Source organism: Varanus komodoensis, unplaced genomic scaffold (genome assembly GCF_004798865.1).
Source record: "Varanus komodoensis strain SLA01 unplaced genomic scaffold, ASM479886v1 scaffold3, whole genome shotgun sequence".
NCBI lineage: Eukaryota > Metazoa > Chordata > Lepidosauria > Squamata > Varanidae > Varanus > Varanus komodoensis.
The window spans coordinates 16,629,716-16,768,603 of NW_025335761.1; the positions used below are offsets into that span (position 1 = coordinate 16,629,716).

Consider the following 138,888-nt stretch of genomic DNA (forward strand, 5'->3'; position numbering starts at 1 on the left):
CAAAACTGAGCAACTTGGGACCAGGTTACTGACATAATGCTTTTCCCAGCTGAGATTCTTTTGCTTCCAAATATCATTGGCTGGAGATTGCTCTCTGGTGGCAACCTAGAAGCAGGCCTTCTCTGTGCTGCTTTGGTACATAGCAAGCATGCAAGTCTCTCTCTTTGGTATACTGGAAATGCTTTCTGTGCCAGTGGTGAGCCAGTTTTTCCATACAGGCTTTCCCTGACTGACTGGAATGCCCAGCCTGTTGCTAGTTCTCTGGCTTTAACTAGAGAATGTATATTAATTCAAAAATGTTTGCAACGGGTAGGCTTTATATTTTTTTCCTCTTTAAATGTCTTGTATCATATTTGTTGTGATGCAAACCACAAGGTGCCTTTTTAGATTCAGTCAGAGTCCATAAATTGATTAAATAAACAAATGCATTGGCAAATGGATGGGTGGGTGCATGCGCGCCTGTAAGCTTTGGACCTGCCAACCTGGCATGCAGCCCCACAAATTCTGCCACACTGGCATGCCGCCTGCAGGTTCCCCTCTGGTTTATACTCTGACTGGGTTCAGAAACTCAAGGATTACATGTGGGTTGGGTGTTGGTTCTCGTTAAACTATTAGTTGTTATTAAGACACATTCAAAATAGCACAACCATGATGAATACTTTGAACACACCTCTCCTGTTTAATCTTATGTATGTCCAAGTGAGCTTCTTAAAAGCTTTCTGTTATTTATTTATTTATTAAAACATTTCTATGCTGCCCCTTGCCAAAGCCTCGGGGCGGCTCACAATAAAATACACAATAAATTAAAACAATAACAATTAAAATATATACAGTAGAATAAAATAAGCCGCCCTGGCCAAATAAAATTCAATAATATTAACATGTTAAAGGGGATAAAATCCCTTCCCCCAAAGCACAAACCCCTGAAAAATTCTGAAATGGTGCTTCTGGTTTAACTGGCATGCTGTGGGTGGGGGTGGGGGGGTGGCAGGAAAACAAATGATCTAGGACTTCTTAGCCCCTTACCCAATCCACATGTCCCATGATTACTTGAACCCACCATTCCCATTGTGGGGAAGTAGTAGAGATTTTTTTCTGTCTAGACATGCATAGGATTGCCCTCATAATTATTCTTGCTTCAGTGACAGATCAAAAGACTTATGCAATGCTTGTAGTTCTCCTGTTCCACTACTCTGAGCAAGAACGCCTTTTTTTTCCAAATTTGGGGGGACAAGATGAAATAGCTGTGAATAAAAGTGCCTTATATAAGATGGGGAAAGAAATAATGATGATTAGCTAGATTGGTGTTGACAGATTGTAGCAGCAGTTGCTGAACACACGAAATTTCAGGAAAAAAAAGCCCCGGGGATACTGTCTGTGGAGAGCAGAACACTCAGATGCAATCTCCAGCGTGCTCTTTTTAGGATGAGGGAGTTTACCTCTGATGTTGTTTCTCCACCCATGGTGCCTGGCAACAGGCACAGCAGAAATCAATCTTGCCTCTTGGGAGAAGACACTGTACTCCCCCCTACCAATAAATCCCAGAGGAGTGGGATGGAGATGTTGGCAGCACTAGCCAAAGGCAGGATTGAGCTATCGTGCCCATGTACTGATTGATAGCAGCAGCCTTCAAACTGTGTTCCAGGAAAATGTGGCCTTCAGTGGCAAGACCAGCAACAGGAGACAAACTTTTCTCTAGGACAGGAAACACCCATCTTAGTCCTCCCCAGCAAGGAGCAACAGCAGGGGGAAAGCTGGCTGTTTTCTAGCATGCATTCTCAGCTCACAAGATGAGCAGGTGCCCTTTGGGATACATTTACAGGGGTTCCCTTACAGATATGCAAGGGTCCCTCAGAAGACAAATCAATGCTGGGTGTCTCAGCACAGGAGAACATCTGCCATATGGGTCTCTGCACTTTTATTTATCATTCATTTACTTAAGGGATTCTTATGCCACCCTTCATTCTGTTGTCAGAGTGGTTTACATTAAAAAAAAATGCAATTGTGTATAAAGCAAATGATAGTGTGGAGAAAGTGACTAGAGGCCAGGGTCATCTAATGAAGCTGAGTGGTGGGAAATTTGGGACAGACAACAGGAAATTCTGCTTCACACAGCATAGGATTAAACTGTGGAATTTGCTTCCACAGGATGTAATCATGGCCACAAACCTGGACAGTTTTAAAAGACTGAGAATAATTGTCGAATAATTGTCTTCTTGGTAACCTAAATGTTTCAAAATTATTCCATGTAGACTGGGGTAAATAACCTTTTTCTCTTCACCATGCCCTGGAACATGCATATATATCTGCTATAAAGTATCCTGATAGGACTTTCAGGTCAAGTATGGACATGAACAAGCTTCCATCCTATTTGCACTTTGCCCACACAGTCAGCAAATACTATATGTTACAGTCAAAAATGTGTACATAAAGCGCATAGTCACAGACAGGCAGACAAGACAGGGATGTCTGAGAATATCCTTGGTATAGCTACCTGTTCCCTTCCCCTGAGCCCACTTTTTTTCCTTCAAAAGTTTTAACAGGCTGTTTTAAAACTTTTAAAAATCTAATAATCTTAACTTAAACAACAACAAAGCTACAAACATTTGCATTCGTTCAAACTCATCCCTTGATGTCTGACTTTCACAGAAAATGTTTAGATTGCAAGTTTGCTTGGGCAGTGACTTGTGGGGCTTAGGTAAGATGCCATTTATGTTGAAAGTTCTCTTTAGATAATAAACAAAAAACAAAAACCTTGAAACTGGAGAAGTCCCCAATGACAAATGTGTGATTTTTTTTTTTACAGGTATGTTACAATCAAAGTTTCAAAGCAAGAGAAAGAGAGAGAGGCTGTGTTCACACAGCATGACAAGTCAGAGTTCGAAATTAGTATAGGTTGTTGCCATGCTAACAACCCATGGTTTGTTGCTGCATTGTGCACAGTGTGGTTTGCAGTTAACAAACCATGGTTCCAGACAGCATAACAACCCAGATTTCAACAATTTCCTGCAGCTCCACAGCAATGGCTATTCAAGGACACACTCTGGCTTGTCTTGCCAGGAGAATCAGGTCAGGCAGAGGCAGAAAACGCCCAACACTGACCACGCAGGGCCATTTCTGCGTCTGCTCTGTGTGCTGCCAGTGGCAATGAGGGGGCGATGGCCATCTCCCACGGGGGCCATCACCTCGCAAGGGTGGTGAGCGGAACCTGCAGGGGGAGTGACCCACCGACGCGGCACCCGTGTGAGCAGTAGATCGCTTGGGGCCAAACAAGATGATACGCCAAATGAGTAATTGCTTTTAATGTGACTTTTTACTTAAAAAAACTGTGGTGGGGATGGATTTGTATCAGGATGGTTGTGCAGAAAGTGTGTGGTTTCATGTTTCCCCACAGTCTCAATAAAAAATCTTCCCCTCCCACCAAGAAGTTGGTACGTGCCCCAGGAAAGGAACTGGCACTGGCAATCTTCCTTCCAGACCATGGCAAGGAATCTCTGGGTTTCTTGTGGCTCTCAGTACCTTCCAGCTCACTGGACACTGCAAGCCGCCTCTGGTTTTCCTCTGGGAATGGCTTCCTCTTCCACTGTGTGCGCGTGTGTATCTGAGGGTGAGAGACGGGTGGGGAGCGACAAGCAGCCATGAACTGGAACCTCCCACAGACTTTTTCCAGAAGGGAACAGCTCTTCATAGGAAAATAAGATGAAACCTTGTAGGAATTCTTTAACTCTTAGCCTGAATGCTGGGACCTTTTTTCTATTGCTTTCATAGATGTTTTAATTTGTTGTGTTTTAATTTATTTTAATGTGTTTTATTTTGTTAAAATGTTTTATGTATGGTAAGCTGCCTAGGAAGGTCTCAGCAGTTATAGGCAGCCTATACATACATGTATAAATAAATACATGTATAAATACAAATATATGTATAAATAATAATAATAATCTCTGCCACCCTGCTCTAAGGCCAGACTGCAGCCAGGGGGACCTGGTTGACTACCAGCTGAAAGTAGTGCAGTGTCGCCTTGCACCAGCTTTGCCTGGTGCAACTGAGTTGAAAGAACAAGGTCTGCAAATATAAGGCCTGCCTGGCGATAACAGTGCCTGAAATCAGCTGCTCCTCCCATTGACCTGTGGTGAGGTGAGAGACTCTTGTCAGTCACTGCATTTCTATGCAAGCTTAGGCAGAAAATGCCTACAACTCTCAACCTGCTATAATAGCCTGAGGCGTGCTGTGGAGGAGCTGAGGGCCCCTTTCCTGGCTAAACTTACACAGGATTGTGTCTTCACTGCAGCATCTTAACTCCTGTCAACTGAATTGAAATTCAGAAAAAGCAGGGCCTTTGGTTACTGGAGCAGAACGCTACAACTGAATGAGACCTGTGTGGGTACACTAATCCACGGCCTATTAATGGAACTCTCATTCCACAGGAGTTAAGATAGGCGTGCCCTGTTCTGTCCAGGCACAGACACCCCAAGGCAGCCAGGCAAGCATAGCCGGGAGCAGGCGAGCAGCGAAGCAGCCCGAGAATGCAAAAACTGGAGAATACAAAAAGCTGCAGCCTTCTGCCTCATCCAGTGCTCCCCAGATGCTTTAGACTACAACTCACATTTCCCCAGTCGTCAGAGCCAATGTCTACACTGGCTGGGGATCACAGAGCTTGCCCACCTGGAGACATTCAATTGGGGAGGGCTGGCAAGTGTTTCACTGCCTTTTAGTCAGAAAAAGGCAAAGATTATGAAAAATGCTAGCAAGAGCTTTGAGAATGGTGCCATGTGCCACCCCTTTCCCCCCGAAAATGTGTTTGGTAATGCCCTGCTTTGTCCCAGGGTTCTGCACACCCCATATGGAAAGATGCATTCCAGATGTAGAAAGTGCAGCCTGGAATAAACAGGTCATGCTTCACAACATAAGCAGCTCAGTTGGTGAGAAAATAAGGAGAAAATAGTAGGACTGTCAGTCCCTCAGTGACTGTAGTTTATCATTTCATCTGGATTTTAGTGGGCAAAGTCTTAGAGTCAGTATAGGGTATTTGACATGGTTCATATTTCAACCCAACTGTGACACTGACGGTGATGTTGGACTAGTCACAAACTCTGTGCCTCCTTTATCTCACAGGGTTTGTCATTTTCTTGCATGCAAATAATAACAACAATAATTTTAAATAACCCTTACAAACTCCTTGAACACCTTGGGAAAAAGGGGCTGTCGGATGGTGGTCTCCTTACACAGCCAGCCAGAAAACATTGTGCAGCTCTGCCTCCTTAATGGGTTTTCCATGGAATGCAAAGATGCAAGAAGCACTGGGAAAACATGAGTGGGAAGCAAGCAACAAGTTCTGGAGTCCCTATAAATCCTTGTGGGTGAGGCAAGGAAACTGCATAATAAAAGCTTACGATCCATCAACTAATGGAGTAGCTGATTCAATTTAGAATCAACTACTCACTCCATTCTAGAATCAACTCCACCAATTAATCAGAGGGGTTGTAAACTGCAATTAAAACTTGAGATGTCAAATCATGCCAAGAAAATCGCTTAAATTAGCAGCCTTGGATAAAAAAACAAGTCCAAGAAGTATTTTGGCTATGAGCCAGCCAAGTCTTTTTAAAATCAAAACTGCCAGATAGGTGTCTTTGCCACTCTGACTCTTGTTTTCCCTGGAAGAGGAAGTCATTCTACGGGAAGAGGGCTGGGTTTAGACAACATGCAAAGCCACAGCGACTCGTAAACCACGTGTATTGCAAACCTGGCCATGTGTCCCTTGCAACTGGGGACAGGGGAGAGGGACAGAAGCACTAAAGATGCCACTGTTGCACTAAATAAGCTTCAGGGTTTAAAAACTGCTACTGCCTTGGGGCCAGTTCAAGCATATATTGCTAGGGCAGGGGGCATCCATGAATACATGGATATCCTAGATATCCTGGCATTCACAGCCATAACTTAATGGTGGAGCCCATGCTAATACCTTCAATATGTGTTTGACCACAACTTCCATCATTCCCAGCCACCACAGTTCTATCATGATAGCTGAGGATGATGGGAATGCTAATCCAACCCATATTGGGGGCACCAGGTTGGGCAGAAAAATAACCTGAACTGTAGTTCCATATCTTCCCATCCTTTTCCCTATTAAGAAATGGGGAACTGAGAGCAACCTGCCCATTTCAGATGCCATGTAAATTCATGGCAGGACTAGAATTCAGAGCCGAGGTGCCCTGTCTGAGACCGGGCGTACAAAAGTCATACAGAACACAAGAGACTTCATATGACAAGGCTGCTAGTACTTCTATTAATGGGAAGTGTCTGCACAGTTTTCTAGCCTGGATACAGACCAACTCTTGACTAACAAAAGGACTCCAGGAAAAAGTGATATTTATTAGAACAGTAGAAAACAAAACACCCACACACACTTTTTCTTTGATCTTGCATTTCTTGTCTATAGCCTTGATGATGTTGATATTCAAATTCTCTATGAGCTGTTTACACCCCTCTTCTTTTCATTTTATCTCCTTGCTAGGCTTTATTTGTCTAGCTTTTTCTGCACAAATAAATCCTGCCATGTTTGACGAAGTGTGTCGTGCACTGCCGTCCTCCCTGAAGCAGTGTAGGAATTGGCTGCCTTGTTTTGTGTGGACAGTGTCAGCTAAGTGCTGATGCCCATTACAGTGAAAACACCACTAACTCCTTGGGACAATTTCTTTTCACAGCCTCCTCAGACAAAGAACGTACTATAAAATGCAGTGCATTTTATTGTGTGGAAATCATCAGAATGCAGTTAAACGCTTCCAGCAAGAAACTTGACTGAGACATTTATTCTTGAATTGGATGTTGTTTCCAAAAGATGACTAATTGCTGCCAAGTAGGAATGTTGTATCCTTAACTTCTAGGAGGGTGCTATCCCATGCAAGTTGAAGGCAGGCTTCCAGCTCCCAGGATGCCCCAGCTACCTGAGTCATCCACACACTCTGGCTGTGATACATATGCTGAAGACTCACACATTCCCTAATTTCTTCCATATACCCCATCTTCTGTTGCACAATTTCTTGTTCTCTCAGCCTCTCCGCATTTATTTCTTTTATTTACACCTATAAGTATTTGCAAGAGCAATTTGTACTTATGTGTTCATGCACAGATATAGATTCACTTTGTATAATCTCTAGAATATGTGCATTCAGTCAATATTTTAAACCATAAGATGTAAACGATGGACCTGATTTGAATGATCTTTTAAGAAGGCCCTTTGCTTGAAAAGGTATTTCAGAATCACAGTAATCTTGCTGCGGTTGGGTGAACTGCTAATCTGAAAGGGAGAGGTGTGTCCTGGAAGGTCAAAGCTTCTCCACTGGGGAAACTGGGCTTCAGATAAACTAGCCTATGTCAAATTTGATCTATACTGGAGTGGCATCATCATTTTATTTTCAAACATTGCTAATTTCTTCTATGTTGGTAAAAGTTTTTCCATTATTTTAATGTAAATCTTCAATTGTAGGACAATCCATCAGGAAATTGAATTGTGCATGGTCTATTGAACTGAATGGGAATACTGTGGTCATTCCATCAGGACTTGCCCTTGCAGGGTCGTGCCCATAAAACAGGCATTCCTAAAACATGTCATTTTTCACAGTTTTGCCTCCAAGGCTCCCAGATCCTTGCAGTTGTTCTTGTGCATTTTCACTGTTCTATTTCACACCAGCGAAATGGGACAATCAGCAGAGTGTCCCATAGCTGCTGCACATTATTATATACTGCAGGGTGTGCTCAGATTTGTCTCTTGAGGTGGAAGAATCAAGCAAAATACCTGTGTTTGACATGACTTATCTGTGCAGCAACGCCAAAACTTCCATTCACCCCACTCAAGTCAGTGGAAATAGCAAATGCAGTGTATGAGCACAGCTTTGAGTGAGTGGCACCACTACTGAGAATCCGGGCAGAGCAGAAGAATATGGCTAACGAAGGATTAGGAGAGGCTCGTTGCCACATTCTGAAATGGGAACCTTGATGGAGCTGGGCGGTTGTGGGTGTGTGCATCAGGGGCGGGTGTTGCAGGCCCCTTGAGGGGGAAGGAGGACCTGGAGGAAAGCGGGGCGTCTCGGATCACAGAACTGATGTGCCACCCATAACCAGCGGGACAGCCGCACACGAGGAAGAGCATCTTCGTCTGATGAGCTGCGCCTCCGCAGCAGCCTCAGCAGGTGCAACGCTCCAGGTGTGGCACAGGCAGTGGGAGCAACAGAGCAGCAGCTCTGCCAGCACAAGGGAGCATCAGAGGCCACCGAAGCCCCCAGGGGGGCTCCTCCCCCGCTGCTCTGAGGCCCGCCAGTCGCTTCCACGGCGCGGCTGGGCTGGGCTCGCCCCGGCACTCCGCCCCGCTCCTACAAGCAAGCGCGTGTGGCATCGCCGCACCTCCCGTTCCCCACCGGCGCGCCGTGCGCTGCCCTGCTAGCGCGCCCAGCGCAGCCTCGGCTTCCCAGCGTCCTTCCCTCCCACCTCCCAGCTCGCTCCGCAAGGTGCCTGTGCCTTTAAGAGCCCACTCACCTTGCTGTAAACAGCACAGAAGGTGGGCTCCGGGGCCGATTTGTGCCGTGCTCTTCCCCCCACGCCGCCTACGTCACCTAATGGATGTTGCCGCTTCGCGTTCCTGTTTGCCCTCATTCCCTCATCCCGGCGCCGCAGTCTCCCCTGGTGGCTGCCCGAGCCTCGCGGGTCGGGGCTGAACTCCCGTCTCCTGCCGCCGCCGCCGCGCCTTCGCCTCTCCGTTCTCCGGGGTGCAAGAAGCTCCTTCCGGGTTAGCCGTAATTGCCCCCACCCGAAGCAGCCTCCCCAGCACAACGCTGCGCGCGGGAGCCCGCCAGCCAGACACCCTGTGGGAGGAGGAGGAGGAGGAGGAGGAGGAGGAGGAGTGGCGGCGACGGCGGCGGCGGCGGCTCCCGCTCCTAGCTGGAGGATGGCAGCGCAGAGCCGAGACGGGCCAAGGGGTGGCACCAGCCCGATCAACCCGGCAGGCTGTGCCGCCGTTTGAGCCTCTCTCCGCAGCCGGGCGGGCGGCTTCGGTCTCGCCCCGGATCCGAGCCGCCGCCGCTGCCGCCGCTGTGCGCTGAGCCAGACGGAGACGCAGCGGAGCAGCCGCGGTGGCGGTGGCGGGCATGGAGCGGAAGAGCCCAGCTGCGGCGGGGAGCCCGAGCCTGAGCCCAGGCGGCAGGGCAGCCGCGGACGGGCGCTGCGCCTCGGGTAGCGAGGGCGGCGCGCCGGCGGCGGCTGCCCCGCACAGAGGCGACGGCCCGCCCGCGGCTTCCGCGGCCGCGGAGTGCGACGAGCTCATCCGGAGGGCGCTGGAGTTCAAGAGCCAAGGCGCGCAGTGCTACAAGGACAAGAAATTCCGCGAGGCCATCGGCAAGTACCACCGCGCGCTGCTGGAGCTGAAGGGGCTTCTGCTGGCCCGGGAGGACCGCGACGACGCCGGCTTCTCCTCCGCGGCCGCCGCGGGCAGCCCAGACAAACTCACGCCCGAGCAGCGGCAGCTCCTGGAGAACATCGAAATCGACTGTTACAACAGCCTGGCAGGTCAGCGGCGGGCTCTCGGTCGACTTGACCCCTTCGCTTCCTCCCGGCCTTGCGGGAGGGAGGAAGGTCGCCTGTGGGCTCCTCGGGGCGGAGACGCCCAGGCCCGGGAGCACGGTAAACTTCGCCGTGACAGCGGGCGGGCGGGCGCGGCGCGGCGCGGCGCGTGTGGGGATCCCTGATCCAACCGCGGCAGGCGATGCTCTTCCCCGTCGCCGCTCCGGGATTCCTCCCGCGGAATCGCAGGTCCGGTGAATTCGGGGAGATCCTTTGGCCAACCCTTTCCGTAGGGTCGGGCGATAGCTCATCGGGGCTGCGCCCGGAGCTGGACCTTGGGCCCAAGCCCTGGGCTCCCAGTGGGGGTGGGGCGCGCGCAAAGGGTTCTTTAAGGGAAGGCAGGTGCTGAAACACACGCCGCTTTATCGCTGTAGTCAGGGTGGTGCTATAATTGATATGAGTTTAGAATGTAAACTGCACATGCTCAGAGGTTGTTCTGATGAGCTGATTTTAAACTCGGGCTCAGCGAAGTTTATTGCTTCAGTTGTGGCATATCAAGAATGTGGAAGAAGTTTAAAAGTCTGGAATGGCAGTGATGGGGCTGGGTTTGGGGACTGGGAGAAATATTACTTGCGTGCGCCACTCTTGGAATGATGCCACTGGGCATCTCAAGCCAGACGCCTTATCAGATCATTGAGTCCAGGGTCTAAAATTACACATCTGCACCACTGGATGAATAGCTGATCAAGCCATCCCAAAGTATGGCTGAAGGTTTCTCCCAGCTAGATAACAGCTTTGCAATTTTTGCTTCGGATGACAGGTAGTTTTCAGAGGTCTGTGTTTTTGTTGTCTGTTTTTCTTATTAATTGCTGGAAAGCACTGAATGTGCTACAATGAATCCCTCATTTTTTATACTCTAGTGATTTACTTGTGCAAAAATGCTAATAGGTATAAAGTCAGGCCCCTTCCCCAAAAACCTTACATCCAAATTTTTGTAGAGGGGAGATGAAAGACAAAGCTGAAGAGGAGGAAAGCATCAGTCTTGCAGCACTTATAAGGACTAACAGATTTTTCCTGGCATCACCTTTTGTGGACAAGCTCTTACATCATCAGTTAATGAAGCGATATCTACAGTTGGAAGACTGATAGATTCCAACTGCGAATAGCACTTTGTGCATCCGATGAAGTGGGCTCTAGTCAACAAAAGTATATGCCAGAATAAATTGGTTTGACCTTAAAGTGTGTTGTTTTGCCGTAAGAGACCAAGGCAGTCTATTTCCTCCAGAATGTTTAAGAGAAAATGTGTGTGTGCAACTCCATTTCAGCATTTAAAAATGCTAAAAAATGGGGTGGGCACAGAAGGGGAGAAAAGAACATTGGAAATGTGTGTGTGTATAATTACTTTCCTTTAAGTGAGTAATGGGGTGAGTGAGCAGTGGGTTCAGTTGCTTCCCTTCCAGCCCCCTCATAAAGCATTGGCAGATGCATAAACTTAATTTCTGTATGGAGTGAGGACAACTAACAGGTTAAGCCAGAGGTCTCTTGAAAAATAAAGCCTTATAAAGAAAAAAAATCTCTCTTTGCACTGTGGGGAGAGAGAAAAGGGTTTGCAACAATCAGCATAACTGCCTTGAAACAGGAACAACAAACACAAAATTATATCTAGCAATAGTCTAACATTCAAAGGTCATTGGGACTGCAATCCAGAATGCAGTGGGTTAACCGCTTGTGTTCTTTTGGTCTTTCAAGATTAATGTAAAGATAAACTTCAACTTCTGTGGGGCAGCTAATTTGAGAAAGGAAAGTTTAAATCAATCAGTACTGCAAAGATAAAGGTTTTTTGTGAGAATATTCCATTTCCTCCCCCACCCGTTTTCAGTCCTTCAAACTTATATATCATCCTTTCTTCCTCAACCTGTTTCCTGCAATTGTTTCACCACTGCTCTACTTCAGCAGTTAGCCAATAGGTGTAGTATAGAGAAAGTTGTCTTTTCCAGGATCAGTGGTTGTCCAGATCCTCTTGTGTCAACAGGACGGTTTTGTGTTGTACATTAGAAGCTCAGTTAAAATTTAATTTGTGCTGGATGTGGGGACATCAATAGAAGCAGGTAACCAAGCCTGGATATGCAAGAAAATGCATCAACTTGATTTTAGTGCTGTTCAGAGTGAACTCGCATGTGCCAGTGGAATAAAGAGGGCTGTGCGATCTGAAAGCTGACAAGGGCTTGCTTCCGCAAACAGTCAGGATATAGCTACGAGAATGATTTTGTGGGTAAGAGGAGAAGCTGTGAACGGGGAGGTTCTCTGGTTCAGATTTCGCCACAGTCATGAAGGGACCTTGGGAGAGCCTCTCTGTTTCAGCATTCCCCTTCCAGCCTCCAATACAGAAGCCTTCCTTAGTGGTCCACTGTAAGGATCACTGCCATAACAGTTGGAATGCTCCAAAAACGCTACATGGAATAGACTGAACTTTCCCAACGCAGTGCCTCCAGATGTTTGAACTACAAATCCCATCAGTCTCAGTCAACATGGCTGGGGATGATAGGAGCTGCCATCTGGAAGGCACTACTTTGGGGAAGATTGAAATATATGCTGCTATAGTCCTTATTTGACTAGAGTTGACCTGGCTGTCTGCTTGAGCAAATGCCGGCTCTTGCTGGCCTTCCTCACTCTGTGGACCTGCATGCATGTGCCGATGAGGATGCAGCGGAGGAAGAATTGCTTCAGCATTCACACTGGCACATTTCTCCTCCTTCTCCTGCAAGTGGTTAATTACTCATTTAATTAAACAAATGCTAGGCATGTGCAAGAATATACAAGAAAGTGCTTTTGTATGCAGTAGAGCGCTCGTGACACTGGGTTTTGTGGGCTGGATCCAGGCTTAGTCATACTTGGGCCCAATGGGATGACTAACTTAAATCTCATTGATTTTAGTAAGCCTGTCTATGCATGACTGGGTCTGGATCCAACCCTGTGCAGAATGGGGGATCGTCTGTGTGAGAGAGAGGCAGGCGGGCAGCGGTGTCCATGTGGAGCAGTGCGTGTGAAAGAGAGATTGCATGATGTATCTCTGCATACTCTTGGCTTTGGCACTACCCATCACCAGCTGTGCATCCACCTAGCGCTGGTAAGTAACCTTCAGGCACTTTGCTCTGGGGGAGTGCAACCCTCATGGGAGAAAAGGGTTCCTACCCCCTGTAAGTGGGGTGGCCAGAGTGCAGTTTGCCGGGAGCAGCAGCAGCACTTAGCAGTCTGAGTCATGCCAAGGCAAATGGAAGAGGCCGGTTGGGATGGGCTGGATTAACCGTGCAGCTCTGGCCTGCTCCCCCGGGCCACAGAGGCGAAGGCAGAATGCCTGGCGGTGTGGAGGAAAGGCCACGTATCGCCTGGGGCAGGCAGTACGATCCACCCCTGCCCAGCAGCGCCCTTCCTCTGCAGTGCCTGCTCTTCCCTTTCCGGTCCTGTGTGGCACAACGACCAGGCGAGGAGACCAGGTACGGCCCCCCGTGAGCTCGATTCTTTCCACAGGAACGCCTGCGAAAGGAACAGCTTCTCAGAGGAAGCAATCTTCACTCCTCCCCAGGCATAGAATTGCACTTTGCAGTTACAGGATGGAGGTGTGAGAAAGCATCCGAAAAGGCCTGCTCTTTTGCTTCTTGTCCTTCTGCTCTTGGTTGTGATCTCCATATGTCTAAGGATTGCTTCGTGAGCGCATGTCCGTCGGCTGATGCCTTGTTGCAGCATGCCTCCCCTCTGAATGCACGAGCAACTGTAAGGCACGAATGGAGCACCTGTGGCCCAGCAGATGTTGTGGGACCCCAACTCCCATCGGCCAAAGCAGCGCAGCGCATGGTCAGAACTGTAGTCCAATGACACCAGGGATGGCTCAGGTCTCCCACCCCTCCACTGTGCAGCGGGATCGTGTCGGATGGTGGCCACATGCCACGCAAGCGCTCGCTTTGGTGCTTTGATCTGCAGCGGCTGTTTCAGGAGTCTAATGCCAGTAGCATTCGCTTGTTTGACAGGCTCCCGGCACCACCAGTGGTGGTGCACTAGAGGTCCTTTGCAGTGGTGCAGTGTGATTTGTATCAGCAGTGGGCCATACGTAGCTGGATACCATCTGATATTTTAAATCTGCCATGTAAAAAGCACACTCTGGCCAGGTTACTGTGACACATTGCAATGTGATTTCTTCTTTTCTCCAGTAAGCATCTATTCCTATACACGAACATTTGGAGGGAGGATTTCAGATGGTGCTGGGGCTTCTTCACCCTCCTCCTTCGGTATTCATACATTCCGGCATCCATACCCTTATCGGAGCATAATTCGGTCTTTTTTCGCAAGGGTGGCGGGGCGGGGGGGGGGGGGGGAGGAAAGAAGCAAGGCCTGTGCTTACAGCTCTGCATCCAGCTCACATTGCACTTCATGCTTCTGTGGTGCTGTATAGATGGTATGGCCTGGAGTGCATTAATAATTCAGTCGATGCTGAAGTGCTCCCCAGTTTTGAAAAATAGATACTGCTAACTGGAAATCTTTCCATGATCATCGGTGTAGAGATGCCAGTCAAACAGTTCAGAAATGAGTTCTGGATTTGAATGGGCTGGATGGCTTTGTGGGAGCAGGGGCTGTTCGGAGGCCAACTATACCAGTTCTGGCTGCCAGCTCCAGGATCTGGAGGGCTCCTGGCCAAGGTGGGCCCCCTTCCTCTGTGAGTCCGCCTTTGCACCCCCGTGGTCACCAGCTGCTTGTGCTCCTCAGCCTTTTTCTCATGCCTGCTCCCAGGGAGCAAGCAGGCAGTGGCATCTGGCACTCCCCCTTCTCACCCCGCCACTTCATGGGCCACAGGGAGAGGCAGGTGACCGAGTGGATTGTAGTGATCAAGAAGAGCAGCAGGTCCCTTGCAAGGGGGCTCTTGCCTCTGCTAGGGGGCAGGCCCTTGGCAGATGCCTACTTCGCCTCCTTCTGGTGCTGGCCCTCCCAATCCCCTTGCTGGAAAAGGGTGCTGCTTTTCTTGATTATACTACAGCAAGGACACAACATGCTTCTTGCACCTTCCCAAGACATTCCTGCAGGGCTTTTCAGCACGGCGTGCCAGTGACAGTAGGCAATGTGAATTCCTTCACCAATGTCACTGGCAGAGCATCCTCTGAGATGGAAGACGAGTGGGATACATATGTCCCCTTTCTATACCCTCCCCATGACAGTACCTGCGTAGGTCTGTGCAGACAGAAAGTAACCCACAGCAGTTAGAGCAGTTTGAGTTGTATTGTGATGGCACTGTGCACACCAGTGGCTGGGAAACGGGAGGAATCCATGGAGGAGGAGCTATCACTGGCTGCTGGTCTGGTGGTGGGATCTTCTCTCCAGATGCTGGGGGACCTGGGCAGGAGGGGGTTGTTGCCTTCATCCCCTGCTTGTGGGCAGTGGTTGGCCAGAGAGCTGCTCTGGATGGACCCCTGGCCCTGGATGGATCCAGCAGGGCTCTCCTTAGGGTTCCTTAGGGCTTTTCCTCTGCCTGCCACCCACTGCCCTTTTGCCCAGGCAGATCTTGAGCTGCCTGGCCCCATCAGTGCAACCTAATGTGTCACAACACCAAGCTGGTGCTGTAGTTGTGGTACCCTTTCCATACGCAACACCTGTGTTGGCATGCCAAGTGGACAGATCTGCTTCATAGAGGGAGGACAGCAGAGTTCACCAGAGCAGCATAAATCAGTGGCACTTAGACAGACAGTGACGTTAAGGGGACATGCACTCAAACACTCTGGCATAATTTGGTGGTGAGCCAAGTCAACACTGCCTGCTTTGTGTCTGTTCCACACTAAATGCAATTTGGCTGTGACACATGAACACCCAGCTCTGTCTGCATTACAGGACTACAGAAGGAAAAGGCACTAACTATACTGTGTCACAAGCCAAGGTTCCTCGTTCAAGCAATCAAAAGTCACAGACTGTTTTCCTTGCAAAACGTTCTTTATTGTTCCCAAGCACAAATCACCCCGAACAGATCTCTGAGCCTGCACAGGGTGGTTTCTTGAGCCTAATCCAGTGTTTACCTCCAGGAACTCTCTTTATGAACATGCCGTGGCCCCATCCCCTCAGGAAGGGATTTCTGAAAATGAGCACGTCTCCTCTGCTCATGCTCCTCATTCAACTGGGTCTCCCATCCCTGCTAATGCCCACCATGGGATCCATAACAGAGGGGGGCTTGCTTTGCATCTTAGAATTCCTCATCCTCAGAGATCCCTCCCACTGGCTGTACAACTTGGCTGTGACCACACACCGTCTGGCTCAGCAAAGTATCTGGCCTTGAGATAATCACCTCCACCTCCATCATCTCAGAATCTTGAGCTAGCCCTTCCTTCCCAATCTCACTGTAGTTTGTTTTGCATTCTGAGTCCAAATCATCTGGGATGCAGCCAGCAGTCCGTAAGAACAATTGCCCAAGACCATCTTGCTCCCAACATACTAACCAATACATAGTTAGAGAAATCTGTATTGTTCTTGGATGAGTTTGAATTTTTAAGACTCTGACCTGCAGATTCCAGAGTGGAGCAGCTTTCCCAAGTTGTGCAGATTTTGCACAACTAGCAGACCACTTTTTAAAAAAATCTGTAATTTTAGAAAAAAATAGTAATAGAAAAATACAGAAAGTGAAAAGATAGCAAACAAGAAACTGCATTTTTGCCATAGGCTAAAGCATGGGAATACACATTTGGTGGTTGGTTCACATATCTGAGGAGAATTTGTGCATTCTGGGGAATTTGAATCTGCACAATTCTGAGTCTGTGCAAATGTGTATGAACATTTGTGCAAAATCTGATTCCCCTCAGTGAACAGATGAGGGATGCCTGACAATCTGTGAAACGTAGATAGAATATTTAGCCTTGGAATAGATTAAAACAAACCACAGGAAGAATAAGTCTAAAGTACTAAGAGCTGGGTTTTAGGAAAGGACTTTAGAATAGTCCTCCTCTAGGGGTTCATTGGAAAGTGATTTTAGGAAATGATTGACTGGAACAGGGAAGAATTAGATAAGATAGGCACTGGAAAGAAAGATAAGCCAAAACCCTCCTAAGAACTCTTTGAACCTTTCTGGCCACAAGAGCGAGAATAAGCAAAAAGCACAAAAACACCCCCTAAAAGCAAGTTGATGTATAACTTCTGCAGCTGCAGTCCCCCACCCCAACGCCCTGTAGTCGGAAAGCCCTGCTGAAATAATTTCCGATGACTGGAAACCAGACCTGTTGGCCAGAAAACTACAGTCCCCAGCTCTCCATCCCTGCTTCTCCCCCAACTCCTGCCATTTCCCTAATATGGAAAGCTGGGGGATAAATGCTGTTATTTTGTGGACATTCTGCCTGTCCACTGTTGGTCTCTGAATGCTGGGATTGCTCCCAAAGCATTGGGAGGACCCAGAAATGAGATTTGAGGACAATTTGGAAGACTCTTTGTTTGCTTTGGGTGAATCCTGAATCTGCCCAAATCAGCCCACTTTGGTTTGGAATTCAGGATTCATCTCAATCTGACACAGAGCCCTATTCAAGACAGGCTAAATGTGTGTGGCGTTCAGCTGATGACATCCCTGGGGCTCTTTGGTTGCACCTGTGTAAAGGCTTCACAGGTCCAGACGTATGAGATGCAGCATTGCCACAGCCAGAAAATCATCTCAGGACTGTTTGTTCCTCTGTTCTACTATCTACCAAAGCAGCTGCGTCCTGAAGCTGCCAGGGCAGGAAGGACACCAAAAATCCCTCGCGCAAAATCGTATCGCATCATCTGAGCATGATTACAAGGCAGGCCATGCACGGAGCACCCATTTGGTTATGACTCATCGCCTGGCTGTGACTTTGAGCCAGTGAAGGATGTGACCTTCTTTTCCCTTCGTGAAAATGAAATGGTGGGATGGGGAGCGGGGGAAGGGACCGCAGTGGAGTCCTGATGTTGCAGTGAGACTCAGAGTTCCTGGGTCAAGAGATGAGACTTGATGGCCTCATGCATAATTAGTTCATTCCAAGGGGACCAAATAATGAACCACTTCTGCAGTTTAAATACTCTTCTTAGCCATTCTTGAGTCACGCTTCACATGCCTTTCTGTTCCTGAGGTATTTCTAACTACCTGTGACACACATTCACTAGTCACTGCTGATTGGTTTGCACTAGTTCTTCCCAAAAAAGCCTTCTTCTGTTCAGTCAATACAATACAGCAGTTTCCTGGGGGGATAAATGTTAGCAGCAGTTAGCAGATTTTCAAATAACTCCATTTTTGTTTGCAGGATCCCGACTTCTTAAATAACCTAACACTATTATGAAATAATCCAAATGAAGACAATGATCTGCTGCGCTGCTTATCACATGTAGTTTTCATTTCTTTTAAAACAATAAACAGAACTTCTTGATACAGATAGCCTGTGAGCACTGAAAAGATTTTCTGTGCTGAAAGGTGGGCCAGTTGTGTGAAGGCTAAAAAGAAGGCACTTTGACAGAATCTTCAGGGTTGCATAAGGGTTATTCTGCTCTGTGGAACAATGCAACATCCAACTGATCAATTTTCCTTAGGCCAGAGGAACCCAAGAAGACAACAGCAAAGCTGTTTATTGTGTAAATTAAATACAGAGTTGTGAATCAACAGAGCTGTTTTTTGTTTTCCTTTTCTGCCTAACTCTTGCAAATATACTTTGTGGTCTTTGGCTGGCACTATCGAGATAATAGCTTACCATCTCACCAGGGGGTCGTGAAGCTTAATGAATTAATTACATCAAGTTTGGTTTTGTCTTAATTAACAGAACATTTTCTTTCTTAATCTAAAGGGCTTGAAGGGGGCTGTTAAGTATCCCAGCTGGAAGGTGCTACATTACTACAGAGCCTTACAGAGTAGGATGGGCCAGATCATTATCAATACTTAGAAAGCCAAAATTTGCAACATGGCACTTGAAAGAATATGCCACAGGCATATTAATGATGGTTGAATAGGTAAGATCTTCAGTGCCTAGGAAATGGAGGGTGGGAGCAACCAGTACAGAACAATGGGCTGCCCTTCTTGCATATTATTGCTATAGTGGAATGCAATTAACTTGCATTTCATGCATACCTAATTTATGTATATCATCATGATGAGATAAGCATTGGATAACACCAGGGATGTGTTATAATCCTTTACTAGAGGGCACACATCTTTCCACCAAGAGCCACCTCCAATTTCAGAGAAGTTTCTGAGGGCCACATGCCAGGTGGGAAAGGCTCAACACCGAAAGGGATGGAGCCAAAGACAAACATGACCAGCACATTGTAGCTTTTCCTGCTAGCAATTAAGTGGCAGGAGAGCAATTTCAGCCTTTCAGGATGAGGGAAAGACTGCAAATGTCAGGAAACCATAAAGTGATCAGTGCTTGGAGAAAGGGTATGAGGCACCCTGGAGTGCTGGCTCTGGGCTGCAAGGGGCACCGTTTGGTCCTCGTGCCTGAAATGTCAGCCCCTGCTTCACTATGTAGCTTGGTGCTTCACTTTCAGAAAACCTTCATTTGTTTGCTTCCTCGGACTGCCTGTAAATTCAGGTGACAGGGCTACCCGCAAACAGTCACAGGCATGGATATGTTCCTCAGGCCTATTTTAGGGCCATCCTGGTTCCTGACCCTTATGGCCCCTCTGAGCCCATGCTCAAGGTGATTTAACTCAGAGTGCTCACCTGCTAATGTCTTTCAACCACCCTGGACTTCTACCAGTCACAGTGATAAGCCCTTGTGCTTTCCTCAGACACGCTGTGCTTGTCTTTTGGACGAAGCTGGGATTCCCACGGGTTTCAGCATTTGTAAGTGCGGAGTCAGGAGCTTATTTTAGTTTTGGATTCCTTGTCACCATGCACAATGGTAAATGTTCTGGAACATGTTGTTGTTAGATGCACATCTCTGTCTTTTGTTACAACTGTAGTTCAAAGCCCAGGCAGCTCTCTCCTCCTAATGATTTGCCACACTGAGCTGCTTTGATCTGCTTGCACGCATGCCCTCTGGGGATGCCAGAGTAACACAGCAACCTCAGCCTTCCCGGAGCCACATAACGGGGTGGCGGATCCTTGGCCGTGCAGAGGAAACGCTCCTACCTGCTGCGACATTAAAAGGATTTATGCACTGTTCGGAAAGGCATTCTGTTCCTAGGATTACTAATGTGACTAATTTAATTTAATAGGCAGATCCTGTGGACACATAATACCAGCTGCTGCTGCACCAGAGCTGCAGGGGAGAACGGAATACACATTCTAGGAACACAATTCTTTCCTGCCATAGGGGCACTGTTGCTCAGGTGTCCCACACCAACACCTACACATGTTTCACAGTCATGATAATATCTTCTCCCACACCAAAGTCAAAAGCGCAAGAGGATCATTTGAAGGCAAAGCTTAGACAGCAGCACAATCGTGTCCTTGGCAACTCTGCTGCCCCACGAGTCACAATGAATGCACATTACCTTTGGAAGGCACCAATTGGATGAAATGGTGATGTCATGGGACTTGGTCCACATCCCTTCTCATCATGTGTAAGCAGAGAGACCGCAGCAGTTCCCCAGCACTGGCCTCCATGACCCAGAGGCTTCACGCAGAACTCTCCAGCTACTGTCCCACTGCCATGGCCCCAGTCCGTCACACATGGGAAGTGTTTGTCCAGACATGCCCATCTGTAGAATGCAGTTCTTCTTGTTCCCCAGCAGAGGTGACTGCTCCCCGTTGCCACTGTGCGTGATGACAGCTCACTCAGGTCTGTCCATCAAGTCATCCTACCACACTTGCTGCAAACTGAATGCTTGAGGAGGCAATCCAGTTAGTCACTGAGTTTCCTGACTGTCAGAGCAACACAGCAGTCGAACCAGACTCCTAAAGAGGTCATGGGCTCTTCCACACTGGAGACATTCAGAAAGAAACTGGACAGTTTTTTCTGAGTGGGATGGTGTGAACTGGTGTCTGCAGCAGCAGAGGGTTAGACCAATGGCCTTCTTAGGCCCTTCCAACTCTACTATTCTATGATTCTATGATCCTGCCAAATGTAAGAAAGGCATTTTGTCTTCTCTTACACAATTGCCTCATATTCTAGGGAGGAGACACTTCATGGCCACAGGTGTGTGAAAGCTGTGCACACATCAGGGTATTTCGGGCAGAAGGACAGATATAATGTTACATACACCCATGGTATGAATGAGTCCCGAGGGAACCTCGTGTTCCAACTTGGACAGATGGCACTTTGCTACCACAAATGGACTCTCCTACCACAAATGGACTCTCCTTTATGCTCGTGGTAGTATGTTGTCAGCACAATGGTGTTTCATTATGCTGTAATTAACCCTTGCATGAATTCATTATACAGGCATCTCATCTTACTCCAGCAGCACAAGGGTAGTTTGGAGTGATCCTTTGCCACCCTGTGGGCGTAACTCAAGGATCACCCCATAAATGAAGCCAGAGTTAAGGAGCACAAACAAAGGGGCATGTAAGTGATTGAAAGATCTTAAGCAAATTATAAAAGGATATGAAAAGTGCATGATTAATGAAGTTGGAGATTAGTTATGTTCAAGGAAGTCTTCTTTTACTTAAAACCATACTATAGAAGACAGCAGGGAACATGTACTGGAAATTCTTCTGAACAAGGACAACTGGAATTCATTGATGCTATGCAAGACATTGTGCAGTTGGTCCAATGATATTATTTTGCAGCAGCAAAAATTCATTATACAAATGAATTTACCTAGAAGGGGAATGAAGGTTCAAGCACAACATATTTCACAATTGCCATACTCCAAGGAAACAAGATCACAGAATTGCAGCTTATCCAATATAAGATGGTCAGAGCCCATTACATGTTCCACGTCAAGGTCTATCCCTTGACTGGGAAAAAGTGGCCATCTGACTTGACCCTGAAAAAGGTCCAGTTTCTCTCATTTACAGAGCAGTTTCGTGAATGCTTTCATGTTCAAAGCAGATAAATACTTCCAATGGGGCAAATAATCCCAACTTCAAGTATAAGTGGATGGGATCTGAGCTAGCGGTGACTGGTGGAGAAAGGGATCTTGGTGTGGTGGTGGGCAGCTCAGTGAAAATATCAAGCCAGTGTGCATTTGTGTGAAAATAGCAAACTCCATGTTAAACATAATTAGGAACAGAATTGAAATAGAACTGTCAAGGACATGATAGAGGTGTTTAAAATTATGCACAGTGCAGAGGGGGAGAAGTTTTTCTCCCTCTCCTGAAACACTAGAACCTGGGGTCATCCCATGAAGCTGATTGATGAATGTTTTAGGACAGATAATAGGAAGTACTTTGGTACCCAGTGATAGTTTAACTATGGAATTCACTGCCGTGGGAAGTGGTGATGTCCACCCATTTGAATGGCTTTAAAAAGGGACTGGACAAATTCATGGAGGAGGAGACTATCAGTGGCTTCCAGTCTCATTGGCTTTGTGCTACCTCTGTTACCAGAGGTGGCCTTCATGCACACACCTGTCACTGAGAAGCTTGGGCAGGTGGAGATCTTATACCAGTCTTGCTTGAGGGGCTCTGTGAATAGCTTATTTGCCACTGTGTGAATGGAGCGTTGGACGGGATGGACCATTAGCCTGATCCATCATGGCTTTTCTGATGTTCTTAAGTTCAGTAGCCAGATCTGCCAAGCCGTGCCATGACTCCGCAGCTGCCTTTGACATACTGGCCACTGCCAGTGATGGATTTTTCACCCATACATTGGAAAGTGTTGGACAACATTTCCAGCTGTATTTTCCTTGAGGAAAAAGTATCTGAGACTCACAGCACCTCTCTGAAAATCTGTTTGTTTATTTATTGATATGGTTGGAAAGTCACACTCAGCACAGGGACTTGCCATGCTATTCCCAAGCTGTAGTCTGGCCATTTCCTCACAGTTTAACAAGCAAAGAACGCACTGGACTGTTCCTGCCAAGCAGTGCCTTCCCATTTCCAAGGCAAAGCCTTCTAAAGCCACTTCCCTGCCGTTTGAGACAGGATGCTTAGCTGCCAGGAACCCCTCTCCATCACACTTCTCCAGCTTCAAAAAATCCTGCCCAAGATTTTTTGACCCGCAAAAAAATCAACCATGCTGACTGGTCCGCATATCTGGAGGGCAGGAGGCTGGGGAAGGTTGCTCTACATTCTGTGCAGGTATGCCAGCCAAAGACAGGTAGACATGTTCTTTGCCCCAGTTAGGACATCATTTAATTTACATGCATTTCCCCCAACAGATTATTGGGGGCAAATGCAGGACCAGGGATGTTAGCAGCCCTCTTATTTCCTGCTTGGCAATAACAAAACAAGAACTTGGCGATGGGCAGTTTGTTCTAGGAGTGAAGGTAGGTAGGAGCCATACTCAGACATCTAGAAAAAGGCCTTGCCTTGCGCTAACCAGACTGCAGTTCTACGTAAACTGCATTCTTATCCATCAAAAGCCTGTAAATGGCCTGCATTATATAATTCATCTGGCAACCAGCAGGACTAAAATCACCATGACCATTTTTCCACAGTCTGGAAATCTTTCCACTTTAAAAGGTCTGAACAGGCTACATAGGAGAATTCATGAAGGACAAGAATACGTGCAGTTCCCTTTACACAGTGTGGTCACATGTACATTGCTGAAATAGAGAAAATTCATCACCAGAAGGATGACAGAGGGCATTCATTTGCAGAGCAGTTCCACATGTAAAGGTGCAACTACAGATTTTGAAATACGAATTCTAATTTCAGTAGAAATCCAGCATATCATACCATAGAGGAGCCTGGCAGTGTGACCTGGAGCCTGTTGCTGGGTGACTGCAAGGCTTCTGTTGCTTCTTGTCCAGATGGTTCTTTGACTTTAAACTAGACTTGGTCTGGACACCTCTTCAAATAGAAGACATCTTCCAAAAGAGGAGTCTCTTCTGCCAGCTTTCCACAACAGAGGATTCCCCTCTGCAGAGTAGGACATCTGGCCACTATCATCATAACTTTGGATGAACAAATTTCATTCCCCCATAACATCTGTTGAAATCTATATTTGCCATCTTGGAAGGAGCATCAAAATGTCCTTTTTGTCTTTTTGCAAAAAGAAAACTGACCTTCATAGCGATCAGCCACCCCAGAGTCACCACCTTCCTGTGGGCAATGAATGTCTGGACCTCCAGATGCTGTTGGACTGCAACTCTGGTGGCTGGGGCTGATGGAACTTGTAGCCAGCCACCCCTGGAAGTGCCTCCTGTTCCCCACCAGTGACTTATAGAAAAGGCAGAAGCAGACGTGTGTTGAATGTCTGAGAACTGACGCCCTGTTTCCTTGCAAACAGGGCAGAGACTCCTGGCTGCGTCCTGTTCCCAGGGAAGGGATTGTGCTTCATCAGCAGTGGAGCAAGCCACTGCGTGCTGCTCATGCCTATCTGAGAAGTCCCACAGAATCCTGCTGCTATTAGATGAGCTGCAGCAGGGCCCCCAACTGTTCTGGACCTGCTGGCACGTCATCTTGTTACGGACCAAAAATGTCCCTCTTGTTTGTTTGACAGTGAGAGAAAGACTCTTTAATGTAGGTGCACCCTAACAACATGGAGTGAGCCCATCTCCAGTCGGGACCAGCTGGCACAGTCATCAGGCACAGAGAGTTTATACATTTAGCTTTTTGTAATGATTAGTAACAGAAAACATCGTATCAGGAAACATTCGGTTCCTTTTATACATGGTTTTCTTGACTCACACTTCCTTTTAGGACATCTGGGTCAAAACATCTGCCTCCAGGCTTATCTTTACAAATTCTGACCTTGACAGAGGTTTATGTTATATTTTTGACCCTTTTGTGTCTTTTTGACAGAGTCCTAATTAACTGGCTCTGGTTGTTTGGACATTAGGAAAAAATCATATTCTTCAAGCGAATGGCTGTTATGCGGGCTTGGCTAGTCAAAGGTGATATAAAGAGGGTGGAGAAGAGAAGTAGTGAGGCCGGAAAGGATGCTTCAGTCTGTCCTTGTGACTTGCTTGGCCATTGCTTGACTCGCCAAAAACCAATGGCTTTTTAGAGCCAGTGCCTTGGAATCCTCGGTCGGGTTGCACCATGGCTCTCTGCAATTTCATTTGGCTAAAAGTGCCTGCCTCTTCAGAGAGTTGCTACTGGTGTTTTTATGGCAACTACAGCGAGGGCTGCATTTTTCTAAGCTTTTGCCAAACAAAGACACTCCCTCAAAGCATTTTTCAAAATGAGTTGTGCAACTGATTCATGGCTATATCCAAGGATACTATTTCAACATGTCTCACCGACTTACAAAGTTGGCAAGCCATCTATTTCTATTAAGAATACTTTTTGGTTGCTTACCTTTGTTTATTGGAGAATGTTCCAAAGCACTTTTGCCAATAATAGATTCAGAGATATACCTTCCACCTAAAAACACCTCCTCTTTCTCATAGATCTTGAGAAATGTAAAATATTCAGAGAACACTCTATTCTAGTGAGCTCCTTCTGAGATATTGGGACACTTGGACTCAAGCCCCATTGTTGCTTGTCATGATTACTATGATGATGTAGCAAAGGTATCAGGTTGTCTATAGCAATCAATTAGCAAATGATCTTCAAATTCACACCAGACTGGCCTTGCTTAGGGCTGGGATGGGGAACCTCCACCCTGGGGCCAAATCTGCCCCCACAGAGCTCTTTGTTCAGCCCACTGCGTGATTTTCCTTGCATTTGGACAGCCTTTTCTCCCATTCCAGAAGATCCAAATTCTTCTCTTAAGGCTTATTTACTGACAGGAAGAGCTTTAAGGTAAACTATACTACGATTTTTGGTGCTTCAGCCCTCCCCGCTTTTGGGCCCACCCACCACCATCAGAAGGAGGGGGAATGTACAGAGGGGCATGTTTGGTTACTTCCCATTATTGGCCCAGGGAGAAATAAAATGGGAAGGAAGGAATACTTGCTGGGGAAAAGCAACAAGAAAGAAAAAGGAGGGATTTCTGCTGGGAAAAGGAACTGGCCCTATTACCAACCGACCAACTTGCAAAGAGGAAACATGTAAATCAGGAATGAAAAGGAAGAGCTTCAGCAGGTTTACCCAGATGAATATTGATTTGGAAAGATGAAAGCTAGGTCAGAGATTACTGGAGTAATTAAAAGAAGACGAAAAGGAGCAGGCAGAAAGAGGAGGAAACTCTCAAGGGCATTTAACCTGCTTGATCAACAACACAAACACTGAAAGGAGCTAGAAGAAAGTTAACTCAGCTCACAAGCAGAGGAGGTGGAAGGTGGTGAGGGAATATTAATCAAAGCAGCATTCAGTGGTTAATACAAAGAACTGCTGCCTTGCCAGCCATAAGCTTATTTTTGCTTTTTAACAATGCAGCAGGTACCCAAAGAAAGGACAGAAGTCATGATCAAACCATAACAAATGGAGACTCCAGAGAATGTGCAGTATGGGGCAGGGGTGTGTATGCTCCAGGGTAAAGGGAGCTAGTTTGGTTTCTCTTTTTACTCAAACACCAAAATCCGTCAAATGGAATCTGGTACAAAAGACACACACTTAGAGTTAAAATAGTCGAAGCTCAGGAATCCATTTTGAGTACCAGAAGTGAACCAAGTTCATAGTTTTTCATACAAACATCCATTCCTGGTTATCACAACCCTTTTTCTTTCAGATATAATAATTTAGGGTTTGGGGGCAATCATTTTGTTGCTTCAAGAAATCTTTGCCTAATTTTGGGAGGTTACCCAGAGGACTTCCTTCTACATTATTCCAGGAGACTGCACAGCTATTTAGATCCAGATTTGCCCACTGCTGGTATTAAAGTTGGGAAAGCCTAAAACTGAAGAGCTGCTCTGACTTAATAGTTTGGCTATGAAGTGATATTTCGGCTCATACATTTTCTTGCTCAGTTATCACCCATCTGTAATTCTAAATTTTAAGTGACTGATCCTTTAAATGATTCCCATCAGAGTATTATGCAACAGTATTGAATTTTAATGATTTTGTGGGAATCCAATGTATGGATTTTACAGTAGACTCCCCCCCCCCCCGCAAGTTACATAGCTTCTGTAGATTTCATTGACAAGTAAAGTTGGAAGGGGTCATGAAGGCCATCGGGTCCAACCCCCTGCTGTTGCAGGAGACCAATTTACACCATCCCACTCAGGTGGCTGCCCAGTTACTCAGTGTGGGAGAGTGTACCACCTCTCTAGGCAACAATTTGCAACCTTAAAAAATAATTCTGGGGTATTTATGCAAATATTTATTTGCATACTTAAGCAAACACAGGTTATCACAAATCCATGCCTGCAAACAAGATTCTTGTACAGAAAAATCTGATTCCATCAATGAGCAGATGATAGAATGAGAAACCTGCCAGTAACTTGTACATTCCTAATCCCACCAGAAATCACCTTGACTGCTCTGCAGTGCCTCTGTTTGTGTCAATGGACCAGCTGTGGGAACTATCAGATTTCAAGCTTTCCTGCATGAGACTGATACTCACTGTATCTGCTTTTGGTTTCACTGCAGAATTGAGACCAAAGCTCTATATTAAGAGCATGTCTTTTCCTGCTTTGCCACTACATAGTCTCTAGATGTTCAGCCGAATGGCACAAATGTGCAAGAAGAAACAACACTTGCAGAGGGACTCCATTTCCCCCTTTCTAAAAAAAATTTAGAAAAGCGTTCTGAAAAAAACAGGAGCAAAATTGGTGAATCACAACCTCATCTAAAGAACCTGCAAGTAGCTGTAAGGAATCGTGAGCACCCAATAAATGACTCATGTGGAACGCACTTGTTTGTTTCAAAAGTTAATAATCAGGAAATCTAGACCAAATGTCTCAGCCTAGATGATGTCCTTATCTAACCCAGACAAGGAGCCCTCAACAAGGATGCTGGAGTCCCCAAACCCCAGGGTGGGGTGGGGTTGGCAGTTTCAAGTTTGGGGTTTTTCATTCTGTTCATTCACAGTTTCGCTCTGCTGGGTGGTTGGGACACTGGCTCAGGGAGGGGGAAGCCCTGATCCACACACCTGGGGTCCTTAGCCTAGCCTGGCAGCTTCTTCCACTGCCCCAGTAGGGAAATCTCCTACCAGTAGGAATGCCTTGCTCTATTTCCTGTTGGGGAAGGCATCCCTTACCAGCTGCTGATTGGAGATTAGAGATCTTCCCTGGGGGTGTGGGACAGAGAGGGTGAGGTACTGAAGAAAATGGGGAGGGATTCGGCTCATCTGCTGAGCAGGCAGATGCTTGCTTGTGAGCAGACATGATGCTCTGGTTTATCTGTAAGACTAGGTGCTTGGACACTCTTGAAAATGCTGCTGAGAGATTCTTTCCTGCTTACTTCAGCACGAACATGTAGAGGCCAGTCATGCTTATTTCAGAGTAGACATGCTTCCGACTATAAATCAGTAACTATTGAAGCAGGGTCGATTTTTCCACCCTGCCAACGTTGCCCTTCGGTCCTGCCACCACCAGAATGCAGCCCCCAGGAGCTCTCCCAAACTAGAACCTGCCCCCACAGCCCCCCCAGTCCACAAAAAATCTTCCAGCCCTGCACTAGCTGAAACCCTCTCCTGCCTGCCAGGCATTACATCAGGCACAAACATGCAGTAGGCAATTTCCCCAGTGTCATGCCCAGAGGGGGAGACTGAATCCCCAAGGAGCACTTGCAACCAAACACCTCCTCCTGCCTCTGCCCCCTTTGCTGCCACAGGCAGAGAACACGTCTGGGAACATCAGAGATAGTGCAGGTCTCCTGGCCTCACCCAGCCAGGGCTTAGTAAAGAATGCCAGGTTGGCACCTCTCAGGATCAAGCCCTGGGTGACAACCAGGTTACAGCTAGTTTGGCAGCAGATCTGGTGTGTGCACAGAGCTGTCCTCTCAGGAGCAGCCAGTTCCCTTCCTAAGATTTCCAGGGCCAGATGAAAATCCAGAATTAAGGAGAGCTCTCAGGGCTCTAGGACAATTTATCCCATCCTTTTCTGCCCTATCTCCCTAACCCCCTAATAGGGGCACTTGACTCCCTTCCCATTTCAAAACTATTCTGCCAAACACAATATCAGCAGTTGAGGATGGATGGTCTCTGTTTGAACCACCAAGAAAAATATTCCACATGGCAATGAATGTGCCACCTAATTGGTATGTCTCCTCTTTGGTCCCCAGCATCTTGGAGGAGCAAACCCAATGCTGCATACACGGATTTCTGCTTGAAAGCCAAGAGGACCAGGTTCATAGTGCTGCATTTAATGCCACGCTCTGTTAACAGTGAAGGGCAAATCTAGCCTACTTTTAGTCAATTGGTACGAAGTGTAAATGAATCAGCTGCTCACTGGAAAGTGGCACTTATCTTTTGATTTTCCCATTCATCACAGCAAGGCTGCCAGGCAGCAGCATAGTAAACGGATCTAATTAATGCTAAATATGATCAGGGATGCGCTAAGTAGCATGTCATCTGTGAGACGGGGAAAATTCCTTTTTGTTTGCGGGCTTCTAGAACTGGGGAAACCTCTTAGGGGAGAGATGCTTTGGAGGCCTTTTGTTCTTAGAAACACGGGGCCACTGCAAGGCACATGGGACTCCCACTGCCTGCTGGGGAACTCTGGGGAAAGGATGCCTACAGGCTGAAAGAAGAGCGTGATTCAGCTTTTCCACGTGCACCTGCCGTACACTACTAACACACAGTGGCTGGATTTCAGCGCAACAACAACCCACACTCAGGGCTGAGTATGGGTTGAGTGTGGTTTGTCATTGAACTGTGCAGTTGTTGATGATGAATAACCCACAAGAGAACCCATGATTTGTTACTGGGCTGTGACCTGTGAGCTGACTGTGATTAACACGGGTACACACAATGCAGAAACCCGCAGTTCATGCACAAGCCACACTCAGCCCATTCTCGACTCCGTGTGTGGGATGTCATGGTGCTGTGTGAACCCAGTCAGTGAAACATTTCAGTCAGCGCCGTTGAGTGAAAACAGCTCCCCAAAATCCACAGTAATGTTTCCTAGAGACATACTCCTTCCTCCCTGGAGGATGTGCGTGTTTGAGGAATGAACTCATACACTCAAAGGGAATCGACCAGTCTGGCCATACAAAATCCTTCGCAGTGATGCTGAGGGCGCCACCTGGGCGAAGATCTAGCAAAGCTGCAAGGATTAAATGATGGTTCCCCCTGATGCGTCGAGCTACAAGGGGAGGGGTGTGACTCAGAGGTACAGCATGAGCTTTCGTGCAGCAGGTTCCAAGTTCCGTCCTAGCATCCCCTTGAAGCTTCTGTCTGAAACTCGGGAGTCGCGGTGAGTCTGTACAGACCAGAGGTCCACAGCTTCCAGTCCCCAAGCCTGGCTGAGCGCCCCCTGGGACCCAGCTCTGCTGTAAACCAGTGCCAGGGAGCCATGATGCAGTGGTGCTAATGGCAGAGGGCTGAGAGTGCAGGAGCAGGGAAAAGGCCGCCTTCTCCTTTCCCTGTAGCTCCGAAGGAGCCCAGATCACTCAGGCGAAGGAGCAGTGATCAGCTCTGACTTCCTTCCCTCCCTCTCTTTTCCCCCACAGCTTGGACATGGGTAGCAACTGTAAAGCAGCAGTTGGGTAAGGGTCTCTGGGGTGGGGTGCAAACCACAGGCTCCTCTGTCCCCCCAGCAAGGCAGGAGACCCTAAAGTGTGTGTTCAGTCGGTCAGTCAGTGCTGATGTACGCATGTACCCGTGCTCTCTGTCCCACTCACGTGTGTGTGCACAAGTGAGAGTCTTCGTGTGAGTTCAGGTTTGCAAGCGCATCTGTGTCTATGTGTGTGAGTTTGCGGAGGTGTGTGCACACATCCCAGCCAGGACCCAGCATGGCTGCAAAGACTATGCCCGCTTGGGGTGGGAATACGCTGAGCACGATGGCCCTGTGCTCTCCCTTGCGGTGACGTGGCTTCCACGGAGCCAGTACAGGGTGCTCCCATCAGCATCGTCTTCCTCACATTGCAGAGACATCCCTCGGTGCACCGTCCAAAGCTGCCCTGCATGGAAGGGTGGCTCCTGCATGCGAGTGGACAAAGGGCAGCTGCTCCCGCTTCACTGTACCTGTTATCCGACACATAAATATAGAACAGCCGTTTCAGAGCTGTCACAGGCTCTGGTGTGAATTTCACGCTTTGAAAGAAAAGGTGTTGAGATGGAGAACGAGTATAGAGCAGGGAATGAAGAAAACCTTGGCCCGCTCATTTCAGGCTCCGTTAGAACCAGGCAGGGGAACTTGGTATTTGACAAGCAGGAGAGAATTATGCTGAATGTTTAAAAAACTGCTTTTGCAGGTAATCTGTGAACTGCTTAGTGAGTAAACACTGTCTGTTCTTTGGTGACAGCAACCTTCTTAGAGTTTTACATTACACTCCACCAGCCAAGCCCACCAGAGATACAATCATTCTTCTGTAAAGCTCATTTCTTTGAGATTTAACTAGTTGAGACAGCCACTTCCCTCTCTGCTGGCTGCTTGACTGGCTGGGCTAAATGGGTAGTGAAGAATGCGAGAGAAGGAGTTGTTAAAGCTGCAAAACACTCCTTGGCAGGCCTTTGTCTGGCGTGGGTCATCCCCACAGATGCGTCTTCGGCTGTTCTGGGGGGGGCGACTGGGGAGCCACTCAAGGACTGGCCTACGGCCAAATGAAACACCCCCATCAAGTGCTGCATTATTTATCTAAGTCATTTCTGTATCACCCAAGAGTGAGAGTTCACTAGGCAGTTTGCAGCCATTTACAAAACACAGATATCATAATAAAACACACATCAAAGTAAACACAGCACAACGTCTCAACAGATCAAATGTTTAAAAGCTTAAAATGGCAAAAACTATTTCAATAGCAATCAAAAGCAGACCTGTTACATGAAGGGACAAGCCCCACCATATACATACCATTAAATGCCTGGGAACAGAAGGTGCTCCTAACCTGGTGCTGAAACCAGGACAGTGTGGACTCCAGGCTGACCTTAGTGGGGAGCTCATGCCAGAATCGGGGGCCCACTTTGGAGAAGGCCCTTTCCCTCACTGTCGCTCTCTAAGCCTCCCTTGGAAGTGGGGCTCAGCAGAGGACAGCTTGGCGCGCGGCGTGCAGAGAAGGTGGCCACTGATGGCTTCTCCAGAACGAGGGAGGGCAGGACCTGGCCGGAAGAGGTCGCTGCCTGAAGCCTCTGCCATCACGAATCATGTGTACTGTCTGAAGCAGGGCAGTTCGCTGTGGGGCGGGGCGGGGCAGGGCCAGCCCCAAGGGCACTCGCCTACTGTGCTGCCTATACTTCAGTTGGTGGCAAGGTGCAAAGTCTCTGATTCATTTTTAGTGAAGGACAAGGAGAAAAACATCCCTTGCCTCACACCCTGTCACATCACAGGAAGGTGTATTAAACTGCCTTATACCAGGTCAAATTATTTGTCTGCCTACCCGCAGTTTTTTCTACTCCAATTAGAGCAGCTCTTTAGAATCTCATCTCTTGCACCCTGATCCTTTTAACAGGAGTACTGAGTGTGGGACAAGCTGCCTTTAAAGAGCATCCCACCTCTGAGGCCCACAAAGGAGCCAAGTCCACAAAAAAACAAAAAAACAAAAATAAACCAGATTGTGGCCTTCTGCTAGGAAAGGGCCCCTTTGAGTCCTTAATAGCTTTGCCTTTTCAGCAGCTACTAAGTAGCTCTTAGCGTCCAAAAGTACAATCTTAAGCGAGTTTAGACAGAAGAAAGACTGACCGTTTCCAGCCTGCCCCAGCCAGCTACGCTTGTAGGCCTTTTTCTGTCCAGTCTTCATGGGACTGCAGTTTAAGAGCCTAAGTGAAGATCAGTTCCGTTCTCTGCATGATTTTCCAGACGGCCTTAAGGGAGTCAGTCTCTGTTCCTCATCTGCAACATGAGGATAATAAATACTGACCTAGTAACTCACATGGTGGCTTTAAAGGCAACTGGGATAAATTATGAACATACTTTAGATCAGCACTGCCCAACCTGCAGATGCACTGGACTACAGGTCCCATCATTATTTATTTGTACTCTGCCTTTCTACAAATCAAGAATGGGAGTCAGGGAAACTTACAATCACATACTATATAAAACTTGATTCAAACAATATGAACAAATGCATTCAAACACAACTAAAAACAGAATTACAAAATTACCGTGGGTGATATAGTGCCAGTTCAACAGCCTGCTTACACACCAAAGTTCTGCTTGCAGGGCTCTTCACATTAGAAGGAGGAAGCCGATTTGGCTGTGCAGAGCTTTGAACTGGGAAACTGCCTAAAGTGTTTTTCAACTAGAGATAGGCACCTTAAAGATAGAAACTACAATAGCAAGGTTGAGTATGATGCATGTCTTTATATTTGGTAATCTCATATTATTCAAGAATTTATTTCTGTTGTTTTGAACAAATCCTCCCTTTATTTTGATTAATTTTGAAAGTGCTGTCACTGTTCAGCCTTCTAATTCTGTTTCCTTCCCTTTGTCAGTTCGAAGCTGCTCGCCTTTTTCGCAGTGTTTGTTTCCCAGACCATAGAGAATTCCAGGCAGTTGTACAATGAAAACACGCGCACACACCACCCAGCTTATCTCTGCTGAAATATCTAATTATAGATTATTCCTGTGGCGATTAGGGACTGAAAAACTGGATTTGACACTCGGGCAAAACAGCTGTGCCGTTTCCTGACTCATGATTGTCTCACCTGGGTTTGCATCCTTCTCACACCAGTGGAGAAGGCGGAGGAAGAGCCGCTCTCCCACGGTCTCCTCAGCTTGTTCTTCTTTCCTCTTCTCTTGCAGCCTGCCTCCTTCAAGCTGAGCTGGTGAATTATGAGCGAGTCAAGGAATACTGCCTGAAAGTGCTGAAGAAAGAGGGAGAGAACTTCAAGGCACTCTACCGGTCAGGTGTAGCGTTCTACCACCTTGGAGACTACGACAAGGCACTTTACTACTTGAAAGAAGCACGGTCTCGGCAGCCGGCAGGTACTGGTGGGGAAGCCACTTTGATGTCCCCTTTACAAAAAGCAAAGGTTTCTAAGAGGGACCAGTTTGCCTCATCTCCCCTAGTAGGGTGCTCTGCTGCTCCTTTGACATATCGAAAAGGGGGCCAGGAAGTCTGAAAATAAGTCCAGTTTTGTACCACTGCTCTATACTATGGCCTGCCTCCAAGCACAAAATCTTGCCTTTCTGGTAGGATCCCTCTAGGGGGCCCTTCTGAAGTGCTTGCTCTTAAGATCAGTTAGGCTGCCGTGTGTGCGAGACGGGGTGAGGGCCCCAGAAGTGCGACTCCGCTTGCTCTCCCCCTTGGGGCCTCTCTCTGTTTGTCCAGGTGAGCCTTGAAGGTCTTCATCTTCAGCACTGCAGCCAGTCACATTCACAAACAGCTTTGTGCCTCTGAATAGCCCCTCAAAGTGTTCTGTAGGTTTGTTAATGCCACTCTTGGTGACACTCGGTGTGCTGAAAAGCAATGGAAAAGACTTAAAAATGTAAAAACGGTCAGCTACACAGAGGGCAGAACTTGCTCCTAAAGGTGAGGCAGAGCAGCTGCTCAGAACTGCAATCCTGTGAAATATTCTCCCCATACCATTTGGCTTCACTCACGCGATATGTTTGCAGTGTGCATTTCCCCTCCCTGCACTAGTGGCATCTGCTGGTGCAAGCAGGGACATGCACAGCAACACGGCTGGGGCCAGATTCGGGGGGGGGGGGGCAGGGGAGAGACCTGCTATCTCCAGAGCCCACTGAGCAAGCAAGTCAGCATTCCAAAAGACAGAGGGGAGCATTTGCAGGTGACTCCACCAGAAAGGAAAAGCTGCTGCCTGCTCTTTGAAACAAGCTGACTCCCCGGAACGAGCATCTGATGCTGTCCACGTAGCATCTGCTCTCCAGGGCAGGGCGCAACCCACGTCCCTTGGCCTAATTGCAGAAGTCCTTCGCAAAGCGTGAGTGACCTGTCCTTGTGCTGGCAGCAAGGGAGGTGGAGAGAGCGAGACGTTCCTGGGAGAAAATGGCCCTTGATAGAAGAAGGACTCCCAACCACACCTGAAGGCATCGTGTGGAGGCTCTTATTCAGCCCTCCTGTCTGCAAACTTGAAAAGGGCAGAAACTGGCCCTGAAACTTCATTCTTTTGTATGAGAGCACTAAGCTGTGGCTCACTTTACAAAAAAAAAGCATTTAAAAGACAGAGTTCAACCAAAATAAGTCCTTCTTGCATTTCTAGCAAGGATTTTAAAAATTATTAACATTTGGGAGCAAAACCTTAATTGTGCCCTTATGAGAGCTTGGCAGCAGGAACAAGAGAGTCATTTTAGTTTTTCCATCTTCTGTGCTTTGCTTTTGCGAGAAAGGCCTCTGAGACAGCACAGTGGGAAGCAGACTAGGGCTGCAGAGGTCATGGGATTCCTTGTCTTTGGCCTTGCTTCTCCCCTCCCACCCACCTTTCTGACCTCTCCAAGGACATTTTTGTGATACCAGGAAGCAGCCAGGGTGCAAGTCTTTCTGCAGAGGCTGCAGGAAGACGGGAAGTCCCCTTTCCGACATGGTAGCGGCATCTGTGATCTTGGAGGGGGGCTCTTAAGAATCCCACGGTCCAGGAGATGCTCCCCCAAGAATTGAGAATGGCTCTCTTAATAGATTGTGTCCTTTTACACAATGCAAATAAAATGGAAGTGTTGAGCTAAGTTAGAATATAGTTGTATAAAAGCTCTCAATTGTACCCAAGCATATATATCAGTATTTGATGACCAACTGTAGTTTTAGGAAGGATTAATGGATTTGCAGGACAATTTTGATAATCTTTTTGACTTGGTAATGATACACTGAGCCATGATGCCTCTCATTTTTCCCAAATAGTTATCAGTCTTTCAAACTTTCCAACATGTATCAATTATAATCCACTCTGGCCTGTGAAACTCTTCCAACTTTCAGCTAATCTTCAAGCCCTTTTAGTGATGCAGCCCCACAATTCTATGATGATAATAGCCAGGAATTGAAAAAATTGCATCATCTTAGGTACATGCCTTAACCTTTTGAGAACCAGCACCACATTTTTAAGACCAAGCCCACACAAAGCTGAGGCATATTTCCAAACTCCTAAAAACCTGAAACAACATGTACATGTACAGATACCTGTATTATATACACACACGTGTACACACAAACAGTACCCTCAGACATCACATTCCTGCATCACTTTCTGAAGAAGCTGCCATGACCCTGGAAGAAGGGGGTTCCGGAAGGGGAGGGGAGCCGCCAAGGGAGCTTCACACCATGCTGACGGCGCACACGAAGGTCACTCTCCAGGGGTTGATCTGAGCTGCCCGCTGGAATCCTGCTGGGATGTTCAGAGGGTTTCCGCTATTGGGTGATGAAGAAGTGTAACAAATGAGTCTCCCCCCTTGTGGGTGCTTTGGTGGGCAGCCCTTAATAGTAAAAAATCGGAATCTTTCCTTTCTCTCTTTTGACAAAGGTATGAAAGATACAAAGGAGTAGTTATCCACAGTCATTCTTTTTACTCTCTTGTTCTTGATATTTCTTATATACTCTGTGAGTTACAAATCCTAAGGATCTGTGTAATATGTTATTTGGGGGGGGGGGTGAAAGGAGGGAGAGGGCACCAGGAGGAAGCGCCATTCATCAGAAAAGAAACTGAGACTTTATGCAAATGCCATGACATGATGTCAGAATGTAGCTCATAAGGGACAAAAGTAACATTTTTAAAAAGAGAGAAAGGGGAAGGACGCTATATTAGAGCCCTTCCCAACTGGGTGCCCCCCAGGGCGTTAGACCATCTCCCATAATTCCTATCTAGTGCTATATTAGGTTCACCCCCCACTCCCTGACAAAACCAAGGGTTGTCCATAAAGTGACCCTTGCTGCATGCACATCCCCTAAAAGACCATTTGAAGAGTCCCTTTGGACAAAACCAGCCACCTCGTCCACAGAGGAATTGAGTCCAAGTGCCCTTCACCACGCCACTCTTCAGCAGGTTATTTGTGCTATTGAAACTGATGCTAGCAAGCAACTGATTGGTAGAAGAGTGGGAAGCACCTACCCCTCAGGAACCACCAATGGTGCCTTTGGGTCGTGCTCAAGGTCACCCTCCCGTCTGTCTTCTGCACGGCGTGTTGCCCCGCACTGCTTTCTCAGTGTCCCACCAGGCCTTCTGCTTCCATCTGTCGTGTTTGGGCCGCCTGCCGCCTGAAGCCATTTCCACGAGGCTCAAACAGCTGCACACCCTATACTTGCTCCATCCATATGTTTATACAGCCTTTCAGTCTGGCCTCGCTCGATTAGAGGCTGCCCTCTCTGCTCTGCATCTCAATTAGTGACAGGAAATGCCTAGCCTGATCAGCATGAAAACCAATTAGAGGGAAGTACAAAATTATCCACATCCCGCCATCTCCGGGGTCTGTGTTAGGTTCAGGTACTGGTCAGTGCTTCCAGCCATTGCTTATTTTATCAGAACTGCACATATCTGTGCTTTTGTTTTATGGCCTACGGTGTGCTTTTCTTCATGTGCTACATAAATAGTCCAGTTTGTGTGCTTTGAGAATCAGTTGGCTCAAAATCACATTTTCAACAAGCGTCTTTGTGGCGATGGGAGTTGTCGTGTAGCAGAAGGAAGGCACACAGACAACTGCTGTCTACAAGAAATATTTTTGTCCCTCTAGCCCGGTCTTGCCTACTCTGAGTGGAGCTCTGGCTAAGGAGGGCCTTCCGCATCACCTCCTACTTGGCCTGTGAGTTGGAGATGCTGCTCCAGCCTGGTCCAGCCATAGCTGTTTGGAACCTGGAGACTCAGGGCAAAGTCGATGGCAGAAGTTTGCCTCCACTCCAGGCTTTCTCCAGTCTCATCTTGGGGACACTTGACACCTGCTTGCCTGGCCTTCATTCTTGTTCTGGCCTCGTCCAGGTGTCCAAATTGTTGAACTCAAACTCTGACAGCTTCCTTGGAATAGATCCCTATCATTGTAGGTCAGGGGTGGGCAGCGTGTGATGCTCTGGCCTAGAATTCTCATGATACCAGACCATTGCTGGCAAGGGCTGATGGGAGTTATCACCAGAAATATCTGGAAGGACACAAGTGGGCCATCATTTCTGAAGGCTGTATTGATATGTTTTGAGTTGAGAGAGGTAATGAAGTAAATGTGTTTTGGCTTAAAGAACAAACAACAGGTTATAGAGGTATGTGAGGGGGTGCCACACAGAAATGAGTCATGGCCTTTTTCCCCCTGCAGGACACATTCCAATGGAGCAAAGCTCAGGGAACCAAGATTTAGGGTGAATGCCAGGAAGTACTTCCTGATGGTTAGGACCCCAAGGGTATGGAATGAATTTCCACGGGAGGTGGTTGAGGCCCCATTGGTGAGGGTATTCAAGGATAGGCTGGACATACACATGGTAGGCATATCATGAGTGGAACTGGCTGGAGCTGGGGGTCGGACTAGATGGTCCAGGAGGTCCCTTCTGACTCACTCTGTTTCTATGTTTCTGTAACTGAGATAAGGAGGCTAAAGCAATCCGATCCAGGGATGCATAACTTCTGGCCCTCTGGATGTTGCTGGCCTTCAGTTTCACCAGCCTTACCTAGCAGTGCTGTAGTCCAACAGTATCTCAGCCACAAGTTGTCCTCTTCTCCTAAACACAAGCATGTTATATAAATGCTTGCTATTACTAATTGTACAGTCCTCGGCTTTGTTGCCCCAGTTTTTCTCTCTGTGAAATGGTAGCATTTACTCTTCTTGCTATTTGTGAGCCTTTCATGCTTGAGCTATCACAGACATGTAATGTCTCACCTATTTAATAAGAATGCATTAGGACAAACCAGTGGAAAATTACTTTTCTGAACAAAAGAATTTCTTAAATGGCCAGCAGGAATTTACCTCAAAAAAGGTCCCTCTGTTCTGAAAGCCCGCTGCAGCTGGCGAAGCAAATCTCTTAAAGCTATTTATTTTCCTGCCAAGGGCTTGCAGAACTGAAAACTAACCTGCCCAAATTGCTTCCCCCCACCTGCCCTCTAACCTCAGCCACAAAACAAACCGAGAGGAATCTGGGGTAATTGTGCAGTTCCCTCACTAAAGACTGCTTGAAGTAGGCCAGGAGACCATTAAAGTTTGTGGCAGGGTGATGCACACGCGCGTGCACACACGCGCACACACACACACACACAGAGCAGTTACCCACCATACATTTCCTCATTTCTTCTTTTGGACCATTACGAGAGCAGCCAGGGTGGTGCAGCAGCGAGAAGGCGGGGCTAGGGCTGGGCAGGCTGCCCACAACGGCCCACCTCGCCTGGTGTCAGCGACTGACCTGCAGCCATCTGAGGAGCTTCACGGCAAAGTGGGGGCCGGGACCTGTGGCTCAGCAGCCCCACCGCTGGCCATGCCAGCAGCAGCTTTCCCAGTGCACGTTCCTGGGCGAGCCAAACCACGCTCCCATATGCTCGAATTGCAGCACTTCTTGAATGAAAGGAATGAGCAAGATGGTGCAGTCGCTCGATTCAGCTCAAATCAGTGGGAAAGAAGGAGGAAGGGGTGGAAATTGCAGGACTATAGGAACGCAATGCAGATCACTTAAAAGTATAGTGGAAGTAAGAAAAGGAACACACTGCCGGTAGAAATCGAGGTGTCTCTGTTAGTGGAAGTGTCTCTGTGTGTTTGGGAGCATGTATAGAAGGGTACAAGAAATTGCTCCATTGAAGAATTGCCTGCCTATGGATGGGATGGGTCGATGGACCCCGCTTTATCTTCCAGGCTTTGATTTTAGGATTACAGCTGTCCCTCATAAAGGCTCAGGCATTGGTTTGCCTGAGAGATCTCTGGCTAGCAAGCAGCAAGAGTGTCTTGTGGCATAAACTCAACTCATTTCTGTTCGGTGCACACACACCCAGCTCTTGAAAAGGGAGCAAATTTCAGAAATTATCCATGCGAATGAATTGGTGCTGTGCATCACTGGCTCCTTTGCTTGTTTTGCTGATGAGAAGGATTGTCTCCAGTTGGCACATTCTGTGCTGAACCCACTTGTGTGATTTCCTAACCTGATTCTGTTGTGGGTGATTAGCCATGGTGGGCTACTGCATTGTTCAGGCCCAGGTCCAGGCCCAGACCACGTCTGCATGAGGGCCGCATTCAATTATGGAGAAGCTCTTGGGGGCCGTCTTGGGCAGGGGAGAGGCAAAGGGGCAGGCCAAAAATACCAAAAATACCAGCCTAGTTTTGCTTGAAGGTCTTACTTCCATTAACTCAGCCTTAGAAGAGGTATTTAACCTTTTAAGAATGGGGAAAAGTTGCACAAAAATGGGGAGGACATGGAGGTGGGAAGGGGGATGATGCAAAAGCTGGGAAGCCGCCCAGCGACGGATGATTGGAGGGGGGACATGGCCACCTGAGGAAGCCTTCGAGGGCTGGATTTGGTCCACAGGCCTAAGCTTCACACCCTACACCAAGAAGGTAAAGTGATAGTAAGCGCAGTCTGTCTGACGATGGGAAAGGAAAGGAAGAGGCATGCGACCGAGGTCACAACTGCCATGAACCTCAGTGGCAGGGGGTTTGGACATATTTTGTAGGGGGCAGAATGTTTAAAGAGCCCTTGCTGAACCAGCCGAAAAGCCCTTCAAGTTCAACAACCACCAGGCTGATGCGTCCAAGCAAGGAAGGCAGTAAGCGAACAGCCTGATGGTGTTCAGTGGCATACTCTAATGGGAACCAGGAGCCATCTCTGATCCCGTGCTCTGTGCAGGACGTATCGTGGGCTCTCCTCCTTTCTGCCCTCTGTGTCTGTGTAAGCATGCCCTGGTTGTGTCGCCTACATGAGCTTGTCCAGGAACATGTCACGGGCAGGCTTCTGCAGGTGAAGGGCTGGGGGCCTTTGCTGATTGCAATGAACTCAGTTCTCAGTGGCTCCCACTGCATCCCATCAGACATCAGCAGGCTGTCTGTAATTCGGGAGTCCTCTGAAAGGCTGCAAAGCAAGCTGTGTGCCCTTTACAGAGCTGCTACGGGCCTTGGTATTATGTAGACTTTTCCTTAATGGGCAAATCCCTTCGGAAATAAGGAATCATAATTTCAGAATGTGGTTTTCCATGAACAGTAATTGCTTATACATTTCAAGCGGGAGGCTATGCTAAGCAGGTGCATTTTAATTCTGTTCCCCTGCAGATACCAATGTTGTACGGTACATCCAGCTTACAGAAATGAAGCTAAGCAGATGTTCTCAGAGAGAAAAAGAAGCTTTGTGAGAAGAAACCCAACTTGGTGGGTCTGAGTGGACATGTCCTCCCCTGAATGCCCATTAGGAGGGTTGTCTCCCCTCCCACCCCTTAGATGACAGTTTTTCTCCCAATACCCATCGTTAATTGTGATCTGTGCTCAGATGGGTTGTCGGATCTTGAAGATGAGTCTCCAGCTCTGGATCTGGCTTTAGCTGTTTGCTGGGCAATGATGAAGTTCCAGTCCCTTAGCACAATTCCTACATTCAGCTATATTCTGGGACTCTGGCTGATGGTCTGAAGGTACTGCTGGAGAGAGTGCTCCTCGGCCTTCTTCTTTCAGGTTGCTGCCACATCCACCAATCCACCAACTAGCCACCTGACCAGAGGTTCACGCCTCCTGCTCAGATGCTGAGCTGATGGCAAATGCAGAAAGCCTTCGGACACTGGGCGTGACGAGGACCCCACATCGGCAGCTTCTCTGCAATCTTAGAATGTCAGAATCCAGGGAGAAGCCCATGGCCATTGTGATCCCCTGCCAGCGAGACTCATTTGCAACACCGTCTGCTTAAAGCGTGGGGGAAACGAACTCGAAGCAACACGTTCTAAGAACAGGGAACAGCTTTGAGGACTTGACAGAACCTAAAAGATAAAGTGGAAGGACACTGTATTGCTTGGGGAATAAAACTGTAGAGTGATTAATATCAGAAACACGTTGTTTAACAGGCAGCAATCCCACATATTACTTTTTAGAAGGCACACCTGGGCCTAACACCTAGAGGTACAGCATGACCATGTAACTAGTTTCAGCTTAGACAGTGGAAACTGGAGCACCGAATTACGGTTTTGCCACACTTTCATATGCACTGGTGGGCAAGGCACTCACCTTTCCTGTGCCTCAGTTTCTCCATCTGTACGGCGGGGACAATAATGCCTCCCTACCTCACAGGGGGTGTTGTGAGGATTTGTTAGTTGATGTTTGTACAGTGCTAAATATTATTATTGGTACACTGAACTAACACTGCAATCCTGACGTCGCTTTGTGACCTTGCCACCTCTTCTTCCTTTCATTCACACTTAGGACATGAATGCCTTCCGAGGTTTACGCTGAACCAGCCATCAGCCTGAGAGCCCAGCTGCTCCTTCATTACTTACTATGCTATTTATTTTATTTCCAAACCACCCACTAGCTGGAGCAGGCTGCAACTCTCCAAACGTCTCCCCACTAAATCCCTTAATTGGTCTGGTAGGGACTTTAGGGCAATATCCAGCCAAGTGTAAGTGTTTCGTTTGTTTCGGTGGGAAAGCTGAGCCTGTAAGTAACTGTCATTGCAATTAGAGTGTCAAATTTTGGAGTGATCATCCTTCCAGAGCCCACAGTGTTCAGCATTTTGCTGCTACCGCGAAAGTTTTAAAGGGACAATTGCATGCAAGTTTAGACAGAGAAAAGGGCTCTTACTCCCAGTGGGAAAAGAGTAACTTAGCTTTTCCTAATGCAAGGGACCTTTAGTGCAAAGCAGTGGCATTAGGTGGGGCAGGGGGCTTCCTGGGAAATCCCATTGTGCCAGCTAGCGCTGTTGGGGTTGTGCTAGAGGTCCCTCGCGTTAGTGCGATTTAATTTACATCAGGACCCTTGTCACACGGGACACTGCCCACCGGTAGACCAAAACTGGGATGGGGGTCTAGAAGGCAGCTCGACACAGGTACCTACGGTGTGCAGCTTACATGTTTGCTCTGCAGTTTGGGTCTACTGGTGCTGCAGGTAACATCTGCATAGACCTGCAGGCCCTGATGGTGACATGAACCAGTAGGAGAGAAGAATGGGATAGGGCCAGTGCTGAGATGAAAGCAACAAAGGTCCATGGAAACTTCAACTTTATCTGGCAAGGAATAAACAGGAAGGATACACTTAATCTCAATACTTGACTTTCCAGCTATAAGATTTGGGGAGGAAATGCCTTTCACACAATAATCCTTAAAAGAAAAAAGGACAACCAATAGGAGGGGTCCCCCCAGCAACCTTGCAAGAAACTTGCCAGTCATAAAAGAGCATAAAACGAAATCATTCTCATCTCAGCTAGATACAGGCTGTTACTGCTTTTGCTATAAAATATATTGACCATATTTGCACATCTATCTTTTCCTCAGGGAGCAAAATATATGGGGCTGTCCTGATTTACCTTCGCAACACAACTGCCATGCCAGGCAGCTCAGACTCAGAAAGCAAAATGGAGAGTTGAACCCAAATCTGGTGCAGGTCGAGCGCTCAAGCCTCTGTAGCACTAGCTATACACAGAGGTCAGCACGCACTTCTAAAAGCATCTGCTTGGACATGGGAATGAGTTCATTCAGCAAGCCATTTTGCATAAAAAGTCTCTGTACTTGAAAGGTTTCCTGTACCCATTCTGTGGGCTCCAGACAGCTTGTGAAAGACAATGACGACCTTTTGCAGAGAGCCCTAAGAAACATTAGACAACCCTCACTTTTGCTGATCATTAAGGACCAGGGTAGTATCCCATGTGACACAACTACTAACACAAGTTACATTGTGCTAGCATAAAAGTCCTCTAATAGCACCGACAGCATTAGTTCATGGGTGGGATTCCCACTGCATCAGAGCTAAAACTATTGTGCTAAAGGGTCTTAATGACACTGCAAGATAATTGAGCACTAACATTGCATTGCATATGACCACAGGCTTGCAATCTAAAAAGGCACAATACACACAAAAAAAATGGAATGAGGAGGAGGAGGAAGGAAAAATAGATTTTCAGAAAGACTGATGGAATTGCCCCACTTCACCCTTTATCTCTTGGGGGAACAGGGCCCAAAGTTTCCTCAGCCTGTTCCTGTTTCCCTTGCTTCCAATTCTTTTCTTACTCCCCACAGGACAGTTGATACCACGTAGCCTCTCTTTTGCTCTCTCTGGTCCAAATGGTACATGGCCCTGTCGTTCCCTCTGACTGCTCCTGTCTCCATTGCTCCTTGTTATTCCCCACTTGGCAGTTGAAGCAAGTTAATTCAGGGGCAAGAGGGGACATTCCAGGTGAAGCAAGGCCCTGAGGTTCCCACGGATGGCTCTTTCTCACCCATTCCTTCTTTTGGTACAGAGGAGCCAGGGGAAGAGTTCAAAAGGAGTCCTGACGTTCCTTCATCAGCTCATGTTCCCATCTCACCACCACCTTTTCCATAAGACAGTTGATGTCTGTTTAAAGTGCATCCTACACTTAAAAATCTAGACACAGCAAAGGGAACCTATATTACTTTTCAATGGATGAATATCTCCAAGTTGTATTACAACTTCAGCTCTTAGGAACACATTTATAAAAATGTGTGATCCTCCCAAGGTCAGCTTTCCTTGCTGATTCCAGTGAAGGTAGTTTCCAGGTAAGTTTGCTGAACATGATAACTGAGAAAAAAAACTCCAAGAATACTTTCTCTAAAGGACAAAATTCCAGGCCTCTGTCTTGAAGATCTTCTGTTAGCTTCAGCCTGTTTCTTGAGATGTGTGCAGCTTCATTGGTATTTGTGCATACAGTGGTATGATCTCTCAGGCACACTTATTTATATCAACTTCCCGCAGCTCCAAACACACTTCTAGTGAAGAAGGGCAAGATTTGGTCATTATCCAGCAAGATATTTTGTGGTAAGATTGTTAGGCTCATGTCAGAATGAGCCATGAGAAACTTGGTTGCATTTCATTCATGTGCTGAGTAGTTCTGAGCAATCAGAGAGAAGTAGGAGATGGAAGAAATGGAGGTGACCACCAGGGTGAATTGAGGCAACAGTTCCAGGGTCTTCTGAGAGGCAGCTATAGATCCAGATTAATCAAGGGAAGAGTACTTTTCCAACACCATGGGGAACCTCAGACTTGGGGCCAGGTCTAGCCCTTTGGGTTTCTGCAGGAGGACCTTCCCCTGGCCCCTTTCCCCCAGCCACCAAGCAGTGGCTGACTGCTCTGCTCTTGTGCATGTCCCCTCATTCTAAAAGGGCATCATGCTTCTCCTAACTCATAATTGCTGGATCTTTAAGCTATAATATGCTGGCTCCTTTTCTACTTCAGCATGTACATGCATGTGTGCAGGGGCAAGAGGGAACATTCCAGACGAAGCAAGACTCTGAGGTTCCCATGGACGGCTCTTTCTCACCCATTCCTTCTTTTGGAATGTGCATCTTTGGTTGTACCCCATTGCCTCCTGTCCCAGAAGTTTACCCCTAAGCCAGTCTCTGAATTTTGACTTTGGCCTGGAAGGAGGCTCCCACTCCTGGCTTAACTCCTCTCCTTGTCTAGAGTCAGCTCACACTTTGCTCATTCCCAGTGTAGAAAAAGACAATTGCTCATCTAGAATCATATTTTACCGTGTGTCTATTTAGAAACATAGAAACAGAGCAAGTCAGAAGGGGCTTCTGGGCCATCTAGTCTGACCCCCGGCTCCAGCTGGCTCCGGTCATGACATGCCTACCATGTGCATGTCCAAAACTTTTCTATACCGTCCTATAGATGTCTTGGGACAGTTTAACTGTTTACTCTTAAAAAATAATGGATAGGAAGTAACGCTTATTAAATAGCCAGTTATAATGACACAAACCTTTACAGCACTTTAAAGTTTGATAAATTTCCATCATCAAAAAGGTGATCAGAGCAAGTAGTGAACTTTGAAATAATTCAGAGTTCTTCATCTGTCAAAAATAATACCAAAAAAAGGGGTATGGAAAAGGTTCCCATTTCTAGCTTCCCGTGTTCAGTAGGGTTGATGATTTAATGCAAATGGTTTAATGCAAACAGAGAAGAATCGGAGTCACCAACAGATTGAGTTAAAATTTACAAGGTATCAGCGCATTCAAACCCATCCATTCCTGTAGCCATGGCTTCTCTCACACAAATCTGTGATGTTATGGGCACTGTGAGGCAATTTCATCATCTCTTTTGAAGAATGTGCCTTGACGTGGCTTCTACCATATCCAAAGCCATTTCTGTTATCAGCTGTTCCCTCTGGCATGGTGTTACCAGCTCATTTCCAGTTAGACTGCCTTTGAATACGATGTCTGCAAAACTGACATGGTCAGATGAGACACCTGAGCTATTAACATAGTGTGCAAACCCCACATGTGGTAACTTTTGCCATGCCTTTGTTTCGCCTTCTCCCAAATGCCAAAAAAAGAAAGAAAGAAAGAAAGAAAGAAAGAAAGAAAGAAAGAGAGAAAGAAAGTCCATGATGTGTGATGAGAATTGGCAGAATTGGACAGCTGTTTCACATGGCTTGCCATGCTAGGCTACCTACATATGCTTGCATTTCATGCAGCTAACCAGGGGAGTGATTGCATGTCACTCAAGCAAAGCTCTGAGGAAAACATGGAAAATCGGCACTACTAAGCGAGAAAAAGCACAAACAGAATAGGCTCTGAAAAGAAATTGTGGCCGGTGTACATAGAGTGGCTCAGCTTGTCTTCCCATAAAACAAACCACAACAGCCAAAGTCTACCTTAAGTGTTATCAAGTGGCTTTGAAATGCAAATGTTGCTAAATGGCTACTTCAAGGTTTTTGCCTTACTTTGGTTGGCTTTCTCAGGAGGTTGTCCAGGTGAACAAAGGCTCAGGGGTTCAGAAGAACAGAAGTAAACCACAGGAAGGTACTCAAAACACAGCAGACTGCTGTCTAACATGGCTCTTTTTAATATTTACTGTAGGCAGAAATGAAAGAGTGCCTGTAGATTTAATGATCTCACTCAGTTCAGGTTTGCTCTCGGGCAAGTATAAATTTCCGTCAAAAGATCTCCATCCTATATGTATGGCTGCTTCCATACACAAGTGCATGCACACCCCCACCTACAATATTAAAACAACTTTGCTTCACTGAAGGAATAGAAGCAAATGAAAATACAGTTTGAGCAGCCCGTTCAGTTGATTGCATAAGGGAATAAGAGCCAGCTTGGCTCCTAAGCAAAGGTCATGCTCATGCCAGGATTAATGCCCCCACAGCCATGTATTTAGCTGAAGGAGTTTCTGATTCCTATTGAAGTGTTTCAATGTTCTCCATATCAAATATGCAGCAAAGGCTGATGGAAAGGAAGGGGCAGGCCAGGGTTAGAGAGAGGAAAACAGCCAAAACACGGAACCAGGTAGCAACATCACATTCATTCAGGCCTTTGAAAAATGAAAGTCAGTTCTGAGCGATGCTATGTGTGAGACTGTTTCTCTCCAACCTTTCAAGTCATGATTTTACAGTATGGAGTTCACATTTCATGCACCGACTTGGCTGAAAACAGGAAGAACCTTGGACTGAAGATTTGCTTTCTGCCTTTGGAATGCTTGTACTGTGGTGCTTCCATTCTTTAATGAGGCATGTTCTTCATAGCCAAACAGCTTGCCAGAAACATACCAGCTTAGGGTGGCCATTTATGAATCACCAAAAAAGACAACAAAAGAGGCTGCCAATTTGTATTTGCCATTTTATTTGTACAAGTGCAACTTTAGAAATACTTTGTATAATTTAAATAGAGAGTGAAAGAAAGCAAGTAAATGAAAGAAGGATGTGACAGGATCTTCCCTCTTACTCCATGACTGCTAAGTTTGTTCAGGACTCTTTCATGGGAAAGTTCGTCAGAAGACTTTTGCAAGTCCAAGGAAACAATGTCTACCTGATCACCCCTGTGATCAGAGGTGTAGCAGATGCTGTCGAATAACTGGATTCTTCATATAGGTCAATATGCCAGAATCTAAGTTTATATTACAGATGGAAATACCCTTGCTTTTGACAGATCTAGCAACGGATCTTCAGTAAAGGACATTGGAAATATCACTTCCAAGCCCGGCCAGCTCCAAAAAACTGTTTTTAAAATGAACAATTCTGCTGTGATTCTCATCTCCCTCTGTGCATTTACTTGCTTTCTCCCTGTTTCAGGGTAACAGCATAGAAACAGAAAGAAAGCAAGTGAAGAGTTGCTTTCTAGCTAGGATGCCAAGGATAGTAGAGATCGGATACTTGGAGCAGCCCCTTCTGTTAGCACGCTTTCTACAGGGCTATGTTATTTTTTCACAACAAATGGGAAGATGGAGCTCATGGGTCCAGATTTCATGACAGATAATCATGGTAAGTGGAAACCATACAATAGGCTGTTGTTTCTTGTCATGGTTTCTGGGCCTAAAACAAGCCATGACAATATACCATGGCTGGGTCTGGAGAACACAATAAGTCCACAATGGTAGAACGCCCACCCCAAACGGTTTGAGACAGGAACCCAGTCGATATGTTTGTGTTGTTCCAATACAGGATTAACATAAGGAAGATGACCGTCTAATGGCGTCTGTGCAGTGTGATGAACATTGCATGATTATACTGCTACTGATTCTATCTTTAATGCTGCCCCACTCTGCCATTTGCTTCTTATAGCGTTCTGCATGACCTCTGCACCTGACTCGAATGACTGCTGGAACAAATGTGTGTGTGTGTGTGGGGGGGGGGGGGGGAGAAGTATATTGTGGTTATGTGCCATCAAGTTGCCTCTGATGTCCCTATAAATGAGTGCCATCTAAATGTCCTGTCTTTGGCAGTCCTGCTCAACTCTTGCAAGCTCAAGGTGCTTCCTTGATGGAATCAAGCCAATTCATAGCTGGTCTTCCTCCTCTTCTTCTGGCTTCAACTTTCTTGAGCACAGGGAGGGGTTGTATGCATACATCAGATAGAAAAAGGAACTCATTTCCATGGGAGATTCAACCAAGTTTTTCAGTACTGCACAAATGCCTTGTGCTCCACAGAACTCTTCATCAGGTTAAACAGTAATCAAAGCAGGACTGGGAGGAAAATCATTTGGCCTAGTAAAGGTATTGCCCTAATGCATATCGATATACTACCCTGAAAGCATCTGATCTCAGAAGCTAAGCAGAGTCAGGCCTGTCTAGTACTTAGTATTGCCCTAATATAGATTTTGGAATTGCCTTTGTTGCCATTTTTTCAAGATTCTTTTTTTGAAAGGGTAACCAGTAAGGACAGAAGACTGGCATTATGGCAGCCTTTCACAACTGGTGCCCTTTGGGTGCCGTGGACTCGAACCCTACCAGACTCAGCCAGCATGGCAATGGTCAGGCTTGGTGGGAGTTGCTGCTGCAAATGTTTGGAGGGCACCGGGGTGGCGAAGGCTGCATGACCGTGTTTGGGGATGACCTTGGTTCAGTCTAGTTCAGACTCACATGCTGCTTATTTTCTGTTCTACATTACCCTTTATATATAAATCCATGCACTTTTCCTGATGCTGGCATTAAGCATGCAGTTTAAATGCATTGTAATTGCTGACAAAACTTTTAATGTTTGGCTTACCCAGAAGGAAGCATATGGACAAATCTCTTGCCTGATTTTGCTTAGCAAAGACAGCTTGGGGATTTGAAGTCGAGGTAAGTGCTGAGCACAAAGGTCACCTACCCCCACCTAATGGGCTGCGAGACCTTACAAGGCAACTGATCTGTCAGCCTTTCCCCCTGCTTTTCTAGGTTTTGACAACCTGAGACAGACAGCTTGGAACAAACTCAGGGGGAGTCAGCTTACGAGGCAAACTGTAGGAGTCAGCTTGTTCAGAGAACCTTGTAGGAATAATACATAGCAGTATTTATGCATTTTGCAGTGCAGCTTGCTGTGCGACGTTACAAAAATAACCTTTTCTTTCTCCTGGAGTACCAAACAGTTTAGAGAGTGCTTTGATGAGAGATGGGTGGTAAATAGATTTCCATTAATCAGCAAGAATTACTCCTGGGGTGCTTTATAGAGTAACACCTGCGATGAGAAAGAGACAGGGAATAAAGTTCCTCATGGTGGACAGCAGAAGATGGAAAGCAAAACAGTGTAATCTCAAAATCTATTAGCCATTCCAGCTAATCCACACTGGTGCTTAGAAGCACAGAGAATGCAGAAACGCTTTTGGAATGTCATGTGAAAGACCGGGGGCCAAATTAGTCATGACGCAGGGGAGCAGTGATGAGAGCTCCTGGCATATTTTTCTTCACTAAAAGCAACTGCAGGGGGTTGACTGCAATGGATGTAGATGAGAAAGTTAACCCCTTTCCCAGTGCCATTTGGCCAACGTTAGCCACCTCCCTGAAGATGCTGTGATCCATGGGAAAGGCAGCCTCGGGATCTGCCATGCCAGGAAGTGTCAGAGTCAGCATGGGCACCTTCAGCACTCCGTCTTCCCTCTCTTGTCCACCTTGGCTGCATGGCCTGTTGGCAGGAAACTTCATTTATTAATATTGCTAGTTCTTCATCCTTTTGTTGTTTTTTCCTCTTGTGATATACTTCCGAAAAGATGGCTATAAAAAAATCTGCTTGTCCTGCTCTGCAGTAATTAGCACTGCAGACAAGGTGTGCCTGCTAAATTCGGACAGCCCATCCCATACTTTGGGGTCTTAACCAAAGTTGGGGCCCCTCTGCTGCCCACCACATGGCTGCCTGTAGGTGAAGTAAAAAAGTCCCACATCAAGTATGAGCACGACAGGTTGACCGTTCTCACCCCGAGTGTCCAATCTGCAGCCTCTGATTGGCATCACCAGCTTCTCAGTGATCTCTTCTTTGTAGACCAAAATACCAAGAGTTGTGGTAGCAACTGTGGCTGTTGAGCCACAGTATTATCCAGAATTACCCAAGGCAGAGCTTTTATACATTTAACCAAAGGAAGTCATTTAAGGAAAAGGCAGTTAGGGTGTGGGACATCCAGACAATTAAAGAAAAGTAAGTCTGCTTCAACTTAGAAAGGCAGAGCTCCCGTAATACCACTATGCTTTTTTCTAGAACACTCCTTCACACCGCTGCCCATTTCCCCCCTTTCAGCCTATCTTCTTGCTTTGTTTCCATTTTGGAAAAAGGTTTGCACTTCAAACTTGGAGGCTCCCCTGAGTCGGTCAATGTCTCCCCTCTGGATTGTAGGCAGTGCTGCTTTAAGAATGAGCACGTAGTAATTAGGATGTCAATTTCTTCATCACTTGTTAAGAGGGCCTTGTTTGAACGGAGATTCAAATCTGAGGGGACAAAATGCTTGTCTTTGAGCCATTCAGCTGTGCTTTATTACTGGTCTATATCCTGATTTATGGAGGGTTTTGACTGTATGAACCTAGTTATGAGATTTATGATGCAATCCTATACATATCTACTTAGAATCCAGATCCATGAATTTCTATGGGGCATGTTTTGTTGTTGTTTAGTCGCAAAGTTGTGTCCAGCCCATCATGACCCCATGGACAACATTCCTCCAGGCCTTTCTGTCCTCCACCATCCCCCGGAGTCCACCTAAGCACACACCGGTTGCTTCAGTGACTCCATCCAGCCACCTCATCCTCCAGTCCCCTTCTTCTGTTGCCATCTATTCTTCCCAGCATTAGGCTCTTCTCCAGGGAGTCCTTCCTTCTCATTAGGTGGCCAAAGTATTTGAGTTTCATCTTCAGTATCTGGCCTTCTAAAGAGCAGTCAGGGTTGATCTCCTCTAGGACTGACCGGTTTAATCGCCTTGCAGTCCAAGGGACTCGCAGGAGTCTCCTCCAGCACCACAATTCAAAGGCCTCAACTCTTTGGCGCTCAGCCTTCCTTATTGTCCAGCTTTCACAGCCATACATTGCAATTGGAAAACCATAGCTTTGATTATACGAACTTTGCTTACTTCCAAGTAAATGTGTATACAGTAGCTATATACAGTAGTATATAGAAGCTTGTGGTGTAGTATGGCAACTTCCTCTCATTCTCTATTCCACCCCACTCATTCACTTATTCCACCCCCTTTCTAGCTTTTATGACTACAAAGAAATGTGTCGAAATTGGAAAGTAGCACTTGGGGAAGCCTCAGAACAAAGAGAAAGGGTATTTCAATTTGAGTTCAAATGGTCCGGGGAACAGAACTTCACTGCCTTGCATACTTTTCATCTTCTTCATAACTAGCACAGCTTCCTTCATGGTCTGGCTCTGAAAATTCATCAGAGAACCTCTTTTCAACATCCAACTGAAAACACTTCTAGTTCGAAAGGCTTCTAATATGATTTTGGCTGCCATTTAAAATTGACTTTTATCAGAATTGCTGCTGTTGGATTGACAGTATTTTAAAACTTGTATAGTGATATTGTTTAACTGTACTGTAATTGCTTTTGTGTTGGAGACTGCCATGGGTATTGTGTGAGCAGAAGATGGGGCAAAATATTAAACAGCAGCAGCAGCAAATGCAGAATAAATTCAACAAATTCTCCTATCTGCTTACTTTGTAGAACTAGTTGTGCTAATTTGCAGAATTCAGGTTTCCTCATGGCGTAGTTCAAAACAGAATTCTTGGTCGCTTGCACCTGAAGGGAGGGGCTTGTGGAGGCCCATCCCAGCCATAAAACCACAACCTTGGTAACTCAGCAGTTCCTTCATTTCAGATTACAACTTCATTTTCTCCTTTTCTCCCTAACAGACTATTTACAATCTGGGTAAGTGGGGAGAGTGAGAGCAGCTTTTCAGCAGCAGATCATATTTCTGTGCAAACATCAGCAGATTTGACACATCTCTCAGAAAGGAGAGACACTGATACTTTTCAGGACCCCCACCCAGCTATCCCAAGAGTATAATTAGCAGTCATTCTTAATTGAACTACGAGATGAGTAATGTTTTTCTTTCTTGTTCATCTTTATGGTTGAACACTGGCTTTCAGAAAAGACTGCTGAACTTCAGGGGTACACAAGAGTTTGTGCAGTGAGCCTGCCAGAATTCAAAGTATAATGGGACTTCACAAGGCTGCCCTCGATGTAGAAGAATAGCTTGGGGGGGGGGTCTTGAAGATAATAGCTGATTAATCCCCCTGGATGACCATTCAATGAGTGAATACCATTAACAACTGTTTACCCTCTGTCAGGGATGTTGATTTATGCTAATACATATTCCATACTCCCCAAAGTTCTCTTATTCTGCAGTACCTAAAAGGCATGATAGCACACATTATAAATCAGTACCTGGAGATCTTATTGGACACTTGAGTCAGAAGCAAGTCAAGCCCACATAAAGAAGAAAAATGGTTTGGGCAGGGAGTCTGAGCAGCTTTGGAGCTTTGAGACTCTTGACCAAAGCAATCATATTTCAGTTCTACAAATCCAAATAGCACAGTTCACATGCTATGCAAAGCAAATTCACAGACAGCAGACCAAATTATTACACTTCACCTATGAAATGTCTGGGAACACTATTTTTCTGTATCTGAAGTACTCCTGTGAGTATGGAGAGTGGCTTCCACAAGAACCTTGGAGCCCCAATAGCACCTACCTATTTTGTGTCCTTTACCTTCCAAATAAAAAATAACATGCCAAATCTCCCTTTTATACTCATAGTCAAGGAAAAAGGGTTGAAAAGGGGAGTTGATTAAATGGCACCAATGCATTTTCTCATAAAATGGTTGGTCTTCATTACAGATGGTGACAGCTATAATAAGGAGCCTTCAGTGAAAGGATATGAACTTGTACACATAACGGAGTTATCTCCTCTTTTCCTGTCTTGACCAGGTCTACCAGTAGGCATTGCATGGGATTTCCAAGGCTCAATGAACTCCAAAGCACATATATGGGCTGGCTAGAAATGCTGCACAAGCGTGGCTGCTACTTGCCCTGATTTCATGGCCTGCTTCAATTAGTCTCTGAATCAGAAGTCAGAAACTCAGCAAAATACTTTACAGTCAAGTAAAAGCAGCTAAGATATAAGGGAATTATAGTTACCAGAGTCCTTCAAGGACATAGGCCAATAGAGTCTTCTATGCCCAACCCCAGGTCCAATTAAGTCAGTTGGCAGTCCAAGAATTCAGGCAAGCTCCAGTGCTGAGATTTGATCCAAGTTGCTCATGAAAGTCAGGTCAAGGAAACAAGGTCAAGGAGTCAGGAACGAGGTCTGGGATGCAGAAGCAAGGCTGAAGATTGTTTTCTGCAAGGTTGCTGGCATATTAGAAGCTGGCTAGGTATGCCCATGTTCCCAGTCACATGTGATGACCTGGCCTGCAATCTGGCATTCTGCCTGAGGGAGAAGTCCTTTGTGCTTCAAGTGGTGGCATTCCAAAGGGCTGGGTGGTTTCCCATCGCTGGCTTTGAGCCCAGGTGTTGCCGGGGAAGGGGAAGACTTCCTACATTCACTCTCGAGGGCCCTACCGCCTCATCCAGTGCCAGCACATGTCCTTCCTCGCCTCCTAGCTCTGCCTCTTCCTCAGACATCAAGGTATTCCTGAAGCCCTTCATGTCAAGTTCTTCTTCAGACAAGGATGCCCCAGGTGCAGGCATGACATGAGCTTGCAGCCAACCAGAAGGCATCACAAAGGAACCCTCCAATCAGGGTGGTGAGGTTCAGGCTGCAAAAAAGGGCTCCTCTATCACTGGTTGCACAGAAGAGGAAATTCAGCACCTCACTGTGGGGAAAGTTCTCCTTTACAAAGCCCTGCGTCCTGTGCAGCTCTTGAAGAGAAAGGCTTCTCGTCAGAATTGGCCTTGGCAGCCTTCTTTCCATGGTTGGGAGAAGAAAGTGCTAAGCCAGCATCCTCCCCAGTGCTACAGAGAAAAGAAAGTCTAGACAGATTCCTCACTGGTCCTTAAGGCTGAAGAAACTGGCATACTTAAGCCCTCCCACAACCACTTATGGAACACCCGTTTTCTTTCTTACCTTGCAATAGACAATGATAAAATACCAACCTGCAATGATGATAAGTAAAAACACATGTGAATTGCTTTCCAACACACTTGGAAAGGAAAACACACTGGGAGGAACTGTAGCTATTCAAGCTGTGATGGTTGCCGAAGACGAGAGCAGCCTCTGATGCTGAATAATTCATGGGAAGTCTCAGGAGCAGCCGAGGAGCTGATGAACAAAAGCCGTGCACAATGCGACATAATTATGAAGTGGCGGCGGCAAGTGTAGCACAGATGGAGCGTTCAGACTGACTGATCATGAGGACATCACACACTGGGCAGCAATGCCGGGTGAGCGCACGAGGCTGCTTTCATCTTGAATACCGCTACTTTGCTTCCGTCAGAAGGGGTCTTAAAGCCACTTGCAGTCCTTGATTTGCGTTGCACACTATCCGTGTGAAACACCCAAGCAGGACTCCATTTTACTGGGGGAGGGGGGATTTCAGTACTTTAACCACACTTAGAGGTTTCTTCAGCGTAGCTGAGAAGGTTCCCCCCCTTAAAGGTGATTGAGAAATAATTTTCAATAGATGGTTGTATCCTGCTATGGACTATAAGCTGCGCAGGGAGCACTGATGCTCACTTCTATGGAACGGACCATTTGGAAGCAAACCTTGGTACCTGCTCTGCTCATGCCCTGCACTGTACCATAATGGCCAAGCGATCCTCTCTGGAGCTTGTTGGATCGCCTGCCTTGGAGCCCGTGTGTTGCGGTAATGCTGAATTAAGCTGGGACTTGGGACAAGTAAATGAAGGGGAAGGATGCAAGCAGAGCATCCCAGCTGCACAAGAAAGGGGCCTAAGCAAGAAACGACAGAGGTGCCCTCACCCAGCACTAGCAATCTAGACGGTAGGATATTCGTTGTACAGTTCTGCCCTTTTGGCCAAACAGGATTGCTGCTGGTGCCCTCCAAATGTTTGGACATGGGCTACAGTTCCTACTCTCCCTGGCCATTGTCCATATACACAAGGGCTTATGGAAGTGGCAGTCCAGAGCGTCTAGTCCTGCAATCACCCATTGATAGAAGCAGCCTTCTTAGTGATGTTTCACATTTCCCATACAAATCCCAGCTCTCACTTTAAAAACCAAATACAGTGGTACCTAGGCTCACAAACACTTCGGATCATGACCAAATCAGGTCGCGCACAAAAATTTCATTAAAATTTTAACTCAGGTCGCAAACTCCGCATTGGGTGGTGACCGTGATCTTGGCCATCTCCCTATCCCCCGAGTGGGAAGATGGCCACGATCGTGCTGGGGTGGGGGGAGATGGCCGAGATTGTGCCTGTCTTTCCTGCAGGAGCGCACCTGCGATTTCGGCCATCTCCCCCCCAGCACGATCGCGCCCGTCTCACCCCCAGCACGCCCCATTCATGCCCATCTCTCCCTCCCCCAGCACACCCTGTTCGTGCCATCTCCCCCTCCACCACCAGTGTGCCAGGATGATGGGTGCGATCATGGTTGTGCTGGGGGGTGGGGAGATGACCACACTCATGCTCGGGGTGGGGGGTGGGGAGATGGCCGCAATCTTTGTTGCTCTTTGTCACTTTGCTTCACATTTTTCTGATTAAAAAAAAAGTTACAGAATGGATTAACCTTATTTACATTGAACCTTATGGGAAAATTTAACTTGGCTCACAACCATTTTGGGTCACAACCAGAGTCCTGGAATGGATTAAGTTTGTGAGCTGAGGTACCACTGTACAGCACTGCTTACCTGATCACTTGTTCTTCAAGTGATCTTCTTTACATACATCTGGAAATACCACATACAGGCAACAACAGGAAGAACCTTCTAGAAGGCACAGAAAGTAGGGCTGTCTAGCCTCTCTCCACCAGCTAGGCATTTTGACACTTAAAAACATGTAGCAGGGTGAGGGCAGCATCTTCCAATTTGATGACACAGAAAGTAGAAATGGGCTCAGCTCATACTTCAAGGATCATTCATTTAGCCTCTGGAATTATACAGTGGGGTGGTTAAATGCCTTGTTGTGTTGCACACATGCTCTACAAGTTGCCCAACATGTACAGGGATTGCTACAGATCAAAACCTTATGCATTTGTTCCCGTAAAGAAGTGCCTTCCACTGCAATAATGCTGAATGAGGACGAGAACAGCAGGCTGTGGAGGAGTGGGCAAAGCGAAAATGAGGGCAGCTTTTGAACAGTGACTGTTGCAATTATTCCAAAAGTCTCAAAGTTGTTCCATTTTCCAAAATATGGTTTAACATATTCTAGAAAGACTTTGGCTCTGATCTGGGCATGAGGGTCAAGACATATCAGCAGGTGAAGACTGCTGGCTCCCTCTGTATATTTCATCCACAGAGAGCAGACACATCTGGGAGGCATGAGAGAATGAACAACTAGATGGAGAAGTCTCCTTCCCCCTCTTGCACCCCACCATGGATGGTCATGCATGTCCATCTAGCTAATTTTCTATCATCCATGTTGTCCAGGTGTGGTTGAGGAGGGGCTGTCTCCCACACTGATAGGTGTCAGCTCCATCCTAATATGGCATGAACAGTAAGACTTTTTTTTTTTTTTTTTTTGAGCCAGAACAACGGTCCAGCAGATCTCACAGGAGTGGAGGTCAGAAGGTTTGCCAGTTGCCTTTCTAATGCTCTTATCAAGCCAACCAAAGGGTGAAAATAGAGGCACAAGCCTATAATAGCATCCTCCTCCATTTGCTGCTGTTAAATGATAGGTGGGAAACTTGAAGTGTATCACAGGAACAAGTAATCTTTCTGAGCTGGGATACATGGAGCACTGCCAAAAAGCTAAAGAGTCTGCTTCAATGGGTTTGGTAATGGTATTGATCACCTGTCATTTAAAAGCAAGTTGCATGTTAATCAGACCTGCAGAAGCCTCTCCCATTATTTACTTTGCAAACTGGAGATTAGATAGCAAGAGGAAGTAAGTGAACTCCCCAAGGCATAGCTAGTTTGGTAGACTAGATGCACATCCTTCATTGTCAGCCATAGAGATTTGCTTTCAACAGAACAAAGTCCTTCTGTATTTTTTCTATGAACCATTAAGAAACACTCAGCATTCAAGGAGCCAATGGCTACTTATACAGTGGAATATTGAGTGCCTTGATAATTACCTAGCAGCAAACTGCACATGCAAGAAGAACTACAGCTGATTGGAGCATAGTTCTGTAGCAAGGTACCTGTATTGTGTACAGGAGGTCTTAAGTTTACTCTTTGGCATCTTCAGTTAAAAGAGTGACAGAGGAAGGAAAAGGCCCTTAAGAATCACAGTCTGATTTGTACAGACAGCCTAGGCAGGTAAGATTCCCCATTCTTTCTGCACGTATCCATGAAGGAAACACACAGTTTGCTAGACCATCTTCCTTGCTGTCTCCACAAAGGGAAAGAGGTCTCTCCTGTCAAAGGAGACTCTTGTTGATGTAGGACATTTCCAATGGGGCAAATTTAGGGCACCATCCATTTCTCCCCATGCACCATGACCATCACTGTGTGAACACATTCCTGCAAGACTGAACATGACAGCTTTCACAAAATGTAAAACTACATGGACCGCACATTGCAGAATTTTGGATATTAGACTAATGGTGCTTACCGTGCTGCTGTAGCCTCAGCGTACACTGAACAGAAAGCTCTAGACAATCCTGGCTGATTAATTTACCTTTTGTCATTTTTATGTGCCATCAAGTCATCTCCAACTTATGGCAACCCTCTGAATGAGGGCCCTCCAAATCATCCCATTCATCACAGCCTTGCTCAGCTCTTATAAACTCAAGGCTGTGGCTTTATGGAGTCAATCCATCTCATTCCCCGTCTGCCTTCAACTTTCCAATGGTCTCTTGGAGTGGAAGAGGGTGCAATAAAGTGAATCAGGAAGGCCCCATTCCACAAACATGAACTATATTCTTTTCATGGAAAGACCTTTGGAAATACAGTATATGGGTTATAGTGCAGAGGACTAGTTTAAATCATTTTACTTTTGGGGAGCTCAGGGTGCAATCCGTTGCTGGCTGAGGAACGCTGGGAGTTGAAAGACTTATTTCCATCTAACATGCATAAGGCAGTGCCTTCAATCACTCTGTTATGGGCTAGGAACAAAAAGCAAATCCACAGGATAGTGTGTAGAGTGTAGGGCAGAGAACCTGCAGTATTTATTAACAAGCACTCTGTGTGTGGTAGCTTTAATTTCCCAGCGTGACCTTTTCATAATTTAAGCTTCTATTAGTATTCTGACTTTTCAAGTGCTTGGAGCTTTGGATGTGTGGAGGGGATGATTTTCACTGCAAGTATTAGAACAGCCTGTATTAGAACTTCATATGAGAGTCCCAATCTCTGGGAATAGGTGGGATCTAAATATAAAAGTAGGATGGATAGGTACCCTTTTCTTTCCTTAATGGACTGGAGACAACATTGCATGTACTGGTACATTGATTTTTAAATATCACAACATCCAACCTCTGTAAGATTCCAAAGACTTGTGGGGTTTAGGCATATTCTGGTTCTAAGACAGCTTGTTCATGATTTCTTTCTTTCAGATAAAAGTCTGTCTTAGATATTCTACTGTTGATGTTAAAGACAAATGATGGTCCCGTGCTCTCAAGTCACTCTGAATTAATGTTCTCTTTCAAGAGGCTTTTACGAGGAGATAGATTTAAATGTGGGATATTCGCTTATGCTCAGCCATCTATTGCGTACCATAATAGGATATCTGCTGAAAAACGGCTTGACTTTAGAATGAAGCAAATAGTTTTCTATCAGTGACCTACCAGAATGCTGTCTCCCACAGTCCCAAGACAGAAAATAAAAAAAACAAGCTCCCAAGAAGCTTGTTGTTCACATACAAAATGTTTAGCTAGTCTCATCTTTTTCTACATCACCAGAAACCTCTGGCTAGGAAAAATCTTGTAGGTTTTTAACCTCCCAATTTTTTAACAGTTTAAATGTAATTAGAGGCATTTCAACAGGATACCAGAACAGAGAGACCGTTTCTAGAATCTTAACAAATTGACAACAATTTGTGGTCATTAAAGTATTTTAAATGTCATCTTTGCTTTATTTCTGAGTGAGCAGAGAGGGAAAGAATACAAGGCCATATCCAGCAATATGTTCTGCTGCATAGAATACATGTTGTGAGCAGAGCCGGCTAGAGCTGGGGGTCAGATGGCTTGGGAGGCCCCTTCTGACTCGCTCTCTTTCTATGTTTCTCTACTTTTCAAATTGTGGGATGCACTAAATACAGAGTGCATTTGGACCAGTCAGAGCCGAAATTCTTTTTCCACTATGAAGATCGTGGAGTAGGTCACTGAGCATCCATAAATGAAGTTTTTAACCTGCCGCTTCATCAATGCTTCTCCTTCCAGATTCTTTCTGGGATTAAGACCACCTCTCATCTCTTTCCCTGTCTCCCTCCACCTTTTTCTGCCTTTCCATATATTTCATTACACAACCACAAGGTAGTTTTGCAAGATTGTGGAAATATAAGAGCTTTTCCTAGCAGTATTTCTAAAGAACACCATGCTTTTGTTGACCTAAAAAAGCTACAGAAATGGCTGCAAAGCACAGGAGGGGCCCTGGGGGAAGATGCTCTATAAAGCACCACCAAATACAGTAAGAAACCTCAAGCACATAATAAATGCCTCAAATACAAAAGCTCAACATTCCTCAGCCTCATGGGGCTGTTCCAGAGGATCAGTCCCATGGAAGCTGCTCTGAGCTTTTTGACTCAAACATGATCATACTACCATGAACTGGTATACACAACTCTGGTTCTGGGACAAAACCACAACTCAACAACTCATATTTCTCTTGAGATGTACCCAGGCAACAGAAATACCCATGCCTCAGTAAAATTTTAGCTTTTGAGCAGGGTCACTGGAGAGCTATAACATGAAGCCATTACCAAATACATATGCAATGGTATGTATATGGTGGGTGGAAAGGGAATGGTCTTGGCATGGATGTGACCCTCCTTCATCCTGAGGGCCAAATTCCAATTTGCATTTCAGAGCAGCTCTTGGTGACCACACTCAAGTGGCAAGTGGGGCCAAAGGGGCAGGGGTGAGGAGAATATGCCCAAAATACCAGCACATTATATCATAAGGCTTGCTTTCTTGATTCTAATTGGCCGAGCAAGTTGTATTTACCTCCTGCGCATTTACTTCCAGTAACAGCCTTAAAAGAGGCACTGCAACCTTTCAGAATGGAGAAAAAACTTCACAAGCCCCAGGAAAATGTTTGGTGAGGTCAGGCCAAAGGGAACTGTGGAACATGGAGCACCACATGTGGTCCCTGGTATTATGCATCCCCTCTTTACTACCTTAAAGGCCTTCTTGTTATATTGGCACCCTTAAAAAGCAAGCAAGCAAGCAAACCAAATAAAGAGCAGTCAACTTTCACCAGCCTTTCCAGACCTTCTGGTGCTTGCTCAGTTCCCTGATGCTGAAGCTAAAGCATCCATCAACTTCCAGATTAGTTTTACCAGAGCTGTCTTCCAGGATGTTCTGCTGATTACTAGTGTGGCTCAGTTTGTCATGTCCCCCTAGCAATACTAAAGAAGCCATTAGCAAATGCATACATAAATAATACAACAGTTGTTTTAGTAGAACATGCATGCATACTGATTGATTCTCAAATGTGAAGGGACAGGACTTATTTGGGTGCAAATATTTGGATATCATTAGCAAATCAAACCTAAGAGAATGAGCAACCAGTAAGTCTGATACCATGTCTTCAAGATGTATTACTTGTTTTGCAGAAACTAAATGTTTGCAGTTTTATTAGTGATACCTGGAAATCTTGAATATGCTTCTGCATTCTTTTTGCTACCTTTCAAGCTGCTTGAACAGCCATGTGGATAAATTCAGCCAAGTCATGTCTCTTTATCAGGAGGCAGCATCAAAAAGCCAGCACTGCTAGACCTCATTCCTGCTTATCATCCTGCACAGAACCAGAGATGCTCTGAATATCTGACTACAGAGGACAGGGTTGAGAAAGTAACACAATCTTCTGTGCATTTCAAAACACCAACTTTGTTATCAACTGTTCAAAATAAACCTCCCTTAGTTACAGCATCTAAGGAAGCAGCCTGCTAGGCAATGCCTTCTGTTTGGGTACGTATATTTACACGCATGTGCTTAAAAGTTCATCTGCATGCCATTCAGAAATTCAACTATTAAGGAACCAGGGAGGACCCTGCACCTTGAGAAATGACAGCTCCCACAAAGCGTGGTGTTGTGAGCAGTTCACTTCCCTCTTTTCAAGCAGACACAAAAGAAACCTTAGATGTTTCTTTATTTGAAACTTAACTGGATACAGAAAGGTCCGGAGCAGAATGGTGTTCTCTAAGACATGTGGGAGAAGCACCAACCCATTTAAAGAGTTGAATCCAAACTGAAGCTTCCCCTTCTGCTGCTTGCAGGCTAAGCAGTGGGGATACCGGACACTCCACTTGTTTCATCTGACCAGGTGAAGGTGTTCCCCCTACATCCCCACTCATCCCAGTTCCAAAAACCTGCCTCCCTTTCCAAAGTAGGCTGGTTCTCACATGCAGTCAAGAGAAACCTCACTTCGGTAACCCTGAAATTGTCCTCCGCTGCTCCTTGCCCTTCCGGCTCCTCCTTTAGAACAGGATAGATCTCTCAGAGAAGACTGCAGTGTGCGAGAGACAGTCCCCATCTCTACATATAGCAACAATATTTTAAGAAAGCATCCTCCAAAGACAAAAATAGGTGCAGTGCTTTTCTAGGAAGGGATGTCTGAAAAGTAAGAACAGTTGATGGAATAATATTAAAGCTATTTTTACTTTTAGCACTAATGCCCTGATGACCAAAAGGGAAATTGCAGTGCATGACGCAGGATAACAAATCCACATTACAGGAACCGTTTTGGAACTGAGCAGTGGGGTGCAACTTTAGCCTCTCTTGAAGTAGGAAGTTGTCTTGTGGGCATGCAGGGCCTCCGCTGACAGAGCTGTCGCTGTTAGTCTGCCTTGGACATGCCTAGGGCTGCTGCAGAAGGTTCGATGTTAAACTGGGCGAACGTTTTTCAGCTCATGCTCTACACTGTATGTGAGCATAAAGAAAAGCTTAGTATTTCTGAAAGTTGCAGAAATGAACAAGTTATCCAAAAATTATGTAGAAGAGCAGGGCATGAGCAAAGAATTTGCATTGCCAAGCCTGTTTAGAGGAGGCATGCTCCATTGGCAGGGCAGGACTGGGGCTGGAGAAGAGATCTTGTCCTTCCTCCTTGTGACAGCCTTTGAGGTACTTACAGAGGGATATCATGTCCTCCTCAGTCTTCCCTTCTCAAGGCTGAACATGCCCACTTCTGTCTTGCCTCCCAGTGCAGTGTTTCCAAACCCTGAATCAGTCTTTTTGCCTTCCTCTGGACCCATTCTAATTTTTCTGCATCTTCCTTAAATCTTGGTGCCCAGAACTGGACACAGTATTCCAGGTGAGGTCTGACTAGTGAGGAGTACAGGGAAATTACTTCTCATGATTTGGAAGTAATATTTCTATTAATGCATCCCAAAATAGCATCTGCCCTTTTGGCAGCTGCATCACATTGTTGGCTCATATTTAGCCTGTTGTACACAATTACTTCAAAGTCTTTTTCTTTTTCAGTTTTGTTGAGCCACATATTCCCCATCTTGTACCGATGCATTTGGTTTCTTTTTCCTAGGTGGAGGACTTGACACTTGTCCTTATTGAATCTCATTCTGTTGCTTTCATCCCAGTGTTCAGGTTTATCAAGAGCGCCCTGGACCTTCATTCTGTCTTCCAGGATGTTTGCTACTCCACCTAGTTTAGAAAGGAAAAGGGTCCAACAGCTTCCAGCATTCCCCAGGACCTTTTTCTGACTAAATGTGAATAGGACTACTTCTTTAATTTGATTTTTCAGAACACTAACAGGAAGTATAATGGTTTAGAAAGAAAGTTTTCTTGTAACAATTGCCACTTTCTTTCTTCTGTATAACCTTGTCATATTAAATAAATTATTAAAATTCTAACTGCAAAAAGAAACACCTTCCAGGAAAGTGAAAGCAAAAATTGCACCTGAAGAAAGAGAACATTAGCAAGTTTTTTACCTAATAGTTAGAGATGCAATACTAACAGTGTAAAAACTCCTTTCCCTTTCTGCACAGCCTCGTATGTCAGGAATTGTGTTTTGTTAAAGAAATAAGTAGCATTAGAGTGCATGAAGTTTATGGCTATCTTGGCCTCCATCCTTTTTTTTTTAAGCTAAGATTTTCCATTCCTATAAGGCTGTCAAAATAGGAGATACACATCATCTGTAAGTATATATCATCATCTCTAAGATCATACATTGTGCCTGGAAATCCTTTAGGTTGACAAAAAATCTAAGATCAGAGCAATTTAATTAACTCACAAGACATATAATATGAGGCACAAAGACAAATGGTATGTTTTGTCAACCATTACATGGTAGGAACTCCAAAACAGTTCTTCAACCCAATTCAAAATGCTTTGGTAAATTTTAATATGGAAACAGAAGCCCAACCGTCCAACGTGATTTGAAAATGCAGCATTGAGCATTTTGCAACGGATGGTGTCTGAAATGTGATGACATTAATGTACTTTGGAAGCCTGCCAGCTTTCCCTTTGTTCTACTGCAAAACAAATAATGTGAGTGCATTTGCTTGTGCAGAACGGCAAAATGGGAGAGAATATCTGACTGGACACCAAAGTATACAGGAAAACCTTGTTTTAGTGGCTTCCCAGTATCCCCCTTCTAATTGGCTTGGGCAGACAACTATCCACCTCAAACCCAATTTCTCCTTCTTGGCCATGTCACTGCCAGCTCAGAGCCTGACATATAAATGAGGTTGCAGGGTTTTGCCCAAATGTTAGCTACCTTATATTTTATTGTAAGCTGTCTTGAGACTTTGGTAGTAGGCAGCATATAAATGGAAGTATAACATACATACATACATAAATTAATTTGTATAGTTAACCACATTTGCTATTTTAATACCCATCCTGCCAGTTTAGAGATACTTTTGGAACTCTCTGTTGTACATGTCTCTTAAATAAATTGATGTCAGTGGCTAACTTGGTCACTTCACTGCTCATCCTTAAGTCCAGATCATTTATTAACAGGCTGAAAAGCACAGAAGCCCAATTAACTACATTGAATTGCAAGAACTAACCATTTATTTTTATTTTCAACTTTGTTCTTTAACCAGTTATCTATAGCTTCCATGTAGCCTGAAGTGCCTGATCCTGCCTAATCTTGGAAGCTAAGCAGGGTCAGGCCTGGGCAGAAGTGGGATGGGTGACTTGAGTGTATGATTGTATGATTATTGCTGTCAACTGCCTAGAGAGCTTTGGCTATGGGCAGTATAAAAATGTAATAATAATAAAAAATAAAAAGACATTTTCTTATATGTTTCTTATAAGCTCAGGAATCTTTGGTAAGGAACCTTATCAAAAGCCTTATGGAACACAAAGTAAACAATGCCTGCTAGATAATTCCTGTCCATTTGCTTCTGGACATTCGCAAAGAACTCTAAAAGTTAACAGGATTTACCTTGGTAGAAGCCATGTTGATTCTTCTTCAGCAGGGCTTGTCCTTCTAGATGCTTGATAATTTATCATTAGTAATGCATTCCATGAGCTTACCTGGAGCAGACATTGAGGTAAATGATCTGTACTCTGCTGGATCACTCTTGGATCTCTTTTTAAAAATTGAGGTTACATTGGTTGCTCCGTGGTAGCACAGAGACTGACCTTAGCAACACATTGCATAGTTTCTTCAGAAGAGTCCTTTCACATTTAAGAACTTTTTGATATAATGATTTTTCTAGAACTTCATCTCTGGTCATATCAGATTCCATTCATGAAAATATTCTATTTAGGCTTGAGTATCAGCCCTGCATCTTCTGAAGTGAAGACTTCTGCTTCCCTACAATTTTATCCTTCTCCTTTGCTGTTCTTTTCATTCCAGTACCACCCAATGCTCCAACCACCCTATCTAATTTTCTGCTTCTGTTGTTTTTAGTTGTTTAATTGTTGGTTTTAGTACTGATTATATGTTTTTCTAAATTCTCTATTGCATCTCTTATCTTCTGCTTGCATTTCCTTTGTGCATGATTGTGCTCTCTCTTGTTCTTGTTCTTATTTAGGCAAGTTTTAAATATTCTGAAGAAAGCCTTATTTCTAATAGCTTCTAATAACTGTTTGTTAAGTGTGCTGATGACCTCTTGGACTCTGTGCGGTCTTTCCTAACCTGTGACATGCATTCTAGTTAAGTGTCTATTATTGTGGTTGTGAGTTGCCAAACATTGTGGAGATTTGACCCTCTCCTTTTGTGCTTCCTTTTTAGTACTTCCCTCATTTTAGAGTCATTCCCACCTTTGAAGATCAGTGTGACTGTGCTGGACTTGCTTGGAAATTTTTCATTTTAATATAAATTATATTTCATAACATTTTGTATGCAAGATGCAAGATCTCCTAAGTGCAAGATTGTACACTTATTTAGCAGGCAACACAACAACAACAAATACCCTGAGGCAGCCTCTTCCCCCTTTTCCCACCTCTAAATAGGCTTATATCTGCCTGAATTTCATTAGAAACTAAGAGGAATCAGTGCTGTTATTAGCATGTGCTGTGCCAGATGGAGAAGTGTGAGCTTTCCCTCATTAATCTGATTATGCACAGAAAGCTACTAGGAGATTCTGAAAACAATAAGCTACTGCTCTATTTAGTAACCAGCTTGATTTAAATAGGGGAATTAGATGGTCTCTAAATTCAAATTAAAGTCTGAACAGATTTAAGGTTGAAGAGGACGTCACCCAAACTATTTGAACCTAGTCTTCTAAATTACTCCAAGAATGGCAGGTCATACTAGCAAATGCTAATGAGGGTTTGCAGCCTGGGTCTCATACAACAAAGAATGTGGACGACTGGCACTTCTGCACAGAATTAAAGGCTACTGGGAAATTCAAAGACTTAGCGTATTACCTCTTGTCCAAGGAACCTGTAGGGCTAAAAGCTGGATGGTCTCCAGTCCGCACTATCTGTAACTTATTAACAGATTATACCAAAACTACTAAACAAGGTGGCCACTTTTGCAGTAGCAAGACGGACAATTTGCCATAACTTTTAAAAATGTCTCTGGTGGTGGACTGTAAAGATGATATTTTATAGGCTTTTTGTAAATGTGTCACGCCTTCACATTTATTGGTATTCTGCATTCTCCACTGTTATATTTTATATAGTATTGTATTTTGTAAAGGTCTTTTCCAAATACAAATAAATTCCATTGGAGGAGGGAGAGGGAACGTGCGCTTTCTATGGAAGAAAAAGCACCTTCTTGCTGCCTCATCACAGAATTTGGGCGGGAAATTGCTGCTTTTTCCTGTTGCGCGAGTCTCTCGCACCGACATTGGCTTATGCTCGCACAAGGTCATGATCACTGGTCACCATCCTATCTGTGTGGCCAGTACAGTTTTTATAAGATGACAGTTCATTTCATGCAATTCCTACTTACATAATAAAAGGAAGGAGACTGGGAATTTTGGAGCAACTCAGTGGTAGAAATGGAACACAGAAAGAGTCAAGCACATTTCTTAAGAAATAATATAGTAACTAAACATTTAAGATACTGATGTTGCCAATTCCAGTGCCGTGCCTGTTCCAGGTCTCTGCAGTCCCGTGGGGCAGACAGCATGAGTGGGAGTCTTCTCTTAGCAAATCCACCTTCTCAGCAGAATTGCCACCAGCTGCTACTGCTCCTCAGCCTCTTTCTCATCACTGCTGATGCTTGTTTGCCTGGCAGAGAGTCAGAAGACAAGCAGAGAGAGGCATTTCCTGCTTCCTTTCTCACTATCAGCACCACTGGGACTAGAGTGGGAAACAGGTGGAAAGAAGAAGCAGGTCCAGGGAGCTCTTGTAAGCCAGCGCCTGCTGGGATGTGTGCCCTCACCAGTGCCTGCCCATGCCTATCCTTGACCCTGGCCCTGCTCCCATGAAAAGTGTATAAAATTAAATTCTGTAAAACAAAGATACTTTGAAAAGGCAGCAAGGCAAATGAAATGCTAGCACACAAGCCTAAAGCCACTTAGAAATCAGTTATTCTATCAACAAAACAAAATGCCTGAAAATATACTGCACTTAATCTACATATTTTGGAAGAATGTGCAAGACATTATAGCCAACTATATAATTCAAAAACCAAAAGATGAAATAAAGCAGGATTTAAGCATCTTAACTTGAATGAACTAAATATGCAGGCACTGGATCAAGAAATTAAATAAGAGATTATGGATGCAAGAAGCACGACATAATGAAAAGGAATAAAGCTTTGGGAGTAGATAGTTTCTCAGCAAGTATTACAAGATGTTTGTAATATTTTAGAAAGACAGTTCATTATACATAGACTGCAAACTGCTGAACTACCTAAATCCTGGCAAGAGGCAAAAAAATATTCATCTTAAAACACAACAAAAATCTGGCTTTAATGTCATCTTAGAAACTAAAGTAAGTGGATATGCATTAGAAATTTCTTGCACCAGTACTGAATGAAGGATAAAATAAAATATCATATCTATTACAGTGAAGCAGATTTGTACTGAAAGAATTAATAAAAGGTTATAGTGAAATTTGATGAATTCATTAAGGTGTGTGAGAAAATAACATTTAGAATATCTATTCATATTTTTGGAAGCAGAAAGATATTTGATAATATCAAGTAGAAACACGATTCCTAGGTTACACTAACATTCATATTTGGAAATATATTTATAACATGAATTAAGGGAATTGATAGGGATGCTGAAACAAAAGAAACAGTGAGTAATAGAGCATCTAAACATTCCTTACCAAAAGGAACAAGGCAAAGATCACCACTTTTAGCAGTTTTGTCTGCCTTATATTCAATGTTTCTCTAGAATATCAATGATAAGAGATGCTATTGATCCACTAATGGTTGTACAACCACAAGCATAAGAAGCACATGCAACACCTGGCCTAAAGAAGTCATGAGTTTCAGAATGCTTTGCACAAGAAGAATCAAGTATTGAATTTGACACTCATATAGGAATAAAAACGCTGTTTCTGGTAGAAGCTTTGTGCTAGTGGAGAGGCAACAGTAGAGTCAATCTTATTTCGAGAGCCCATAGCTCAGGGATAGGCAACCTTTTTGAACTATGGCAGGGGTCAGCAACCCGCAGCTCTGGAGCTACATGTGGCTCTTTCATCCCTCTGCTGCAGCTCCCTGTCACTCAAAGTATGCGTCACAACCGCCAATGTGCGACACCCACCGGCACGCGATTTATTGAGCTTTCGACCCCCAGTAGGCCAACCATGGATAAATCCAAGAAAAGGAAAGTTTCAGAAGAAAACAGAACGTTTAATGGTACGTGGGCAGATTTCACTGCTGACGAGACTGGTTTACCAGTATGCTTAATATGTGGTGAGAAATTGGCAAACAACAAAAAGTCGAGTGTTGCAAGACATTTCCAGAATAAACACACAGCCTTTGCTGAAAAATATCTGGATGGAGATGAGAGAAAAAAAGCCATTTCGGAACTGATGCGGAAGGTTGATCTGAGCAAGAATCATCTCTAGAAGTGGATCAAGTCTGCAAATTCAACTGCATATGCTAGTTTTGTGGCCACTCAGGAAATAGTCAGGTACGGGAAGTCGCTCACAGATGGAGATTATATAAAAGAATCATTCATTGATTTCATAAATGCAACACACTATAGTTTTTTTATACAAAGCATAAAGGTAAAACACGATATATGCAGTGTTATCTTCATTTTAGATGTCAAATAGGTTTTGTGGCTTCCGGGGTTTTCTTTTCTGTAGGAAATGGGTCCAAATGGCCCTTTGCATGTTTAAGGTTGCCAGCCCCTGAGCTATGGGAAGATCTGACAACTTAAGAAACCATCTTGGACAACACCACAAAATAGGGCTTTAGGAGGTATGGCAAAGGATGAATAACCTGCCAAAAAGATTGCGTACAAGCTGCAGATGGGATCCTGAGCACCCAACACACTCAATTCCTTTGGACCCATAGTTCTCAGCACCAAGAGAAGCCTATTCATATTGATCCCAGCTGCTGGTAAAACTCTTTTTCTCAGTGAAGGGGGCAGGTTATCTTGACAGGCACTAGCAAAGGTGCCTGAGGGGGTGCACTATTGAATAATAATGAGAAATTGTTCGCAGCAATACTGGCTGCAAGAATAAATAAGATCCAATAGAAACAGGACTAGTATTGAGGGTTAGGGCATGTGGACAGCTGCCTAGGGCACAGAGGATCAAAAGAGCCCTGCTCTGAGAAGCACTACCTGGTTCAGCTTGGCTCAACTCAGCACTGACTCTGTTGCCATTCCTGCCAGGGCTGGATTCTTACTACTTCTGTGGGGCTACTATTCCAGCTCCTTCTCCTACCTTGGCTGGCTCGCTGGCAAAAGTAAGTGTGACAGCAGCCAACCAGGCAAGCCTGCATAGCCCACACCGTTCCTTTTCCATGCAAAACATTTTACCCGTATCATCTTGAATAGCAGTAATCTGAATCAATCAGATGCTGCTGAGCACAGCGAAGCGATGGCTACCAAGCAGGCATAAGGGTTCACTAACTATTTTAAATGAGCCTATTAAAAATCAGAAGTAGGTTTGAAAAATCAGGGAGAAAGTGTCATGATTTTTCATTATCTGAAACCATAAATGAATAACTGTTAAAAGATTTTGTCAGGACGGTGCATAAGATCAACAAGGAATGGTAAATGGAAGCTTAGATAATAAATGCAGTGAGATGAATCAACTATGGAGAAACCACTTCCATAGCATCTGGTTCAAAGCAAAAATAGTAGTCTCAAATTACGATTGAGAAAATAACAAAAGTATAACTAGATTCAGAACCCAATTGATTTTTTTTGACAAATGCGAAAAGAGGGGAGTATATAGCAAAAAGATTAATAGCCTATATGATTATAGCTTCAGGAATGTTTTGTGAAATACTGGGGAAAGATTCAAAGATTCAAATACCAATGATAAGAGACTGGGAAATACACATGTATTCTCTGGCCACAGTTACAAGTTGCATAAAAGAAGAAATAAAATGAATAGATTTGCACAAAACTTAAGTTTATTCATTGGCTACTGGAAGAGTAGAGGGCATCATCAGGTAATCATAGGTATTTGTGTGATAAGTTATTTTAGAATTACAGTAAGAGTATAATATTTGATAATAGTATGACTGTAAAGTGAACTGTTTTACCTTTATTGCAATAGTTAATGAGATTGGGCATTGTGTAATTTCCCCTTTTTTAAATAAATAAAATACTTCAAAAATAATAACCAATAAAATCATTATGACAAACTGGCAAAATGAAACTATTTAGTGTAAAAATCAGAAGTAATTGCCTGGCTGATCTTCCCATAATGAGTTTGAGCACACTGATTCCTATGGAAAAGGTCCTGTCCTCACCCCATCCCCAGGCTTAATCTGATGAAATGATGGAACCCCACTGGCTGATCTTAGTGAGCAGTAGGTACAAAAGCACACAACTTAAGTCCAGATGTCCATGTCAGGTCATGCACTTCTGTATCACTGTGGTTTACAGCCTCGAGATTTGGGAGGATAAAAATAAAAAGAAGATTTAAAGAAATGTTATTTTTAAAAGTAAATCATAGTTAAGTTTTTAAAAGCAACTGGAAAAACAAAAGAAAAGCAAAGCTGAATCTAATACATCTCTCTTTAAATTGAATTATGACTATCAAATACTGAGTTTGGCTATATTTCCATATAGAAGAAAAATTGGGGAAGAGCTGACCCAAAATAGAGCATGATAAATGATTCATTTAATTATATATTCTGGATATTCATTGCAGGATTCTGAAGGGTTCCTGTACATCAACAGTGTCATTCACTCCACTTCACTCCTATTTTAGGCCAACAGAGCTATCAAAACCAAGGCCAGCCAAGCCACATGTTCATTTCCTTTCAATTAAAAAGAGAAATAATAATTTGTCCAATAACTATTAGCCTTTGCTTATGGAAAGCTCAGGACACTTGTGAAAGCCATATATCCTATGCATATTACTTAGAAGCCAGACTCACATGGTTCAATGGGACATTTCCCAGTCAGTATGTATATATCTGCAGCTTTCACCTTCGAATAAATTATTTTGTATCTGTACAAATAATTAAATAGAGATATGCTGTTCTGTATCCAGATGGACAGTCTGCAGTATAGAGGCACATAGGCTGAATGCCCAAAAGTTGTAAAGAGCGTCTATTTAGTTGCAAAGCAATATGCTTAACTGATATAGCAACCAGGTAATGCTTGCTTAGGAAATCCATGCCTTTCCGCTCTGGATGAGGACTAAGAAACCATACAGGAGAATGATGCAAATTCCTAGACTACTGAGGGGAGGCACTTCATCAGAAATTACGTTTTGGCACAGCTAAGTAGGGTAGGATAGAAAATTAACACGAAGATAACAGCATGAGATTTTTGACATTTCTAGGTAATACTTTGTAAAGACAGGAAATGAAAATATCGCCATACAATAATTGTTTATTACAGTTTTATTCAAGTTTGTGTGCTCTAATGTCGAGACAAGGCCTAGAATAGCATTACACTGTAATACAATAATAATTTTAGTCATTGAACCAAGCCTGCTTGGAATTCTTGGTTTACTTCCCCTCCAGCCACCAAATACATCCAAAAGAACAAAAAGTAAACGCAAAAAGATCTATCAGCTTCAATTAGCTCTGTTTTAATTTAAATACTGTTCTCTAGCATAAAATAAATTAAAAATGTATCAAAGATACACGTAACACTTTGACAAACAACAGAGATACAGTAGGTTACATAAAAGTGTGTTAGCTACAGTGAAACAAACCAGTCACTAATGTCATTTAATAATTTGTTTTAATCCCCAACGGGTCCGAAGCAACAGGCTGTATCACAAATAAAGCTTTTTTTTTGTGGGGGAGAGAAATCAGTTTTCTTCTCCCTCCCCACCCTTACCCCCAACTTACTGCTGAGCAGATGCTAAAAGGCAGGTTTCAACATCACTTCAACACCATCACAAATGAAGAACACGGTACTTCGTAGACAAAACATTTGGGGCAAAAATGTTCCTCCCAGTGCCACTACTGTATAGCAATGTTTTTGTGAACATGGTAGTTGGAGCAAAAGCCCCAGAAGGTTTCAGTGTGGCAGACTGAATCAGCAAATGCTAAGAAACAAACCTGTTCTGTAGGACGCCTTACAAAACACATGTTATACTGCACCTAAACTAGCATCAATCAAAACTGAGAGATTCTGTACTTGGTCCAAGCCCTATAACCACTGAGATGTATGTGTGAAATTATTCCAAATGAGCTCTGTCTTTCAATAAAACAGAATCAGACTCAGTAAGGAGGAGAGGAAGGAAGATCCAGGGAAATCAAATTGTGCAAGTGGCAGCTAGTCCTATCTTGACTGCAAGTTATTTAACAAGACAAAAAGGTTCAACTAGATGAACTATGGCAAGGTGCAAAAGAATAAAAGAAAAGAAACACAGCTTACTTGTAAATAGAGTTCACAAGATCATGCACAGTCATTCATATGGAGCCTGCAGCTGTGCACTGCAACCATGGGAACATTCCAGGGGAGACATTTTAGACTACAGTTCCCATGATCCCTGACCGCTAGCTGGGCTTATGAAATTGGTGCAACACATTGAGAGGTTGCCTATCCTGGTTCTAGACTTTTGGCTAGCAACCTACCATTCCTGTCCCTTCTCAAGAAGAGAGCTTGCCTTGCTGAGCATCCCCCGAGAAAGCATCTACTCACTTTTGTGGAAGTTGTGAAGAAAGTTCTCCCATCCCATCCCTCAAAAAGACAAATACTCCAATGACAGAAAAGGTGTGTGAATGTACATATGACCCATGAATAACCATTGCAAGGTAGCCATCCTGTGGTTTGGAAAGCAGCTACAAGGCAACACCAAGTACGTTACTGGGGGAAAGTACACTGGAATTAAAGATGTCGACCGAACCAAGCTCTGCTGCAACAGCATAAAACCAAAGGATGAAGAGATGCTGGTTCAGGAGTCCAAGAACTTTCATAATGAGAAAAAGCAGAATATTTTGGAACAAATTTCAAGTATCTTCATTCAGTGTGTTTGTGCAAATCTTGCAAATGCACCGAAACCAGATGATACCTCAAAGCATTCCTGGAAACACTTTAGAATGGATAACCATTTAATGAATTAACGTTTGAACTGAGAATAAATCTTTCTCAACGATTCACTGACTTTCTCCAAGAGACTCCCTGCCATCTGGAGAGAGCTGGCATAAGCCTCTTGATCTGGTGCTTTAAAACCCAGGGGCAGGATTTTCTAGCAGGGCTTCTATTGAAGAGGTGACACCAAAGCGGGTTAAACCTTGAGGGGGGATGCACAAAAGCAAGGGCCACCCCTCTAATACCAGGTTTCACTCCTGTGGCGTTTGAGGGGAGGGGCTGACTTTCCTGTTAGGGCCTGATCAGGAGTCTGGGAAAGAGGCTATGGGGATAAATGAGAGGACTTCATGGGACTAGTCAAGGTAAGCATGCCTCAGATCGATAATGGCAGTACTGTGTTTAAGTCCTTGCTTCCACTTGAAGGTTCAGTAACTGTCCTGCAACTTGTCAGGTCTCTTTTTGGTTCTAAATGCCAAACTGGTTAAAAATAAGTGCTCCCTCATTTATGATCTATAACTGAGAGTGGGGTGAGTGAGCAGGGAGGAGGTAGTCTGTTCGTGCAGTGGCCTGCGAGGTACGTGGCTCCACACTGGGCTGGTGGGCAGCTTGCTGTGATCTATTGGAATTTCGTCTCTCTCTCCAAGCTCCATGACGACTAATGTTTCTCGAATATGTGCACCTTGAGTTGGGTCAATGGGAAAGATCTGGGATTCTGCTGGTGTGCTGTCCACTCCAGTGACCAACAGTTTCCTTAACTAAAGCTGACAGAGATGGCCTTGAGCATGCAGTTGAAGTCATCCAGACTGTTTGTTCTGGGAAATATCAGACTACGGAATGCGCTCCCCAGAGAGGTCCGCCTGGCAGTGATGTTATACTGCTTCTGGCACCAGGTAAAGACCTTTTTATTCAACCATCATTTTAATAATCAAGGGTTTTAGATGTTTTAAGATTTTTTTTCTCTGTTCTCACAGTTGCATTTTCTATTTTCTCCCTTCTTTAATTTATAATGTTTGGTTTTATATGTTCTTCGTAATTGTGGTTTTAGTATTGTATTATTTTAATTTCATACTATGTAAGCCATCCTGAGAGCTTGAACAGAAGGAGGGGATACAAATGTTTGTAATAAATAATGATAAATAAATTCACGCCAAGGCTACCTTGTCTGGGGAGCCTCGGGATTTCATGACCTCTGTGACAAGCATGGCACTGCCCCAACATGCCATTTGTTCAATACATTAATGCCCCCCTGTGAAAGAAAGTGGTGCTAAACCACCTGAAAAAGCTGTGGTGAGGCCTCAGTGCGTACTCCTAAATCTGGACAGCTTTAATCAAGTACAAATGGAGGCAACCTTTTTCCTGGGAAGGACAGGAACACCAAGGAACTAGAAAGACGACGACTCTCCCATTAAATACAAATTCTTGACTGGTCACTCCACACAGCACTGGCTTGGACATTCTTCATGTAGAATGCGATCCTCCACTTTATGTTAGCCAGTACTGTGTGGAGTGGTCAGTTCTAATTACTTACACATTTACCTTTTCATATATGGGATGCATTTGCTGACTCGTGTTAAAAGCCAATAAGTCAGTACAGCAAACAAAGGGATAAGTGCCCAACACCTCCTTGCTATTTTCTAAAACAACCAATGACTTTTTAGGAATTAGCTATCTGAGGTTTGGATTAAAAGAAAGACATCACAGCCCAGATGGTATTTATTTATTTACAAAATGAGGCTAACCAGCTGAACACTCATATCTTGTATGCACTCCATTGGCAGAGTTACTCTTGGAGACCGAAACTCAACAGTGTTCTTACTGACATCCTTACAGAAAGAAGTTCCCTCTCTCCACAAAGGCCTAAATGGGTGTGTGTGTGTGGAATTTTAAAAAATGAAAGTGGTGCAGATTAATCATAATGTTGGGTTTGTTCTCCCTTCTTAAAGGAAAATAGATGGCATTTTGGGGAAAGGTTACAGTTAGATACGATAGCAAATTTTATTTGGGGCAAAACAATACCATTATCAGTGGCTGTAGGTGATGATTAAGGACCATCACTAACTTCTTCATGACAGAAACAAAAAGTCTTACACATTAATTGCATTAAGATTATGACTGATGTGCAAAATTAATGTTCTATTTTCTAAAAACAAATCATGCAGTTACTCTAAAATGCCTTTAATATTACTCCTTATTTTAATCAGTGCTGCTCACGCCGTATCAAGTATTCCACTAACCACCAAATAATGTTGCAGATCAAGAAAGGGAAGAGTACTCATGAAACAGTGCCTGGGCACAGACAGCAGGATAATCCACAGTCAAAGGTGTGGGTTGAATGAGTGTTGTCACTCAATTGTGGGTTATTGCTGGAACATGGGTTATCACCTTTTCTGAGCTCAGCTGCACTAACAAGCCATTGCTTGTTAAGCATAAGCAACCCATGAAGAGAAAAGTTTGGTTAAGTTATGAACCATTGGTTGTTCACCATGGTTTGTTAGCTCAGTGCAGCTCAGAAAGTACAACAATCCATGTTTCACGTGGTTAAATGACAACAACACAGCCATTCAGTAGTTATCAAATTATCTGAGCTCAGGTATCTGATAATCTGAAGGTCTGTATGAAAAGGCTTTTAGGAATATACACTTACTAGTGAAAACCCACTCCAAGTTCCATAGAGTCTAAGGCTGTAATCCTATGTAGACTTGAGTGTAAATCCCACAGAAATCTACTGAATATATATCAGTAAACATACATCAAAGTATACTCCCAAGAGTATTCTCTTACATAAAACTTCTCTTAACTGAGCCTTTTGTAGCACAGAGGTTAGTGCTGAACTAAGATTAGGGAGAGTCAGACTCAAATCTCTATTTGTGTCTGAAGGTCACTGGGTGACTGTGACACATGTCTGTATTCTGTTGAAGGTCAACAGTGTACTCTAAAGCATCTGGGAAATTAGCAGCCTGCCAGAAAACCTGGCAGGTCCAGTATCACTTTTTGTTCTCTAATAAAGGTGGGCATGCAAAGCTAGATCCCTCCCTCCCAGTTCTAATATGCCTGGTTCAAACAGGCTGGATCTTTTGTTTAGGGTCATTACAAAGGTGGATTTGACCACTGAGTAATGTTCTGATTTGCTGGCTAGACCACTAATACTAAAAATGGAGAATATCACACTATTGAACAAAGTAGTGTGAACACTCCAGCCGGCTTTTTGAACTGGGAATCCATGAAAGTTGGATCACTCCCAGTTATTTTCCTATCATATAATCAGAAATCCGAGGGGCTCCCTCTCAGACCATCCTCTCTGTAATGAAATTAGGAACTCAAGTTTCTATTCAAACATATAGTATGGAACCACCCACATTAGTATGATCTTTTTGCATGTATTTGTAATTCCATGTGTATGATTCCTGACTTACCTTGTCTTCCTGTTTCTTCTCCTTTCCCAAATAAACTCTTTTTTATATTTAGATATTTGGCTGCATTGCTTTAAATGGAAATTGCCCACTAAAACTTGTACCATGTGAAGAACAGCAGAGTTACAAAGCTATTGTATGTGTTTTTAGGATTTTCATGTTTTTTGTTAAACTCCGTTAAACTCCGTGTGACATAGCTTTGGGTAAGAGAACCTTCAGTAACTTTAAAAATATATTTTCCCTGAAGCCAAGCCAAATGGTCAACTCTTTGGCAGAAATGCTTGTAACTTCCCAGCTGGAAAGACTAGGGCGTGTCAGAAACATCATCCTGACTTTGCAATAACTCTTTCTTGCAAGGAGAAGCTGTATAAAGAATGGGTACATCACTAGGCAAAGTCATCCCCTTTCTCAGATCCATAGAACTGAAATTAGTCTACCCTTCCTTGAAGTTTTGTTGTAAAGATACAATGGGCATGTGTGTAGAAAATGTATACCATTCTGACCTCCTTGGTTGAAAAATGGTGGTTTAAATGTAAGCCATAAACAAAATATAAAAATCATGTTTGTTGTGCTCAGCAAGTTCTTAGGTTTACTATCCCAGATTTGAACCATAATGCTAACCAGATAGTTTCAGCTTTGCCACTGTTTAAAATGATGGTTTGCACCTAAACGCTCAGCACCCCCCTAAAGCTCAGACTGCTCTAGACCATGGCTTGATCAGGGCCAAGATCATGATAAAGAAAATCAGGTGAGACTGATCTAGTTAAAAGGACAGTCATGAGCTCCAACAATAGTAGAGTTAGGAAATACCAGCCTAGATTACAGTACAGAAGTTAGGTACTAGGTATACTAAACAGCAGGGCTTGACCTTAAGCTGGAATGAGCCATCTCACCACAGCTGTTGATTTGCTTATCTGGCTGGGCCTAGAGAAAATACAAATAAACTTGGACTAACACATGATGGATCTAACCTATAATCTGCCACAAAAGTACTGCTTTCTCAGCATATAGAAGAGCTCAGAAGATCATTTTTAAGGGATTACATAACATAAAGAACGATAATCCCCACTTCTATCAAAGGCATAATGATATGTTTCAACTTGCACAGTAAGTCTACACTTCTGATGCGTGAGGTAGCTATTGGTACAGATGGAGAAACTGAGGCACATATGGCAAAGTCATTTGCCTAATGTCATACAGCAAGCTGGTGGCAGGGCCAATATTAAACCTGAACTGGTACAATTTCAAATTTATTTCTTAGACAACAGTGCCACAGGTTTACTCCAAAAGCTTTACAAGTTACAAACTATGATTCAGGATAATGAACTCTAGTCAGTTTTACTGAAAAAGAAAGCAAAGTAGTTTATAGCAATAAATCTAGTACAGGAAAAGGAAAGGGGGCATCAGTCTGGGAGATAAAGAAGGATTTACACTAAAGAATCTACTCAAGAGAGCCTTGGGTGGCATAAACATGTAATAAATAAATCGGATAAATTAAAGAGTGAGACAGTTTTTCCAAAATGATATGGCATGGGGCAGGTGTCGAATTTACTGTGTTAGTAACTTAGTTTAATATCCACGCTTACCAAGATACTGCCCTTTCCTTGCAGGCAAGGCAAGGGGTCCTCTCTTTGCTTTGGAGGCACTGTGAAGCTTGCCTGAGTTCTGAGATAAGGGGAGATGATGGCTGTATTCACATGATACAACACCTCAATATGCAACACAGTGTCAGTTGTTTGTGGAACAACCCTTGATGCATCTAGCATGGAAAAGTGTGCATCACCCCATTTACAGGAGCATGAAGATCTGACAAATGTCAAACCTCAGACTTCCTTTTAAAGTGAGGTTTTTGACAAAGCTTATCAGGGTTTGGTTTTGGGGAGTTTTTGACAGGGAGATGAAATTCACATATGATTTTTGCACTCTCTAAATGGGGGGGTTTACACTCTCCTGAACACTTAAAGTCTCAGGATAGTGTAGAAAAGCTGGAGGACACTAAGAACAATCATATCCAGAAGTCAACCAACCAACCAAAGCTGGAGGATCTTGTTGGAAAGGGAGTGATTTTCATACTATCCTCTTTAACCAGCAAAGATCCCCTTGTGGCTTTGCATCTCAACTGCAGGAAGTGGTCTGTTTGCAGGTGACACACCAACCCACCACGCTGAGTTAGCCATTACAGGTTGCTGTGTCACGTGGACAGAGATGCTGTCTCGGTGGGGCTATCAGTCATATCAGCTTGTCTTCAGAAATGCTCAAACCATCTCCAAAGCCAGTGTGATGGCAAGGTCTCCTCCTTGCCTCATTCAAAGACTTGGAGAGACTCTGAAAGCATTCAGAATGGGCTGCAATCTTCTGATGGAAAGACCACTCCCTTTCCTAGGCAGAGAAGGGTAGGGGATTGCAGCAGGTTTAAAAAGATGAGCAAACTGTGAAGGACCCCTGAGTAGTGGACCAAATAGCACACCTGTTCACCAGCATTAGATTATCTAGAGCTGCGAGCATATAAATCAGAGAGGGCTGGCTACTATTAACACATTATTTGGGAGACAGGTTATTTTAGATAGCTAAAATTTATAATCAAAATAAGTGAGCATTTGTAATTTGACTTATTAGCATCTCATTATTTCCTGGTTACTCAGGTCAGTGTGTTACTAAGGAGATGTAGATTTTTTCTTGTTTGTCCCACCTCTCGTCCTTCCAATGGTCTTCCTTCCACACACAAATGAATTTGTGGCATCCATTTGTTTAAAAAACTTATTTTTGGGAACTAAAAGCCAGGCAACTGAAGTATTCAAAGCAACAACAATAAATCAAGGTGCTCTGTTCCACCTTTTTTCGGCACAATGCATCAGAAGTACTGGGGTGGTTGGTACAGACAACACGAGTTAAGCCTTTAATCACTTCTGAAAGCAGGAACTGTTTGCACACCAAAAATGAGCAAAGGATAGTTCTTGGGCACCAAGGGGAAAAAGCAGAATGAAATGTAATCAGAGTGCTGGTGCAGACACACCCAAACCTTTACACGTAACCCTGCAGTTTAATAGTCTGTAAACAAACACTGTGGTTTCTCATTGCATTTAAAAGTTGGAGCTGATGTTATCCCAAACCTATACCAATAGAGGGTCTTTGAATCCTTGAAGGTCAAGAATGGAGGCTAAGATATGCCACATTACTTGCTGCAGTTTAAAACGATGAAGGGGCAAGGAACACCACAGGAAACCCCACAGAAGTCAGCAGCTCTGTGTAGCTTGGCTACGTGCCGCTACGAGAGAGGGTATCCTGGCAGCCTCTCTGCAGCAGACACAGCTCGCCCTGCGCTCTGACCCCAGCAGCATCACTCTACTTCAACTGTCTTCAAAGTGCATTCTTAGTGCAAGAAGTAGGACTGAACCAAAACAGGGAGCTTACCAACCCCTCGTGGATTTCATGCTAGGACCAAAACTCTTGCTTGAGCTCATATGCTGCAGGTGTGTGTGTTCTGAGTCCAGTTCTGCATAGCGGCACGGTGTTGTCCTGGCTCTGACCTTCAACATCCATGTCCAACAGAGTCCGCTCCTCTTCGGGCAATCTGACATGGAAAGAAAGCAGTGCAGGCCTCTCTTCCACAGTGCTGCTACTGCTGGCAAAGCAGGAGTCCAGGTTACTGGGAGTTTCAGTACTGGAGCTATTAGCAGAGGACTCACCCCTAGCATTACTGGGGGAAGCAAACCACCAGGGGTCAACCCGCTGCCTGTTGGCGGAAGGGCGTGGCCTAGGTAGGAATTCCAAGGTCTTGGGTCTCTCCAGCATAGAGTCTTGCTGAGCATTATAGCGCCTGGGGGTTGGAGGAAAGACGAGGTTGGGGTCTGGTAGTCGAGGGACTTCACTTGGACCCTGACTGGGACTGGGAGTTTTTAATATGCCTATTCCCCCATCAGAGGGGAAAAGAACAACAACAACACAAGAGAGGGGTGGGGAGGGAGAGAAGAAAAAAACCAAGCAGTTAGACAACACCGATGAAATGAGACACTGGGCTCATTGCATAAATGAAGGGTGAGGTCAGACAGGGTAGATTCAGTTCACCTGATGCATACAAACCACAGAGGAGCTGCAGTGATCTTCATGCTGATCCTTGCAAACTCATATGGCAGATGCAAGGCTGGCACTGTCCAGACGTAAGACTGCCCAGAGATTTCCGCACAAATACACTACGTATTATACCTCCTCTTTCCTAGATCATAGCTCCCACACAGGGAAGCTCAGTGATGAACTAGGTGTATAGTACATACAGCTATAGACAGAGCAGTCAGAAGAGAGACCTCAGACATTTAAAACTAAGAGGTTCCAGCATATTTGCAAATCTAACCTAACATAAATGTTATGAGGCCGGTTTGCCTCCATGCTACAGAACCCTTCAGAACAAGATTTATTTATACAGATTTGAAATGCTTCACTGCTAGTGAGCTGGCTGTGAGGCTAGGTCTGCAGACTCATCAACTCTTCTGCTAAGGTAGCTCTCCGTAGTGCTGGCAAACATATGCCAAGACCAGGGGAAAACCACCGAAGCATCTCTCCATAACCTTTACCATCCTGACGTTCTGTGCAGGTATTTCAGAGCAGCGTGCAGGAATTATAATGAAGAGGAGCTTCTGCTCAGTGGATCCCATTTTAGAACTCTGCAATTCCGCCTGAATGCTGCTCTTTTGTTACATGCTGTAGACCTCAAGAAGCAGCATAAACTGTTGCTTAATAATGGGTTTGAAGTGATTATGTTTTTAAGACTGGCTTAGTATAGATTAATGGAATTAGTATACTATCTGTACTGGATAAAATCTATCTTATTTTACTATGAACTTTATCTTGTTAGATAAGTAATACACGAGTATCAATGCATTCTTGAACAATTTCATTTGGATAAGTGGTAGGGTAGGAACAGACTCATTTTTAAGGACAGAATTGCCAAGTGCCTTTATCCTGGCGAAAGGAATTATACTCTTAAAATGCTACTTCATTTCTTTTATTAAGTTTGGGAACACGAGGAAGTATAACTTCAGAATAAGAAATAACTTCAGAACATAACCTTGTCGTTTTCAGAGGTATTGCAGGTGTTTCATACTGAAAGGCAAGAAAATACTAGCTGTAGATACAAAATGGAAAAGCACTGAGGCAGTATCCAATGCTGCCTGTCCCTGAGAGGGGCTCAGCCTTACTTCCATTTTGCACCAGCCCTGCTGATTCTCTTTCACTACTTGCAAAATGGAGATTTGGCAAGTACCAACATGAGTGGAAATGCCAATTTCCAGAAGGTAGGTTGGTGGATCTCACTTATGTGAGCTCTGCTATTTTTCCACATTCCAGAAATGAGTGTTTTTGTTCATTTCAGAACTGCCAAATCTCTGTCCTGCAAGCTGCAGGCATTGCAGGTTGAAGAGAACTAGAGGGGCTGGCTGTTCACAGGCAATCTCCATTGAATACTGCCCACTATAATCTTCTATAAGAAAAGGAACTTAATTTTCTTAATTTATTTTGTCACCGTTCCTTATTGTACTAATTTCATAAGGATGCTGTCCTGATAACCCAACAGGATAAAGGGCAGTACACAAAATTGAAATAAATGGGATAACGAATGTCATGCATGGCTAAGAGCCCTCGAAGAAACCAAGAGTTTTCATTTGCAACCTGAAAATTTCACCATCATCTAAAACATAATGTTGTCAGCCTTGCTTTTAATATCAATTTTAGGCACAGAAATGCTCTTATTTTACCAAGAATCCAAGCTCGTGCTGAAAATGTCTGTAACATTGACAGTAAATGCCTAAGAAGCAGACGTTTATTAGGGATTTTATGGTACAGCATCAGCTAAGTCATGCTGTGGCAAGTCCTGAAATGGTTCTATTGAAATTTGACCCAAAATATCTGAGGCAGAACACCAATAACCTCACGTTTGCTGTCAAACAATTATTGAAAGGCTAGAAAATCCTTCAGCCAGAATGAAAGCAAGCACATTCAAAAATTTTGAATAATTTCCATTGCTAAATCCAGATTACAATTCAAAACCAGTTTTTTTAAAAAATTGGCAGAAATTGGGGCAACAAACATTCTTGTGGGAAAGAAAACACCAAGACCACTTGGGAAAGAGCTGGAGAGGAGGGGCTGGAGGTACAGTTTTGTATGGCATGGGGGCAAAAGGTATGCAAGTAGGAAGCCAATATTAAAGGAAAATGAAGTAGGAGGGGAAGGCTGAAACCGGTAGCCACAAATAAAGGATAGAGTTTCAGGGCATGAGGAAAGATGAATAAAGACTGGACAGAAGTAGACTTCACTGCTTCAGTACATAGGGGAATCTTTTTTGTTGCTTGCCCTATTCACACGAGGGCTCAAAAACATTGATTAGACTGAGAATGCTGGTTAACTTCAGCAATGTCTTCAGCAAATACTCTCCTCCTATTTTACCTCAGAGCCAACATCTTCAACATGGGAAGAGTGCTCGGAAGAGCCCTTGTCCTGGCTTTTAATTTAATCAGTGGGATACAAGAACAGAAAAGGATAACCTACCTGCTCCAAGTGCTCCTGTTGGAGAATTACTAGAAGAAGATCCATTGGCAAGCAGACCAGCCACTTTTATGGCACCATCGGAGGGGGTGCGTCTGTGCCCCCCTGGTGGGGCTTCTGAGGAAAGAGTCACATGTGTGGGAGTCAAAGACTGGTTGGGATCCTGTTTGAACCTCTCGATGCGGGTATTAACCAGTGGGTTACTAACTACTGGCAAGGGAGCCTTCACTGTTACAGGGCTGACAGGCATCTCGTACACCACGATCTCATCACTGTCTGATCGCAGCAGGGAACGGGTGGAGTTACATTCAGAAATGGAAGACAGGGAGAGCAGTGTCAGAGAGTTGGATGGCTCCCCCAGCAACCACATGGGCTCCTCTTTCCTGAAGAGCTTCCTTGAAGGCGGGCTGGTACTCTGGCGGGAGCGCCCAGCCCGCTGAAAGAGACTGTCACGCTTCTTCTTCTCTTCCTTGGGGGCATCCAGCTCCTCCTGGGTTAGAAGCAGACATTTGCCAGCCTCCAAGAGGTCAAAGCCTAGGCCAGCAGCAGCCAGGACAGCCCCACAGCCAAGAAAAGCAAGCTCACAGCGCTTGTGCTGGGAGCCCCCACGTTTGAGGCTGTTGGTGGGGGTGAGCTGAGGGGTGCTTGTGGCAGAGTTCATTGGGGTGATCTCTTCATTGGGATCACTGGACTGGCCATCCCAGTCCTCATTCTTCTGAAATGGGATGCAGAGGTACGATTGGCTGGACCCAGGGGATCGCTGTGTCTTGCTCTCTCCATTTTTCAAAGAATCACTGTCTTCATTTTCTGCAACACATGTACATACAAAATGGCTCCTTACAATTTTCACTAGAAATATGCACTGCTTACAGTCACCATGTTCGTCCAAGTAGAAATGTCTTGCTTCCATAGAAATCTGTATTTAAGACAGAATACAAATGCCCTATGCCCTGAGCCAGGAAAGCCCTGAAAAAAGGTACACTGGATTTTCTAAATTCTCAGGAGGTAACTTCTGCATATTAAACTGTTTATGCAGCTATAAGAACTTACATCATTTTAAAATGACATCATTCTAAGAAAGTCCCATCCTGTGCCTGATTATCTGGATAAATACCAGACCAGAAAGACAGCCCTGCTATAGGCCTTGTGTCTCAAGAGATACACTTGAGTGAGCGTCCTTTTAAAAAGATGTGAAATAATGCACAGCTAAATGCAGATGAACCACTCATTGCTCAACAGAGGCCACTTGTGGTGGTCAAGCATGTTTCCTAGAACAGTTTCTTTCCATCCAACTAGGTGAGGCAACACCAGAAAGATCAGACAGGGGGAAGGACCCCTTCTGAAATAAGACAGCAGTGGGAGGGACAGAATGATAACAAATCATCTTTAGGCAGTTCTCCCTCTTAAAGAGTCCACCATTTTCACAGATAATTCCTCTGTCAGGAAAAATACATGTTGAATGACAGCACACCCACATCTACCTGGAAAGCAAGCACCGAGGTGTGATGAACAAAATTAAAACAAATGTGGAAAATGCAAAAGAGGGTAAATGCCAATACTTGCATAAACAAGGGTGAGTGAAAAGGGACTACCTCATCTGTTCTACAGGGAAATGTGGAACATGTAGATGCAGAAATACATAAATATGCAAATGTTAGATGTGTACATATGCACCCGACATTCATTATTTGCAAAGCTACTAGAATGTCTATCTGAAAAAAACAAAACAAAAAAACTCCAAAATAAAACAAAACCAACCCCCCACTCCCCTACCCACTGCCCCAAGTCCTGTTTGCAGGCTTACATGCCAATAGATATGACACAAAAGCAAAAAGGAAGAGGAAAATAAGCAAATTCAAGTAGTAATCCTTATGTAGCTCAATTCAGACAAGACAGAATTACTATCAGTGAATGGTTCATCAGCCTATTCCAGATGGAGTTACACTGCACTCTGCAGAATCAGGGCTTCACTCTGGAGGTGCCAGCTGATGCAGCTTTATACTAGGAGATCAGCTGACCTCCTTGGCATGACCCACCTTTCACTACTTGAGCCTAGTGTGTCAGCTAAGTTCCCTGGGTACAGGGAGCCTCACCACAATTTTTCAATCTTTGGTAAACTCCAGATTAGATTTATAAAATGTGTTATCGATGGGGCTGCTTTGAAGATTTCTTGGAAACACTGATTAATTTAAAATATTGCTGCTAGGCTGTATACTGGAACAAGTCCAGAAAAGCACATTTAGACCATTTTGAAACATTGCATTGGGTTTTTTCTGAGCACAGTTCAAAGCAGTAGTGCTTATCATAAAGGCCTATACAGCTTGGGACCCAAGCACTTGAAAAAAATGCCTTTTCCTATATGTATCCAACTATGTATTAAGGCAATTGCTAAAAGCAGGTTGCTTACCTGTAACTGATGTTCTTCGAGTGGCCATCTGTGCATTCACACATATGGGTGCTGCGCCTGCGCAGTGCCTAGGCCGGCAGATTAGAAAGCTAATGGTTTTGGTGGGAAAAACTCCGCTCCCCTCCCCCCAGTGGTATAAATAGAGCAGAGTGTCCGCCATTTTGCTCAGTCTTGAAGGCCAAACGTTTGCCCCCTTAAGGCTGGAATGATATTACAATAAGCATCATCACCATCGGTACTCTAAGTACTTAGATACGGTACCGATGAAGAGCATTTCCACTCACCAACACCAAGTGGAGCCGGCGGGTTGGTTGTGTGAATGCACAGATGGCCACTTGAAGAACATCAGTTACAGGTAAGCAACCTGCTTTTCTTCGTCATGGCCTCTGTGCATCAGACATATGGGTGATTAGGAAGCTTACCAGACTTGGAGGAGGGAGGTGTCATCAATGAAGAATAGATGAGAGAACTGCGCTGCCGAAAGAGTAGTCCTGTCTGGCACGGACATCTAGCTGATAATGCTTGGCAAAAGCACATGGAGCAGCCCATGTTGTCACTCTGCAGATATCTTGAAGCGGAACTCCCACGGCAAAGGCAGATGAAGTCGCTACTGCTCGCATAGAATGACCTCTTGGAAACACAGGTAAGTCCATTTTTGTTAGCTGGTATGCCAAGACGATAGTTTCGCCGATCCATTTAGAAAGTCTCTGAGATGTGACTGGGGACCCTTTGTCATGCTCGGAATACTTAACAAAGAGTCTATTAGAAGGACGGAAGGATTCTGTATGGGGTTCTTGTTGTGAGCCGCCCCGAGGCTTTGTTGCGATGGGGGTGGCATAAAAATGTTTTAAATAAAATGAATAAATAAATAAATGTTTAAAAAGCCAAGCAGCGTCGAACATCGAGAGTGTGAAGAGACCTCTCAAACAGATTCGAGGGCAATGGAAAAAACGAAAGCGGAACAATCTCTTGGCTCGTATGGAATGGTTTAGCCACCTTAGGCAAAAACGAAGAATCCATCCGAAGAACAACCTTTTCTTTATGGAAATTCAGATACGGTGGGTCTATTTGAAGAGCACAAAGTTCACTAGCTCTCCGAGCTGATGTGACTGCAATAAGGAAGGCTGTTTTCCAAGACAGTAGACGAAGGCCAACAGTCACCAGAGGTTCAAATGGGGGTTTTGTAAGCACCTGAAGCACTACCGAAAGACTCCATGTTGGCATAACAGGACGCATAGAAGGATGCAAATTCTGTAGTTCTCTAATGAAGCGCCGAACCAAAGGTTGAGAGAAAACTGATAAGCCTTGTATAGTGCCACGATAATGTGATATGGCAGCTGCGTACACTTTAATGGATGATGGTTTAAGTCCTGAATGGTACAGCTGTAAAAGGAAACGCAATATATTCTCATTCGAAGCCATCCGAGGAGCGAATGAATGACATTCAGCAAAGGATGAGAATCTTTTCCACTTTGCCGCATAGGACCGACGGGTGGACAGTCTCAAAGCAGACTCGAGAATCGCCTGAATATCAGGATCTAAAGCTGTCGGTACTGAAGCACCTTCCGTCGAATTCGAAGGAGAAGTACTCTGTACTGTTCATCGAGTCGAGTCCTCCTGTACTTGAGAAGACGTCGGTATCGAGTCAGCAGCAGGATTTAGGCGATGCACCAGGCCGTCAGCTTCAACAATGTCAGATCTGGATGTCGGATCAGTCCATTCTGTTGTGTTAACAAGTGAGGAATTGTGGGAAGCCGAAGAAACACTCCTTTGGACAGCTGAAGGAGAGTGGTGAACCAAGGTTGTCTCGGCCACCACGGAGTTATCAATAGTCCTGTGGCGTTGTCTTGAACTATTTTCGATGCCACCCTCGTTAGGAGTGGAATTGGAGGAAAAGCGTAGAAAATCATATTGTCCCAAGGGATCGTGAGGGCATCCCCTCTCGATCCCGATCCGATACCCACTCTTGAACAATACAGTTCGCAAACCCTGTCGTTCCGGGTAGCAAACAAGTCCATGTCCGGGTATCCCCATAGGTGGAAGAGGTGTTCGCAAAGTTGTCTATCCAACTCCCACTCGTGGGTTGTTGACATGTGTCTGCTCAACATGTCCACTTCTACGTTGTCGGTTCCAGCCAAGTGAACCACTAGGAGTAGTATGTCCCTTGGGATGCACCAATCCCAAATTTCCATCAATAAACGCACTAGAGCTGGTGACTTTGTCCCGCCTTGCTTGTTGATGTAGAAAACAGCAGCGATGTTGTCGCAAGCAATTTGGACAACCTGATGGCATAGGACAGTCTCGAAGGATTTGAGAGCGTTGAAAATCGCCAGGAGCTCGAGGAAATTGATATGCTTCGTTGCTTCCAATTGGTTCCAAGTCCCTTGGACCTGAAGTCCTGCACATGCTGCACCCCGTCCGACAAGGGATGCATCGGTGTACAAGGTTATCGTCGGTTGAGGCGGCCGAAACAGAACGCCGGTAGACAGATTGTCTGGGATAGTCCACCAAGTCACAGTATGTAGGATCGACAGCGGGATCCGGATTAACTTGGCAGGCGGATCCCGCAGCGGATGAAAGGACTTGTTGAAGAACAGCTGTATGGGTCACAGTCGTAGTCTGGCGTACGGGACAATGGCAACTGCAGCAGCCACCTATCAGATGTAATGGACTCCCAAATGGGAAGTCAGCTTTGGAGCAGGTCCCCAAAAGGGAGAGGGGAAGGTGGGGAGTGGAGAGAGAGAATGGCCCGCCCGGACTGTCAACGTTGGCATTTCTCAGTATCGAAACGTCGACAACCCTGGGAGAAGCGCTGTCGTGGCGGCTGCCTTCAACGCTGCTGCCTCTGGTGGTATTGCTGCCGAGGCTGGTATTGTTGTCGGTAAGAGGATCGGGGCCATTGCCACTTATGTTTCTGCTGAGGAAGCTTCATACGGCATGGAGTCATGTGCGATTCATGGATCGACTTCAGCTTGTGGTCGGTCTTTTGGTGGAAAAGTCCGGTGCCATCAAACAGCATTTCCTCGATCCTCCTCTTCATTTCATCTGGAAAATTACAGTTGCGTAGCCACGCATGGCGTCGCAGAGATGGCACTGACGAGGGCCCTCGAGTCGGTATCCACATGGTGCCTGGCAGTGGAGAGTTGTTGTATCGCCACCTGCATTGCCTCCTTTATGAAAACTCTGGCCAAGTCCGCTTGTTCATCCGGAAGGGAGGAAGCAACATTATCCAGTTTCTGCATTATGAAGTACTGGTAACGTGCCAGTGTTGCTTCATAATTCGATACGCGGAGGTCAAGCCCAGAGGCCGCATAGATCCGGTGCGCGAGCATATCGATTTTCCTCCCTTCCTTGTCACGAGGGGCCATGTGTCCCCTCGACTCTCTGCCCTGGGAGGACTCAACCACCACAGAGGTTGGCTTTGAATGACGGAGCAAGAATGGGATGTCGTCCTCCCGCACCCGATATATGGCCTCGTACTGACAGGATGTTGCCTGTGGTTGAGCCGGCTGGTCCCAGGGCTGGACCATAGCCTGTCAGAGTGTCGTAATGAGTGGAAGGGCTATGGCTGCGGACTGCTCTCCCCTGACAATTGGTACTGGGACCGGGATGATGATGGGCCTCGATCTCCAGAGACCGAACGAGACGAGAGATGAGCTCCGCAAAGGTGACATGCGGTTTGTCAGGGGAAGCGGGACCCTGGGAGGTGATAGCCACATCAGGAGATGTAGAATCAATCTCCAAGTCATCCGAGTCTTCAAGGTACTGGTGGCGATCACTAGAAGATGCAGATTCCAGAGAGGTCAGCTGTCCTCTCTCCACATGCCTCGACATAGATAGGGCCTCCCTCGGCACCGATGGTGACTGACGGTCCTGTGGGTAAAAGGAATATGGTTGGTATTCACCCCAAGTAGGGAAACCACCATACCCATGCATCGGCCAATCATTATCTCCATGCTCAGATGCACGGCTTTGATGTCTTGGAGGCGAGGGCGAATCTGCAGGTGGTTCAACCATGGGCATCGGAGTAGGAGAGCGTTCCCTCAGTGAGGAGTCTCTAATATCTCTGTCAGAAATAGACTTCCTAAGCGGCTCCTCTGGTTGTTGAGGAGGCATGCTCTCAGGCCGGATAGGCTGCCTGGGGGATCCGGGTGGGGTCACCTGCATCGCGGATTGCAGGGCCGGTTCCGAGGGAGTCGGTACCGCGATGGCGGTCGGTACCTAGAAGCCCGATGAACCCGAACCATGGTGTTTGGGCGGCTGGGATTTTTGCCTTTACAGGCGGGCTTGTCCGTCTTTTCCTTTCTCGGCTTCTTATGCACAGAGGGCTTGTCTGAGCTGGTATGTTTGCGCTTTTCTTGCTTCTTCGCTGGAGAAGAAGGTAGCTGCTGGGCCTTCATAGAGGTGGCGCCTTCGTCCAAAGGATGCTGTGGAGGAGCAGTCGAAGCCGGAGCAGGGCTCTTCGGAGGTGCGGCAGAGGCGGAGCACTGAGAGGGCGCGGCCAAGGAGGAGCCAGGCCTTAAGACCAGTTGGTCAGATTGCATCAAGGCCTGGTCCCATAAAAGCTTGCGGAGATGATTCTCCCTATTTTTTCTAGCTTGCTTGGTAAATGCCAAGCAATGGCTGCACTTATCGGTTCTATGCCCCTTGCCGAGGCAGGGGAGGCATAGGTCATATGGATCCGTGGGCGACATTTTGGATCTTCACTCAATGCATTTGTGGAATGCCACTTGCTGCGCCATCGCGAAAATAGAAAAGAGAAGATAGTGCCGAGGGTAAGATAATATTTTTGATATAGGAACCAAGATTGAAGAAAGATGGGATAAGAGCAAAAACTTGGAGTATAAGAAGATAGGAACAAGATATATAGCAAAAATTGTAAACAAACAGTAAGCACGAGGATCTAAGCGAGAGACGAACATGCACGAGGCACAGTGAACGGCGGTCGCAAAGACTGAGCAAAATAGCAGACACTCCGCTCTATTTATACCACTGGAGGGAGGGGAGGGGAGTTTTTCCCGCCAAAACCGTTAGCTTTCTAATCTTCTGGCCTAGGCACTGTGCAGGCGCAGCACCCATATGTGTGATGCACAGAGGCCACGACAAAGAACAATAAGAGTCACTGTGGTGTTATGTTAGTGTTGGCCTAGGATTGGGGAGATCCAGGGTTCTAAACCTTACTCAGTCATGAAGCTCACTGGGTGACTTTCAGCTAGTCACTAACTTTTAGCCTAACCTAATTTACAGAGTACTTGTGAAGATAAAACTGAGTGGAAAGGAACCATGCATCCCATCTTGAGCTACTTGGAGGAAAAGTAAAATAGAAATGTAATAAATTAATTCTTGTCTATGTATCGTCACCTCCTAAGCCATTCAACAGTTGTGGGAGGAGAGAAGCCAAATCAGTCAGCATCAGCCAGGCTTATGGAGTAAGAACATTTGCTCCAGGTGTGCTTTATGAAGTATAGTGTGGAAGCCCTATACTCAAGAGTACAGAACCTTTCTGGGTTGGTCTTAAAGAGCTACATGTAGGAGAGGAAGAAGGTGGGTGAGAATTATCTGTTTTGAGAGAACCAAGTCTGCTTTATTCAAATTATTTAACAGTTACTTTACCCATCTCTGTTAGACTTGTAAATCCTGGGAAAGGGATTATTGTTCTGGGGACTTTTCCTAGGTTTGGTGCACTTGATGACCATTGTCTGGATCCATCAACCAGGGAGTTCAGACTAAAATAAAGAGAAGGAATAAAAGTATAAATGCAGGAAATTGCTTTCTTCTCACAAGTTTTATGACTCATCACTCAAATTAGTGAAGGATGAAGATATTCATGTCAAGTGTTTGTTTATACAAGCAGTCCCCAAGTTATGAACACCCAAGTTATGAATAACCCTTACTTATGAATAAACTGCCAAAATACTGCAGAAAATTGTCATCACCACAGAGAGAGAGGAAGTGAAAGGGGAGAGAGGGAGGCCTCCAAAGCATGCCTTCCTGCTCAGCCTATCTGAAGAGGGAAATCTCCTTAGCATTTCCTTGCTGCTAAGAGGCAGCACTAGTCAGTTTGGGTGGGACAGGGACTAGAGATATTCACAAGTTTTCCATTTTGATGTGCCCCTAACCCCCGTAAATGTGGAGTGCCGAATGTACGTGATCCAATGTATGTATACATTTGACTTAAAGACAAATTTCCATTTGCTCAGGAACGGAAATCATTTGTAACACAGGGACTGCCCGTATAGGTAATTCATGAAGTGTTCGTCAGTATAAGTTCCCAGACAAATATATATGGGCATGTTGTGAGTGGAGCTGGCTGGTGCCGGAGGTCAGACTAGATGGCCTGGGAGGACCCTTCTGACTCGGTCTGTTTCTATGTTTCTATATTTTAAAGAACTGAAGAATTAATCAAATACAACAGCAAATTAGGACCCCTAATGTGACCTCAATCCAGACTGGGATTCTGATTTTTTTGCGCTAGGAATAACCTCCTCCAATTAGAATTTTTTTTCCTGAATGAAAATTGTAGGTATATGGGATCAGATCTGTTTGGGACAATGACCCAATTCATGCATAATAGTGGTAAATCATGGGATAATATATAAAAAGGCCTAATGTATCTGAGAAGCATTAAAGCTACTCTGTTTCCCACCACCACAAAATGAAAAAGGTGGGATATAAATATAATAAAGGAATTAATAAAATACCAGTGAATTCTGATATGCAGAATTATATGATCCAATCTAGGTCCTATCTATTAGTAATAAAGACCTTATCTTATGAACTTGCTTTTGCAAGTGTACAAGGCTGTGTCGTCTTTTATTCACCTCTAAAACACAACAGGATTACAGAAAATGCATTGTCTCATTTATACTCGCTCTTCATTCAAAGACCTCAGATTAGCTTAGACAATTTTCCCAGGTAGTCTCCCATCCAGGCAGTTTATAATACTCCCAACTAAGCATAGCTATGTAAAATACCACACAGCAAGAGATACCCAGGAGGACAATTGTGCATAAATGGAGTTGGCATGCTAACTTCCAAAATAAGAAAAGGGAAGACCTTTGGTAGACTATGTAAATTGCCTCTGTAGACATGTAAATCGATGTAAATCTAGATTCATTGCCTCCACACAATTTAAAGGAGTGGGATTGTACTGCATTTCTCATTTTGCAGCTGCAATTAAAAACACAACAGCAAACATTTGCTGCCAAAGTCTAGTCTAGTCCAGTCCTTATCATAGCCTTGAAAGTTACACTATATGCTTCCTTTGTGGGATGGCCACTGGCTTCTTTCATAAAAGCAGCAGGCGAAAATTTGTTGGCTGAGCTGAGGATGCCTTTAATGAAAGCTATTTCTTACTCTGTTTCTATCAGTACAATACAACACAGTGAGTGTAAACACACATGCACGCAGACTCACTCAAACACAGAGATCACTAGAGGGTGCTAGAAGGCAACCGGGTCTTCCAACCGCTTAGGACACAATTTGTAAATTTTCAGCAACAATCTCAATTGAGCAAATACAATTTATTCTTTGATGCTATAACAGCTTGAAAGCAAGGGCACTTTTAGAGAAATAATGGAGATGATGGTTTATAAAATCTAAGGAAATAAAAATAAAGCTGTTCACAATTTGCTGTGCAATTGGATGCTGGCAAAGTAGACAAGGGGCAACAGTACCTTTGCTTTCATTTCTGACACCAGTGCAGCCTCCCCAACAGGCCTTGCTCACCACCTTGCCTTGTGCTTCCCTCTCATGGATCCCCCAATACAGCTGAGGGTCTTCCCCAACCAGAAATGTAAGCTGCACCTTTATTCATACTTTTCCCAGCACAATGAACTGCAGGACCACTGAGCTATGCCAACTCTATTCCCAAGGTTTAAAGAGCCAGAAAAAAGCAAAGAAGCAGTCAACAACTATTCTCATGAAATCCGTTGTTTCTGTACTGCTCTTTTTGTACAATGTTTCTCATTTAGTCAATGTATCGACACAAACACTCCCAAGCCATGTTTTCTTGAATTAGTACTGTATTTTCCAAAGACTTTCCATTAAATAGGGATGATATACTGTACTATGGCATTAAAAAGACACAGAGCGAGTTTACCCAACTTGGCAATCTACCCCGCAAATAAGCTGCGATGTGTAGATTGTTCAAGGAACAGCCTGTGGTGTGCCCAACAGATGATCAGACTCATCATGGGTTGTCCCCCCACTCTTTTCCCCTCCATCCTCCTGCAGGGAATAAGGCCATGGAAAGCAAATTGAACAGAATGAACTGGCAAGCAGTTATACCAGCAGAAAGATGCTGGTTTTGTGAAGGAGAAGGCTGTGTTTTCACACAGTGGCAACTATGAGTTCTTCTTACCCGTCTTCATCTGCTATTAGTCCCTTATGGCAAAGTGAGCTTGGCCCCCATGTACGTCCTCTCTTTTTCTGGCCTCTTTTTTCCTCTTCTCCCTCCTCGTCCTTCTGGGATACAGAGTTGCGTCCCCATGTTTTGTTGCTTTCACCAGGTGTTACTATGGCAGAAGAGATGAACAGAAAAAGTGAGCAGGTATTTGGAGCAGGCAATGCTTTGTGCATTACGCAGTCTTTCCTGAAACTGGCAAACCCAAGGATGTATTTGTCGTACTATATCCTCACCTAGTGCAGCTCTAGAACAGGCACTATTAGATCTATGCTGCGTGTAACAGAAAGTAGATTAGATTAGTTGCTGGGGGAAGGAAAAGAGCCCTTCTGAGGAATGGGCAGCTATTTGTCACTTTTATTTTTAAGAAAAAGAGGAAGCACACATTACTGGAGAAGGAATTACGGAGCATCCAAAGAAAGGGTATTAAAAAAATAAAGTAGTGACAAAGCTTTGCTGCAGAATGGTGTGTGTCGTTTGGCTTGTGTCCATCTTCAAGTAGTACAGCCATGAAGGTGCATCTGTACCAGCCCTCACAGAAAGAAAGCTTATGTAAGCTAAATGAAGAAATGGCTTTTTGCCACCCCTCTCTGGAGGATTCTTCCACAACAGCAGCACTGCAGTTGATAAGTGATGACTTACAGTGTTCACCAAGCATGATGTAATGGGCACAATCCAACAGACCCGCGGCGTTCAGCCAACCCACATTTCACACTGCACTCACTGCTCCAACGAACTAAAGAAGGGAAGGACTTGATTCTTTTAGCAGCAAAAGATCACCACATGCTGGGAGGGGTTTCTTCACTGGATGTGTCTACATGCCCCAAGAAAATAAATCCCAACTATTTTTTGACTGTTTCACAACTATAAATCACAACTATTTTTCCACAGTACCAGCTGTAGAAACTATGGACACATGGGAGCTGGCAACTAGTTGCTGAAATACACACACATGTTGATAATAATAAAAAAATCAATCTGATTCCAGATAAAGTGCCCTCAACCAGGGAGTGCTGCAGTGTTGTGCCCTGAAGAGTAATCCCAGCCACGCACTGGCCATTTGCCATATGTGACACTGTAGTTAAAGTAGTCTAAAGCAAACGGCTTACATTGAATGGCCCTGAGTCGGGGAATGATGGTAGGACTGGCAGGAGGACTGGAACAACTGTTGATCAAGCTTTTCCGTTTATCCAGGGTTGGAGATGCTTGCACTGTGAATTTGTGCTGGAAATCTGTTCAAAAAAGAAATCTTGATAAATAGACTCAGTAGTGAACTAATGCCAACACCCCAGGAAATATATTTGTTCCTTCTGCTAATGTACTAGCAGTATTGCAATTAGGATATCTTAATGCTTATCTCCAAACAGATGTAAAATTTTCACCAACTGAATTTGGAGTGCACAGAATGTAGATTTCTGAGGCTTCCAAAAGTCCCTGCCAACAAGACCAATAATCAGGAATGTTGTAACCTGAAGGGAAAAAAAATCTTAAGACCCTTTTTCAGTCCATCCCTGAATGAAATTATCTGTACTTGCAATGAATTCACCTTTACCCTCAAAAAAAGTGCAACTATTTGAGTTCAAATATAAACAAGACCATGGTAGCAATAGTTAAATTTATGAACTCATCTAATTTGCCAAGACAACTCCAGAGAATAGGAAGAACCATGCGTGTGTGCACTTATTCAGCCCTACATATCTGCATACTGAAATATTTACCTCAATATCATGGCAGATCTGCTGCTTTTGGCCATTATTAGTCATGTTATCAACTCTTTCCAAGATGGCATGCTGGGAGGTATCCCCTCCCCACCCAAAAGAAAAGAAAAAAAGAAAAGAAAAGAAACAAAGACAGGTGGGACTCTGTATCTTCCACAGCTAAATTGGAAAGATAATTCTGGCAGATTCAACATTTATTAGCCTTCAAACCTGCACCTGGCAACATTTCTTTTCTATCCAATTATTAAAAGGTATAGGACTCCTGTCTTCATTTGTGTCAATCCACCCTAGCCTATTGTGGAGCACAATGCACATTATCAAAGAATGAGCTGATAATGAGAGAGTTTTGAACTCTGGCCTATGCAAAAGCATAAACAAAAGAATGCTAAAAGTCTTTTCTAGCACACACAGTGAATGATGAATTAAAGCTCAACTCCTATTACAGCTGTAGTGAGCTGACTGGATGAAGAGAAAGAGGAAAGAGCTGTGTCCTTGGAAAGATGTTGCTAACTTTGCACAGTCTCCATGTTCCACATATTTGGCTGCTTGAATCTCATGCTTAAATAGAATATCAAACAGTGCTTGCTATACACGCCAAATATCTTTTTATTTACAAGATGTCACTCACTGTATAAGAAGTCATCTTTAATTGTTTAATGCCAATTGATCACATTTGCAAACAGCATATTCTATATACGTGACTCTAGAGGAAAGTTACAGTGAACACTTGTGAAAGTGACAGAGCTCTCGTTAGCCCTGCTGCTGAGACACACCAGAGGGGAGACTGATGCGGTTGCCGTCTTTCAACTTGAGCCGGTTCCGCCTGAATTTGCCCATGCGTTTTTTCACGCGGGGCTTCTCCTGGCAGAGTTGGTGGATGATTATGTTGAGCTCCCTTTCCAAGATGTCAATCTCCCGCTCTGCCAGTTCTTGTTCCCGCCGCCGCAGCAACTCCTCATGGTTCTTCTGCTGAACGGCTGCTCGGGTTAATTCTTCTTCCCATGTCCGCAGTTCCTGCAAGGGAGCAGAACAAATCCCTTACCAGAAGTTTGATACCCGTCTAAAAACTGCAGCATAAAATTCAGTTATCACTGGCCTCTGTTATTGTTCCTGCTCTTGAGTTGCAAGGCCTACACATGGAAAAAGAACCCAAGTTCTTTCCCAAAAGCACTGTACAGAAATGCACCGTGGCCCCCTGTGCTGGCTTGATCATTTATAAAGATGGTCTGAATAATCAAGGACTCAGTCATAAGTGATCAATAATTAAAAACTGAAATCATCTGTTTTTGTAGGCTACTTCTCTTGGCAGGCAGTAACCAAATCCTCAAAGGACGCATGGCTGGGCGAAAAAAATCTGGTGTCTTCAATGCAGGAAGCAGACAACTTGGCTGATTATTTTCATCATTTGTCTGTTTGTTTCAGAAATACTAATATTGCTAATATCAATAGTTTCCACAAGCCTCATAAGAAGTCATTTATTTTAAAAATTGCTTATTTAAAACATTTTTACCTAGTGTTGTATCTGAGATGCATCTCTAGATGACAAATGTTATTTCAGAAGTTAATTTGTGCGGCATGAAAAATAGTACTTTGTTTGAACCTTTTAGCTGTGCCATTACACTATGTAAATAAGCTCTCCTTGAAACGGATACCCCACCCTCTCATGTCCCTTCACAAAGAAACCTTCTGACAACTTTGCTTACTAAGTTTGATCTGTTACAATTGACTTATCAGACTTTTTTCAGTATGTACTTTATGCATGCATGCATAAAATGATTAAATACCAACATAATTCTTAAGAATAAAATAAAAGTCTGCATCCTTCTCTTGTCTTAAATTGTATACAACTGTTAAAGGTGCTTTAATGTCATGGAAGAGCATGAAGGGACCTTCCAGGATTAACGAATAATTTGTCCTGATGCAGGAAGCTTACTGCCACAATGCTTCTGTTAGGTTTCGGCAAGGGGCGGCATAGAAATGTCATAATAATAATAATAATAATAATAATAATAATAATAATAATAATAATAATAGACCAAAGGGCCATACACCCTCAGGCGATAACAAAACAAATATGCAAAAAAATGAGAGTAAGAAAAAATAAAAGGAAACCATGAAATGTGGCACAGAAAAGCAAAAACTACAAAACCTTAGCTTTCTAATGTTGCTCAGGAAGATCAAACAAAAGGAAAGTTTTCCTAGAAGGCTACTCCAGCAGTGGTCAAAATGGAACACAGAACATATAGGATAGCAGATCATCCCCACGGAAAATTCCTCTGCTATAGATGGTTCCTGAGTGCAGCTTTACACAGATGCAGCACCCATATGTGGGATGCACAGAGACCATGAAGAAGAACATTATGTTATATTCCTCCTTTAAAAATAGGATTAAAACTTTGCATAGCTTTAAGACTCATTCCTAGGCAAACAAAAATCAAACATGAGATGGGGTAAATAACTTCTCAAGCTTTTATGATATGACTGAACTGTTGAAGGGGTCTTCATTCTACCTGTACCCAGCATATTAAATTTTAAATGGAAGCAGATGTTTGTGTACAGCAAAGAGACTATTCTAGCTTAGTTTTTAGAAGGCTATGATTATAATATGCAGTCACATGCATCCATATTCAATCGTGCTTACCTTTTCTTTGGCCCTGAGTTGATCAAACATCTCCTGAATCTCAATTTTCCAGTCTTCTTGAAGGGAATGGAAGGAGTCCTTTGGCATTTCAAAGAAACCGGACTCCTCTATATTGGTTAGATGGTTCAAAATATTGGCAAAGGACGGTCTTGAATGAGGGTCCGCATTCCAACAATCTAAACATGGCAAACAGATATATTTTCTAGTTCAGATAAACATTCTAATTAAGACGATGCAGGAGCAGCTACAAATCATAGATTATATACAGGTACAGCTCACTAAATTCCTCTTTTTGTTCACATTTTTGTACAGGGGACTAGATTCACCCCACCACAGACTTGTGCTTTTGAAGTACAGAACCCCAATTTCTTCAACATATAAACTGGGTTTTTATTTAAACATCATTTTAATTGTTAAAATATATGACCTGGCCAGGGCAACTTCAACTTCTTCCTCCTTCTCTTTTCTCCTCCTATAATCTTTATTTACTTATTTTATACTGTTAATTTTAATTTTATATTATTGTATCTCAGTGTATTTTTTGTATTTTTGTATTTAGTGGTAATTTATTATGTTCTATTGTATTTCAATGTATCTTGTTGTGTTGTAAGCCGCCCCAAGGCTTCGGCAAAGGGCAGCATAGAAATGTAATAATAATAATAATAATAATAATAATAATAATAATAATAATAATAGCTAAGCTAAGCTGATTTGGCAGAAAATGAGTGCAAATCTAGGCAGCAAATATTCTTATTGTATCTCAATCTTACTCTGTATTTCTAAATAGATAAATAACTTCCTGCTTAACAGAGACAGAAGCTGACAGACCAAGGGAGTCCATTACTTGTCCTGTGTAGGCAAGAAGGGTTCATGCTATACATTGAGCTAGCACATTGAGTCACCTTTGTTAAACTGGAGAGGTATGGGCTTGTAGCCAGATGGATGACCACATGCGGAAGTAGAGCAAGGGGCTGAACTGAATGGCCTTATAGAGCTCTTCCAAGTGTACTTAATTCTCTTCTAAAGCATCCACAGACTGGGGTGATAGGCATGTGTTCAGTGTTGGCCTCTGCTTGTGTTCAAAGCTTCCATTTTCTAAGTCCCTAATCTTTATAGTATTTATCTCTGTACTTTCCACTATGGAAATGAAGAATTCCTCAGACTTAGGATAATACTTGGATGGGTGTTTTATTGTTCTTGATGACCTTATCTAATGTTGACTGCTACCCTGTCTATTTTCTATGGGTAAAAGGGTGAGTTGTTTGTGTCTCTTGGCTGACTGATCTCTTTAAGGGGAAATGTCTTATGCCTCCACAAGAATTCCAGCATTCATTATTCACTATTATTCCAGGATAGTAGGCCCTTCTTCCCAATTCAGGCTTACCCTAACAGGGGTCATAGCCTGAAAGTCTGTCCTAGCCTGGGAACTTGTCTTTATGGCACTAATACTGATATACATGCACAACACACTGCCATTGCCAGCCAGTCCTCTGCCCATAAGATCACTAGCTGATTTCAGCTGGTGATTGTGACTTGTCCCTTTAATCTTATTGTTGTTGCTTGGAGATCATGAAAGATTGCTGCAGAGCCTGTGTTCACAATCTCCTTAAAAGGAAGGCATGAGCTTCTCCTTCAGCATGCCCAGCAGCTTCGTGAAGGAGCTTCCTATGGCTGTCCAGTATGTTTTAACTTTTCTGCTCCTGTAAATGGGTGCACAAAGTTCTTTTATTTCTAAGTTGTCCTTGTTGCACAAAGAGAGCAGATTCCCAGAAACACAAGAGGATCAACTTGCAGCATCACCTGGACAATGCAGAAGGCAGGCAGCCCACTGAAAGAAAAAAAGGCTGTTTTCACAAAAAGCACCCCTTTCCAGGCAAGAGCCTTCTCCCCCCCCTCCCCATTTTCTCCTTTCTTCTTCATTGGGTAGTGACTCTTTGCTTTTGTCCAAACCCTCTGCGGGCTCAGGGAAGGGCCCACATTTTTAAACTGAAAAGGAGTTTCACAGCTCTGTTCCCCTTTAAAATTCTGAATTGCCTATGTTTTATTACACTGTGCTATTATTATGGAACACAGATTTAGAGATTTATTGCTACAGAATCTGAATCTTATAGGTTCTCCACAGGAAAAGCCCTGCTTCCAGGGCACTTACTATCAGCCATCATCTGCTTTCTATCATCTTACCAGCATTTCTCCCATCCTTATACACAGAACTCTAAAAAATCAAGCATGCAGGTGTTGATAGAAATCAATAGTCATACCTACAGAATACTGAATATACAGTATAAAGCAGGAAGATAACTATAGTAAGAGCAGCAGCCATTAATCCTTGGAACATGAGAATAAGATACAGAATTAGTAAATCTTCAGTTGTGTTCAGCTGCTTATCAAGATCATATTCAAATCACAGAAGAGTGGAAGGAATCTACAAGGCCATCCAATCAAACCCCCTGCTCAGTGCAGGGCTCCAAGTTAATGCAACCCTGACAGATGGCTGTCCAACTGCCTCTTGAAACTGCCTGCAGTGAGAGAGAGCCCACAACCTTTCCAACCGTCAGGACGTTGTTCCTGGTGACCAGTTGGAATACGGCTTCCTGCAACATGAGCCCTTTATTCTGTGCCATGCACTCTGCCAAATCTGAGAAGAGATCCCAACCCTGCTTTGCGTGACAGCCTTTCAATCTGCCCTCATAGGGCTTGGTTTCCAGACCCCTGAGTGCCATTGAGAAGCCCTCTTTATGCCTGAATCTGTAGCCAACAGTGGATCCATATGATGATGTGGATCATCATCACCATCACATTGCATTTATATCCCTCCTTTTCCCCTTCTGTGATGAACCCAAGGCAGCTTACATAGTTCCATTTTATCATCACAATGACAAACCTCCGAGAGTCTGTGACTGCCCCAAAGTCATCCAGTGAGCTTCATGGCTGAATGGGGACTAGAATCTGACTGTCCTAGGACCTCAGTCCAGCACTCTAACACCCCACCCCACTGGCACTCTTACTATTCAAAGTTTAATCTGTTGCTATTTACTGTTTTGCTGCAGTGTCCTGTATCTTATTAAATTATGATTCATTTGTTGATTGATTACATTTCTATGTTTTATGTTTAAGTATAAACTATTTCAAATATTTTTACAGAAAACTGGAATAGAAATATTGTCAATAAAAATAAATAAATGTCCAGATGGAATGTCTCATGAGCAAACTTCCACTCATGCGGCAGACCTTCCCCATCATCTCTTTTTCCCAGACCCCCTAAATCAACTCCAAAGGGCCCCCCCCCCAGTCCTTCAGAACAGATTTAGGAAGCAGAACAGATTTAGGAAGGTGTACAGAGCTGGCAACAGGGGAATCTGCTCCACTAGCAGATGCTCTTCCTCAATTTCAGCCTAAATAAAACTTTCATTGAACCTGATGCAATTTTCATAGAACATTGTGTATAACTTCAGATAGCACAATCAATACAGGACAAGGTCTCCCGTAGGTAAGAGAGTTCCTCCTGTGTCCTCCAGGATATGCAGAAGTTGAAAAAAGAAATGCTTTTCCTTTTTCAGTGAGAGCTGTCAAACAACAACTTTCTAGCTTGCTTATATTTGTTCAGCTGTTCATTGATCCCTGAACAGTGCAGTGGACCCAGCTGAAAGAAAGTCCTGAATCACTGGAACATTCTCTTTCCTCAATTTTCCCTTTCAAGATGAGTGACAGTGTAAGACAATAGCTTTCTTACTGTTGCTCATGTAGCCAAGAGTTATGCAGTTCAGAATGCAATTGTTAGCGATCCGTTCAAACACTGCCACATTGAAAATTAAAGTGGATGAACCCATGGAGCGAGCCTGTATTTTACTTTTTTAACAACTGGATCATGTTTTCAAGAAAGTATCAGAGTACTCAGATAGAAACATTACCTGAAGTTATTAATTAAAAAACCCAATGGTTTAATAATTAGATCAAAATAATGTCACAGGAAGAAGTATCTTTCTCCATAGTACAATTTATCTGTTCTTTTCTCACTTGTTGTTGCCCAGTTCTTGGCGATCAGCAATGCAGCCACACCCTGAGGCCACATCTCCCCCACCCCACCCCACCCCACCCCAACATCAGGGTTAAGACAAGAGGAATGAAAACAGGCCCTGTAACAAAAGGTGCTCTTGCTGGCACAATGAATGAATGAATGCAGGTGTTCTGTGGTTTTTTGTTTTGCCAGGCTCACAGTACTTGCACTAAGGAGGATTACAGTACTGTCCAGACTCCTCCTTAGAGACAAGAGAGTACATTCACCATTGTCAACTCAGCAAAACCCACCAGGAGCGCTAACGCAAGCATATCACCAAATCTGAACTAAGCACAATATGGCAAGAGAAATAAGGGACTTGACCAGCACTTGATATACAGTCTGTTTTCTTTATCTAGCTTTATCTTTCCAGCAAGCACTACAAAACCTTCAAATACAACATTTGGATTTTTAAAAGTCATGTCATCTCAACTTCCTCCCCAGTTCAGCTTCAAATAACTCAAAATGAATAGCATTATGTTGTTGATATTAATTTCCAACACTTAGTTACCAGGTAGCCATGTTAGATTGCTGTAACAAAAATGACAAAGCCTCTTGCAGCACCTTAAAGCAGGGATCCCCAGTCTTTTTGGACCCGTGGGCACATATGGGAATTTGAGAAATTGTGGCACAAAATGTCTAATCAGTGAATCAATTTGGCATCTACCTGTCACCTCTATGGATTGAAACTATGAAGCTCTGTGATGCTGTGTCTTATTCAGCAAAAACTTTTCTTTTGTGTCTATTGGACACACCGGCATCTCTATAATAACGGATTGTGAAATTTGGATGAATGCTGGCAGTGCAAAATGGCCGCTGCTTCTTTGAAATGTATGTTTTGGTAATGCCCAGTAATTGCTTCTATTACATAGATAAATTTTGTACTAGAAGCGTCATTAATATTCACTGAGGTATACACTCTTAAATTATTCATGTAAATTAAGGAATGGAAGGGGAAATGGATTCTCCATGCCCTCTTGACAACTAAAAGAATGGAATTACATAATTGTATTGATAAATACTCACCTGTTATAATGCAACAAAGAACCTTACAACACTTTTGATATATGAATAGGTAGCATATAGATAACTGGATATTTATGTGGATAGTCTGTCTGCTTTTGTTGAATCTTAGGAAAAATTGCAAGAAATCTGTATGCATTTAATACAAAACCACATAAAAATATGCAAAATATGGGGAAAAGATAATAAAAATGAAATAAATTCTCAGGTGCCTGTGGACTCCACATTGAAGTTCTCTGCCTTAAAGACTAAAATTTATCTATTCTGACATAAGGACTAACACTCAGATAATTTAATTTGCTCCCAGTAAGATCACAGTGCAGGTAAATTCAGCAATGATGGTAGAGATGCAAGGGAATGGAATCTTTATTAGTTACTCCCTTGCATTTCTGTTGCAACCCTTATAATGTAATCCCTGTACATTATAATGTAATCCCTGTAATTTTCTCAGAAGATCCACTCTGTTGCATATGGTTATTCCAGGGCAAATAAGCATAGGATTGCAACTTTAATATTGCCATTGGCAGTCTTTTCAGAATTTTACTGGGCAAAGCCACCCTCATGCCAAATTCAGAACACAACTGGGATTTCCAAAGCCACATTAATGTAAATGCTTCATTGTAAATGCTTCTTGAGACTTTTGTTGTACATCTTTATGTGCAGACTTTGAGAGCTCAGAATGGATTATCCTGAATGCAACTCATGAGAATTTTTGGTACAATTTTTGCTATGTGCTGCCCCCTCCTGGCCAAAAGGCTTACCTAGATAGCAATTCGATGTTAAGAAGAAAGTAACCAAAATACTGTCTGGCCTGATAAAGCAATTATAAGACAAAAGCAGTTTACAGTTTTCATTTATAAAATAGGCAGCCATTTAAAGCTACATTTTAGTAACAATATTACATCAGGCCCAATGCAGTCAATTCTTACCTTCCATCAGTCGGGCAAAAGGTTCTGGACAAGTTGAAGGAATGGGAAGAGCAAGTTTATTCATGGCAACACCATATGCTACTGCCAGGCCATCAATTCCTCTGAATGGTACTTCCCCAGTTAATAGTTCCCAAAGCAACACACCGTAGCTATGAAAAGAAAACAAGAAAAAAAAAGTCCCACCTAATGAGAAGGAAGAACTCCCTGGAGAAGAGCCTAATGTTGGGAACAATAGATGGCAAAAGAAGAATGGGACGGCAGAGAATGAGGTGGCTGGATGGAGTCACTGAAGCAGTTGGTGTGAGCTTGAGTGGACTCCGGGGGATGGTGGAGGACAGGAAGGCCTGGAGGAATGTTGTCCATGGGGTCGCGATGGGTCGGACACGACTTCGCAACAACAAGAAGTATACACAATCCCACTCTTAAAATCAACTATTCCAGGCTAAAAGTAGTACATTTTTACAATCCAAAAATTACAAGTCTCCATTTTGTCCAGAATTCAAGAGATATACTGTACAATGTTTGATCAATCAAAGGTCTGGACAGTCAGTAAACAAGCCCAGTTTCAGCCAGAGACTACATTAACTTGTAATCCCTGCATAGCTACAGTTTGATTGCTAACAAATATACCTCCACACATCACTTCCTTTTGAGAACATAGAAGAACGGATGACCTCAGGAGCCATCCAGGCATACGTTCCAGCAGCACTCATTTTGGTCGTCTTATGCCACTCTCTGGCCAGGCCAAAATCTGTGATCTTCAAGTTCTTGTTGCTCAGGTCTCCATTTTCTACCTTCTCGAGTATCAATACTAGCACAGAGGGAGAAAGAAACATTAATATACACCTATTAAAATGTAATGTTTCTGTGAGACTCTAACTAGCAAAAATATTCATCTGCAATGCTTATATCTTGCACTGAGGGAGAAGGGGGAGCCCCGCCTACCGCACATCCTCCTCTATATGCCTAAAGCTCTCTAGATTACTGCCTGGCAGGGTAGGAGACATCACCCTTGACAGTAGCAGGGCAGTCCAAGAACTAAGAAGCCTAATTGTGGAACAGCAGGGAACATTCCTAAGAACTTCCAAGGGAAAGATTTGATTCCACTGCAGTCTTTCCCTTCTGAAAGTCTAACATTTCATGTCTTGTCACTACAATTTGTCTCAGAACTTCTATCATGCTCCCTGGAAATTCCAGTTCAAACATGTTTATCTATCCTGTAGTTCAGATACTGGCATCTACCTTTCTTCAGTGAAGTGAGACCAAATAATTTATTCAGCTTCTCTGCAATCACCTTATCCTCTTTTAACTCATTGTCATCTAACAATCCAAGCACCATTTTATCAGCTTCCTACTTCTGATGTATCCAAATAATTTTTATTGATGAACTTAATTCTGGTAATGATATGGTCCCTCAAACCCTTTGTTATACCTCTTTTCATCTGTTGCCTCCCTTCTGAACAAATTAATGTTCCCCTTTATTCTCTTCATTTGGGCAACGCTTACATTTTCTGAAGGAAGTCTTCCCTCAAAGGTGACATCCAGAAAACATTGTGTTTCTCTCTTCTGTCAGGTCACTTGCCTTGGCCACAATGAATGACTTAGTTCCCTAAGGGCCACACTGGCTCTCAAAATATCAATCACTTTATATGCTGGAAGCCCACTGCATTCACCTCCCCACTCCTTTTTTTAAAAAGGCATAGGTCAGACCTAAAGATTTTTTATTTACACAGAAGTAAGAAGAAGACTCTTAATCCAGACCAGTACTCTATCATGAGGTGTAGCGAGGTGCCCCTTTGCACCTTGCTGTGATACCAATCCATAACCTCCCCCATCCTCTACACAAACACACCTGCAATTTGCATAAGACAGACACCTCCACTGCATTCAGTTGAAAATAATGTATACTTTGGCTTTCTATCTAGGAAAGCTGAATGAACAGGAGAATAACTCCCCCCTAGGATGGTGTGGTTACCAATGAATGGGGATAATTCTGCTTTCTTTCTTCTTTTTGAATCTTCTTGAAAAGAGATTTTTTTTTTAAAAAAGTAAGTGCCTTGCAGGGGGCTCTGTTACCTGTGAATGTTCTCCTGCTAATTACACAACAGGCTACTTAAGCACACAATATGGTCTGGAACTGTTTTTGTGTTGTGTGTTCTTGTTAACATGTTAAGCACAACACAGTTTTCACATTTTCAAAAGTTATCTGAGGAATGAGCAGAAATTTTGACCATTATAAATTATTCCCTGCTCTTTTTATGCACAGTCCACTTATTTCAGTTCTTAGCAGATTCCTTTCCTGAGTGATTGAGCCAAAGATGTATTTTAGATCCTATAAGCAACATCACATTTGCAAGCCCAAGCCTGCATATGGCTGAAGAAATGTGTCAATTCTATAGTGACAGCAGCAAAGATATATACAGCTATGCAACCTAAGATTCCTCCAGCCCCTGAAAGTAAGCCTGTATTTTTCAGTAAACTCAACTTAGCGAGAGACTTTGCAAGACACAAAGCTGCATTATGCAGACGTACAGAACTTAATGCATCCTCTGCCAAACATCCAGGGCTTCTGTCTCCTTAAATATTTCACACGGGGTCATTAAAGCACTATCCTTCGAGATAATGTCTTGAGGAGGCTTTTACAATAAATAGTACAAATAAATAAACAAACCAGGGAATAAAAATTTAAGGAACAAGCCCAGGAAACTAGGTCTGCTCTCCTTTTGATGTCTAGGACATAGGCAAATCTCCACAAATAGGCACCACCACCAAGAAGGCTCCCTGCCAGTTGTCATCCGCCTGGGGGATGCATGTGATGACAACTATCTCAGCATATGGACAGCCTGATATGGAGGCAGACGTTCTGTCAGGTACCCTGGCTCCAAGCCATGCAGGAACTTAAAATTTAAACACCAGCACCCTGCACTGTGCTCAGAAAGACTATTCCCCTACTCCTCACATAGTAGGAACAAAGATTACAGTGTAGCTCTATCTGTAATGGGGGGAAGTACCAATGATGTTAAGACCAAGTTGGCAAGGGGAATGTTATTATTTTATATCACACTTTTCCTCTAAGGAGCACAAGATGATGTGCATCGCTCCCCATTTTATCCTCACAATCACCATAGAAGGTAGCTTAGGATGAAAAGGGCAGGGAAACCGTCCAGTGTCACTCACTGAATCCTGTGACTGAGCAGGGAACTGAACCTGTTACCTGTAGTCCTGTTATGGCACTCTTAAAAACTATGTCGCTCTAGCTAAACTCTTCCCCACCCCACCAAAAGTCCTGATGCTGGCCAAGCTGCACACAGATATCATTTGCATTTTTAAAATGTGCCCATTAACTGTATCTACACAATCAGCAACCCATTTATTTTGGTCAATAGGCCAACCTTGTAAGTAATAATTGTAGTAATTGTTGTGGCCAGTGGTATACAACTATATAATTGATTGATCAATTGACCATATGCACATAACCAGTGGAAGGCCAGAATAAACAAATATGTTTTCAGAGCCTTCCTAAAAGCATGCAGTGAAGGGGCCTGATGGACACTTTATGATGACCCATTCCAGAGGTCAAGGCCTTAATGACATAGGCCTTCTCTCACCTACTTACCCCCTAACTGTCCTCACACGTAAGCAACTGAGAAGAGCTTCTGTTGCTGTTCTTAAAGAGCAGGCAGGTTGATAAGAGGAAAGGTGGTCCTTCAGATAACTTGGACCCAAAGCTTTTAAAGCTTTAAAGGTCAAAACAGCATTGTAAATTGGGGCTCAGAAATGCACTGGGAACCAGTGCGGTACAACGTTCTATGATCTGACTGTCTCACCATGAGCAGCATTCAGGCAGCCACATTCTGCACCATCTTAAGTGTCCAAGTGGTCTTCAAAGGCAGTCCCACTTACAGTGCATTACATGCAAGGTTCATGATCATGATCTCCGGTTAGGGTTGCAGCTGGTGTAACAGCCTAAGCTGACAGCATGCACATTACAGCCTCCTGATTTCCTGAGTCAATGTAGCATCTAGAATGTCTCACGGATGAGTCCTTTGGGAAAGTGTAACCTCATCTAAGGCCATTCACAACCGCTTGTCCAGAGTACTTGGCTATCTTTAGTATCTCCATCTTGGATGGATGGAGGTTGTTGTTCACCATTATCCACCCAACATAGCCTTCAGAACAGATTCAGGAATTCCACAGCTTCCCTGAAATGTGTGGATGCAACTGAAAGGTAGAGCTGAGCAGTTCAGCTGAAACATCCAGAAAACTTTCTTTAGTGGTTTCATGTAAATTTTAAAGCATGGGTGGCAGGATGGTGTTCAAAGATGAACTGAGGGAACAGGTGGGCATATGCTAAGGACAGGCACACAGAAATGGCGGGGGAGGAGTAGCATCAGAAAATCCTCAGCTAAGCAAGTTTCCTGAATTGAGGCTCTATATAGGTCCAGAAGCCATGTGGGTGCAGAGACCATGAGGACTGATCTAGGAGGACCCCACAGGCAAATCATGGGAAGGAAATCCCCGAGGACCCTCTTCAGAGACTGCTCTTTCAGGAAAAACCGGATTCACTTTCATACCATGCTTCTTCTGCTCAACCCAGATAAATAATCTAGAAAGGTGTCTTTGTCAAATGTCTTTTTCTTCTAAGCCAGAAGAATAAAAACTATTGCACTTCCCTCCATCCACTCCCTGGGATGACCAAGTCTGAAATGTGACTGGCATGGATGTAAATAATCAATGTCACCCAATATGGCTTCGACAGTTAGACGGCGACTACATGAGAGGCCAATTTCCTTCGGGCCTTGACCACTCGAATGGTCACCTCTGGAATGCTCCATCAGGCCCCTTTACTGCACCTCACTAACTTACCCTGCCAATAAGCCACAATGGCTTGGTAGTTGGCCAAATAACCCATAATGCACCTGACTGACAAGCTTTAGTTGTCTGCCCATTGCTCCCCATCCTTTCTCCTGTAGGTATTCCTGCAGCCACAGCAAATTTGACTTGTCTTCTCTCCCATCCCATGACTGCAAGCCTCTTTTCCACTCACTGTTCCTTTCTGTCCCTTTTTAAGCATTTTATTTTTATCATGATCTCTGACTTGAGAGCCACTTGCAGCCTCTTCAAAATGCCCAGGAAGTACAACAGAAGTGCTGTCAATGGTTCACAAACTCTTCTTTTTAAACTTGCACCCATAAAGTGCACAGGTGTTTGCCATTTTTTAAAAATTGCTATTTTTTAGCTGTGGTTACATAACTGAGGTACACAGTTCTGCAAGTACAGAAATTAGGAGCCTCAGCAGGGCAATGGCCTAGGCCATACCTGCTGTCAAAATGCAACAGGTACCAAACCTGGACAGCAACCCAAAGAGGTTCCAAATAGGATTTTTTATTTACTCTGCTTTTTTTGACAGCTGTGAATATGCAAGCTATTAAGTGAAAGCAAAGCAATGAGGAATCTTTGCTGGTGAAGAAGGGTTGCAGGATTTACAACCCTTAACCCCTTTTTGCCCTGACTATTCTCATGTTCCTGGCATTTTGCATTTTTCCTCAAGGCTCTAGGAAAGTGCATCCCACCTGAATTTAAAATGGGTTTTAGAGAAGGCAATGGTGTTTATGACAGGGACATATTATGCTGACAGGACAAAAGCTCTCTTAGGCTTTAGCATCTTTCTCAAGGGCAGAAGAGGTTGCCCTTGTCTACTTCCTGATTCCTCTTCAGAAATACAACTCATCTAGGCTAAAGTCTGAACTTTCTTCATATTGTAACATCCCTTCTTTTGTGAGGCATAAAATAATAAACTGGAATTTCATGCAGTGACTATGCTTATACAACATGGCAACCCATGAAGGCTGTCAAGCCATAGTGGCTGGTCTCATCATGTGAACCTGGAGTGCTTCCTGTACGGTGGCTTGCACATGGACAGCAAACCACTCCGACATCCCACTGCTTGTCTGAAGAGTCGCTGGACCCATGATGGGTTCTGTCACCCAAACGTGGGCAACCAACCCCACCATGTGTCCAGGGAGGTAGCTAGCAAGCCACTCAGCCAGGCTGCCAAAATCCTCTTTGCTGCTCTTGCTGAGGTCACCCAGGCCACTGCCACTGCCAAGGTGCCCAACCAGTACAAGGCTGGGTCCATCCTCGGCTTGATGTCCCCTGCCATAATTGTGAGCCCTTTCTCAATCACTGAAGCTCCCCCCACTTTTCCCTTAGATCACTTTTGTGATCTCTGAGCTGGCAGCCATAGACAGCCCCTTAACAGTGCTCGAGTGGCACACTGGAGGGCTTGTCCCTGCTCTGTCACCTATTATTTTTATTCTGCACCCACATGTATAAATATTTTCATCATTTTCATTTTTTTCAACTGCACTTGCACAACTGTGTGTGTGTGCAGTTCCATGTGGGCAAGCATGGGGAGCCTCAGGAGTGCCATGACCTGTGGAGGACTTGCTGTCAAAGGGGGAGCTGACAAAGGAAAGCAGAGCACTGTGTGACTGCTACCTGCCAAAAAGGGCGGCTAATGTATCACTTCCTCCACAGCAAGAACCTGCACTCTTTTGGGGACTGGACCTGACTCTCGCTGTCCTGCACCTTTTCTACCCTTTCCCACTCCCACTTGGGAAGGTGAGCAAGTGTAAGCCACCCCTTTGAAAGGATCACAGAGTTTTGACCACTGTCAAAGGCCGTTCTTTTAAAATTGGGGGGTTTTTGACAGTGACACACACACACACACACACACACACAATATCAGATCCCCTGAGATACTGGTTGAAGGACTTCAGGGAGGAGGGGGGGACAGTCCACAGTGACCCTGACCATCTGTCAAGCACATCATAGGTTGGTTTCATGAACATTTTACCTGCATAGTTTATTTGCAAGGTGGGTTGTTGTGAAGTGTTACCCTAGCCTATTTCTCTTTCACTACTAAAATTGCGACACAATAGGCTTAATAATTTTATTTATTATATTATTCAATTTATTTATTCAATTTGTATGCTGTTCAATTAGCCATAAGGCTCTCTGGCTGACTCACAACATGTAAAATCTTACTTGTGTTTGGTTGCATTTACATTGAGGTTTTTTGTGCCACTATCTACATTTCTAAACCAAGAACCTAATCAGGTACATGACTTGAGAAATTTCCAGAACTAAAAGCATAATAGGATTGAATATTGCTTTGCTTAAGTACCTGATCAGAAAGCAAAGTACTAATGATTTGTCAAATTCTACCTGCTTTCATTAGCTCATAACCTGAGTTCGCAACCCTTCTACAGCAAGAATTTGGCTGCCAACCTTAAAATTCCATGTTCAAAAAATGCTCATTCTGACTCTTCTAGTCAGAAAATTAGCCACACTGAGACTCAATATTATTTACAACAGCTGAAGAAAGAAAATGCCCACATACTGAAAGCATAGCATCATCATTATTGTCAGGTATATTTGACTATCAGCAAAAGACTCATAACTGTCATGTTTCAAACACAAAATATATAATGAATAAGGCATCGTGGCAATTCTTAGATTAAGATGTTGTGCAATAATGCTAAAGCATCAGGGCCTCAGGGGGTCTCACAAAGAAGGATGTACAGAAAAAGCCTTATTTACTCCATCTGAAATAGATGTGATTGCTTTAGATCACAGTACCATTTTCAATTACTCCTATGGAAATTACTTAGCTGAATGTGTCATAGAGGAAGATAAAGTACTTAAAATGTGGACTAAGCTCCAGTGTTGGCAACTGATTCATATAGTCTAGAATAAACCTGTTCTAAATTAAACTAAACCCTTCACTGATCTGTTCTAACCTGACAGCAGAGCAATGCCAGCTTTACAAGTTCATTGAAGTTATTAGCTCACAGAAGAGTTTCTGCTTTCTGTTTTGTTTTGCTATCCCACAAAACACATCTTTGTGCTAGCTATCTGTAATATAAAAAGAAACAACAATTTCTTCCTACTTCATGGTAATGCTTGTTGTTACAGGTGACTGTACACTTACAAACTTGAAACGTATCTTCAGAAGCTGTTGGGAATAAAAAAGGTGATTGTTTTTGGCACATATTTCAAGGCCAGAGAGACTCAGACTCTTCTCAGGTGGAGAGGGAGGAGCCATGGGAAATGCGGTCTCTGGATTTTGAGCGGGAAGAGGCAGGAAGGCTTATCGCAAGGCCACTCTCTCCAGGTGCTCAGGTAGACCCTGAAAATAGCCCCAGTTTGCAACTGCCAGGAAGGGGTGTGGGACAGGACCCAGAAGAGCCTGTGCAAGGCTTGACTCCACAATGTGGCACTGGGAAAGAAGAGCTGCCCAACTAGAGGGTGGCTAAGAGGCTGCCCCATCAGCCTTCCGGAAGCTGGCAAGGGTACTCAAAAGGAGGGTTCTTAGAGGTGGCTTCTAGTGTGGATTCAACAAACCACTTTGTGCATACTCAGAGAATCTTTCTTTGCTGATTATGCTTTGTTGGATGTACAATGAAGAATAAAGAGCTTTTGCCAAAGAATGACCCACTGTTTTGAAAGGGAAAAGGGGGAAACCTAGCTCCTGACAAGAAGCAAACCTGAGCTAGAACTCCCAATTGGAATACCTCTTTCACAATGTAGTGGGAGAAGTGATTTGCAGGAGGGAATTAGGAGGTGGGAGGGCAAAGCTTTCTCCAGGCACCTTTCCCAACACCAGGTCTATGACTGCCTGGTATTCCAAGCCACACGTTAGTGGCCTAAAAATCTAGTGGAGCATATATTTCCAACTGTCACCCTTAAGAAAACTTTATCCCTAAGGAGTCATGCACTGCAGTAAGCTAAAATTAAAGCCTGCCCTAAAAAAACCAAGCAGATAAAACTGTATCACCGACCTTGTAAAACAGAGAGTGTTTGGTGGCTGCATTGCTGACATACACTATGGCACATAGCAAGAATGGACCTGCCCCCTTAATCCTTTCCAGCTGCTCATATGAGAGATGGGGAGGGAAGGCACAGTGTAAGAGGGACTGTACCCTTAGAGCCACAAGTTTTAGCCTGGCTACTAAAACAAGCAAAAAACAAACAAACAAACGCCTCCTTGACACAAATACACTTGCAAGAACTATGGTTGAGGACATACCACAGTTTCTTGTCGTAACCTAAGTGAGTTACAATCCCTTAAAACAGTATGGAAGGAAAAATGTTACTGTCCACATGTAAGTGTTGTAACTCCGTCAGAATTTGTCAAAAAACTAACCTTGTACATACTGTTGTATGTAGCAACTACATAGATATAGTCAACTAATTAAACAGTTTGCATGGACCATACTATTTTGTAGGGATGCTCCCCTAAGCAAAGAGGCTACAAAGTAAAGACACTTTATGAAAGCCTTGTCCTCTAATCTAACTCAAATAATCATTTCCTAATGCAAAGGACAACAAATGCCTAAGCAGTGTTAAGACAGAATTCTTCCCAAGGTCAAAGAGATTTAACACACACTGACAGCTAGCTTCCCACTAAGTATACTGGAAACTGACAGAGAATAGATTTGCTAAGAGGTTTATTCTTGCTGTTTTTGAATTAGTTACACCTTGGTTGCAACAGTGTTGTTTGCTCCCTGGTTAGTGAACATCATTTTCAACCAGTCTACTAGCACTCCCCACAAATTTTCAGAAGCAAGTTCATGCTGAACATCCAAGTTTCACAGAATATCCTTTTTCACTGTGTAGTATTTTTTCTATAAAGTACTGACCACCCCCATACCACCCTAATCAAGGTTATCCCTTACTTTCCCATGAATCAGGCAAGCATTAACCTGATTGGAATGTCTGCATGACTTTCCCAGAAGAGAACACTGTCAGAACAAAGCAGAAATACGGAATTCTTTACACATTAATTCTTCAGCAAATATATGCGAGACCACTGAGAAAACTTCAGCTATTGGACAGTACAAAAATCTGGTAAATAAATAAATGAACAAAGTGGTTGTGTTCCTCCTCGAACAACCATTTGGGATATGTGTTCAAGAATCTTCACAAGGCTATCTCTGGCCTGTACCTACTCACTGTTCCACATTCTCTCTCCCACTCTCTTTCTCGCAGTCTGCCCACACATACTAGGACTACTCCATATTTCCAATGCTGGAGAAGATATTTAAATATCAATGCTGTTATACCAACCCATACCCTTCATATATAAAGTTCTAGGGTACAGAACTTACCAGATTGAACCTCCTGCCAAATTTTTTAACAATACTCATGAAGCTGCTTGAAGTGTTGTAGTTTTAGTTGGTACATAACTCAGATCAATTAACTATGTCAACTCGAAGTGACTTAATCCCCTCTTTAAATCCTTTATTTCAAGAGCAATTGCTAACATGCTTTTCACAAATAATAAATTGTTCAGATTTATCCACACATTATTTCAGCTGAGAGAAAACACTTACCTACCCATCCATTCCTCTACCCAGCTGTCAATGTTAACCCTTCCACTTCTGTCAGTATCCTAGGAATCAGACCAGTAGCCTTCATGGCACATCCCAATCTTAAAAAAGATGGTATACCTCTCTCTACCCCCATGGCAGTAGAAACCATTATTACTTGTCTTAACAGGAAAACTGTTAAGTTACAGATCTGGCTTCAAAGTTAAAAGTATTGATAAATCATAGAAATCCTGAAATCTGGACTCAGCTGAGTTCTTCTGAACATCACAGATGGAATATATGATTGAACCTTGTGAAGATCAGGTAGAGGGAGAAGTCAAGGGAAGGGAAGGGAAAGGGAAGGGAAAACATTTCATATTAGAATAGCTTTGTTACTGCTAACTCTATGATCCAAATGAGCAAGCACAATTATTCTTCTCCCATCTCCTCAACTCCATCCTATGTGCTTAAGGCTTCCTAGCATGTGAAAGAAGAGAAAATTGACAAGAGAATCCTAAAAGAAATAAGAGGGAAAACCTGCTAGACGTTCCACAGTCCGGTGCCCTCCAGATGCTTTGACCCACTACTCACAGCAGTTGTGATCATTGGCCATGCTGGCTGGGGTTGATGGAAGCTAAAGTCCAAACCAGCTGGAGAAAACTAGACTGTGGTATGCAGAGGAGAAACTTCTAGAAGGCTTTATTCTAAACAAAAGCTGTTCGTTTTTCAGTTCTGTTTTTGTTCATTACATTGAGAGTGAGAAAGACGGCTGCTTTGAGTGCTTTTCTAAAGGACTGCTGGCTGGCCTTCAGAAGAATCAGAAGGGGAAAGTGTGGCAGAACTGGCGGAAGCATAGGAATGTGGGCCATGCAAGGACACTGAGATGAGGGAAGCAGAGACACTTATCTCAAGATCAGACTCCCCAGGTAGGCAGGCAGGCAGTTCCTGAGAATAACCAAGATGTACAGCTGGTGGGAGGGGTCCTGAGCAGGGGAATTTTTTCAGACACAGACCAGGCAACCCTGGCTCTTGATCCCATGACACAGTATCATCAGAGAAGAGCAGCCCAATTAGAGCATCAGCACATGCAGAGGCAGCATGCTCACTTTCAGAAGGCCCCCCCTGAAGGGATGGGGCCCAGGCACAATCATACGGAGAATTCTTGGAGTTGATTACTAGATTGGATTCAACAAACAATTCTGTGCATGCTCAGAGAATCATTCTGGATAAAGAACCCTTTAGAATCATTCAATAAAGAACCATTTAGCAAGGAAAGTGGTCTGTGGTTTTTGAATGCATGAAGGAGGAACCCCAGCTCACAACAATTAACAGGTTGAGTATAAAACTTACAGCCCTCTTTGCTTCCTTCCACCCTACTCATTAATTCTCAAATTTAATTGATTAGAATACACTGCTTGTTGCTATGCCGTCAATACTGTCAGTCCTGGTGTGTGTGACTGTCCTTGCTGCTCTCACATATTATTTTACCATTTTCATTATCTCTAGTCTCTCTGACGGCTACTGACATCGCATGCCAAACACCCCCACTTACTGTTGCTGGACTTCAGATCCCGATGGATAATAGGAACAATTGCTTCATCATGCAGATAGTTCATTCCTCCAGCAATTTGGACAGCCCAGTTCACCAGTATGTCTGGTGGAATCCTTTTACCAGACAGCACCCTATTTAATGATCCTCCACGAGCAAACTCCATTATTAAACAAAGGTTAGGCTCCTTTAGGCATACACCTTTAAGGGCAATTATGTTGGGATGTTTTAGCATAGCAAAGAGCTTGGCTTCTTGGTGGACATTCTCAACAGCCTCACTGATGTCTTCATCTGGATCGTAGCGAGCTGCCTTAACAGCAACTTCCTCTCCAAGCCAAATTGCACGATAGACTTTTCCAAAGCCTCCTATGCCAATGATTTCCTCCAGAAGGAGCTCAGAGAAGTCAATTTCCAGCACTAGGAAGAGAAAAATGAAGACATCTAAGTTTGGACAAGATTACCTATTCACAATATTGAGCATCACTTTTCTTCTTCCCAAAAACAATCTAGCCAGAATATTCTAATTTTATAGATTAGCCTTTACTTACCCAGTGTATACTTATGGGTCATTTCATCACTGTCAGAATTTCTTTAGTAGTATCATGATGGTACAAGCAACTACAATTCCATCCATTCACTGATCTAATCTTATTTATAGACTGCACTACAGCAAATGAGCTCTGGGCATTTTACAAACAAGAAATGTATAAAATAATTAAAGTATAAGCAAAGCTTCACCCAGAAAAACTGATAAAGGAGGTACAGCATGGCTCACATGTAAACATGTTTATATGTTAAAATATATTACAAAATATATTGCTAAAAGATGTTTATAAAACATTAATAAAACATTAAAAACAATAGAAGGCCATAATTAGAAACAAACTGAGCAGCATACATATGGCCATCTAAAGCCCTCCACCTACCTCCTATAAGACCATAGTCTAAAATGTGCTAGCTGCATCACTGGCAGTGATGTTATTAGTGCTATCTGTTCCCAGAACCTGTTTTTACAGGCAAAGCATAGTTCAACATTGTACTCAGAAGGAGGATTTGGGATTCTTATGATGATGATTATGATGATGATGATGATGATGATGATGATGAAGTGCTCTCATTAATAGTCTAGTTAACCATTTCTTGAATGCCATTACCAAGGACACCCCTCAGTACTTATCCCCCAATACTCAGTAAGTCCAGAGCCTACAATTTACTAGTTGCACCACTGTTACAGGTCAGACTACTGTAATGCACTCTTTGTATTGCTGCCCTACACTGGATGTCTGAGAAGTGCGTGGAAACTATTGTACAAGAGACGTAAACAAGGGCAAGAGACCATGGTGACATTACATCTCTGTTATACCAAATGTTAACTCCCTATTTGTTTCTAATCTCAGTTCATAGTGCTGGTTCTTACCTCTAAAGCCCTAATGTTCAGGGACAGGATATCTGAAGGATTATCTCCCTCTTCATGAATCTACCCATGTGCTGAACTTAGCTAGAGATGCCTTTCAACATGGTGCTCTGTGATACTGGAAGACAGCAGCATGTGAACAAGTCTTCTTCAGATTATGTAACTCACTAGCCACTTCTCTATTTCTTTGAATGTGTTCAAACAGAAAGTTAAAGTAGCTTTGCCTGAACACATATTTTTGTGACTGCTTGATGTTTTCTGTTGCTCTGCTGTTTCACCTGTTTTTTACATTGATGGTATCTGATTTATTAAATGTATAGGTATTTTAATCATTTTCTCAGAGCAGTTTGATTTCAGTAGCAATCTCATGAAAATGCAAATTAAAAACAGAAAAAAATGCTGCTCAGCTGATGCTCTCAAATAATTCCAAGGAAGCCCTAGAGCAGATACTGTTAAACCATACAGCCTCAGTAGTTCTTGAAGAAGTAGCAGGAGCATGCCAGGTTGAAAGGTATAACAATTAGTAAGGAAGCTGCAACAAGACCAGTAAGCTTCTCCTTCAAATAGGTGGCTAATGATATTAAATGAAGCCCATTAAGTCCATCTGATCAAGAGCCATCACTACTGATATCTCCCAGAATAGATACAAAAAGTAGAATTCTGAAATCTAAATGCAAGAGTTGCACAGAAACTTGGCAAAGGCTGAAAAACAGGAAATTCTGTGCCAGTATTAGGAAATGCTCTTGGCATCTTACATAATCTTTCATTCAGTTCCATAGCGGGGAAAAGGAAGTTTGAGTGTGTCATAATATAAGAGACAGCAAAAATTACTTCTACATTCCCCACTTAGAAAAGCTTTCATAATTTCTATAAGACTTCTGCCAAGTAAGTTCTAGATGAGAATTCTATTAAATGTGATGCTTTGATCTAATACATCATAACGCAGGGAAAGGTGACCTGGTGCCCTCCATAAGTTTTGGTTCACACTCCTCATAATCTGATCATCAGACATGTTGTTTTGGGCTTATATGAATTATAGCCCAAAATATCTGAAGCACACAAGGCTGCTCATCACTGTCATAATGCTTATACTAAAAATTCCTTAATCATCCTTATGATACCAGTAAGAAGCGAAGGTTCTGAGTCAAAGAGTGCTGAATGGACAGCTCCTTTGGAGCTATATTTCCAGTAGGACTGCAAACAGCAGTTGTGCTATATTTTCTCAACACTCAAATGTATGTGAACCTCACCATTTTTGCATCCTGAAAATCCCGCTAGCCACTGGCATATGATTTACGTAGGAAAACAAAATTGTTTGCTTAACAGTAAAGACATACACATTCATGCACAAAACAGTGTAGGCAGTCGTGAGAATCTCACCCGAGTTTTCATAAGCAATACAGAGATCACATGGTTGCACAAACCATATTAATCTACAATTTAGGCCTCGTGCAGCCATACTATATGTGATCTTTCAGAAGCCAATCTAGTGTTTCATGTGCAGCCTGAATTAGGGACAGCAATTGCTACATGGGTCTTCCAATCCACATGCAACAATACTGATGAATCTGTCCATGTGACTTCCCACAGGATGTGGAGAGAGGACAGAACATAAACAGAGGATTTTCTTTGTGGATGCTTTCTTCAGAACAAGATTCATCACAGGTTTGGAAGGTGCTGGTACTGGAGGCAACTGCGATAGCTTCCCTTTCCAGATTTTTTTCTCTGCTTCCCCTTGAGTATGTGGGTGAGAAGGGGGCGTTACTTTCCTTTCTTGCATTTCTATATATTCCCTTTTCTCATATAAGTTTTAAAAGACTAAACATCTGATACAGCAATTAAATGGGGGCAATGCTCTAGAAAGAAAGAAAACATGCTAACAGTTCCTTGCAAAAACCAGTGATACCATAGGGAAATTTGCAATGCTGACACTGCACACTTTAGTACCTTGGCATTTGCTTGAGTACAAGGAGAGTACTGCAGCAACATGATGGAAGACATACTCTGAACAAGAAGTCCAGATTAAGAGAACAGAGGCTTACTGCTCAGATCCTAAGCAATTTTATTTAAAAGTGTATCCATGTGCAAAGATAGTAAAACCACCAGAAAAAAAGGGTTTGCAAGCCTCTGATATTGAGGGACATGGCAGTAAACATAAAGATGATTATCTTCCTAATAAGACTCAATGCATTTTACTCATAATCCACTGAAATAAGTTTTAGAGCATTAAAGTTTAACAGAGCACACTGATTTTCCTAATCACATAAAACACATCAGTAAGATTGTGGAGACTGAGTCAAGCTACAGCTCTTCAGAGGGGGAACCCTAAAAACCACAAGAACTTTGAAGAGATGTGACCCGACAAAAATAAAGAAAGGCCAGCTGAACAGATGTTACTGTATGGTTGGTCACATCCTCTTCGCAAGTACTGATTTCTGCTAAGGAACCAGGCAACTTCTTGATTCCAAGGGCAAAAAAGCAAAGTACTTATACAGTGTATACACGATTCAGCAACAAAGCCACCAGTTTGTGGTGCTGTAATCTATCACCAAGCAGATACCATGAAATGTCATTAGGCTGAATAACATTCATCTGACCTGAAGCAGCCTGGCATTTAATTAGCTTACTGAGAAACCCAGAGGAGAAAAGGTGAGAGGATAGAATGAGCAGCTCTTCCCAAGCTCTTCACTGCTGCTGAGATGAGAAGGAAGACATAGAAAAAATAGCGGCAGGATAAACATAGCCAAGCCTCCAGGGCCACGCCCCTTCCTTTGCTTCCTCTGGAAGCATCTTCCTTACGACATGGGCAAGATCATGTCCTTGCAGTCTCATTAAGCCGGGAAAACTGCCACCTCTAAGGAACATTTCCACAAGCAAACCCGTTAAAATCCTACTTAATCAAAAACATGGAACCCATGAACATGAACAGGCGACCCGCGGGCGCGCTGTTTCATCCAGGGCAGGATCCTTCTCCGATTTACCCTGCCAAGCCACAAGGAGAGTTTCACGCGAGGTTGAATGGTCGTCTGCACGGGCTTACACGTAGAAAAAAAGGGGGCAGGACCAGCCTTTCACAAGAAGCAGGGTTTTAAGGGGTGGTAATCAACCTCGGATCGGCACCGGGCTGCTCCTGGGGCTGTCACTCCGACCGCGCCGCCCCTCCCCCTCCGCTCTTACACTGTATGGCCGGGGTCTGCGGGTAGTGGGACCGAAGCTCCGCGGCGGCGCCTTGGCGGAGGCAGAGGCTGCTGCTGCTGCTGCTGGTCACGTAGTTGCTAGGGAAGATGCCGACACGCTGGTCGATCTGGCCCGTCCACCAGCCCTCGTCGCCCGACACCTGAGAGTCCTGCGAGAGCACCTGCACCACGTCGCCCGGGCGCAGGCTCAGCTCGTCCTCGCCGCACGCCTCGTACTCGAAGACGGCCGTCCAGAGATCGGTCCCGCCGCCGCTTGAGGCTGCCCCTCCAGCCGTGCCCCAGCCAGGGCCGCCCGCCGCCCCGTCGTCTTCATCCTCCCCCTCCCCCAGCAGCGGCGGGTGAGCGGGGCGGCGCGGGCTGCGTGCTGCAAAAGGCTCCATGGGGGGAAAGGAGGAGGAGGGAGAGGAGAAAGGAACGGCTCCTCCATAAGGCGGGAGGCGCTGCCCGCGGGAGGAGTCGCCGCCTAGAGCTCATACGGCTGCCAGCGCCAGGTACGCCCCTGAAGAGCCGCCGAGGCCGGGAGCACAACAGCGCCACAGCCCGCCGCGCAGCGGCCGCGGCGGCGGCGACGGCGACGCCGGCCGGCTCTGCCGGAGCCGCATCTCGCTCAGCCACCGTCGTCGACTCCACCAGAGGCTGAGGCACCAACCGCGCATCCTGAGCCACCTGACTGACCGGCAAGCGGAGCGGGGGCGGAGGAGGAGCGTCCCCGATGCGCCGCCTCCCGGCCCAGATCTTTGCTCCCATTCGCAGTTACGACAGTCCTTCAGGCTCCTCCCTTACCTGATTGAACATCCTTGGCCACTTAGCCGCAGCCTCCCTCCTTGGACAATCTCCGCCCCAAAGCCTTGCTCAATTGCTCCGCACGCGCTCCAGGTTGTCCTTCCTATTGGCCAGCCACAGCCCAACGTTGGCTTTTCATTGGCGCGAATTTAACGTCAGTGCAAGTGCTGAGATTGCCACTCGGCTAGAAAGGGCGATAGCTTTTTCCATCAGCCCAGCTTCGCGTGCTAGTGAATGGGCCAGCTCCGAGGGAGTGACATCTTTATTCTTATTGGGTGGATAACCGAGAAGAAGGCTCCATTGTTTACCATTGGATAACGCCAAGTTTGCAGTTATCCAATGACAGGTCTCTGTGGTGCCAGGCGGTGCCGTATGCACTTGCTAGAAAGGCAGAAAAGGCGCCCGCTCTGAATGTTATTGTCTCGAGCAGGCACTGAGAGGGTTAAGTGGCTGGGAAGGGGGCGTGGCTCAGTGGTAGAGCATCAGCTTTGCATGCTCGAATCAGTCCCCGGTACCACAAAAAGAAACCCCGGAGAGCTGCTACCTATCAGTGGAGACAATACTAGATTAGGCGAGCCAATGGTCTGGCTCAGTATAAGGCAGTTTCTTGTGGTCCAGTCTATGCCTTAGGCACGTACCTTCTGGCCAGTACAGCTACTTGAGGAAATCCCAAGAGATTCTGCCCGAGCAGCAGTCTACCTAGAAAGAGACCACAATGGAACCCTTATATAGCTGTTATTTTTACAATCTGGGGTCTTCTCTCTGTATATGCAAAGGGACGAGATCCCGCTGGTAATAGGTTCTTCAGAAAGTTTCCACAATTTTTAAAAACTATTTATTAAGAATTTCAAAAACAAATTACATCACTTTTCTACATAGTCACCTTCTTTGGGATGCATTTTTCCCAGAGTCATACCGACTTTTTAATGCCATCAGCCAAAAATATATAAAATATATTTATAAAATATAAACCTGCAGAAACTTTTTGAAGATCCCTTGTATATCATTATGATTAAACTCTACTAGACAGTTTAAATCTTTAATGTATGAGTGTAATCATGCCTCTTGCTGCATAAGATAATTAAAGAATGCTTTCACTATGCAGTTAAACTTCAGGATGTATAAGACAGCTATTTCAACATGGTGGTTTTTGTTTTGCTTTTTGTTTGTTTTGCAAAAATGCAATGTCTGTTTTCCACTTATTTGTCTTACTATTTGTGAGCAATTTTTAGGCATGCTACTATCTCAGATACACTAAACTATACTAATAAGACTATCCATACCTAAGAATAAGAAAATGTTCTTGAACCTATCAGAAGTTACCAGTATTTCCTGTTGTTACTCTTTTACTGGGTAGCTTCAATGGACATTCAGCCATATATCTAGCCAACACACATGGAAAAAGAAACTGAGGGAAAATTTTAGCATTCTAAAATCATAGCTGGAACCTTTAGTATCATAGTAACATTTAGCACCTTAGGCCCACTCTCTTGAACTTCTTGTTGCTATAATTTAGGCAGGTGTCAACCCTGCTGAGCTTTCTATGCCACCTGTAAACATGCTTTCCAAGGGATAGTCTAGAAAGTAGTCTTGTCTTCTGTATGAAAGCTTGCTTTTGTACTTGTAGAATTTCTTCAGCATGAGTGATTAAAAATGTCATTAAATACAATTATAGTTGCATTAAAAACCATGGTAGAAATTTTATTAATAGCAATGTTTTTATTAATATCTGATTGCTACCGTTACTTGTATTTTATTTTGGTAGGTTCCTTGAGAAAGGGCTTTTTAAAGTTTTTATACATAAAGAAATCCTAAACAGATTTTAAATAAATAGAGACAAAAACAATAATGCACAATTCCTGACTTTAAACCATTGTCCAAGAAAGCAGATTTGTCTAAGGAACAAAGAGCATTAAGGTTGTGCTGTTTCGAAAACATCTTCGCAGTTTGCTTTTCCAGTTCTGCCAGCCTCCATGCAAACTACTCACCTCAAACAGTAGGCAAGTCTGCCTCCTTGTGGCTGATATTATTGTAGCATTTGCTGCAATCCTATACTGGTTGAGAGAGAAAAGTGGCCTGCAACTCTTGGCGTGCCATGGCTGGGGCATGCTGGGAGATGTAGGCCTTTTGTTCTTTAGACAAGCATAGGATTGCTCATTAAATATGCTCGTGTTCTGGGTGAAGCTAAATAAATGAATAAAGCTGCACTCCTCAAGCTCCTGTTGAACTGGTACATGCTCAATTCATTTCAGTGGAATCTCTTCCTGTGCAGCATTTCCAGGTTTGGGTAGATAAGTATTATTACTTTAAATTGCACTTGTCAGAAGGCAAGAACAATTTTTAAAAATTGCAAATGACGCAGGAATTGTTCGCTACATCTCAAATTATGAAATGAGGCTGGCTGCAGCTCATTCTGTCCTGAAGATTCTGTTCCTAAAGAGCAGATGGCTTTTTAGAAAAGGTTTTATTGTTTTTGACTGACTGAGTTGGCTTTTGATTATGTTTATATTCAAGCTGCACACAAATGAGATCTTGACATTCTTTACCCTATTTGGCGAGGGGACAATTTCATGAAGCTTCTTCACTGGGAAGAGAGATTCTCACCGGATTCGCACAGGTAGGACTTTCAGTTGGTAGGTAGACTTGCAACACATCTTTTCCCTTTCTCGAGTGTTTTTCTTCTGCCCCTGCAAGCAGCAACCGCATTGGTGAGGTTGGCAGCCTGGCCCCCATTGTGTTTCCACCCTGACAAGAGGAGCAGTGTTCCGTCCAGCACCAAGGAGGAGGTCAGACCAAAATCAGACCTCCAATGTCATGAAAGCTTTCTTCCCCCATGAAAGAGCCCTCCACTGTTTTGTCTCGCTCTGGGGGTGCCTTATACTTTACTGTGTGGGAGCTTTGGAGCTCACTAGGAGGCCGTATGTTGTTGTTTTTTAAATCTAGTCAACAACTCTGCATTGCCCTGCAGCCTCCCTGGATCCCTGTTTCCTGATCTGAAAAAGCTCTAGGAGAAGAGTTACCCCATGATGGTCTTTCCTCATGTATTAACTGAAGCTCAGGAAACCAAGAGCTTGCATGCTGCTGGAATACAATTGTGCAATGAAAGACAGGGCACCTGTATACACACCTTGGCTACTTTCTAAACATGCCAAGCACAAGAAACCCAAATCCAATGCAAGAGAATTCTCCAAACTCTCCTTTGAATTTATATCAAAAGCACTTTTTTCCTATCAAATTGAATTAGGATGGTAAAAGAAAGGAGGGATAAATTTTTGCCATAGCAATAGTTCATATTACTAAAACTGCAATCTTACCGTAATTGTTTATGTTAATGACATCCTGATAATTTGTGTCAATAACAACCTATTGGAGGCCTAAATATCTCACCCAACAGATGCTCTAGGGTGGTACCAGCAATATTCCACCACTAAATGAGGAAAAGAAAGATGGAAAATAGATTTGATCTCCTTCTTTCACTTGAGGCTCCTGATTCAGGCTGTTTCATTTCCCTCTCAGCCAGGTACAATAAAGCTGGGCCTGGATAAGGGCATGAACCTTGTCCAGCAGCTCCTGGAAGAGGCAAGAAGCTGAAGAGAGGTGTGACATGAGATGCAGTGGCAGACTCAGTCACATGGAACTGAGTACATTTCAGTGCATGGAAACATTTGGTTTCCAAGCTGTCACTGTGCTAACATCACTGAGTGTACATCCCCATGCGGAGTTAATGTTTTGCAATGGGCTGCTGGTTGTGGTGTCTTCTGAATGAAAGCAAGGAATTCTTGAAGGCTGAGGAATGGGGTTTTAGCTGAGCTTGGAGGGATAGTAGCCACCCCGAGGGCTTGGTTTTGCTTGCAAACACATATCTTATTTGCATAGTTGGTGGGTCTTTAAGACTGTGTCCTTTTGGAGGTCTTAACTACTGAATTTTTCAGACTAGTGCTCCTTTACTTTTTGGGCAGCTTGGAGAGTATATGTGTCTGTGTGAATTGTTTGAGTTGGAACATGTCTGGATAACAGGGATGGGGAGAGAATGGGGTTCTCCTGTGGGGTGATGACAGATCAGGGATGGCATGGGACTGGAAAAATCAGCTGTCCAGGGGATAGAGATGGTTCCTGACAATTTGTTTTGCTGTCCCTTCTCTGAACTTACAGGTACCTTGTGGTAGTTGCTTTCTCTTGCCTGGTGGTGTTTGGTGCTTAATGCCAAACCTGTTCACGAACTGTGAACACTTGTCCATAAACTGATGGTGCATGCGGGAGTTGATCTGCATGCTTTACTGAAACCTGGGTGGGTGGACCTCATGCAGCTTTGGCCTCCTGCTATCCACTGCAGCATCAACTCAGGTTAGAGTGCCCGGAGTGGGGGTTATCTTGGCCCATGTCAGGCTGCGTTCACCCCTCATTTGGGGATGGAATCTGCTTTGGTCACCCTTATGGGTGACCTCATGTGGGAGAGAGACAAAGAGAGTACCACTCTGCTAATCCTGCTTGATCTCTCAGTGGCTCTGTATACCTTTGAGCACAGTATTCTCTGAGCTTGTCTCTATGAGCTGGGAACTGGAGCCACTGTACTATAGTAGTTTTGTTCCTGTTATGTGTGGACGATCCTAGAGAATTGTATTAGTGAACTGTGCCTTGGTTCCCTGGAAATTATGTTGCAGGGTGCCTTAAATGACCCCAATGCTATTTAACATAAATTCAAAACTGCTGGAGGTGGTCATTAGGAGCATGGCCATTTTTTCTGTAGTACCTGCATCAGGAGAGACTGTTTGGGCACTGAAATCATGTCATTGCCATTAGAGACCTGAGTGGCTTCTGGGATGAGGAGCCCCCATTACAAATTCAGGTTGCCTTTCCTGGACAGATATAGTCTGGCTACTGTAAACCAGGAATTAAAAATCTCATCCTTAGATTAATGTAGTGTGCTATACATGGTTGGTCCATAAACTGCAGCTGGTGCAGAATGTGGCAGTCAGGTTTCTGGCTGGTGTGGTTGTAATGATTTAAAACCGCCTTCCCCAACCTGGTGGCCTTCAAAGACATTTGGACTGCAACTCCCAGAATTCCCATCCACCAGGGTCATTCACTAGGAATTCTGGGTCTTGCAGTCCAAACATGTCTGGAAGGCTCAAGGTTGGGGAAGGTTGATTTAATGTGTTCCTTTAAATGCTGGTAAATTTCAGAAGTGCAATGGGGGGTAAAAGAGGGGGATGAGTGAGGTCATTGGTTGGTGACTGAATGTGGGCAGGACTTGGAAGTGCATGAGGAGAGAGCCATCAATACTATTGGCCTGTCAGCAGGTAACAGAGCTGCGGGCAGTCAGTGCTTTACAGACTCTGAAGAGGCAGCCTTCTTATTAGACTCCCATGTAGCACTATGAAAGGCATTTCTGATTCAGAAGGGAAGGGAAGGAAGTAGAATACTGGGAGGACATATTAACAATTAGGGAGAGTCAGAACCTAATATTGTCTAGTACTGCAAGGGAGCATGAGATAGAAAGTGACTTAAACCTGAATGCAGAAGGGAAATATTAAACTGAGATAAATAGAATAAAGACGGGAGGGAAGAGATACCTCAGCCAGATCGTTTTATTCACTAAGGAAATAAGTTACTGAACACCTTGAAACCAATGTACAAACTTAATGTACAAATAAAGTTTGATTTTATTGTTAACTCAGAGTCATAGTCTGTTTGATTATCAGTTTCTCATCCTCAGGACCACATAGTTAATGAAGGAGTCTTATAGCTTGGGCACAATATTGAGGAAGAATTAGTTAAGATTGGAATTAAATTCCTAGTGGAAGTATTGCATACTGAGAGAAAGAGAGGGAAGTATCAAGAAAGTTAAAAACAGACCCTATCCACACAAATTTAAGGAGAGTACTCATGACAGTGGCTATGCATATATTACCCTGGTGTTGAAGGAATGCCACTGGCTGAAAATTGGCTACAAAGTACAAGGTCTTGCTGTGGGCAAATAAAGCCCTGAGCAACTTGGGACTCAGTTACCTGGCAGATCCCCTTCCCTCATACAGATGCATGTTATCATTAAGATCAGAAGAAACCTTGCTTTGTAGCATGGTCTGCTGGCTGCTATCTCAGAGCAGCCAGAAAACTGACCTTTGTCAGGGTGGGGCCCAACTTATGCAATGATTTTCCTCCTGGTATCCATGATAAGTCAACCATAGCATATTTAAGGCGCCAGTTAAAGACCCACTTCTTTATTGAAGCTTTTCCCAAGTATGTTTGCCACCCAGACAATTCATTTGCGATTATATATTGTAGTTTTACATTGGTTTTTTTGTTATGTGGTATCACGGTGACCCTGTTAATGAATTCCTTCCAAAACATCCTGTCCTTGACAGACCTGCTCAGCTCTTGTAAACTCAAAGCTGTGGCTTCCTTTATGGAATCAATCCAACTCATATTTGGTTTTCCTTTTTTATTCTGTCTTCAGCTTTCCCTAGTGTTATTGTCTTCTCCAGTGAGTTTTCCTTCTCGTTATATACTCAAAGTATGGCAGCTTCAGTTTTGTCTTTTTTGCTTCCAGACAAGTTCTGGCTTGATTTGATCTAGGACCCACTTCTTCATCTTTCCATCAGTCCAGGGTATTCTCAAAACTGTCCCTCAGAAGCATGTTCTGAATGCATCAATCTTCTTCCTGTCAGCTTTCTTCACTGTCCTGCTTGAAGAGGGGAAGAATTGTATATGCTGCCTAGAGTTTCTTGAAAGGAAAAAAGGCAGGATATAAACAGAACAAACGACAACAACAACACACCAATACAGAGTGATTGAAAATACAATACTGTGATCTTGGCCTTGGCCTTCAGTGAAACACATTTGATGCTTTTTCCTCTATTGCTGTTCTTCCAGTTCTTAGTCTTCTTCTAATTTCTTCGCTGCAGTCTCCATGTGAACTGATGCTTAAGCCCACACATGCAAAATCTTTCAGAATTAGCATTTCCTCACTGCTGAATTGAAAGTTGAGTAATTCTGTGATCATTTTTGTTCTGTTAAGGTTCAGCTGCAGTTCTGCTTTTGCACTTTCTTCTTCACTTTCACCAGGAGTAGTTTCAATTCATTGCTACTTCCTTCCACTATTACACAATATTGTGCAATACCATTGTCTACAAAGTTCAAATAAATTCATAAAACATTTACAGAAGATCTAATCATTATTAAACATGGAAGGAATTTTGATCCAAACTACAGGTCATTTAAAAAAAAATCTGTTAAAACAATAATGACCTTTGCAACTGGATAATGTCCTTTTCTTCCCACTACCCTGCCCCTCTGTCCTAATAGGTAAAATAAGGGAGCTAAGCTGCGTATTTCCACTGATAGTTAATGTGTACTGAAAAAGATGGGGACATGACAGGGCTCTGATGGTTTCTATAGAGAAGGTCTTTGAATGAGATATAACATGCAGCCTGCATGTTAAGAATAAACAGAACCCTCAGTGGTTGCACTGTCTCCCAAGACCTTGCGTTTAACAATTCAAGAAGTCTCAGAAACATTTCCTGGGGTCTAGTCTAGAAGGTAAGCAAGATGAAAAATTTGGTTTCTGCTCCAATATTTGCTTCCAAAGAAAGACCTGCAAGGGCTTCAACATATCAATATTGGTATCCAGGTTTTCTAAAAGGGGGACCACAACTGGGCAATTGACTCCCCACGAAAAGAAGGCTGGAAATAAACATGAGAAAAATGTTACTTGCTGGATAACATCCTTCACAGCATTTCCTATATAAATGTTACATGTCAGGTAGACACAGTTTCACCCATTGGCCAATTTGTCTCTTCTTAACATGTATTTTCAAGGAGTCTGTATACAGCATGGCATTTCCAGTACCCTTCCAGAATTCATTTTCGGCTATTGTTCTTAGTGGAAGAGCCAGCACGAGTTTTCATTAATTGGCTCTAGCAGTCTTTGTGGGGTCTCAATTAATACAAAGAAAGCTAAATCATGTGATGGTACAGAGAGGGAAGAAAACAGTTTACAGGTAGCTGAATAAAGAACTAATCCTTTGCCCTCCTGCAGGCCTAGCTGCATGCAGTTCTAAGTCTTGCAGTTCATTCTCTTCCTTCTCACCCAAGCTGGGTTTTGGCCTGCTAGATCTGCATGCTGTTTCCACAGAGTTCCACATCCTCCCTTCATCTTTGCATTAATGAGGTATTGTCTACATCAGTTTTCATTTCCTCAAGCAGAAGTATTATCTTCATCAATTCCTCTTCTAAGGGGGGGAAACCCTCATAGCAAATGTAGCTTCACCACTGTTCTTTATATCTTTCAGAGAAATTATAATCTACTTAACAGTAATAGCTATTTGCTGTGACAAAGAAGCTCAGCTATGAATCAGGAAATTACCTGTCTGAATGTCACCTCTAAAATGTATCATGTTGCCCTTAGGCAAACTACTCTCTTTGAGCCTCAGCTCTCCAGTTGTACTGCAGAAGAGCCAGAAGTGCAGCACATCACCTTTTCTATTTGCGAGGATGATGACATCCAGCACTCCCTCCAGAATGCCCAATTCCCCCTGGGAATCAACCCTCACAGTATCAGAGGGGAAATTAATGTTTTCAAGAACAAGAAATTATTTCCTCTTAAATGGCAAAGTTTGTGGAAACCTAGTGTTGCAATGGTAATTAACTCGCTTTACAAGCTCCTGAGGGAGAAGAACATTGCTAGGTTTGCTATGACCAGCAGTTTCCTGAATTTTTGGGATTTCCTTGTGGGGATGACTGTAGGGATTGTCATGATGAGTGCTTGCATTTCAAGTATATCACTATACCACTTGAGATACTGGCTTTTATTGCTGTAGGAATTATAACAATACATATGGAGAACTTTGAACACTTGGCATTGTTATAAAAATGCAAACTGTAAAGTGAATCAGCCCTCTGATTCACAGGAAGCCAGGAAAGGGCTAGTGGTGTGATGGTTATATGTTATAAATCCTGGTGCCAGCTCAGCAGAAATCTGGTGCCCAAGGTCCTCTTCCCTTTATGATACATTTTGGGGAGCTATCAAAAATTATGGCCTGAAGGTTGCTGGAGATAACAGCACTGACTGGCTAATGAATGACACCTGGAGCAGATGGTTGACCCAAGGGACTGGGAGATGGGGGCCATCACGCCACTGGTCAGCTGTCCTGTGGTAGTGGGGTGGGGGATAAAGGCAAGGGAAGAGAGGCTCTTTGTTCTTCCCTGGGGGGTCCATGCTGCTGCCTGTTGCCTGGGTTGAAGAATGCAGAGAAGCCCTGTGCATCCCGCCTTTGCTGGAGCAGAGCTCCTGTGTTTAGCTGAGGCTAGGGTTAGTTTTGTTTTCTTGTCTGAGTGGGCCAACAAGGCCCTGGGATGTGGGGTGCTTGTCTGGCTGAGAATTGTACTATTGCTGCTTTCTAACACCCCTGCCCTCTCCTTATTTTATTCCTTTTATTCCTGCACGTTTTAGTGTCCTTCATCCCTCTGTTTTATCCTTTTAATAAACTTTTTTGTTCCCCAAGCTTGGGTTGTCGTGTGCTGAATCCAGAGTCTGATCCATGGATTGAAGGCCAGGGAAGTGCTGGGTGGGATTTTGCCCAGCGGGCTGGGGAAATAGGGAATCCTTGATGGCCCTCTGTTACACAAAAATCACTACCACTGCTGTACCAGTGCCCCTCCTTTAACTTTTTTAGTTTAGTTGAAGTGCATGGGGTGAAATAGGGCTTCTCTAAACAAGGCATTTACTGTGTACTTGTGATTTCTTAAGGAAATTTGTGAACCCTTTACATAATGGCATCATCCTTCAGGGCTTTCCGCTTTCCAGCCCTTTTGGTGTCCTTTTTTTGTCTGAGGAATGCCAGCTATTATTTCCTTTTGTGCTAGAAAGCCTACAAAATGGCTTTGCAGTTTCTTCAGTTGCATTATATTGCAGTGCCACCGTGTGGTTGTATAATGGAACAAACAGGACGATCGAAATTTTCTGGGGAATGTAACAAACACTATTTTTGTAGGGGCTAGGAGTGCAAAGGTGGAAAAACTGAGAATATCTCTAGAGGTCTATACATCTACTGGGAAATACAACCCATGAGTGAGGCTATTACTAAGAGAAAGTATGGCATCCCCAAACAGAGTGCATAGTTCTCTAGAGATATTTGCATTTTTTCTCTAGAGATATTTGTGGTTTCTCCACTTTCATGGGGATCATATGCCCCTAATCCTAACGAATGCCAAGGGCCAATGGTCAGCTACAGTTGTGAATATGGGGTCCTTACCTCAGAGAAACTCTACCCAATGCTTACAATTATACTTAGTAATCCTGTTTGCAACAAGCAATTATATATATTACATTTCACCTGTACCATAGCATTGTGGCCATGGATCATATTATACTTCACAAAAGTGGTGGAATATATATGTATATAATCTTGTCACAAAATGGGTGTGTTTGTGTATGCGTAAGACTGGAAGCTACCAGGCACAGTGAGTTGCCCCCACACTTGCAACTCAGTGAGGGAGTGAGGGCTCGACATGCAGATCAGGAGTCAGAACTTGCCTGCTTGGGCAATCTGTGGCTGTTGCTTGTCCACTGCCAGCAGGATGGGGGATGAGCATCCCCTCTCAGTGCCGCAGTTAGAAGCCAGTTCCGTCTCCATGGTGATGGGGACGCTTTCCTGCATTTTTGCATGAGCAGGCAATCCCAGAAGTGGAGGCAGGAGGCAGGCATGATGTCAGAGCAGCCTCTGTGCGCACAGACTTGCATTCCTGCCTCCTAAAATCAAAAGCTAGCAAGTCCGCACCTCCATGCCTTCTTTCTTTCCACAGGGTGAACAGGGAACCCCAGCAGCTCTTGCAGGTGGGGGGAGAGGGAAAAAACAAGAGCCGTGTGAGATATATGTTATGTATTATTGAAACAGGAGCCAACTTCAGTTCAAACTTTTGTGTCACCCCTCAACTGAAACAGCTTACTGCAATTGTACAATTTTATACTTCACATTGCAAGGGGGTTGTAAATGTGCAGGTTCTGTTCTTAATGGACGTGCAAGACGATCAGGAGCACAGAGCGCCCCACCACGGACACAAGAGGCCTTGGTGGCCAAAGTGGTTGCCACCCACGAAGTAGCTTTAAGCACAAGCCCAGCGAAGTCCAGCCTCTGTATTCCTCGTTTTGCTCATAAAGCCCCCTTTCTATCAAAATGGGCGAGCCAGAGAAGCAAACGCGGCAAGTGCAAGCAAGGGGACTATCGATACGGGCAAAACGGAAAGAATACCGGGTGGTTTCCGAGGTTCAGCCGAGGGGCAGCAGGCCCACTGAAATGAACAGCACTGGGACTTCGGCCGCAGCCCAAAGCGTCGTGCCGCTTCCTTCTCAAGCCCCTTTCAGTCCGCAACGCTCTTTCGACGGGTGTTACGTGGCGCGCGCGCTCCCGTTCACAGAAACACCTTCCGTGGGATAAACAAACCCCACGAGGCCGCCTAGTTGCCAGCCCAGAGGCGAGAGGAGGCGTGGGCGAGCGCCGGTGGGGGCAGCTGGCCTTGCCGACACGACGCTTGAGGGGTGGGGGCAACACGCCGGTCCTCGGGCCTCCGCCCTTGCTCCTGGCAGGGCAGGGCAGGGCAGGGCAGCGCGCCGCGCCGCCGCCCACGGGATCCCCGCTCGCTGCTCTGGGCTCCCCAGCCATGCCTTCCTTCGCTTGGGGGCGGGCGTGAGAAGACACGCGCCGCCTGCCTAGGCCGAGATGTCGAGCTGTGCGGCCACCACCGCCGTCCTTCGCCTCCTCCGGGTGGGAGGAGAACTCGGCATGGGGAATGCGGTCCAAGAGGCTGCCGCAAGGGCTGCCGGTCCATAGGCAGGCGGGCAGGCGGACGGGCGGCCCGGGGCCCGGACGTAAGATGGCGGCGGCGTTGGCGGGGGGGAGGAGGAGAAGAAGGCGGAGGAGGGGTTGGCGGCTCCTGTGGCTGTCGCGAGGCTCGGGCTGTAGAGGCAGCGGGCAGTTGTGCCCGCGCTCGCGGGGCGGATAGAGCAGCGAGCGCGGCTCCGGGCTGGCAGGACCTGGGCTCGGGCGGCCGTCATGGGCTCCCAGGTGCTGCAGATCCTGCGCCAGGGCGTGTGGGCGGCTCTGAGCGGCGGCTGGTACCAGGACCCGCACCAGGGCGCCGGTGTCAACGCGCTGCACCTCTACCTGTGGCTCTTCCTGCTCGGCTTCCCCTTCACGCTCTACATGGTGAGTGCGGGACCCGGCCTAACTCGCGGCCGCCACGGGAGGAGGAAGGCGAGGCAAGGCAGAGCGCTTGGCGGAGCTTGCCCGCAGGGCTCGCGGTTCGGGCTTAAGCCTCTTCGGAGTCTCGCCAGCCGAACTGGACTGGCCAGCTGCCTGCGGCGCCGGCTTTGCTTTGGGGGACTTCCCTTGGAGGCAGACGGCGATCCGGCTCCAAGGGTGCCATGGCCAGCTCGTTCAGGGGAAGCGCTTCCATCTGGCCGGCCTGCCTGCATACATATGAAAACGGGGAGGCGGAGGCGGCTTCTTCTGCCACCTGAAAACGTAAACAGAAAAAGGAGCTCTGACGTCTGCCCCCGACTACTATAATGGCTGTGTGACTTTTCTGAAATAAACGAGGACTGGCGACCGCCTTTGGAGCAACTTCGCACGTTACCGAATTTCTACACAGAGAACGCTTTTGTGTAGGAATTAGTGTTCCATTTGGGTGTAAATCCTAATGGGCGGCAGTCTCACACGTGGGCTGTTTTTCTGTGCGTCTGTGTCCTCGGAATCCAGGATTGGCTGCAGTTATTCGGCATGTGTACACTTGCTGAGCATGGTGCAGCGAAAGGCCTGTATCTAAATAACATTGCACAACTTCACAAGGATTACGAATTAGATTCCATAAAACTACAGAAGCAGAAGGGGTGGCACCCTCTGTGTGTGTGTGTCTAATGTTACATAATTGGATGTGTACTTCTGTAGTGGGGTGGAGATTTCACCTCTTGTGCAGAGAATTCCACATCTGGATATGTGAGAAATGCCCATCTGATGAGGCACCTGACTCTGCTGCCTTCATGTTTGCCTGAGCAGATGTCTGTTGCTATGCTTAACTTGCCTTGCCTCCAGGGAATGGCAGACATCTCTGAGGTTATGGATGAGTTTAAGCTAAGAGGTGCCACTGTAGGATGCACTTCTATTTGCACTTTTCAAATATGCACCTCAGGTTTGTTTTTAAACAAGGTGGCTTGTTTCTATGGTTGTCCAAAAAGCATAGGAAGATGTATACCCACAAGGAAGGCCAACCCTTGGGCATTTAATCACTCTGTAGGAGTTGCCAAAAATTGTTTATTGTTTTGGGAAACTACAGCATGTCTCATAGTGTGGTTTGACAGTGTATGTATGCATATGAATGGACTGGTTGGCATAGCGGTAAGCTGAATTGAATTCTTGGCATTGGAATATCATGCATACGTAACATTGCTGTTATGTCCAGCTTTATCAGTTTATATGAATAGGTCATCCATCTTACAGGTATGAGTCATCTATCAAATCCATGCATAGTCAGTACATCTGGTAGCGTGCAAAGTATAAAACTCTGCAGTTTAATCCTAGTCCAGGATTTTATGCTGTATTTTCTCCTTTGTCCTTCTTTAAGGCATTCTGCCCCCTTAACTACTGTCCATAACTCTGAGGAGGTTTCTGGAGTGGAATTGGAAACTGAACATTTTTTCCCCTAACAGAGATGCTCTTGCTTCCACACCCAAGACTTTATTTTGCCCACAATATGTGGGACTGATTTTTGGTGAGTGAGGTGTTGCTGTGGCAACCAGACATTGATCACATTTTATTCCTGACAAATTCTCTTAGACAGACAATACACGGGAAAAGCTGATTTATAAACGACGTATGTGGTTCATCAGCTGAGACTCCCAAGAGAACTCTGTGTGAGCGTGGAACTACAAGAGTGAAGAGCTCCATGTGAGAGCCTACTTGTTTCATTAGCAACTAGTGCAGTTTGATAGGTTGGCAGCCTCCTTGCAATTTGAAAATAATGAAAAGGGGAAGTGCCTAAAGAAGAGGGTGGGGATTCTCACTTGTTTCAGTCTGTAGACACATTTGGATTTTTATAAATGCCATAAGCACTTTCACAAAGTGGTTGCCACTGTTCGCGATGCAATTGCAAAACAGTGATTGCACAGAAAGGCAAACAGTTGAGGCTAAAAGACAACTAACTGGTCCGAGAATCTGAATGTATAGCAGAGGTGTAGACTTAGCCTCCAAACACAAGCACACTCATTTGAACCCATAGTTTCTTCTCCCATTCAGAATCAGATTTCAGAAACCCCAAAGCCTCTCCCTCTCCTCTCTTTCATCCGCATTCCTTGTGCACAAGATGCATTCACTCATTTTTTTCAGCATCACTTGAACATATCCACACATGCATGCAGTCTTTCTCTCTTTTCCCTTAACACAAACACTCTTTCCTATTTTTCTCTCCTATTGGGTCTCCTCACATGCCTCCATAAACCTTGTCAGGTCTCCCCCCCCCCCCATAGTTATTTAATTAATCTATGTATATTATTTCTGTACTACTAAAGAAAAACCCATAAGTGGTTTCTATTTAAATAGTAGAATCACAATTAAAATACAGTTTAAAAAACTATATACAGTTATAAAAATAATACACAATATAGAGCAATACAGGAGCAGTGAAAGGCAAGGGATGGTTAATTTGATTATAGGCCAGAGAAAGCCTGAGAAAACGTGCATTTTTCAGGAGGTGCTTAAAGAATGCCCAGTTTTCTCTGTCCCAAACTGCATGAGAGAGTTTTTTTTCTACAGCATGGATGCTATTGTGGAGATGGTAAGCTGTTGAGGTAAACACAGCAGCATCCTTGCTGGAATAACCAGCAATCCTGTTATCTCAATGGTTAGTTGAAAATATATAAGGGGAGATAATCTCCTAGGTATCTTAGTCCTAAGTTTTTTAGGGTTTTGCATGACAATAGCCTAACCTTGAACATAGTTTGATAGCTAATAGGCAGCCAGGACAGTTCTTGTAACACAAGTCTGATGTGAACATAGTTGGTTTTCTCAGTGAGCACAGCAGCTGCTGCCTTCTGCACAAGCTGCAGCTTCTGAACCAGGCCCAAGGGTGCATTGTATAAAGGGCATTACAGTAGTTTAATTGTGAGGTTACCAGTGTGTAGATTATTTCTGGTCAGGGATGGGTGTAGCTGGCATACCAACCAAAGCTGTTAATGGGCACTCTGCACCATTGAGGTCACCTGTGCCTCTGGTGACATAGATGGATCCAGAATCACCAGCGGACTACCTATGTGCTTCCTCAGAGGCAGTGTAGACCCACCCAGAACGGGCAAACTGCCCAGTTCCAGAACTTGGAACTGCCAACCTTTAGGGTCTTTGGCTTATTGGGATTCAGTTTCTGTTTATTAGCCGTAACTTTATCTAGGCACTGGTTCAGAACATGCATGGACTATCTTGGTTCAGATCTTTCAGAATAATTTCTTAACCTCGCTCTGCTTGCTTTCTCCTCCCAGCCTTGACTTAGTCCTGTGTCTCTACTATTTTCCCTCTTCCCTGCAAGAATATTCCCAGTCCTCTTTCAGTTACACCACTGTCATTCAAGGAGTGGGAATGACATTTGCCTGTTCCCTTTTGGAGTGGTTTGGAGGATGAAGCCCTCCAGGTGCATGCTATCTGACTTCCTGCAGGCATTTAGGATAATCTGTATAGTGGGAAGGTGGAGGCCAGAGCTTCATTTTGAAATACTCCTGGTCATCCAGGTTTTTAAAACTAAATTAAAAATAAATAAATGACAGTTTATCAGCAGGTTGCATTGTGGGCACAGAGGGAGGTGTCTACAGACACAAAAGCCTCAACTCCTTTTAATATCTCTAAGTATTCTATCACTTTTCACATTTGAAAGCAGTATATTATTAGCAAGGAAACAAGAGACAGTGCCATATCATGGCTTTCTACTGTAATTTGTAATAGATGAGCAATCATCATTTGCTTATGACTAAACATTTCCTAGCAAAAGCTATAAAGTCATTTCTGGAAGTTACCTTATCAAGCAAGAATTCTTTTTTGAAGGGTTTCCTCTTCAAGTAAGCTAGTGCCAACATTGTGCTTCTGTGGTGGTATTAGAAGCAGTTCACATGACCAAACTGACATATTTGGAGCATGCTATAGAGAACTAGGCAAACTGTATAGTTGTCATGTGTTTGCTTTGCCATATGGCCACTTGCAGTGATTATTGTGATTAACTTGTGATTATTGGTCATTCACTATAGCCTGTGATTGTGCATTCAACCCACATTTGGCAACTCTGTAAAATAGTAAACGTAGGATGATTTTAATAGCTGGACCAGTGGTGCAGACATGCTGAAGTAATCATGCAATTGTTTTGCCAAACTTTGTACATATCCACTGAAATTGCATTCTCAGCAAGCCTGTGTGGTTGCAAAAGATCACTGGGAAAGGGTGACTGTTAAGGAGCCTTTGTGTGGCCTCCAAACTCCCCTTAATATATCTGAACTTTAATGTTGCTTTTTGGGTCTAATGGCTACACAGAGAAACATGAACATTTATTTAAATTTTAAAGGTCCTAATAATAAACACACAGAGGCATTGAGTCCTACCCAGATGTGCAGTGTTTCCAAATTCCATAATATCAGTGTCATGATTTAAGGGATTATATCATGATTAAGAGCATTTCTAACCAGTATAGTGTTTCCATCTCATGAGAGGGTATCTACTAGCTGTCACTGGCTCATCAAATACTCATAGTTCATGCAAATTCTCCTGGTATCTCATTGGAATGCACAAAATAGGTTTCCTGCTCATGTCTTAACTTGCACTTAGTGGGAAGAATAGTAGCCAAACTGCTGATTGGGTTCAGAC

General features: G+C 44.3%; 3 protein-coding genes across 9 annotated transcripts in view; 2 read left to right on the top strand and 1 right to left on the bottom strand.

The window, feature by feature from the left end:
- The first annotated feature begins 9,137 nt into the window (after positions 1-9,137).
- Positions 9,138-41,818, top strand: TTC9 (tetratricopeptide repeat domain 9). Its single transcript, XM_044435714.1, has 3 exons — positions 9,138-9,555; positions 33,295-33,477; positions 40,657-41,818. The coding sequence occupies exons 1-3, from the start codon at positions 9,138-9,140 to the stop codon at positions 40,734-40,736; spliced, it is 681 nt and encodes a 226-aa protein (XP_044291649.1). The 3' UTR covers positions 40,737-41,818.
- A 4,556-nt stretch (positions 41,819-46,374) lies between these two features.
- On the bottom strand, positions 46,375-121,596 carry MAP3K9 (mitogen-activated protein kinase kinase kinase 9). 2 transcript variants are annotated; one of them, XM_044436791.1, is made up of 12 exons: positions 121,197-121,596; positions 116,609-117,022; positions 105,311-105,491; positions 104,681-104,829; positions 98,675-98,850; positions 96,807-97,047; positions 95,425-95,547; positions 94,274-94,427; positions 91,525-91,637; positions 83,508-84,311; positions 80,382-80,875; positions 46,375-46,412 (listed from the first exon to the last, which is right to left on the bottom strand). In XM_044436791.1, exons 1-11 carry the CDS (start codon positions 121,594-121,596, stop codon positions 80,403-80,405), a joined length of 3,228 nt encoding a protein of 1,075 aa, XP_044292726.1. In that variant the 3' UTR covers positions 46,375-46,412; positions 80,382-80,402. The 2 variants fall into 2 exon arrangements, with proteins under 2 accessions (XP_044292726.1, XP_044292725.1); XM_044436790.1 differs by lacking the exon at positions 46,375-46,412 and having other exon boundaries at positions 79,844-80,875.
- A 12,110-nt stretch (positions 121,597-133,706) lies between these two features.
- The window catches only part of PCNX1 (pecanex 1), a 99,618-nt gene continuing 94,436 nt past the window's right edge, over positions 133,707-138,888 (top strand). For all 6 annotated transcript variants that reach the window (XM_044437142.1, XM_044437144.1, XM_044437145.1 and 3 more), the window contains exon 1: positions 133,707-134,202. In XM_044437142.1, coding sequence (XP_044293077.1) covers positions 134,050-134,202 — 153 coding nt within the window. In that variant the 5' untranslated portion in view covers positions 133,707-134,049. The remainder of the gene's footprint in view (positions 134,203-138,888) is intronic.

What these genes read in the sequence shown, in the direction of transcription:
- TTC9 (XM_044435714.1), top strand. Translation starts at nt 9,138, where the DNA reads ATGGAGCGGAAGAGCCCAGCTGCGGCGGGGAGCCCGAGCCTGAGCCCA. An exon ending in CTGTTACAACAGCCTGGCAG is followed by an intron (nt 9,556 to 33,294) that starts GTCAGCGGCGGG and finishes CTTCTCTTGCAG; the next exon opens with CCTGCCTCCTTCAAGCTGAG. An exon ending in ACGGTCTCGGCAGCCGGCAG is followed by an intron (nt 33,478 to 40,656) that starts GTACTGGTGGGG and finishes GTTCCCCTGCAG; the next exon opens with ATACCAATGTTGTACGGTAC.
- MAP3K9 (XM_044436791.1), bottom strand. Translation starts at nt 121,596, where the DNA reads ATGGAGCCTTTTGCAGCACGCAGCCCGCGCCGCCCCGCTCACCCGCCG. An exon ending in GGATCTGAAGTCCAGCAACA is followed by an intron (nt 105,492 to 116,608) that starts GTAAGTGGGGGT and finishes CCTCTGTGCTAG; the next exon opens with TATTGATACTCGAGAAGGTA. An exon ending in AACAGGAGCACTTGGAGCAG is followed by an intron (nt 80,876 to 83,507) that starts GTAGGTTATCCT and finishes ATGGGGGAATAG; the next exon opens with GCATATTAAAAACTCCCAGT.